Source organism: Molothrus ater, chromosome Z, assembly GCF_012460135.2.
Source record: "Molothrus ater isolate BHLD 08-10-18 breed brown headed cowbird chromosome Z, BPBGC_Mater_1.1, whole genome shotgun sequence".
NCBI lineage: Eukaryota > Metazoa > Chordata > Aves > Passeriformes > Icteridae > Molothrus > Molothrus ater.
Window position 1 is genome coordinate 13,573,784 of NC_050511.2, and position 144,179 is coordinate 13,717,962.

Below are 144,179 nucleotides of genomic sequence, written 5' to 3' on the forward strand. Positions count from 1 at the left end.
GATGAACTTTCTAGGTCAAATCCAAAGTACATTACAGAGCCAAGAGAACAAACAGCTTGTTTTTTTCTGTGGCAAATCAAGATCAGAGGTGCCTGTCAGTGTTTGGCAGTGACTCAGAGACGGATAAAGAAAATTCAGAGCTGTAGCTCAAATCCCAGTTCACACAGCAGAACTGCCTGACCAGAGATATTTGCTAACAGCTCACCCTGTACACCTTCAGTTCCTCTTCCTCTTCCCGGCACCACAAGCCCTCCTTATCCTCTCCGTCTCTGAGTTGGACACAAAACATCAGCGTTGCTGTAAGCACCTGTGCAGGGTGGGGAGGCATTAAGGATGTGTCAGACTGTGCTCTGGCTGCTCTGGCTTTATCTGTATGCTCCATCAGCCAGGTGGCACCAGGGTGTTCAAGGGCCTCATGACAATGAAATGAAGACAAGGGCTCAAGTCAACAGAACTTTTTCTACTAAATGGCTTTGTGGATAGAGATCAAAGCATAAAATAAATCAATCATTAAGGTAATATTTCAAATCTTATCTTCTGTTTCTGTCACTAGAAGATGGGATTAGGCTTGATCATTCAGGGATTCAGGAACGACTCAAGTTGCCAGTCTTCCTAGTCTTCATTCTCCCAACAACCAGGATGTGCACCAATTGAGACACAGCCTTGGCATACCTCAGACCAATTCCCACAAAACAGAGGAGGTTCAAATGGAGGCTATTCTATGGCCACTGCTCAAAGGGGAACTCCTCTGTGTTTGAAGGCATGGCTGCAAGGACATCCTCCAAACAAACATGCTTGTGCCATAGCTGTCAAAAGATGGGTGATGCAAAGCTCTACAGGCCTGATGCAGTGGATGATGGCACTCTGAGCACTCTTGTGTAAGCTGTAGTGGTTATTTCATGGAAACTAGCCTGCCTTCATCAAGCCTGCCAGGATAGCCCATCTTCAGTTGGATTAAGGCTCTCACCTTCATCAGTGGCATGTTATTTCTTACCTTGTCCTTCCCAACAGTCACATCACTGTAGTAAATGCACTCTAAATATCACAAGAAGGCATAATTGAATTCAGTAGAAAAGCTCCTGCTCACTTGTATATTGCAATGACCCTTAAGGTGACATTCATGATCACATATAGAGGGACAACTTCTGTGCTTTGGTGCTGCTGGGCTGGCCAGGGGTGCCTACCCCAGCTGAGGGTGCCTTAGTCCACCCGAGCACTGTGGGTTTGAGGCAAATGGGACTGGAAGAAGAAGTGGGGCAGCTGAGGGGAAATTAAACTGAGAACAGTAGTTGCATACCTGAATTATGCTTGATACACTCTCCAAAGCGGGATAGGAGAAACCATACAGAGGGTGAAAGTCTTGAGGGTTTCTGGGCATTGTATGGACTACAGAAAGCAGAAATGAAACAATGCCCTATGTTGGTAGATGATGCTTCTCTTTTAATGCAAGAACTACTAATTCCTGTTTTAGGATCCTGATTTCTCACCTGCCTTTATAGCCATAGCACCCATGTAAAGGTCTGCTCCCCAAAGCTCTTGTGAGCCACACTCTCAGTGGAACAAACAGACAAAATCTGGCATCAGGCAAGAGTGCATGAAAGGAGCCCTGAGCTGTGAGGGGTACCAAGGTCTCTGCTGCAATTCTGCTGTGATTTGACCAGTGGTATGTCTGAGCAGACCTAAAAATCAAACCATGGCTCTTGTCAGCTGAGGTGCAAATGCTTCTCAGGCCTCATGAACACTCTTCTGGGAAGATGCTCCTCTGGCTGGTACATATGTGACCCAGTCTATAGATTGCAGGGCACTGCCAACTGCTAGAGAGCTGAAGATCAGCCTCAGCTTTGCACAGAGCCTGTGTCTGACAGGACTGCCTGCCCTGCAAGGTCCCAGAGCCAGCAAACAAACAGGGGGTGAACTGCCAGGTGCACATGCAGGCTGCTGACCTCTGCTCATTTGCACTCATGTGCTGAAATAGCCCTGCATGCACCAACACACCCTGTGTGCAGGGCTGCTGACCATCAGCTACAGCATCTGCTCACAGTTAGCCTTCTTCAAACAAAGCATTGTACGGATCCTACTGCATTTTTCCAAGGACATGGACTCCCCTTTACTGCAACCACCCCCAGGGGAAGAAAGGAAATGGACTAAACTCTCTGCCAAAGCTTTCAGTTCTCCTGGACAACTCCAAGCCCCCATCCCAGCAGCAGGATCTGGTCCTGGAGACAGGCTGTGTTTCCAGACATCAGCTGCTGCAGGACAGTGCTGTTTGCCCAAGCTCCAGCCCTGCTGAACCTGCATTTTGAGAAAGGCCCAGCTGAACAGGAGGCAGCCCTGACCTGGTGCTAATGAACCCAGTCACAACTGCTTCGCTATAAAACTGTTTCAACACCATTCAGCTCAGATGAGATATTTTCATTTCATGCTGGTGCAAGTGGGAAATGTTGAACTCTAATGTGCCTGCAGTGATTGACAGGCTCACAAGGGGATCCAAAGATATCTCACTATCTGTCTGAGACAGCTTTTAAAATCAAGCTTACAGTAGTCAATCCCTCTTTAGAGACTTAATGAGTTTAACAATCATCCCAATAAACCAACATTCACTTTACAAAAATAAACCCAGAGGGCAGGGAGTGAATTCAGGTAGGTTTCAGCCCCCTAAGCAAGCCCCACTGAAGATGAAAGATGGTTTATGGTGTACCTGTTCTGCAGATAAGCAGATGACTTGAGATAATTCTATAATTACATGTGTGCCCTTCTCTGGAAGCTGTGGCTATTTTCATACCTCAGCCCAATAAAGGAAATGTGAGAGGCATCTGTGCTGTGTTTATAGCTCCATTAGCCTTTCTTGAACTGTAAATTACTTGGCAGTGGCTGAGACAAAAGGGAAAGGCAGGACTGGATTGCAAAGGAAAAGTTTGAAGTTCAGAGCTAATTAAAGTCTTTCATATTTTACTGCCTAAAGTTATAGTTCCTTTGAAAATTTACTCCATAATTACAAAGCTCATTAGAAGAAATCAGCACATTTAGTATATGTTTTGTTGTAAAACAGACAACTGTAAACCACACTTTTGCATATATTTTCTTTATAACCTTTCAACTATGATCATTTTCCATGGCAATCTTAACTCTTCTCTCTTTCTCACTCTTCATCAGTCAGTGAATAAACGAATGAGTTCAGGCTCTGTCTGGCACAGTTGAAATTTTCAGAGAGAAGGGAGTTAGGAGCAATAAATTGTACTCCCATTTTCAACCCCCTGGTTTAACCACAATGACAACACTAGGAGAGCATAAAGGCACAGTCTTTATGTGAGGACCAGTAGCAGGAGGCACAGTGCTGTAATGGCATCTGGAGCATTATCAGTAGCACAGTTGTGAGTAATTGCATTAATTGCCTTTAATTACACTTTGTGACCTGAAGCAGGCTGCTTCCAAGAAACATGACACACGATGGGTTTAGAAAGTAACTTGAATAAGGATGTGGTTAGATCTTTGTAATGGAAACTGCAGCTGGAGCGACAGGCATCTGCATGCTGTACTTGTGTGCCTGTTCTACAGGTCACCATGACAGAAGTAGAGGATGAAGCAGAAGATTTTTCTCCATAAAGTGAAACCTATACAAAGGGCAAATCTGGAAATGATGCTTTGCTTTCCTTTTCTTAAATGTGACCTCTTTCTTCTGCCATTAGTGTCCCTACCCCTATGGAAAATCTTTAGAGGTGATGGGTTTTCTGCAGTTCCTGCTGGATAGTAACATCTTTGCCATGGGCACAATACAAGTGGTAAATGACCACAGCTTTCCACAAATCCTGAAAGGATTCTTTTTCTCAAATAAAGGATTCTTTTTCTTCAAGGATTCTTTTTTTCCTCAAAGGATTCTTTTTCTCAGCTGTGTCCCCTTTTCAGTTGCAGTTTTGCAAAAGATGAATAAATGTTTACATGTATGAATTTTGGCATTGAGGCTAATCTGTTCAATGCTGGACAAAACTTCCTGATGAAAGACAAATGTCAGTGGAGGAATTGCATTAGAAAGTCATTCTCTAAGCTCTCCAGCAAAGTCTTGGGATGGCCCTAAACTGCCAGTCTGACACCCCAGCAGAGCTGGGATGTTTGCAGGTGCACACATGTGCCTCAGCAGGCTTTCGAGGTGTCTGCTGGTGGAGACAGCATCACTGTTTCTCTGTCACTCTTGTGTTCTACAGCAGGATGAAGGTGCTGATGTTGCCATGCCACCTTTATATCACTCACCTGCAATTATAGGAGCTGCACTCTTCTCCATGACTCAGAATGTTTTATTCATTATCCATTTATGGTAAGACAAAGCACAGGGAACTCTGATGATACTGGAACTCCTTTGCATGCTAATGGCAAGGGTTTCAGCTGTGAGTCCCTAATTCTCATGCCTTACATTGACATTGCATGTTTGAAGGAGAGTCGCATTCTGAACCTTCTGCATGTGCATTTATCTGCTCATGACCTGCATGCAGAATGCAGCTGGCAGTGTAAATTTGGTGTGCACACCTCAGTGTGCAAGGAAACTGCATGCATGACTGCTTGAACACATGTATGAAGATGGAGGAAAATATTATTCACTGTGTCTTATGGTTCAGGCAGTCACTTTCCCACTCTTCCCATCAAGCTCCTTCAGAGTGGTGGGACCCCCAGGCTGACCCCCAACTTGGCTCCCTTCTGAGCTCTGCTGTACAGCCTTCCACACCCAGGAAAATAAAGGAGGATCTAAATTATGCCTGCTCATGCTGCTTTTTCCTCTGCAGCAGGCATAGGTGGAAACCCATACAGTTATACTGATGAAGAGAGAAAAACAGCTTCTGCCTTGCCCCTCATTGTGAATATTCCTGCAGTCACAGGCTGTCCTTTCCCCTGCCCAAGGTGTCAGTAGATCCTTGGTGAGTCCTTTCTGAGTTTCTGATATTCAGCCTTACCCGTATTTTGAGGTGTTCATTTTGAGGTGTACATTTTGTTTTGAGGTGTACATTTTGAGATATTCAAGACATGGATCCAGTAGGACACACTGTGATTTTGTTTAAGTCTACCCATCACATGATTCATAGTTTTACATTTATTTTTAGTTGCCTTAAAAATGTACTGCAGGTGGCATATGTATATATTTATAAAGGAACTCGGTGGTTATATGCAAGTGCTAACAAACACAACAATCAACTGACAGCTTGACCAGGGTCCACATAATTCTTCTAACTCCTACTTTGGAAGCAGGAGGCAAATAAAGGAACTTCAAATACCCAAAACCATCATTTACAAGTAACTGAAATCTTGACCTTTCTAATTGGTTTCAAAACCAAAAAAATCATTCCAGAAACCAGCAGCAAGTCTCTGACTCCCTCAACTGTCCCTGAAAACCCTAATCTAAGGCCTTACTCGTATTGTCATTGAAGTAATTAAATTAATGAAATTCAAGATAAGGCAGCAGAGGGAAGTGTAGTCCAGACAACCAAACATTGGGTTAGGAACTAGAAATTACAACACCCAGTCCCATACCTCCTTTTCTATGTATTATGCCAAGTCACTCACTTTTCTTGCCCTTTTCTTCATCTATTTTTAGACTTGGGGGTTTATTCACCTCTTTAAAAAAGATCTGTTCATCTCTGTGTCCCCTACATGATCTTCAAGTTATTAATTTTCTTGGATAAAGACATCACTGACAGCCGGGTCTGCCTCTCATCACGCATTTTGGAACAGCCTTGACTTCCCTTTTCACTGCCTGCACCTGCATGAACTCACACAAGAGACAAGAGAAGACAGTGCTGTGCAGGAAAGGGGAGTATACCATGAAGGCTTTTGTTCTGTGCTTTTAAACCTCAGGGACACAGGGTGCAAGAAATCTGCTGATGGAGGTAGCTGGTGAAGATTCAAGCCCACAGTGCCCTCTGGGATTTAACCCCACAGGAAGGAGGTCTCATGACTAACACGGCACACTCAGGCCCCAGGTGCACCATCATTGCTAACTGCAGGCATTTTGAGGCTTGCTTTCCCACCCACACCTCCTCCACTAAATCCACCTATTCCCAGTGTTTGGGCATGGACAGCCCTGCTCCCAGATCCTTTATACATTCACAGTGCATAACAGCACAGCTGTAGCACTCATCTTTCCTTGCCCAGAGGGTAACGCAGCAATGGCTGCCGCCACTGTCCTCCATGGGTCCCTTTCTCCCCAGCCCTCCATGCAGGCACTCAATCCTCTCTGCACAGAGCCTTGGCACCACTCTGGGCTGCCCTGGCCATGGGTTCTCCTTCACAGGCTGCTCCACACTGCCATCGTGGCACCACAACTGCACGTGGGCCTCGTGGGGATGCCTGGAGAGGCTACCTAGAACAGAGGCTAGGCAGAGTTGCAAAATATAGTAGGTATTTCTTGAAAGGCCTTCAAAGGATACACCTTGGGCAGTGCAGGAGCCTTGTAGAGGCTACAAGGACAACAGTCATCAGTTTTCTCAGACAGATAAAAGTTTGGTCTTCTTGCATATTGGGGGTTAATTGTCCAATTACAGCTTCAGGTAATTAGGTCATATTTCCCCAGTTTGCTCCCCACAATTCACTTTTGTTTGTACTTTTTGGGCCTGAGGCTGAGATGATGACCTTGATTCCCATCTGAGAGAGGATTGTTTTGTCTGACCAAACTGTGAAGAGAACTTACTAACACTGTATATGCATTACAGGATCTGAAAAATATAAAAGCCAAGACTTAAGGCATCAATGGTGCCTATGAGAGGGTATTCCAAGATGGTGGGTTTGGCTATACAGGTTTCCATTTCAACATTTGAAGTCAGTCTTGGTGAAAAACCTGGAAAAAGCTGAACACTTAATGCAGCATCAGCATATTGCAATTGCCAGCCACACAGAACATTACATGAACACTTGCTCAGCACCACCTTTGCCCCTTAAAGATAGTCATAATGAGAGGGTTCTCAGCACTGCTAATGATGGTGAAGAAAGCTGACTGCATCACTGCAGTAATTTAGCCCAAGGGAACCTGTAGAAACAAATGAGGCAACACAAATCACAGATTTGCTTCTTTTTTCTGCTATTCACCCTGGCCAACAAGGTCATGCAAAATATCTTTCATTTCATTACAGGCAATTTGAGTCATTAACATCAAGCTGACACTGTAGTGTTAATTCTGTTCTGCGGAGGTAAGAAAATGGCCAGTGACCTGAATTTTGCATAAACACAGTGAAATTGCAAGGCTGCAGTCAAGGTCAGTTCCATCTCTGGGTATAAACAGGCTGTTCTTTCAGACAAGGATTAGAAAGGTCATGCTGTATTGGGTCTGACTGAAGTAAAGTTCACAGCCCTTACAGTGCTGTGCTTTGTATTGGTAGCTGGGTGGGTGTTGACAAGAGATCAGGGTTTTGGGTACTGCTGAGCAGAGCTGTCCCTCTGACATCCCTTTCCCCACCAGAGGGGATGGGAGTGGGCAAGGTCCTGGGAGGGGACACAACCAGGCCAGCTGATCCAAACTAGCCAAAAGGATAGTCCTTACCATATGACATCAGCTCAGATATTTAAGCTGAGGGAGAGAGGAGGACGGGGGGCATTAGTGAGTTTCCAGTGTTTGCCTTCTGGAGGAACTGTTACACATGCTGAAGCCCTGATCAACGTGAAGTGTCCAAACATTGCTGCTGATGGGAAGTAGAGACTGATCTTCTTCCTCTTTAGCTCCCGCACATGCACATCATCTCCGCTTGTTTCTTTTTTTTTGATGTAATAAAAATGCCTTACCTCACCCTGCTGGTTGTGCTCCATCTTACTCTCTCCCCTGTCCCAGTGAGAAAGGGAGAGACAGAGCAACTGAGTGGGCACCTGGCACCCAGCCAGGGTCAACCTGCTGCACAGGCTTACAAGAAAGGTCATAAAATGACATTGGGAAGAACAGTAAAGGACTCTCCATTTTAAAATTATTTTTGAATTTTGTTAGAGTGTTGGCTGGATTTTTTTTATTTTTATTAAGAAAATAAGAGCAAATCAAATGAGAAGATTCTCTTTCTGTCAGACAGACTCAATGCGTGTAACAAAACACAACTATGAAGAGGAAAGATTAGTAAGAGCAAGTAGGAACTGGAAGTTTGGAGACGCTTATGACAGCAAAGAGGACCACATTCTGTGTGACCAAGCTCATGAAGGAATTTTATTTATTTTTGAACAAGATACCTAAATAAAAAGGTTTTGTATCAGCACATTAATTCAGCTTAATTTTTCCTTGTGAATGAACTGGCTGACATTCAGCTTTCCTGAAAGGAATTTGGTTTTCCTGTTCTGACGACCATAAAATCCTGGTGGGAGAATTAGAACAGTTGAGGAAAGGAAGGAGCTATGGCCTACAAAAAAAAAATCACCCAAAATACAAGCTATCTATTTAAACATGAACCAGTTGATGTCTCATAGTAGCTGTGCATATAGACTGCCCTTTCTAGAACCCTCACAGTCTGACTAAAATGAAAGATGATGTAATACAGAAGGAGTTTTAGGACTACTAGATTAAATAAAGCAAGATATCACCAAAACTGTATATGTTGCATTTGTAAGACACATTCAGCGCAGTGCTGTACAAGAGGGATCTTGTGCTGGATATCCTCCCAAGAGGAATCACAACTTACTTGATACAAATATATCCTTGAGCATGCGTGCATGTTTATTATAGCCAGGTTCACTGTTTTCTGCCTAACACAAGACAAGAATGCTGAACATGTGCTACTACAATATTGATTTAATTTCTTAAATGTCACTTGAAGTCTCACTGCACTATTCACTTAAGAATTTATAAATATGAGCAATAACCAATCTTTTTCAAGTTGTCGGGGATAGCCATGAAAGACAGGTCTGTAAGAAGTCACAGCAGAACCTTGTTATCTGCACTCAGGAGTGTGATTTGCAGACCCACCACCACTCCCTGATTCCCTAAGGGGAAGCAAACACTGCTATTTAGTGCCTTAGTGCTCAGTGCTAAGTCCAGGGCTAACATATGGTCAGACTGTATGGATCAGTGTAAGCATTCTTATGTTTTGTAGGACATGACAATATCACTTTTAGGTCACAACACTGCTGAATCAAGCAGCAGCTTACAAAACAACTCATGCCACCCTTAACAGTGGGTGGCACTGGAAATAATGCAGTGAGAACTTGTAGAGTAAATTATGGACTACAGGACAAGACAAGCCTGTCTTGTGTTTGGGTCCTTAATGTAGGATTTTGAGGGTTGCTGACTGCTGTAAACAGAAACTCATCTTGATTTAAGTCTTGATTTGTTCAAAGTACCACACAAACAGGTTTCAATGTCTGGCTGGTGGCGCTAAGGTAAATTGTGCCCACAGCCTCACAGCTGCTCACATCACACATTCTTTGTTTGTCAAAAGCCCCTTTTCACCTGATTTGATCCTTGAGCAACCTGTTAAAGGAATTATCACAGACTGATGCAACCAAGATCCTCTAAATGCTATCAGAATTGAGTGTATTTTGGTTTCACAAGCACAGCTTTGGGTAGGGAGAGGACAGAGAAGGAGGGGACACTGTCCTGAAAGTAGGTGTTTTCTTGTCCCTTCCCATGAAGAAAAAAGTCCATGCTAGTCTTTAGCAAAATAGGAGAAAATAGAAAATAGAAGAACTAGTAGAGATGTCAGAGGATGGCTCAGTTGACAATTAGCCACTGCAAAATTCCTGTAAAACTATCAATACCAGTGAAACAATCTTTTCATGGGAAATGCAGGTCAGTCTGACATGAAGTATTTTGAACAACTGATGATTCCCAAGGGGATGGATTCAATTTGATTAAACATAAGTGAGACATAAGCACAGATGAGACCCAGACAATAAGCTAATACATGTGCTGCTTCAGTAACAGCAGCAGGACCTCATGGATTTTATAATTACTATGAAGTGGGTCCTTAAAGGATGAGATTTGCACAAGCCCCAGCTTAGTCTGAAGAATGAGCTCATTACAGAGTCAGACATCTCTCCTGAATTTCCTGAAAATTCTTTCAGCGACACACAAATATGCCCAGAGTTGCACACTTCATCACCTTCAAAGCAACAGGATCAGTGTAGCATGGAGACAGTGTTTCAAAGGAAGTATTCTTTCTGCCATCTGAACACACAGCAGCAGCAGCACAGGGGCACCTGGATGTGCTGTGGAGCCACACTGATATCCTGACATGACTGGGAGCTATCAGGAAGGTGTTACCCAGACAGGAGAGCCAGCTGCTCCTTTGAAGACAAACTTTGAGGTACAGTGAAAAAATGCAAGAGCCATCTCCATCAAATATAAGCAATTAACAGGATCTCAAATAACACAGCTTAGAGACAACAGTGAATCAAGGAAAATGCTGCTTTTGAAAACAGCTCAAAGGCATAGAAACTGACAGTCATTTTGTACTTTAAAGTGTACATAGTATCCTTTGCAAAATGATGCAAAGCCTCTCCCAGCAGATGGGGAGGCTTCCTCTTTTCACTCTTGGGCAGCTGGGCATGTGAGGGACCACAAGCCTCCACCACTGCTGTCCCCAGCTGTTTGAAAATCCACAGAGAAGCTCCCACCCCCAGGCTTTATGCTTTTTCCAAGTGAATACAAAGTGTTTTCAAATTAAAACACCCATTATTATCTACGCACTTTGCAGAGGTATAAATGCCTATGAGGCAAGCTCCAAGACAAAAGGGGATAGCCAGGGCACAACCCTACACCAGAAATGCTGTAAGAGGCAAGCACAAGACAACTACCCACTAAAAAATTGCACATGACCCCAGACAGGGTATGCAAATACATATCAGAATCAGCATCTGCTTGCAGATGCTGTTTGGAAGGTCAGTGTGCTCTGAACCATCTGCCCCAGAGGTTTTTTACAGCAATTCAAGGGAAGATGTATGAGAAAAAAACAGTAGACCAACATGTTTTGTCCTCTCTAACCCTTTACTCATCTGAAGCTACCCATCCCCTTTGTAATCACAAAATAACAACATGAATGTCCCCAAACCATTTTGTGCCATTACAACTTGTCCAGTTTTTAGAAGAGTATGGACTAGAATCAAGATATTCTATTTTCCACATCTATCAGTATTTAAGTGTTCCACACAACATAAAAGAGCCCCAGGAGGAGAGAATGGAAGAGCTTCAGACCAGCTGGCACACAGATCTGCTCATGGGGAGTTGCCTGGGGCTAAAGCCCAGTGATCTTGCATCACAAAAATATTTCTCTAACATGAGACATGTTAGCAACTTTGTGTTGAAATAGTGTGTGCTTCTGGAAACAAACTTCAAAACAGAAAAAAAAAACCCAAACCAACCCCAAACTAATACATAATCTTGTAAATTATAAAAACACAGGACAATTCCTCTTTGAAGTAAGGCTTCTCTATCCTTTAAGTGCTCACACTTATGGATGCATGATACTTAATGGGGCACAATCACTGTTTCTTATTTCCTGAGACAATAAAATGCATTAAAAAATACATAGACTTGCTGGGAAATCTTTGTAAATATAATTTGGTTCAGCTCCTTAACATAGCTTTTCAAAAAAAATGAACCAAGTTCTTGCAACTCAGTAGGATAAATTCCAAATGCACCAAAATGGCATTCAGATCATTAATGATACAGTATTTATGACTTGCCTTTAGGTGAGAGAGAACTTCTACAAACCTGTGAATAAATGCCATTTATATTTATTAATAAACAATTTCTGGACATGCACTGGGTCCCACCGGATAAAACAGAGCGAAAGTTAATGCTGATATTTTGCCCCCATGGAATTCCACTGAAACACTTTCTTCCACTCATCTGATCTAAGCAATGCTAAAATGCCATAATAGGAGCTGCCACGCATTGCCATGACACACCACTGGTTAACAGCATAAGGTTTTTGTCCTGTTTTTGTCCTGGTTTTGTCCATCAGGCCCAAGAAAGAAAAGAAAAGAGTGCCTTGCAGCAGTAGCAGGTCCATGCATTTTGTTTGATATGAAAAGTGAGACATTCCAATCCAATTCTCTATTATTCTACTCAGAGCTATGGAACTAAGAGTTATTACAAAAATTGTGAGCGTAATTCTCCAAGGTATTTATTTTATTTTTCTTGAAGGTCAAGATTTTTCTTCTGAACATCTGTAAAAAGGACCAATGAAAAAAAAAAAAAAGTAGCAGGGGGTACACTGAATAATTTAGTAAAGTGTATGCAAGTTCTCAATATCAATAACTTGGTTTGTCAAATTAAGCTTCTTTTTTTACTCTAAGAGTTGTATTTATTTAATCCAAAATCTTGTCTTCATTGCACAAAGAGAACATCAGAGGAAAAGCTCCTCAGAGCTCTCCTTTGATAAACATTATGATTACAGGCAAATTAAAGCACTTTACACATACATATTTGCTAACTGCAGCCTTTGCACAACTGATGTTTTAAACGTACAGAAAGAACAGCCCTGAAAGCTGAAAAGCATCACAAATTGTTGATTTACATTTCTCTTTGTCACGTCCTTTTAGCCCTAATTGAGGACTCAAGGTTTAATTAAAACTAAAGCAGACAGAAAATGACAGGCATTTGAGAGCAGCAGCAGCAGCAGCCATGTTTCCCTCTTCACAAGCAAACAGTCCAGAAAGGCAAATGCATTTGCATCCGCTTTATCTGCTTCTATTTCTGGTTTAAAATCACCAATTCCTCCTAATCAGGCTAAACTGCAGCCAAATTTTATGAAGTCAGAAACATTTAGCTGTACTCTTAGAAACTTGAGGTCCTACCTGCTATGTGTTCCACTGGACAGAGTGGATGGGTAGCCCAGGGCACCAGCTCTTAGTAAATTATTGCAAATAAAAGCCAAAAGCCTAAATTCTTGTATCTTTAGTACTCTGTAATGGCTGGCTGGCATTTTCATGCTCCTCTTCTGCAGTGAATGTAACTAGCTTTAATCCTTGCTGAAACATCAAGTGTACTTCAGCACTTGCTAGCAACATGTGGTATAACAGCCCCCATTAGCTTTCAGCAGCCTTGACATCCACAAGCTTGGCCTTGCTGCCTGCCAAAGAGGGGCAGTTAATGGCCCTACCCTGTACCTCCCACTCAGCTTTGAGCTTGCAGGCTCAAAATCACAATGTTCAAAATTATAATGTTCAAAATCACAATGTTCAGACTACGTGGTCAGTTCTTACAGTGGTACTGTCATATTTTGCAAGAAGATTTTTGAAAAAGCTTCCTCCTGCCTTCCCCACTACACACAGACCAATTATGCAGATGTACAAAGAGTTCCAGCCAGGTTCAGCTTGCTCATTTAACTGTTGTAGTAAGGAGAATATAGATTATGTGATTTTCTTGCAGGCTGTGTTGTCTGCACAAACAGATGTACAGAGTAATAATCCTCATATTACCAAAAAAGCACCTGATCTGACCATATTAGAGCTTTAGTGATGCAGGCGACAAACTCATCTCCAAAATGTTTGATTAATTGCAGCAGTGCTATTTTGTGCAAGTCCATGAATTGTGGATATGATTACCTGTTTGCATAACTACATAGTTAATCACCCCAAAGCATTCCATGTGGAACCTTGCTTTTGATCTGGAAGAGGCTTTCATAGTCCTTGTTTCCTTGAACATGGAGCAGGAAGACACAATAGCTTGTTAGATTGGACTGTGGGACAAGGCATGGGGATGGGTTTGATACCAGGCCCTGTGACAAGCTGTAACTCCAGCTAATTAAGTGCTCCTGGCTCTCCACTCTGCTCTACATCATATGCACAAAATATTTATTCCACAAAACTATTGTCACCCAAATGTGGACTGGGGAAATATCCAGGCAGTCTTATGAAAATCAGCACACCAAATAGATGAATGAAGACACAACAAAATTTTTTCCTCCCAGGAAGTCTTTTCAGCACCTGATAATTCCATCTAGCCAAGGGTATTAGGAAGGATTAAATATGGAAATAAGTGAAGCTGAAGTATTCTGTGACCCTATGATAACAAATCAGAAGGGTGCTCAAGGGGGCACTATCCAAGCAGAGCTTATCTTCATATGCAAATAATATGAATTAACTTTTTTTCTATTCATCACTAAACAAGTGCTATCAGATTTTGATTTGTGTGAAAGATTACCTCATTTAGTATCAAAAGTAGTATTTGTTTCTTTCTGTTAGGAAAAAACTGCTTCTAAGCACCCCTCCAGCACCAAACTGTTCACAGCATAGGAATTTTGTGAGATTAATCCACTCTCTGTATTAGCAACCTTCAACAAATTTATTGTTCATGAATCTGCTTAATCTTTCTTTGGGCTGATGAAAACATTCAACACCCATCCCAGCATCCCATGGTAAGAAGTGGTGTGGTGTAACTACCCAGTAGGTGAAATCTTCTCCTTATGTCACTCTGGACATGCCTCTGGAAAGATTCAGGCAATGTCTCACCCTATTGCTTATGGGACTGTGCCACTCATGGTTTGATAGCCAGCTATGATTCCTCCCCCTGCCACCCTCATGTCCAGTCCAAAGAGTCCCAACTTCATCTTTCCTGAGCTGGAACTTTGCTGTAACTTTGCTCATCCCTGTTGCCGTGACTGAATCTTTTTAGGCTGCCACATGCTCCTTTATACTGGCTAACCAAACTGCTCTGGTATTGCTGGTGCCTGGATGAACACATAATGATGTGCTCTACTTTGTTTCTATCTCTTTCCCCATGATCCCTGTTTTGATTTGCTTTTTTGACTGCCAAAGCAAATGAATTTTATTGCTTCATTATTTAAATTTTGTTTCAGTGCTGATGGTAATAGTCAATAGACGATTGAAAGGTAGACAGAGGGATGACAATTCCACATTTTTCAATAGCCTGGAATATAGACTGCAGATATTTACTGTTTGTATTCACTGTTAATTGCATATTTCATTTCAGTTAAAATATGAAGCCAGACACTTACTCTTGAAGCAATCCCAATGGGATTATTAAAATGTATTGGCCACTATGGGAGCATGCAGTGACTCTGTATGACCAACAAGGTCTAAAGAAGGTAAAAGTACACTCAGAATGTTTTCTTTCCAACAGCTTTCACTCTTTCTATTTCTCAGTGCTTTAATTGGAGGAAAAGCAGAGATATATTTTATAGGGTTGTAGATGCATGACACAATGGAAAAGAAGTTTGTTCAGATTTTTGGGTCAAGTGTTTAATGAACATGGGCAAATCTTCCCATTACTGCAGGAAAATAATGTGGTGATTTTTTATTAAGAAACCAACCCTCTAAAACCTTTTACAAGACCTCTGATGACTTGTGTCAGATGACTGCCAGGTTAAAGATAGAGCACTAGAGAAAGGTGAAAGTGGCAAACCCTGACTGCTTGGCCACAGCAGGTCACATCTTCACTGGGGCAGGCGGGGCTTGGAAATTTGGGAACAAGGAATTCATTCAGGTATCATGCAGTAACATGACTCTCCCTCCTCCTGGATTTGAATGCAAACTCAGAGACAGGTTCCACATTTCTGAGTTTCTAGAAAAGCAAAGCCAGAGGACTTAGACTGCAGGTTTTTTTTTTTTTTTTGGTATTCCTAGGTAGGATCTATCCCGGCTGTTTCACCACTGTGGCACCTGACATATCCAAAACACACCAGAGCTCACGCCCTCAAATTCTTCCTTGAAAACTTTATGAGCTTCAGAAATGTGATGGCTACTCAGGGAACAGAAGTGGCTTGCTCAGACAATAGTTTTGCTAATGAGGGTGGTGTTTGCAACCCTGGAAACCGTACAGGAACAAGAAAACAAAATGTATCTGCATAGATGTCATGACATTAATGAGAAAGGAGCATGTGTATCCTGTAAATCAAGCAGGAGATTTTTAAAACTCGCTTCCCTTTAATCAGAATTAATACCTCATTGCTGTGAGGGAGCAATGGCTAGCAAGAAGCACTGCAAACTCCTACCTGCCTGCACATTACTGTTCAGTCTTTAAATTTCTTTATTTCCTTGGCTTCATCTGGCTCAAATATTTTTGTTTGAAGATGAAGGTGCTCAGGTAGGTCATTCAGGCCATACTTTCAGGTTGGGATGAATCTGTGTGATTGTGATAGAGACAAAAGAGGGTTGGGTGTTCAAGTGCATCCTCCCCCTCTCCAATTAACCCCCTCTCCCTTTCCAAGGCCTCTGATGTTCAGTGTAGTTTGTCTAAGGCGGGAACACCAGGGTGGGTGTTGCAGGAGGAATTGTCTGTGACTGCACAAGCAATATATTCCAGAGATGGGGGAGCTGAGATGCTTGCATTGACTTCAGTGCACATTGGCCTGCTGAAGGGCGATGCCTATGTAACTTAGATCAAATTTACAAGCTGCTTATATAGCTTGAGTTATAAGATATCAATATGACCTGATATACCTATATAACCTGATATCAGTACAACCTAAATAATGACTTTTTATATATCTATATAACCTGATACTTATATAACCTGAATCATAACTTTTTATACCTATATAAACTGAATCATAACTTTTATACCTACCTAACCTGATATAAATAACTTTTTACGCAATGTAATGGCTAGTATAAGGTTAACTAGTTGCTTAATGCTGAATAGACAAAAAAAAAGAAAAAACTCACCAGATGGGTAGCTTTAGAGATAGAAAAGTGTGGTACTAATGAGAAATTGGCAAGTGCAAAGCCAATTAGCCACAAAACAAAGAATTTGGTTAGGACCAAACAGACCAAGGAACAATGTAACTGCACATGCTCTGAAGACAAAGTTGAAAAATGCAGATGTGAAGATGACCTTGGAAGCCTTCATCAAAGACCCCCCAACAACCCCCTAAGTGGGGAAGCACAAGTTCAGTGCAAAAGAACCATTTATAACCATGAGATCATACTATGTAAATTAGTTCTGGCACGTATGTGATGATGTTATAGTGACATAGTGACACTGAGCAACACTTACTGTATAAATAAACCACAGCACTAGACAAAGGTGGTGAGTTAGGAGGAGAAATCACCCTCACCACCAGAGCTGCAATAAATGAATACCTGCTCTGTAGACGTCGGTCTGTGGGGATTTATTTCCAGCCTCTCAGGCATCAAGGGTATGAAATGATGCTGGAGACTGGAACAACTGGGTCTTCCAAGACTGCAGGCAGCTTCTGCAGGCATATTCCTCTGCCAACCCCACCCCCACATCTCCCTGTCCCTTTCCAGCAGGGACGTCTGTAGCATTGATCCAGACTGAATGCTTCCCATTGGATGTGTGAGGAAAGGCACTAAGAGCCATCATGCTAAAATCAACCCCATGCTTGATTCCCCTTCCAGCTGACCAGATCCTGCTGCAATGTGTGCCATCCCACACATCTCTAGTCCAGTAGCACTACACTGTCAAGTGCTGCAGATTTTTATCCCTCTGTGTGCACTTTGGCTACTTTTAATAACCACATGAAAATTTGGTGTCACTTCCGACATTTTAAAGAAGAGATAGAAGTTTTGTTGATTGATACTGATCCAAAGTAAAGGCTACATTTACTGTTTAGTGACCACTTTAGCAATGGTGAAAATTTAGTCTGTGTACTGACCAATTAACATGCACCTGTTGGTAAGACAGTACCTGTGGGGTAGAAAGAAGTAGGGAGACATTTTAAGCAGCAGGCAAATTTAATTCCTGGGTTTCTGCAGGGAGATACTGAGAGACTTGCTCATCTTTCATGGCCTCTTCTACTGCAACCCTGCAGTCTTCACCTGGGCCAAGTGAGAGGTCCCAAAGAGTAGGAGGGCACTGTGCTGGGGCTGGGTTTGCCTGCGACATGGTAGGAGAACTGAGCAATAGAAGTCTATCCTGAAAAACAAAATTTCTGGCCTTGTTAAGAAGAAAAAGTAACCCAAACCTTAAATTTCAAGCCTGTGCCATGCAGAAAGGTTTTAAGCTTTAACATGCCACACCCAGGCTTGGCTGGAAGCTGAGTTGCTTGCTGGTCCTGTTACAGAGCACTCTTGCTGGGAAGTTTTCTGTGCCCAGTTCTGAGAGGAGTCCCTGCACCCCACAGGAGACACCAGGGAGAAGTTGGAGGGACTCCCCTCCTCACTACTGTGTCCTGGAGCCAGACTTGGGACAGCAGTCTGCTCCACTGCTCCTGCGGGGGCAGCGATGTGGGATGGCCCAGGGGACAGCGAGACAGGCTGGCACTCCACAAGGGCAGTTCCCACATTCCAGGCACCCCCAGGGGCATGAGCCTGCAGGCTGCACCGCCAGCTCTTGTGCTTTGCTGCCTGGGCACACTGGGGCTGGAGAGTCCCACTGGGGAAAAGAGTAGCCAAGAGCCTGCTGTGACCCTGGCAGCATGGACACACCATGGACAGCATGGACACTTACAGCATGGACACAGCATGGACACAGCATGGACAGCATGGACACTCACAGCATGGACACAGCATGGACACAGCATGGACAGCATGGACAGCATGGACACAGCATGGACAGCATGGACACTCACAGCATGGACACTTACAGCATGGACACACCATGGACACACCATGGACAGCATGGACACTCACAGCATGGACACACCATGGACACACCATGGACACACCATGGACAGCATGGACACAGCATGGACAGCGTGGACACTCACAGCATGGACACAGCATGGACACACCATGGGCAGCATGGACACTCACAGCATGGACACACCATGGACACACCATGGACACACCATGGACACAGCATGGACAGCATGGACACACATGGACAGCATGGACACAGCATGGACAGCATGGACACACATGGACAGCACAGACACTCACAGCATGGACACAGCATGGACAGCATGGACACTCACAGCATGGACACACCATGGACACACCATGGACAGCATGGACACTCACAGCATGGACACACCATGGACACACCATGGACACACCATGGACAGCATGGACACAGCATGGACACAGCATGGACAGCATGGACACTCACAGCATGGACACAGCATGGACAGCATGGACACTCATGGCATGGACACACCACGGACACACCATGGACACACCATGGACACTCATACCATCCTGTGGTATTGCAGGGTCCCTACAATAACCAAGTCAAAAGAACACTCCCAGTGCAATGCCCCCACGGGACAGTCCATGTACACCGCTAACATAACAGCACAGCCTGTGTCTAATATATGGCTCTACCCCAGAACCCCAAACTGTGCTTAAAAAGCCTCCCACATGAAAAGCCTTAAATGAAGCAATGAAGCCATAAAACAAGAATACAGGTACCAGAGCTTTATTAGATGTTTCACTGGATACAAAGAAACTGAATTTTATATTACTTTTTTTACTCTAAATACACATTCTTGTCATAAAAATTCACATTTGCTATACAGAACTGTAGGCATTTTTAACACAACATTTATTAAAGTACCATTAAACAGATCCTAAAACGAGAAGGTGCAGCTCTGTGAACCATTGTGGGCACAACACACAGGGAGCTCCATGTTCTCAGTGTTACACAATCATCCTTCCCACCAAAACGGAGACAAGTCATTCAAATGCATTAACGCTCACTGGGAATAATAAGGCTTCTGTACAGAGACCCTGAACAGTGTCAGGAGGCAGTGTGGCAATAACATGCTAAAAATCATCACCTAGATGATACTAAACTACTGATGACTGAGGCAGTCAAAAACTTAACTGTCCTGGCAAGCCCATATAATTTTTCTTTTTCTTTTTAAAATTGTGTTTTCAACCACGTATTTTTGTTTTCAGTAATAGTAATTACAAATAACTCCAGGATTCTGCTTTAAGGATCCCCGCTTCACAGCAAAACTAATTGCAGCTACTTGAGGAATTTCTTCCAATCAAACTGACCTCTGTAGGACCAAAGGCCAAAGGAGAGATTATTACATGCAATCTTGCTGCAGAAACCCCTAAGTGCACGTCCCTCTGAGGAGATACTCATTGGCAAAGGTGATGCCTCTTCAAGAGGATGTGTGTGCATAACTTGGAGTGTGGAGATAAACCATCCTGGGACATCAGATGAGGCCCACTTCCAGCTTTTAGCCCCACATACTTAACACCTTTTACAACCATGTGGACTGCTATGATGCACTGAGGCTGACAAATATCTAATATTCACAGCTGGCAGGTAAAGGGATGTTATGCACAAGTCCAGATAAGCAGCACTGAGCAGAGGCAAAGGAGAGAAGTGGGAAGATGCTGCATTTTAACTGGACAACTGAAGAGGCTCTGAAATCAGACTTGTGCCTTCCCTCAGTCACTGTTCAGGTGGATCTGACTGAAGCTGACCTCATACCAAACGTGCTGCTGGAGGGCAGGCACCCTACTCCAACCAGCCAGGCACAAGGTGGGCACTCCCGGTGCTTAGTTAGTACCTCTATTCTAATTACTCTTGGAATCAGGCATCTTAAATATAAACCATGAAGGGAAAAAGCCAGGTCTAGCTGTGGGAATAGTATAGGAGTCATAGCTGTAGGCAATGTAGAAATTCCTAAGTAGGTCCTGCAGGGACAGAGGATTATTAGAGGTTTTTAATTTAAAGCTGCCACAATTCCTGAAAGCAGAATGCTGTACATGGACAGGCCAGGCCATGCTGATCAGCCTATGGCATTCACAATTTTTACATAAGGATTTTTTTTTTTTTTTTTGATAGGTCCAACCTACACTGGAGCAAAGTTCAAAGCTCTTCCTGCAAATTTAAAGCTATGTTCCAACACAGGACATGAGCAATATTGCATAGCATCCAGGCACTTCCTTAAAGCCAGGATATCCCCATCCTCCTATCATGACTATGTTCCAGAAGATGAATTTGAGGCCACTCAATTACATGATCACAATTCCTGCTGGCATCAGCAGGGGCTGTGTGTGCGCAGAAGTGATTTGATCTGTAACACACTGGAAACCATGTCTTTGCCACCTTGTACAGTCAAGGCAGTTGATCAGGCAAACACCTATTCTGTATTTACAAATCTGTAAGTGAGCTCCAAGTAACTTCAACTTTAACTCTTTCGTGCCAGAAAGTGAGGGAGTCAGCTCTATGGACAACCCTTGGTAACATCTGAAACAGAACCGATAATTATGAGATTTAACAATATTATCCTAATGCATTAAGGCAGGTCACATAACTGCCCTTTTCCTTTAGGATTAATTATTATTTCCTTGTACACTGTAGACAATCCATAATCCCATTTACACACATATCTACGAAACAGCAGCACAGTAAAAACTAAATAGACCACTGAACTCCAAATACTTGTAATCAATACATTACACATACTATACAGCATATTTTAACCTCATCATTGGGTAAACATATACAATTCAGAACAACATTGACTGTATGTAACACAGAAGCTACCACTGAGATATGGCAAATACATCATACACTATTAGCTTTACTTAGCTTTTACTGGAAAGGAATTTAGAACTTTGAAATGGTGTTACCTGAACTCTTGAAATCACCAAATGGCCTAATCAGTTGCTAATAACTAGTGCTTCATATACTAAATTGAAGATAAACAGCACTGGAACTGTGTTTTCAGGGCACTCTGTTTTCTTTTTTTATTTTGTGGAATTAAGCTCCACAATTTTAAATTTGATTTGCAACACAGCCTATAATTACTACACAGTGACTCTCTGCTCACTCTCATCTCAGGGTAAAGGCTTAGTAACTACTTTGAAGTTAGTAGAAACTGTCTAGATTTGTATCAGTATGACAGAAAGATTGAGCCCAGCATACAGGATCGTACATTCCCTCTCAGCCATGCATGCATATATATTTTTATATATATATACATGCTTACATTTAAAATCATGTTTTGAAATAGCAGGACCTACAAAATCAGTAATGTATTCAACAGCAAAAGAATTCAAATAACCCATTAATTCTAAAACTACGCTCCTGTGGTCTGATTCCGATTCACCCCTTACCATACAAGGCAGGAATTGCACTCCAGGAACCACCTCCTGTTTGGACTGGATTTCTGCAGGTTAGATCAGTATGGAACAAAGATGTCTCAGCATGTGTAAACTGAAAAATGGAGCCAGGTGGGTTTACACAGCTGAGACATTCCGTTTGTGCAGCACAGTTGCCATTTTCCAAGTATGGGTAAAAAGAAAGGATTAAGTAATCACATGAAACTGCCAGAAAACAACAGCACTTGATGAATACATGATGAACATAGGGAGGGGGAAAATAAGCAGAAGAAGGAAAAAATGTTTTGGCAGTGAATGACATGACAGTTTGAGTAAGTAGATGCTTATACAGAATAATGTAGACAGGTATTTTTCCTTGATGGGCTGATTACAGTCAACTAATTTCCCATGCAAGATTCCTCATAATACATGTGAAGAAACCTTCCAAGTTCATGGGATCAGAAAAACACATCTGACCCAACCCTGCAAGCACATTTCTGGTTGAAATCAAAGACAATTTTAGCTGCATATGGGTGGCAAAACTGGGCTCTTGAATGGTCCAGTTGTGCTGCATAGTACTTTCTGGCTTGTTCTTTTTTGGCAAGATCCCCAAACAACATCAACAGGGAGTCTATCAGGACTTACAGTTTTAGGCCCTCTCAGATGAAATCTTCAGAAGAGCATGGATAGTATATCCCCACATGCACTTTTTTCTTTTAGTGATTAAGGCAAGTTTGTTTACCTGTTCCTACCATAAAGTGCTGTGCTTCTCCAATAGAAAGATCGACAGCTAAATGAAAATATATTTTTTCTGACCAGAATTTAAGATTTTGCTAGCATTCTTCCCCATTAATGGACAAATGATACAATTTGTCTATTATTGTTTCTTGTCAGAGGATTCTTTTTTGCTTTGCTTTTACTTTTTATTTATTTCCAAATGAGAATTAGAATAAAATTGACACTAAGCAAACATTTCATAATACTAACAAACTCTAGATAGCTCTATACTTATTCATATATACAGGCACACACACATACACTTTTTAAAATACAGCAAAGCATTTGCCTTGAGTACACCTCTGAGCAAGCGAAAAGCTTGGTGTGTCTGGTGTGTGTTTGAGCAGGGGTACCAGCAGAAACCTGGTGCTGATGCTCTCAGATGCAACAGGATTTCAGCCAGAATCAAAAAAAAAAAAAAAAAGAAAAGAAAAAAAAAGAATTTAAAAAAAAAGGAAATCTAATTTTCACACCACCCAATGATTTGGACCACTTTACTATATTAAAATTATAGATCAACTCTTTTGGCTATATTTGAGCAGCTGAAGAATCACAGGAGGAATCTGGAAACAACCAACTCCAGCCAAATGGAAAATAGAGCATTTTACACTATACTACCAGTAAATAAGCAAACATTTTCATATTTTTATGTAGGACATCCACATAGGACTGGGTTCAAAATTTATTTTCATGTTTTATTTTATATATCTGTTACATAAATTTTACTGGGAGAGCCTGTGGAAACCAGAAACAAAGACTATCAAGCCACTCAACAACTTGCTTAGTTGTGGGTGAAAGCATTAAAGTCATACCCCTTGTTCAACAAAACCATGACTTATGACTCTAGGTAAATTTTTGACATGGTCTGGATGAAGTTTAAATTCCATAAAAAGCCTAACTAGCTTAGATCACAGATTTCATTTGGGATGACTTGTACAGCCCTAACCTATACAGAAGAGTAAGCTACTGAAAGAGCCATCATGACTTCACAACAGCTGCATGCGTTTTTTTCAAACAAATTTATAGTAGTCCTGTCCATAACCCCAAAGACATTATGCAAGTGTACAAGGATGCATGTGTTATACACACACATTTAAATGTGTCATTATACTACACATACATAAAGAAATTATTCTTTATTCTACACTCACATGTGCATACACTTTTTCCAAGTACAAAACAGCAGGAAGTGTTCTTTTTATTTCACTCCCTAAACTAAAGCCAAGAAACCCCCCATAATGCTTGTTACCTATCTGTTCAATATGGCCATTTCTGAATTTCTAAACTCTGATGGGAGACAGTAGTCATCATCATCTGACAAAAAAGAGCAATGGACTGTATGATGCAATTCTGTCTTCTCACTCAACCAAAAGTTCTAGTAATATAAAGTGAAATGTGACCTTAATTCTATCCCATAAATCCTTGCAATATTTCAAACATTTCCTTGTGAGATGTTATAGCATCTATTGTTTCGTACAGATGAGATGTTTTATTTTCCAAAGTCGTGTACGTGTCTATTGATGTGTCCAGGAGATGAGACTACCTGTAGTTTATCCAGTTAGGTGTCATACAGTTGCAATGCTCTCATTTTATAAATTACTAAATTTTCCATTTACCTGTTATAGATGTTTTTTTAAAGCTAGGATGATCAGTAATTTAGTTTCTGGAACAGTGCCATTCAGTAGATTTTCAATCTTGTGTTATGCAGTATTGTATCCCACAAACAATTTAAGGATTATAGAGTACTGCTATTAGGTAAAATTGAACTACTGAATTTTTAGTACAGGAACTTTTCACTGATGAAACTGGCAATGATTTTTTGTAATCAGTGGAAAAGTGTTCTGCTCATAGCTGCCTTAAAGAGAAGCTTAGACCGCATCTATTTTTAAGTGCAGTTTCAGTCTTGCAGAAATCAGGTTTCCACCACGGGACAAAATACTGTACGTGTTAGAGTATGCACAACTCACCTTATGCTCAATCCATGCTAAACAAAGTCATTTCCATATTCAGGGCACTGGATCAGGCTCTTACATAAGATTAATCCTGGGAAGAAGTGGCACTCAAAGCTGGCCTGTGTTCCTGATGGAACCAGGGAAAATATGGACAAGCAGCTGTCCCTTAGAGGCTCATATTGTGACCGGTGTTATTTAATATCTTCATTAATGATGTAGATGAGGAATCAAGTGCACCCTCAGCATATTTACAGGTAACACCAAGCTGAGTGGTGCTGTTGACACACCTTCAGGATGGGATACCATCCAGATGAATGTGGGCAAGCTCAAGAAGTGTGTCCATGGGAATTTCACATGGTTTAACAAAACTGAGTGCATGGGCAGCCCCTGGTACCAGCACAGGCTGGGCATGAACAGCCCAGAGCAGCCCTGCCCAGAAGGGCTTGGGGGTGCTGTGGGTGAGAGGCTGCACATGGCCCAGCCATGGCACTCACAGCCCAGAGAGCCAAACGTGTCCTGGGCTGCATCCAGAGCCCCGTGGGCAGCAGGGCAGGGAGGGGATTCTGCCCCTCTGCTCTGCTCTGCTCTGCTGAGACCCACCTGGAGCACTGCATCCAGCCCTGGGCTCCCAGCACAGGAGGGACAGGGACCTGCTGGAGCCAGTCCAGAGGAGGCCATGAAGTTGATTAGAGGGATGGAACAACTCTCCTATGAGGAAAGGCTGAGAGAATTGGGATTGTTCCATCTGGAAAAGAGAAGGCTTTGGAGTGACCTAATTTTGGCCATCCAGTACTTGATGGGAGTCTACAAGAAAGGTGGAGAGAGACTTTTTACAAGAGCATGTAGTGACAGACAAGGGGGAGCAGCTACTGAGAATAGGTTTAGATTAGATATTAGGAAAAATTCTTTGCTGTGAGGGTGATGAGGCACTAGAACATGTAGCCAAGAGAAGCTGTGGATGCCCCATGCCTGAAAATGTGTAAAGCAAGGCTTTGGATAGAGCGTGGAGCAACCTGGTCTAGTGAAAAGTGTCCTGCCAATGGCCAGAGTGTCAGAACAGTGAAATTATCTTTAAGGTTCCAACCCAGGCCTTTCTGTGATTACAGAGTTAGGCCAGTATCACATACTTGCTGGCTTGACCTGAGGCAGAGACATTGGAAAATCCCATTTTGAGAATGAAAAGCAAGCAGGATTCCATCTGTGCTTTGTGCAAGCTACACAGTACATGATGCTTAATGTCCACTGATTATGGTACATAGCACGTCATGTTTACTGTCCACTGATTATGCAAGTGTTAGAAGCATGACTTTGGATTTACATTACAAAGGCATTTAAACCTGCAGCTCATTGATAAATATGATCAGTTAAACCACCTAACAGATGAAATGTAGCAGCTTAAAATTTTTGTACCAGATATACTGTCCTCAGTCTCCTGGTGCAATGCTCACACCATTGGGAATCCTGCTGCGAGCAGGAAGAGGACAATATATACATCCCCTTGCTCTGAAAACAACAAATTTCTTGGCACTGTTCATAACCACAGAAGACACATGAATCACATTTGGTACCTCATGGAGAACCTGTAAATGGCCTTCTTTTATCAAACACTGTAAACATGTTTATTTTTGCTCTTCACAATAAACACAAATATGAAAAATGATCCTAAATGATGAAAACATTTCCCTTATGCCCACCCACTAAAGCCCTAAACATCTCAGTGTGTTACAAGAAGATGAGTGTTTTACAATAGAATCCTTCTAGAATACAATCTTTCTTTTTTTTCAAATTCTGAATAATGCAACAACACACATTTCACAGTACTATCAAGTAGTGTCATCTTCACCTTCATCCAGAGAATAGTTGAGCTTTATGACTGTGCTGATAAAGTCACCAAGTTCTACAAAATCTGCAGTGATAATATTCACACCACTCTCTCCTGCCTTCTGACTTCGGACCCACTCCATCATTGCAGGAAGAGCCCTGAGGAGAAAAGAGGAACAATAATTACTCATAAATCAGTGAGACAAATGCATCAAGGCAGGATCTACTGACAGTGTCTCCCATCAATCTTACTTGGTTCCTAAGGGAAAGAAACCAAGTGAGACAGGACACAGGTGACTGCTCAAGCTTTTTAAAAATTCTTTTTAATTTTCATTCTCTGGGGAAATAGTATGTTGACTGCACTTCAACTTCTCAGTGGAAAAGAATGGAAGGAAGATAATGCAGGCTTAGAGTAATTATTGATTTTTCCTAGGCACAAGGCAAAATTGGACCATGGACCAGATACTTTTTGATATCATCAAAATATGACTCCAAGGGATTTGCTTATGGAAAAAACAGTAACAGAGAACTCAAGCCATTTGCAAAGCATGCTTGACACACACAAGGAAATGCTGAAAATAGTATTTTGAGGAACATAGAAACAACCATGATTCCTACAGTATAAGTACAGCATATACCAAAAACCCTTTCTTCACCAGTGCTGATACCCAAGCCATGAATTAATTAGACTTAATCATAAACCAGTGGCTGGTAACTGAAACAGAAAGCACCACAGTCATATCAACTCTTTTCTAAGATGGCAGATTTTAATTATGTCAGATCCTTAGCACAGGAATACCAGGGTCTAAAGGATATCTGCCTAACTGTGCTTCTGAATATAAAGAAATTTTTCTGACATTTTTCCATGCGAATACAAACTAACAATCACAAGAAACATCTGTGAGAAAAATAAAAGGCTCCTTAGTCCTGCTGAGGCTGTCAAGCAGCAAAATCCAGGATTTAGGAGAAAGAAGTTAACAGAGTTCCAAAAAAATAAGGTACACATTTTTCAGACAAAGTGTATTTTTCAGAGAAAGGGCATTTTTCAGAGAAAGGGTAATTGACCATTGGTACAAAATCCCAATGACTGTGACAAACTCTGCAGCAGTCTTTAAATCAAGCCTGGGTATCGTTCCAAAATTATCCTTTTGGTCAACCTCAAGCTGCTGAGTTAAATAAAAGAACCTAAAGTCTGGGCAGGACTGCAGTCAGTTTAGATGAACATTGTGTTCTCCCTTTGCCTTAAGATCTATAAATCTGTGGTTTCCCCTAAACCAGCATGTTGTGCAGCCTTTTTCACAGACACAAGGTACATGGAAAATTTTGGTCTGAGAGTAATTTAAATGAAGATGAACATGTTGAACCTACATCTTTTCTCACAAGCGTTAGGAAAACTGGTCTAAAGAAAAGAGAACTATTAGCAGAAAGAGATTGTACTTGTCAGTGGCTACTAGAATCAGTCAGTTTTAAAAATAATTTAACATGGAATAAATCCCAAGCAGCTAAAATTATTCCTCTATGTGATTTCACAGAAGAATACCAAGGTTTTATTTCACCAAAATATACTTGAATCTACTGTAAGATCCACATATCAGCAATACATTTAATTTCAGTCATTGATTCAGTATGACTGAAGCACTTGTATGTACGCACACAGCTCATAAAACCAGACTCAAGCATTCTGCTGTTTATGAACCCAGCCAGCCCTTCAGATATAAGTTTATGTAATGCTGAAAAGCTGCACTCTGTACAACTGCAATGGGACACAGGTCAGGCATTAAATACCTGGCAATGCCTGGACTGCTTGAAAAGATCTGCAATCAACCAGAACCAGGACAGATCTCAGCAGAACAGCACAGACCACCAAGGTGACAAAAGGCAGCTCACAGCAGCTGTAAACTCCACTGCATCTTCATATGTGAAAGGTACTGCTGAACTCTGCTCAAAGATACAAAGTCAAAACTACGAGATGGCAGTATGTTCTTTTGTATTTAATACCTGCCTATTTAAGCCCAAAGAGTTAGAGGTTTAAAGGTCAACTGATTCATTGTAGGCAGGCACAAATCCTTCCTTCCTTCCTTCCTTCCTTCCTTCCTTCCTTCCTTCCTTCCTTCCTTCCTTCCTTCCTTCCTTCCTTCCTTCCTTCCTTCCTTCCTTCCTTCCTTCCTTCCTTCCTTCCTTCCTTCCTTCCTTCCTTCCTTCCTTCCTTCCTTCCTTCCTTCCTTCCTTCCTTCCTTCCTTCCTTCCTTCCTTCCTTCCTTCCTTCCTTCCTTCCTTCCTTCCTTCCTTCCTTCCTTCCTTCCTTCCTTCCTTCCTTCCTTCCTTCCTTCCTTCCTTCCTTCCTCCCTCCCTCCCTCCCTCCCTCCCTCCCTCCCTCCCTCCCTCCCTCCCTCCCTCCCTCCCTCCCTCCCTCCCTCCCTCCCTCCCTCCCTCCCTTCCTCCCTTCCTCCCTTCCTCCCTTCCTCCCTTCCTCCCTTCCTTATAACCTTGGTATTTTACTCCCCATCCTCCCTTCCTTATAACCTCGGTATTTTACTCCCCATTGAGGCATAATTAACTCCTTTTGGTGTCTTTTACTTGTTCTGAAGCTGGTTGTGATGTCATTCTTTCTTCACACCTTACACTTTGCTGTCCATACACTTACCCATATGGACCAAAATACTCTTTTCCTTTTCCTGATGTGTTCTTAGTAAGTCAGACCCCGCCAAAAAGTCATGCCTCCTTTTGATCAGTGCTTTATCCTACAGTCAGCCTGCCTTGCCATTTCATCCACAGCTGGCTTTGTTAGTTGAATGGGTTATTTTTGTTTTACTGATATTTCATACAGGACACAGTTGCATGACCCTCTGCTCATATGTAAATTGCTAGATAAAGTCACGGAAATCTTTTGTTCATGAGACTAGAAAGCATTTAAATATAAGTCAGAAATGAATCACATTATCAAACAAAAAGCTTATTTGCATAGCAATGCCAAATAACACAATCCTATTAAAAAAAAGATAGCTGAAGAAAACATTCCGCTGACCTTAAAGATTTGATGTCAGCTCTATAGTTCTCTTTATGACAAAAGTTAATGCAGAAACCACACAGATGATCTCTTCCCCATGTGCCATCCTGAGAGTGGATTACACCAATGACTCTAAAAACCTCATGTTGCTCAGTTTCAGTGTTTATCTGAAATGCTCACGATAATTATTAGAATAAGCCTGCTTTAATATTCCTCGGGGTGCCTTTGTGGTAGCAGTACAAACCTTGCTCACCCTGCCTTGTAATTTCCAAACTGTGCTTCAAACTAGTGATTGTTCTCACCAAGGGTTTTACTCAGGTGAACAAACCACCTACATGACTGAGCTCACAAAAGACCAGTACCTACCATAGTCCTCATAAATATTCTTATGTGGTTCTCTGTCAGACATGGGGGAAGCTTCTAGAAGCTTCTCACAGAAGCCATCCCTGTAGCATCCCCCTCTACCAAAACCATGCTACTCAAACTCAACCCATCTTGCTGGGAAGGTAAGAAATTATTATATGCATGAGCATATAGGCAGAAGCCTCTCAGCCTGCAAACCCTAGGAGCATCACTGCCTCTGTGTTAGGCAGGTCCTGGCTCTCCTGTGGAGGATTTCTTTAGGGTGCCTCCCACAGCTGGTACAGTCCAGCCCTTATGGCCATTCCCAGTTCTCACAAGGAATCATTTCTAACCCCTCTGGGTTCCAAAGCCACCGTGTCACCCAGAGCCACATGCACAGAAGGTGCTGCTTGTCTTTGCACAGAGCCAGGGAGGAGAGCAGGTGTGCTCCTCCACAAGAGCTGTGCCAGGAGAAAGAGAGGAGTCCTCTCCTCTTACCTCTCTTCCTGTTTTCATTCTGCTGCAGTTCCTCTGACCTGAGCTGGAGTTGGCCAGATCTGATCCTGCCAAGCCAGTGCAGCACTGCCCCACAAACCAGCATTTGAAGTCAATTACTTTTTCCACATCCCTGGTGGAAGAAGAGGGGTTAATGGAAACATTAGTCCAGGGAGGGCAAAGACACAAGGCTGGGGGGCTTGAGTACTGGCAGGGAAGAAGGTGAATGGCATGTTACCTCAATTTGACTATGGACTGAAATCAGGAATCCTCGTGATAAATTTTCTGGCTTGAAGGAATGTGTAGAGTATCTCATTTCCTTTCACAAACTGGAAATGAGGAGGTGCCAGACAGCTGCCCCTCACTGCCAGGATGGTGGGTGTAAAGCCATGTGACTGACTGATGTGGAAGGACTTCATGGGAAGGGCTGTGGGCCAGCCCCAGCCACCACCACTGCACCTCCACAGAAGCAGACAGATCCACCACCCGTGATGCCCAGCAGCCTTCTGGAGCAGCATTTCCACCTGCCAAAGTCTGCATGAGAAGGGGGAGAGTAGAGGAGATCTGGGTGGTAGGGACCTTCCTATGCTGGACAATGCAAAGTCACACAGAGGTGTTTGATGTGGCTGCATTTCTTTTGAGATCTAAGTTTATATCTCAGGTGGCACCTCACTAGGTTAGTCAGAGGTATTCATAACTTGGGCATGACCTGGGTATCAAGATGGTTTACACCATGACTGCAAGCATGCCTTATTTCACCACTCTCAGCTGTTTTGTTATTTTTGAGGGGCCATATACTTTCTCATACAGCATTGCTACAGCAATTTTCACTTACAACCCAGTAAAATCTAGGCTCAGCTTTGACACTTATTTTATTACCTCTATTTTCCCTGTTCTGCTTGCTTGCTTATATAAACACAAATGTGCACATATTTAAGTTTTTCTCCTCTTTCAGGAACCATTTTCTGATGCATTAGAGATCTGCTGAGAAATACTGACCTCAACTACAAAACAGGCATAGCCCTTTTAAACATTACTGAATATTCAAGACCTCTTTTTTCTTTTTTTTAATCTATCAAAGCTCTCAAGTGACTTCAATGGCATTGAATTTTGTTCAAAAATAATAATTAAGCATTCAAGTTGCTTCAGTTCAAGCAGTAAAATCATGACTCCCATTAAAAGCTTTCAGAAAGAAAATATGACCTAATTATTTGTATTAAGATTTGCTTTTAAAAAACTGTTCTTAGGCTATTTTAGTTCAGAAAGAGGGTTGGTTATTTGGTATTTTTAATGCCTGAGTCATGAAAACCCGACAGTGTGACAGAAGACTAATGTCAGCAGTGCTGTAAGAAAGGACCTCCCATGGCAGAACAGCCGCTCCTCTCTGCAGAGCTTTCACGGGAGAGGAGAAGGATAAGCAAGTTCACAAACACAAAACAGAATGGCTATTCACTATTTAATGAGAGTTTGATCACTAAAGGCAGAGAACACGTTTTCTTCTGGAGTGCAGGGAGTCAGTGCAACCTAATCCACAGTGAGAAATTGGTCCCATTCACAAGGTGTGATGCTGCGAGCATTAAGTGCCCATTCCCAGTAACACCAGTGAGAACTGCAGCAGGTCTCCATGCCCAGGGCAAAGTGACATGTGGCATTTCTTCCCTCTCCAGTGGAGCACACACCCTGCTCCCTGCAGCCTTTTGCAAATAGGTGTTATGGCTGAACAAAACCAGCACCCCTTTGCAGGAGGCTGTGCTTACACAAGCCTGACTGAGAGCTCCTATATTCCTTAATTTCCCTGCTCTCCATTCAATTTTACCACTGTCTGCAACAACACTGAATTCTAGAGCCATAATTCAGCATATGCTCACCTCGGCTTTTCAAGGATACTGAGAATTCATCGCTCCAGTGGGAGCAGTGGATTTCCTGTGTGTCACTGAAGCATGAAATCACGACTGGAAAGAACTTTGAAAAGTCATCCAAGTTCATCCAGCCCACCTTGAACAGGATCAGCTGCACTAAGATCAGTGATACAAACCACTTCTGGTTCAGTTTAATCTATTTACAAGCCCCCAGTGAGGGAGAATACCTTTCTGTGTATTCAGAGCACCCCCATACAGAAATCCTTATACACTCTCATTTGTTTCACCTGGAGCAGCCAGAAATAACGGCATTGTGGCACGCTGCTCAAGAGTGTTCACCATGCCCTCATTCTGCTCCTGCTGAGTTTTACTCGGCATCTGTAAATAAGTTTCCCTGCAAAGGATGAGCCTGAGGTACCATTCCACTGTACACCATTCTACCATAATTTTCTCTGTGGCAAAACTACTTTAAAAGGTTATCCTCTTTTATATGCTAGTCGTTTGTTTCCACTCCCTGATCAAAATTTACAATTCTCTCAGTTGTGCCAATAGACCTGTAGAGACAAAATTAACACAGCACATAGAAATAGTCTGAATTAACAGAAACAGAACAAGTGGTTTTGCTCTCCCTCTGTCCCTGATCATTGACAAGTTTTGGTTTGTAACATGTCCTCACTAATTGTTGAAATGTGACAAACAAGGAGCAAATGAACTGAAGCACAGAGATTTACACGAGCTCAGTACAAAAAGGCTGGAAAGGAACTCCTCAGATGCACTTCCACAACTCTTGGATCCTCTTTAGGCAGCAGTCGCATTGCCATAAAATTGGCACCACCAAGGTCAGATTGACTCACACCAGAAAATTTGGGCAACACTGAGTGGGAATTGCTTTCCCTGGATCTTGAGTGGTCATTACATAATGTAGGTTGTTCTTGCAACATGAGCTGCCATGTTGCAAGAACAACCTACATTAATATCTAACAACCTTGAATTTATTCTTCTGAAAAACTTGTCTTAATTTAGTCATCCTCAATTGCTTTATACAATTTGGACATGCATCCATTCAAATGACACAGACAAGCATGCTGGGGTCACATGCATCTTTTAACGTAATTATTTTAGCAGCATACTCCTTAGAGTTGCCAAGGGCCAGATGTCTTCCTTCTCAGTTTGAACTGGTGTTGGCTTTCTGGGTTTCATTTATAAAATGAATTTGTTAAACCTACATCTTGTACAAAAATGTAATGGGATATTTAATAGCAGCAAATGGTGGTTTCTGGAGATAATTAATGTTCAACATCCCATTTTTCCCTTTTTCCTTGTTTTTACCCATTGCATCTGGAGCACTAACTAATAGCATTAGGAATACAGGCAGGAGGAAAAAGACTCATTGGACACTGTAATATAAGAGCTGTCTTTAAGGAGACAACTCTAGTATTTTGGCTACTCTCTTGGTTAATGCAGTAGGGAACTGAAGTGGCAAAGACAGAGCTAAAAGTTTGAGCTGCTGCCATACAAACCATGGTGTTTAACTTTTACGTTATGACTGAAAAAGGCTTGTAAAACCTGTAGTTACCCTTGAATGGAAAATACACAATAGCCAAAGGATTTAAAGGAAAAGTACTACTTGCTATGAGGATGTCTCTGTTCAAAGGCTGGTTTTTCTCAGTGATTCAGCAGATTAAATTAGACAATTTCATCAACTGCTTCTCTAACCTGGAGCTGTGCAAAGCATTTGACATGGTCACGATATCCTTGTGTCTAAATTGAAGAGACATAGATTTGGTCATGGATCACTTGGTGAACAAGGAATTGGCTGGACAGTCACACTTAAAGAGCTGTAGTTAGTGGCTTAATGTCCAGGTGAAAAGCTGTGTCAAGTGGTGCTCCCCAAGGGGTGGTATTGGGACTGGTGCTGTTTAACATCTTTGCTGGTTACATGGACAGTGGGATTGAGGATTCCCTCAGCAAGTTTGCTGATGAAACTGAGCTGTGTGGGGCAATCAACAGCAATCAACACACGGGAGGGAAGGGATGGCATCCAGGGGGACCTTGACAGGCTTGAGAGGCAGGTCTGTGCAAACCTCATGAAGTTTAAGGTCCCTGCACATGGAAGGGGCTGGCATAGGATGACCTTCAAAAGGTTTCTTACAATACAACCATTATGTGATTCTATGTTAATCAGTTATCTCTTGGAGATCACAGAGCAGTGATCAGGGAGGTCAGAGCAGTGTTCAGTCATTAGCCCTTTTAACCTCTTGTAGCCCAAACACAAAGCTTGAACACTCATTACCACAGGTAATGCCTGGATGAGGCATATTTTATCTGTGTGAGACAGCTGGTCTTGCTCCCAGTTCCACATAGAAATCTGAGTGTTCAAGAAACATTAAAAAATTCACATAAATTACAATATGCCTGGAATACGGAAACTGGAATTGGAACTTATTCCACTCTCTGTGAAACAGAAAATCTCTGCTTTACAGAAGAAAATATCTGTCACCAATCAAAAGAACAGCTACAGGTTTGGGGTTTTTTTACTCCCCCATCTTTTAGTTCTTTAAAAAAAGAGATATGATTTATTCATACACCTATTACACTTGAATCACTGCATTAAAGCATCCAAGTCAGATGTTGGAATCTGACAGCAGAGCTGGAACTCCTTTGACAACAGATGTGTGTTGTAGCCAGTACCAGACCATTCACAGCCAAAGTTTCCTCCACCAGACTCTGCCAAGGGTTTTGTTTTCTCCAGGAGCTGCCACTGTGTGTTATCTGGGATCTCTCAATGAGCTGTCCTGCTGAGTAACTTATTTGGGTACTCGAGGCATAGAACTGTTCAGCTACCCCCCATTCTGGAGTTTCACTTGCTACTGCTGGCTCAGCTCCTTTTTACAAAACTCACATTCTTGAAAATGTAAAATTTGAATGATTCAAGAAAAAAGACAGAGATTTAGAGATGAAAAAAAAAGTAGAAGGTAGTGCATGGAGGAAATACTTTGAAATTTAATGTGGAGAACAATGAAAGAAAATCTACCACATCAATGTAGGAGAAGTGATTTTTACAAGCATTTAGCCCTGCCCGGAACCTTGAAACACAGATGAATTAGCAGAGTGATTATGAAAATCCCACCCTTTTGAGTAACAGTAAAGTTAGTAAAAAGGTATGTAACATTAGCAGAGAAAGCAGAGCAGTTAGGTGGAGGGCAAGGTTTAATAAGAAACTGGCTGCCAGCACTATTTCTCTGCTGTACGACTTGTAACAGAATTTCACACATCATTTCAGTTTCCACGGGCATTGTTGCTACAACAAATCTAAATTACTTAAGTAAATAGATAAAACATGCGCTTTTTTCAGACTAATGGTGTAGCCTGAAAAACTGTTTCTTCCTGCAGATACCTTAAATGAAAGTGAATCTCACCAATATTTTAATTCTTTGCTATTGAATACAGAGACAACCAAAAAGGAAAAATCTGCAGCTGACTGTTTGCCATAGTATCTTATTCAGTATATTCCACAATATGTTATTCAGAAAGACATATGGAGAATAATTCATTTGGAAGGCAAAGTTGAAAAATGCAAGGAAAATAACTATATTCAAATAAGAGAAAGTTACAGTAAAGAGATGCATCTTATGGTTCCAAGGAGTTTAATACTTTCTTACTGTTTAGAATAAAGGTGAAAATGTGCTTTGTTCATGAAACATTCAGTAAACAGATTATGATGAAGCAATCCACCTAATAAAGTTGAAAGGGCAAATTATAAGAGAAAGAATTGCCTCCAAAGAAGGGAAATAGTAGTTTTTCATCCCTAGTGCTATTTGGACAGCAAGAAGCAAAGAATATAGTAAGGGTTTCAGGCAGCACATCCAAGTAACGGAAATTGGGCATAATTACAGCTCTGATTTGAATGATGTTGTGATTAAAACAAGTCGGAAAATTAGATGGTGGAAACAAAATGACATAGGAACACACAGTTTTTCAGTTAATTAAAAATATATTAAATGTGTAGCTCATGTTCAGCACAGCCAATTAAACATTCTTTTCTCACTCTTTGGTCTCTTAAAATTGTCAAAACATTTCAATATTTCTAAAACACTAGGGTTGAAAACATCACATGTAAATGTTTTCTTACATATTTTTCTCATATACAACTAGTCTTCAAGTTTGTTCCCATTTCACAAATAGAATTAACAACATTCACAATTCTTTTTTCTCAGTACATTTAATTTAGCCCACAAACTCCTCTCTGCTGTACTTCTATACACCTGAGGCATCACTTCTTCTGCCAGCCTGGTGCCTGGACCACAGGCACACACCTATTAACTCCTCCACAAAACCTGCTTCACCTCACCACAGAGAAGGATCAAGCTGCTTATTATAATTTACACATCTTCTGGCTTCTAGCTCTGGACTCCCACAGCTAAACCATCTTTGTTAATCAGCTGGATCCCAGAGGCACTATCCTCCTAAACAGCATCCTGGGCATTGCTGTGAATCATTTACCAGGAGCAGCCTTCCCAGAGCTATTCCTCATTCCTTCTACTTAACTTTCCTCACAACCTAGAATTAACAAGCCCAAAGCATTCATATCATAAACCCTTTACTATGCCAATTATAATTATCTAAAATATAGTACCCAGGAGATATTACAAAATAGTCACTTCTCTTTTACAGTGAGAAATGTTTGTCCTGGATACAGCTGGTGGAGACAGGCTCACCAGGTTATCTTTCTGCTGAGGTGGGAACTGTGCCCCTAACACAGACTTCCCTGACTTCTCAATAATCAGTGGGGTCATGAATAAATACTGCAAGAGCACCTCTTTCCCCACCCCCACGTGGGAGTCCCCATCCCATGTCTCAAGACCAGAGTTCCCCCAGGGCTCCCACAAGCAGGCCAGTGGGGAGCAGAGCACAGTGAGTGATGTTCTCCCATCTCCAGTAAGTACCATGGTAAGGCAGGTTAGCAGCCACAACATTCTCTTGTAGAATGGTGTCTGGGAGGAACTTGCTAACTAGTGATTTCTGTTCCTTTTTCAAAAGTTGATGAAGCTCATCTTAAAAGCAGTCAGTTTTCTCACTCCCACTTTTCCAGCTGGAAAACTTCACTGTAGGGAGCCCTTCTCTCACTTCCAGCTTAAATTTATTTAGTCAGTGTTGCTCTTCTAAGAATGCTGGCCCTTAGCCTAAACTGTTTTCCCTCACTGGTATTTATTCCTGTGATATTTACAGCGAGTAGGTAATCACAGAATCTCTCAGGATTCACTGTGCTAGGATAAACAAGACAAGCTTTCTTGATGTCTTCAGCAATTCACTCCCTGTTCATCCTAGTTGGTAGTCCCTCTCTGCAGCTGTGCCAGTATTATCTACTCAGAACAAGGATGATCAAAATTGCATTGAACATCCAAAAAGATATCCCATCATACCTCTGATGGTAGTGTCAGCATCTTTCTGTGCATGCTGTAAATGTCTAGGTGCATAACATGAGGGTACCACTCTTTCTTCTACACAGTTTCCATCAAGGGCTAAGATTTAGCCAACCATGGGTGACACTACAGCAGCTACCTTGCCTGGCAATCCCAACTGATGAGATTCTGCTTTAACAGAGCATGCTCCCATCATCATGACATTACATTTTATACCACTGAATTTCATCTCACTTCTCCTGCAGGCATCCAGGTCTTGCTATATGTTACCCCTCAGCTTTCCTCAGTTACAATGACAGACTCTTGCTTTGTGTTAGCAGCAAACTCCCTTATTTACTGCAGAATTCAAGCTCCTTACTGGCAAAATTAAAGACAACCAGGGTCTTTGAGGAAAGCTACCATTTCTACAGTGTGGTACTTCTAACAAGTCCAACTTAATTTCTGATTTCCAAACTCCATTTCAGTTGACAATACACTACTTTACACTTTAGCAGCTGCATTTTGTATTATTTACCAGCTGCACCAGGCCATCCCAGGGGTGACAAACAGGTCAAGGGATGTAATTATGGCCCTCTGCCCCCATGAGACCTCACCTGGAGCACTGTGTCCAGCTCTCAGGTCCTCAGCACAGGAAAGACATGTACCTGTTGGAGTGGATCCAGAGGAGGCCACAAAGATGATTAATATGATCAGTATGAGAGAGGTGGGGCTATTCTGCCTAGAGAAGAGAAGGTTTTGGGGAGGCACTGGAGGAAATAATATCTGCTTCTTTCTTTCTCTTAGATAGTTCTGCTGACCTCTGAGCAACCCTTTCTAACATTCATTACTGGCATATTTTGTGACCAAACAATAATACTCATCTTTTCTTTTAACTCAAACTTATAGCAACCAGTCTTGAAAAGTCAAGATGTTACCATCAATGGCATCATAACATGACAGACTGCAGTCAGTCAAAAAGCTAAGTCAGACTCTCCCACATTGCATAGTCCTGAATCACTACCTCTAGACTACATCTGCCAATATGCTGTCTGCCTTGAGTTCAAATAATCTTAGATTTTAGAGAAGGCAGTTGGGTCATTTAACGTCTATCCAAAATAAAGCAGTTGGATAATTTAACTTCCATCCAAAATAAAGCAGTTGAACTTTCTCAGAGAAAAATTAAGGACAGATTCTGATTTATTTCTCCTGCAAAACAGTAAAGCATCCTGTACTGTGCCACAGTATTACTTAAACAATAGAGTCTCCCTGAAGAATTACATCCTTCTACACTGTTTATGATTGTGCACACCATGTTAATTAATATTGTGAATAGTACTGCTGCTTTGCTGAGCTGGTGGTATTCACCTTCTAGACAGCAGATATAACTGTAAGTTCTAATACTCATGAGCAAAATTAAAATGGATAGGGAGGAGAATGGGACATAAAGACTGTCACTTGATCAACTGTGATACCAAGGGGCAGGCAAAGGCTGGATGCTTTAGGGCTAGACATCCACTGTGGTACTAAATAGATGTGAAACCAAGATTCTGAAACCAAGAACTGCTGTTCCGTGAAACTCCAGCATTTCAAAATGTGATTTTGTTTCATATTAGAAAGCAAAACAAAAATTTTGGCCTTTCTACAAAATAACGTCCAAGACCTATTTCTGAATAAAAAAATGAAAAGCTGTAAATATAGAAACAGCATTATATATTGCAATTAAGAGTGTAACATAAATCTAAATACAAGAAAGAACTAATAGGAGTGAAAATCAAAATATTTTGACGTATTTTTCTAAAATAGGCTTTTCCCTGGGGAAAAACACTGAAAGGAACATTCTTGGGGGAAAAAAAAAGAAAAAAGAGTAGACTTTAAAACATCAGTAGTTGTCAATAAAAAGTGGCATGGATGGGAAAAAGAAAAAATGGCTTTGTAATCTTTGGGTTGAAAAAAGTCACAGAAACATGCACTTGATGTCACATCTAAAAAACTAACAACTGTAGACCAAACTCCTAACAAAGGAAATGAAATATTAAACAATATACCACTGATGCAATCTCAAATTAGCTTTAAAAACAAAAATTATTTGTTGACTTGGAGCAGTCTTACTGCTTCTGATCAGCACTAAAAATAGGCAGACATTGTGAGAAGTCTCATGTTTCCAGTAATACTGATAACTTTTGAATTGATCTCATATTTTATTTAACGAGAACTCCACAGCAATGAACCATGGTTACCAACCACAGGGAAAGGTAGACTTAAAAATACATTATGTATCTTGTAAAAATTTACCAAGGGACTACAGAGGATGCATCAGCAATAAAGTAAAATCCCCATGGAGAGAAGAAAAGAGAGGTACTTGGTTGAGAAACACTTCAGCAAAGAGGTCATGGAATAACTGAACTGTTTGGGTTAAAATGGATGCTTAAAAGTCATCTGAGGGACACAGCTTGCCACTGATGTCCATCAGGAGGACACTGAGCTGTTAACAACTATACTCTGGATATCTATCCAAGCCATTCCTCATTCACCAAAGTCAACTTGTCAAATCCATCTCTGATTTAGAGAGAAAGATGTTGTGGGGAACCATGTCAAAGGTTTTACACAAGCCCACACCGATGACATCCCCTGCCCACTGTTTTGGTCATTCCATCATAGAAGCCTAGCAGGCTGGCCAGGCAATACTTGCCCTCAGTGAAGCTGTGATAGCTGTCTTGAATCACCTCCCTGTCCTCCCAGTGACTTAGTGTAACTTCCATGAGGAGCTCTTTCATCATATTCCCTGGCACAGACAGGAGGCTGACAGGTCAGAGTTCCCAGGGCTCTCCCTTCTACCCTTCTTAAAAATGGGCACAACATTTTCCTTTTTCCAATTACTTGGGACTTCCCCTGACAGCCATGAATTTTCAAACACCATGGACAGCAGCTTGGCAGCTCCAACAGCCAACTCCCTCAGGACTGAAAAGAACACAGATCTATCTCCCTCTTACAGTGGTTTTTCTCCCTGCTTTAATGCCAATTCACTCGAGATATCTGGGAAGAAAGGCTGCCAAGAGAAGTCATTCCCTTCTCCATTATCATAGCGTTGAGCCATGATGCTTCATCAGCACTAGGAAAAGCAGACCTGCCACCTCAGCCATACATGGTGCCTGAGAGACCTGCAGCAGCTCACGCTCGTCTCGTGGAATGCAGACCAGGCTGCACATTCATCACAGAGATGCTGCACTCCTCTTCCTCCAGTAAATCTCTCACACCAGAGGCTAACAGTGGTCAGTCTTGCCTAAGCAATTGCCTTGCATCAAAGACCAGCAGACAGACCTTGCACAGCTCTGCCTCAGCACAGAGTGGGGTAGATCTGCACAACCTCTGTCACTGTCACCCAGTGCACTGGCGTAACCTGTGTCAACAGAGACATTACTTATGAGACAACATGAGTTCACAAAGCATGGTCTGGAGAAAAACACACACCACTTCAACAAGCAGATGTGAATGTATCTCCAGAGATACACCCTTTCTTCTCAGAAGAGCTGGGCAGCAGGTACGGTCAGTGCTAGCTGTCAGCAGCAGAGGAATACAGAAAGTTACTGAGAAGAAATTACAGTAACTGACCCTAGATGTCAGTCCATCCAATGCATTATTTCATAGAATCATAGAATATCTTGACTTGGAAGGAGCCCACAAGAATCATCAAAGTCCAACTGGCCTGCACAAGACAACCCCAAGAGTCACACCATGTGCCTGAGAGCATTGCCCAAACTTTTCCTGGACTCTGTCACATTTGGTGCTGTGACCAATGCCCTAAGGAGCTGTTCCAGTGCCTGACCACCCTCCAGGTTAAAAAACCTTGTCCTGATATCTAACCTAAAACCTTCCCTGACACAGCCTCATGCCATTCCCATGGTCCCGTCACTGGTGAACAGAGAGAAGAGACTGGTGCCTGCATCTCCATTTCCGCTTGTGACAAAGCTCCAGTATGCTATGAGGTCTCTTCTGAGACTCCTTCAGGCTGAACAAGCCAAGTGAACTCAGCCTCTCTTCATACAGTATCTCCTCTGGACTCTTCAGCATCTTTGTAGCTCTCTTTTGGATACTTATACTTGCAGTTACTGAAGGAAAAACAAGGTCCTTCCAGAGCTGAAAAGTATTTTTCAAAACAGTCCACTTGTATTTCTTATGAGAAATAGCTTAGAAGAAAAAAACAAAACAAACAAAAACAAAACCAGGTGTTCATCATATGGATTAATACTTCCACAAATGTTCCTCAGACTGCTGAGCTTAAATGAGGGTGCTTTCCACCAAGAGAAAACCATTCATCTGGATTTACGTCTCTCCTGTTCCAGCACAGCCAGACACTAACAGCAGTGAAACGCTGTCTGATGGAGAGAGGAAGCCAGCAGCAAATGCCACTAGGCAAGAAAGATCATTATCAGCCAAATGTTCTGAGCTGCAGTTAGCAACAGGCTCAGAAGAACTCGTTGTGGCTGGTGTGAAAAGAGGGCAAGAGGCAAGGCACTGCTCTTGTTTGCAGTGCCACTGCAGGGACCTTGCTGACATCTCTCAGCTGAGTCCTATCCTTTAACTCTAGCAGAAGGACACTTAACAAACTGGGCACAGACACTGCCCATGCCATGTGCTCCTACTATTCATGGAAACAGCACCAGTCTTGCACAACACACAAGCACCTTGATGACATTCCAGCAATGAGATTCAGGACCACCTGACAACAGTCTGAAACAGCATCTCTGGGTATGAAACATCCTTTCCTAAATCTTTACCATCATTAAAAGCTGGCAACATTCTGGCTTCAGGCTTATATTTTCACCCTAATTACCCAAACCCTAACCAGCATCTCACATGTGGCTGAAGTAGAAATTAAGCTTGCTGGGGTGACTGCTTACAACAGTTTAGAGGAAAAAAGCAAATCTAATTAAAAAGAGCAGGAGAGAGGTGAAGAAAGGGGCTAAGGAAAGGATGTGACAACAGTGCTCCCTTAGCAGAGGCAGAGCCTCCTCCTGACATGGGGCAGTTGGCATAAGACCCACACAGCTGGAGGTCAGCTGAGAGAGTATGGAAAGTCATGAAGAGCCAAGTCCTCACTGTTTCAGCATTTTCCACAGCCAAAACCAGGGAACAGAGAAATGGTCCTGTAGTTGGTTTTCTCTGGTAAGACATGCAAATCCAAGACAAATCATAATGACCTTAGCTCTGAGAAAAAAACCTGCTCGTAAGGAGGCAAGTTTCTTTTCAATATCCACTCAAACCCTGAGAAAAAGCAAAATGGACATCTGGACAAAATGACCACTTTCCCATTATTTAAGCACTACCACAATTGCAGGAATCATTTGGGATTACAGCCTTGCCTCAGAGCTGTAATTTGAACAGGTCTCACTTGAAAAGCAAAGTCAGTTTCAGATGTCAGAGTGTGTAAATAAGTTGGGTTGGAGTGTTGATCTGCTGGAGGGCAGGAAGTCCCTGCAGAGGGATCTGGACAGGCTGGATCATGGCTGAGGCCAATGGAGTGAGGTTCAACAAGGCCCAGTGCTGGGTCCTGAGTGCTGCCCTTGGGTCACAACAGCCCCAGGCAGTGCCACAGGCTGGGGCAGAGTGGCTGGGAAGGACCTGGGGGTGCTGGTGACAGCAGCTGAACATGAGCCAGGCTGTGCCCAGGTGGCCAAGAAGGCCAATGGCATCCTGGCCTGGATCAGCAATGCTGTGGCCAGCAGGGCCAGGGCAGGGATTGTCCCCCTGTACTGGGCACTGGTGAGGTTGCATCTCAAATCCTGTGCCTAGCTTTGGGCCCCTCACTCGAAAAAAGACATGGAGATGCTGGACTGAGTCAGAGCTGAGAAAGGGTCTAGAGACTAAGTCAAGTGAGGAGTGGCTGAGTGAGTGGGGTTGTTTTGCCTGCAGAAAAAGAGGCTCAGCAGGCAACTTTTTGCTCTCTACAAAGCTGTACAGGTTGCAACATGGTGAGTTGACCTGCTCTACCAGGCAACCAGTGACAGGACATGAGGAAATGGCCCCAACGTGCACCAGAGGCGGTTCGGGTTGGACATCAGGAGGTTCAGGAAGAACATCTTCACTGATAGGGTGCTTAGGGATTGGAACTGGCTGCCCAAAGGGGTGCTGGAATCACCATCCCTGGAAGTGTCCAGGAAACTACTGGCCATGGCACTTTATGGTACAGTTTACTTGGCACGATGGTATTCGGTCAAAGGCTGGACTCGATGTTTGAGATCTCTTCCAAGCTTTTTGAGTCTTTGATTCTAAATCCAAGTAAGAAGAGAATAAAGATCCATGGCAGTCCCTCTTTGCTGTTCAGCAGCAAAATTAATGTGTCCATTATTCAAGATCACATTTCATACTTGATTCACTACACGTCAGTGTCTGCTCACAGAACTGAGAGTGCAGGGTACAGGTTTTAATACCCCACCATGGAACAAATCATGGTAAGGTTCATCCTTTGTGCTGTACCTCTGGAAAAAAGCATGTTCAATAGGAAAGTGCCTGCATCTCACCATGGCTCCTATTTCACTCTAACTACTTAGTCTCCTTCATATCTTAATACTCTTTTATGATATAATACATTCTGGATGACAGTTGCTTAGCTACAAAAACCCTCAGATCAACAGCTACAGTATTAAAATATTGCCAAAGGTCAAATCTCACTGTATGATCATTCAGCATCTTATAGATATGTCTTTTATTATTTTTCTTAGTGTCTGAAATAAATACTGGAAGACATTTTAATATAACAGGCTGAGCTCTCTAGGGCAACTGTACAACCCAGGACAATACATGCAATTATATCATTACAATTACAGTTAAATTCTTATTATAAACTTTATAAACTTTGACTACATCAAGTTTGTGTATTAGACCTAGCTCACCCCTCCCCCTCCAAAAAAAAAAAAAAAAAATCATTCCTGGAGAAAAATATTATTACTAAAAATTTGCCTAAAAGTAAAGTTGTAAAGAAAAGATCAATAAAAGAAGGCTGGATATTTGAAGGATTTGTATTCATGAAACCAGCATCTTTCACAGTGACAGTGGCTCCTTAAGAAAAAATTGCATTGCAATCCACAGACATTACCAAATTCCTAGGGAAAAGACCGTATCATCTCTGCTTTAATAGAAGAAAAGCATGGGCATTTTCACAGCTTATGCAAATTCTGCATTATACAGAAGGTGGTACATCAACAAGACATTTGGCCTGCCTGCTTTCACTATTTCCAGCCCCCCTGTTGCAGTGATCTCTTTGTACAATTGTGGCAGCAGTGTGCCAGAATCCCTACTGCTTCCTCTGCAGGCTTTATCCAACACATCTCTGGCTGTAGCCTGCATGGCCAACTGCTCACTCAGCCCACAAAGGCTGTTTGTAAGCACAGGGAAACATGTAACTAAATTAATTGCAGGCTTGGTGTATCTCCTGAAAATGGATTTAGGGGGTTTCTGTCTCTAAGGCTCCTTTAACACCCCTTCCTGTCTTAAATCTTTCCTACCAGCCAAGTGGAGATACCCGCTGCAGAAGCTGGGCATATGCAGGTGACTTCTCCAGGGACAGTGTGGATGCATTCTCTCCAGATTGCATTTGAAAGCCCTCTAAGGTTTTAGAGGCTGTTGAGAATTGCTTAAACCAATCAAAAATGATACAGTGTGTTCAAAATGGTTTTACAAGCTGACAGGATTTTGTTTTGACATTTCTATTCACATCTGACCCCTCTAGGACCGTGGAGCAGCAACAAAAGGTTAAAAATGGAAGGGGTTTTTTTTGGAAGTTTGATCCAAACATACAATGAGCATGTTCGTGCAGAACTGTCCAGTTCTCTGCTTAAACTGTGACAAGGATGTGCATATAGATCTACTTATAAAGCCCTATAAGTAGACTAGCATGATTTGCAGCAGTGGTTTGCAGCATGCAAGAGCTAACACAACACAGAGACATGGACATTGCCATATCTACTGAGTTTGTTTTTGCTTGTGTTTGTGTGAAACATCTTTGCTTTACACAAAATTATTACCAACTTGAACACCACCTTCTGAATATATCTGGAAAAGGTTGTTTGTGTAAACCTCTGTGCTCATTTTGTCCCTTATAAATGAAGAGCAGAAGGATCAACCCATCAAGGAACCATTTCCTTCACAATGAGGAAGATGCAGCTACACAGACCCAGGCCCAACATTAGCAAATGCATTTTCCCTGGGGTCAGCACTTGTTAGCATCTATTAGCTTTTGAGTTTCCTTAGTGATCTGAGTAATGCAGAAAGATCAAAGAAAACCCAAGCGATTTAATGAGACATTTGCAATTTCACTACAGCAGCCATAAAGAGTGAAGTGTGAAATCTTTGAGACAAGTAGATGTTAGAGACAGCTTACAGCAGTGGAGTTGAGAGAATTAACATTCCCTTTTTTGTGATGAAAAGTACTTGCTGCTGTCTGTATGTGCAGGGCCACACTGTGCCCAGAGTGCAATGACAGGAAAACATAAAGTATATTTACAAGTAGTCACATAGCACGCACAGTAACTGTAAGCAGGTGTTTTGATGCCCAACATCATAAAATTCACAAGCACACCAAGCAGAGGAAAAAACTGTGAGACACCGATACCTGCCTCAAGAAAACATCAGAACAACTACCCCAAACACACACCCAGAAGCCAAGCCACTGATTGCAGATGTCACTGTGGTGATCACCACGCCAATCTTCTTCCTCCACCAAATCCCACAGGCTACTACTGGGTATGTAGACAAATACTTTAGCAAAGCCATTAAAAACCTGTGCTCCTGTATTTTGTGACAGTTTAATACTGTTCCAAGTTCAGGACCAGAGCCATCAGACACAACTACACAGCTCTTCCTGTGGGAATGCTATACTGAAATTCTCATGCAGACAGATGGTCCGTGATGAAATGCCACTATACATACACAGCCCATTGGGGGTTTCATTGTGCAGGCCTGTAGATGTTGTGGATAGATTCTTCCAAAGAAATCTCCCTGTGCTGTTCTGTGTGCAAAACACAGTGACTGCCTGTTGTGTAGAAAGACTGGAAGAGTAATTAAGCATAGTTTGAGGAAGAACAGGAATACTAAGGATTTGTCTGGTTCTTTTGAATAGCTTGCTAATATACCAGAATGCCATTGTGTGCCTTCTGTGGTCAGGAAATAATAACAAAAAAAGAAAAAAAGAAAAAAAGGAAAAGACAGCTGTGTCCCAAGGCAAACATGTGTGGTCAGGCGTGCTTGTACCACACACATTAGTGAGGGACTGAGACTCCCCTCACCTCTCAGCAGCTAAAGAGCTGACACATTAGCTTCAAGTCCTAAAATTGGAACCAGCTCACTGGAGCCTGCTGCTCTCCTGCAAAAGTATACAGAGAGAGACATCAAGGTTACAATCAGGAAGGACGCAGAAAATTAGGAAAAAATAGTTGCCATTTCTGTTGTTTTTCTTTTTCATATGAAATAGTTTAAGAATGACATCAGTCAATATGGAATGCAGATTAAAATATGATCAATTCCCACTCTTCCTGTCACACAGAAACTCAAAAATTCAGCTGACGGAGGTGTGGCACCATCAGTAACTGACTCAAAAAATCCTACTTCTTGCAACTTCAGGAATCATTTTCCACAAAATATCCACCTAATCATCTAATATCCATACCCTAGCTAAATCTGACTCTCCTTAGTTCATGACTGTACCCAGAGATGGATTTTCTCCTGACAGTTACTGTGGCCTACTTACCACCCCTTCTGTCAATAGTGTGAATTGGATGCTTTGCCTCCATTTCAAAAGGCTTTATTCTCATGTGCAGGACATTTTTTTTTTTTAATTTGGTTTGGTTGCTAAGGAGGAAGCTTTAGCAGGGTAGGCAAGGATTTAGTCATATGTGAGCCACAGGGAACATTATCCTTAGAGATTAATTTGGAAATCAAGTGACAATTGGCAGGGTATGTGTTTACTTTCTATTTTTTGAAAGCTTTACAAGAACTACAGGATTTCTGCATCCTCTGAAGGAGATCTATTCTTCTGCGACATTAATAAACGACAGAGACAACAAAGAGAGTATCACACTTGTCTCAAGTGTCATAGATAAAATTAGCAATTTCACTGCAAATCAGAAAGCAAACTAGATTATTAGGAACAGCTCTACACTAATCAAAAGGGTGTCTCACAACCACCTTTCAGATATACTGAAGGCAGCTGCCTCACTGTGAAGTTAATTCAATGAGCACAGGAAATGTAATTCATTTGGCATATATTGTTTGCTAATCAAAGAGCATTTCTTGGCATCTAAACTGCGTGTGTGACAGAATGTTAAGCCTGGAAACACATTGATAGTCCTCAAAGTTTTTAATCAAATCCAAGAAACATAGTGTGCACACATGCAAGCAATTCTCCTCATTCAAGTAGCGAAGGTGAAATCTGTATTATCAAGTGCTGTTACACTGAACTGTGGTCCTAGGAAGATCTTACAAGAAATAGCTTTGCCCTCACGTACTTGTGCAGGACAGAAAGCTTCAAAACTTTTAATTTCTCCTTCTTTCTAATTACCATACCACAGAATACTACCTGTTATGACAGCAAACCCTGTGAGCAAACATTATCAGTAGAAAACTCCTGATATATCTTCACTGAATTGAGTCTTAGGAGCATGAAAATGTTTTGGGTTTTGGGTTTTTTTTTTTTAATTGAGGTTATTTTGGGCCTCATAGATTGCATACCTGAGCTCTGGGGAACAGGCTAAGGAATAACATCTCTACCCATTCTGAAATATATTGCCTTGGAAGGCTGCTCTATTGCAGGGTGAGTATGGACCTCCACCACCACAGGCAATCATGACGAAAAGCCATTAAACCAACCATCTTGGCTAAGAAGAATATTTCACTGTGTTCTTTCCCAAAGAAAGCTGCAAAACAGCAGAATGGAGTCCGGATGGGATTGCTGTATGGAGTCTGCTCACAGATTCCCTATCCAATGGATGCTGTGACTGAGGGAAACCATGCTCTCCCGCTAAGGCAGCCACTGCTCTTCAAATCATAAACAATTTCATTATTAAAAAACAACTTCAGAGATCACAACCTGGCATGTTTCATTGCATCTGAGACGATCTACACTTTGACCTATTTTCAAAAGGAAGACCATATGTAAAAGGCCACTGTGCGGGTAAGAGAAACAAAACAAAAGAAATTACTATAAGTTTTATTCAAAATGCAAAAGGAATATTTCTTAAATGTAATACTTAATTTAGGAAAAAAACCCAAACCAAACCAGACAACAAACCCCACACCAGAATTATTTGAAAAATTCAACCTTATTCATTTGAATTCAGAACTTTTAAAATTCAATGAGAGGGAAGAACCCCATCCAAGTATGGTTACAAAACTGCTTCCAAAAGCAAGATAACTACATTCTTAATGTAAGGCTCTTCACCAGCATTTCTTAAAAAGGAGAAAACAGTATAATGTATAAGCCTATGCAGTAACTGGCAACAAAAGCACATATGTTATTTACCTGGACACAAAGATGGGATTTGGTCTGGCTATTTATTTTGAAAAGAACAAAATAATATTTTTACTGAGTGATGGTTCACAGTGACAAACACAGCACAGCTGGAACATATGTCTTGTTACCTTTGGTGTGGATTACATATTTTTAAGCTACTGAAACATTAAGGCAGGGTAGACTGAAGACAACTGTGCAAATTCTGCTGTGGAAATTGTACTTCTTCTTTTAATTGCTTGCCTATTTATTTTTAACAGAATCTTCATAAAATGAGGAGCAGTTCTGAATATATTTGATGTTTACTTTTAGAGCAGTTAACTCAAAATACAGGCTCAGTTTCTATCAACATTATCATAAATTTCAAACCTGTTTCTTCCTACAGTCTATTTTTCTATTAAAATGACATTAAAAATGAGATGCCATACTTGGAAGACTAAATATTGGCTTTGGAGATTATTTTGAAGGTCTATTTCTCTCATAAGGACTAAAAGAATTATACAAAAAAAAAGGAAACACCTTTTCATGTAGAAAAGTGATTACACATTTGGGGATCATGTGAAAAATCTCAGTTAAAATCTGGCAAAACAACACTTCCAGGTTTTTCAGCCCAATTACTTATTGGCTTTTGAAGGTAGTTACAATTTCAAGATTTGCTGTTGGGAAAGGCACACAAAGAGTTCAATGGCTCTGGATATTCAAAACTCCATCAAACATTTTCAGCATCTATTTCAAGTCTTTGCTTTACAAACAGCTTCTAAAAAGCACATTATAAGCCAAAGATGAAGAAAATGAGGTTTCATGGCTATTTTATTGATAAACAAGCTTCCTGATTGTCCTACTTCATGTTCTAAAGAACACTCAGGAAGATGTTTACCAGAGGAAAAAGTTCCCTAACAACATGGTGTTATGAGTAAAATCCATCAACAAAGCAGTGTTTTAGTACAGAGAACTGCTCTTCAGACTCAGGAGAGAGGGAGACTCCCCAGCCTGATGGAGCCCCTAAAGCACAGATGAAGGATATACCAACAGCTGCAACTGCAGTCACACAAGTGCTTCTAAATCACATTCCACTGCCTGTAAAACCTTCCATGTCAGTGTTTTACCACATCAGGTGAGGTTTTTACCTATTTTTTTCCAGTCAAGAGCTGCTTTGGAAAGCTGCGGTAAAAACAGCTCAATCTTTCCCAAATATGAGGCATGTTTTCTTTGCAGACACTGCATTTTTCATACAAGGGGATAAGCTCCCAAGAGACCTTCCTGTCATAGGCACATCCCTGAAGAGAGCAAAACATTAGCAGGCCACTGACCCTCATTGTAATTTTTTTTACACTCTGCAACCCTTCTTTATTTTTAAGGAGAAAAAGAAAATAGCTCTTGCATCTTGGCATTAAATTTCAGTTTTCCTACCAAGTTGTCAAGAACATAGTCACATATATATGCCTTTAAGCTCAAAACTGGCTGTGATTTATCAAAGTCAGAATGGTATAAATAATGCATGTCTTGCACAGGTGGCTTTTTTTGTAATATAACAACTAATAGCCTGTCAACAAACTATTCCATATACAGAAGCTATATGATGGTCTGCCATCTCTTTCCTGTGTGGTAAATGAAGAAAGACTTTAAGGAGTCAAATTCTCTCTAATGGTGTCCTGCTGTCTTTGATACAATGTGTGATGGTACAGAGACAGAGAAACCGTGCATCTTTGTGTAATGGCAAATCCTGCAGCATCAGGCTTTACTGATGAGCCAGGACAAATTTTTTTCTAATCCAATATCTGAAGCCTGATGCACAAACAAAAAATTATCTAGATCATACAGATAGATTTGTCTAGATCATATAGATAAGATTTTCCAGTAGACATGATATTCAGTGCTTATGGTAAGAAACCACATTTGGAAAACAAAGCAAATAAGCAAAACTTGCATTCAGAAAAAAGAGAAGGTTAAGCCAATCCTCCAATATCTCATTATGCTTCAGTGGCAGATTTTCTTTCAAGATGCAAAAGCTTGTCCTTCAATGTGTTTCTCTTTAAATATTTTAGCATTATGCCAAGTTCTGACTAGCCCACAGTAGCATGGAAGAAATGCATCTGCTAGAGTGCCTTTAAAAGGAATTGGAAGAAGAGCACTACCAACACACATTCAGCAGTCAGCACACCTTACCAGCCACAAACTCACCTTTCTGTGATCGTTTCTCTGAGACCACTTGCAACCCCTTTCACCACCGTACTAGCCTTTGGTGTCAGCACTACTTGAGATACGAAAAAGGAGCCTTTCTTTCTTCTTTCAGTGATTGATGCCTGCAGGAACTGAATCAACTTTTCCGTATCTGTTGTGTTTGCCCAGGGAGCTGGCATCATCTGGCCTGGCCACAGAAAGGCCACTTCGACAGCCACTGGACTGTGGTAGAACACTAGCACTTGGTGCTCCTTTTCCCACAGGTACTGGAGGCTGACTTCATGGGCAAATATAGCAGGACACATTTTGTTTCCGTATGTGTCCTTGAGCATCTGGACAAGCTTTTCATGATGGCATTTCTGCATCCCGTAGAAATGATTGAAGTCCAAGAAGACCACTTCTTTTGGGTGCTCAGTGAGAAATGCGTTGATCTCCTCCAGACCTTCCTTGACTTTGGCACTGAATAAACCATGGGCAAAGTAGAGTTCATTGTCTGGGTCTCTGGGCTTGGTGGAAATTCTGAGATCAAAATACCGTATACCTGCCCCTAGCTGGCTGGTGAAGTTCATGGTCTGTGTAGCCAGCCACTTCCTCATCAGCTTTTTAGCCACAGTCCCAAAAACTGACACAAAATTCTGGACCGTCTCCGGCTGTTCAGGCCCAACTGGAGAGGCTTCATCAATGTAGAAGCTAAAAGAGTCATGAGACCCTAAAATACAAGAGAGAAAAATTATAAAAAATATATTAAAAGCCTTTAGTGGGTTTTTCTCAATGAAAATAATTTTCTGACCTGTACCAACACCCACCAACCAACCCCAACACCCTTTCCCTCAACATCAGTACATTTGTCTGGCAGCATTTGCCCCAACAACACTTTGTAGGAGCTTGAAAGAAAGTCTGTTTCACTGCTTGTCTGGATGCTCAGTCACTCTCTTCCAGCTCTTACTCATGCCTTTAGGCTCAATGAACCCAGTGGTCTCTGAAGATCTCTAAGCAATTCTGGTAGCAAAGCAAAACAAATCCCTTGAGCTAAGGAGGAGAGTTTGGCCCTGCACACTGAATTGTGCACTGTTTAGTCTGTAGAACCAAAGGAAAAAACCAAAACAAACCAATATCCTTCCACACATACCTTTATAGCCAGATAAAATAGGAGTGGGAAAAATGTCAAGGAACATAAATATTTTATGTTCTATCTTAAATCAAGTCTCATCTGGTCATACACAAAGTTACTAAATGGTTTTCCTTCTTAAATTTACTTCTAAAATTCATTACTTTCTTTTGCTAAATAAGTACAAGACGTAGAGCCAAGAATAGCATTGCATTCCACTAATAAAATTCAGAAACTCAGACAAAAGCCAAATGAACAATGCTCAGCATTCAGACATCGACATGAAAGCAGTTATATGGAGTTATAAGCTGACTCTAGGAGATGCTTATCATCTTTGTCAACCATTACCCTGCTGAACACCTGGTGTTTGCACCGGGCAGTTTACACAGAAACACTGTCCAGCTGCGAGCAGAGCCACACTCCTGGTATTCCAGCCATAGATTCTGGTCAGACTCATAGTAGCAAGCAGGTCTGCTGCTCAGCCTGAGACACACTGCTTGCAAAACTCCTTCAAAGTCAGCAGGACTTGTATTCTGGAAATGGACTGTGGTACTAGGTGCTCAGAGATCCAAATCCTACATCAAAATGAGTTCATAGCACTGGTCTTGTCTGTCACCAATGCTTTTGCAAGTGCTTTTCAAAATTGCTTTCCAAAGAACACATGCTGTAGCAAGTAAATATCACATTAATGAAATTCTGCCAGTCAGTCATTTCTGAGAGTGATGCTACTTTACCTGAACTGGAATAAACCCTATAAACCAAAACAGCAGCTATAACATTATCTTCTTTAACAACAAATGGAGTCATGACAAATCATCCTAGACTCTGGCTTGGATTTGGCTTTGCTTAATCTGAGAAATGTCTTTAAATTTTGTACACACCTACTTCTCCTGGTTGTCTCTTTGAACTGCATTTTGCTTTAAATATTAAATAACTTTTCCATTTTGATGAAGCTTTCTACTGCTAGGTGTTGAAGTGATAATTTATTTCTTGCAGTACCTGATTAGATCACGCAGTATCTGGTTACACATTGATATCCTTGGGGACTAGATCTGCATACAGAATTCTAATGGTAAAACAAATTATTAGAGCAATGACCTGTGTACCAACAGTATTACAGGGAAAATCAATGAGATGCATTAAATGTTCTGCTCAGTGTAACCTGCGATAATCTAGAAATCAAAGTAAATCCAGTCTTGTTTAAAACAAGGCACAGCTACTGATATTAGGAAGGGATGGATTTTGCAAACCCCCCCTTTTTCCATTGAAGCCCATTTTATTTTTGTAGAGTTTTATGCCAGATTAAGTACCTGTGTAAACCTGATCAACTGCTTAGAGCAGTAGGCTCAAAATGGTATTAAGACTAATTAAACCATTTGTCTTTTATCTTCTGATCTGCAGACATGGGCAACCTGAAGTTGCAGAAAACGCAGTAGCTAAAGTTGACCCTGGCACTGCCAGTAGGCACATATTGGTTTAAAATGCTTCTTAGAACTACTTTAGTCAAGAAAGGCAGCACAATTTTCACAGCAGAAAACTAAAGTGAACAACCTGTCTACAGGTACCTTTTAGCTACTGGTGATGAAAAACACAGAGAAGTGTGTGTGTGTGTGTGTGTGTGTGTGTGTGTGAACATCAGTTAGAAATACCTGAACACTGCAAGTAGGACAAGTCAGAAAAATATTTTTTCCTCGCTAAAGTCTTTGTGCACATATTTGAGCCTAAAATAGGTATTTCTATGTGGATGGTAATGAGAAAACCGCACAGTGCTAGGTGAATTTTCACGTTTTGTAACCCAAACAAGGAAGCCCTACAGCATAATACAAAAAGGAAATAAGGCTTAACTTGGTTGACACAAAATGAAGCAGAGGTCAGCTGTTCAAAAGTATGTAAACATTCCTCCTGAACAAAAAATACAAATATTTTGTCTTTCCATATGTATAACTACTTGGAACAGGTCAATTAAATATTAATTTTCATCATGCACTCATCTACATTTCCTTTTGCCTTAATCATGCCTTGTTGTCTCAGATAGCTTACTTGTGAAACTCACAGAAATTCAAAATCCTTACACTTAGCAGAGCAAATTAGGGTATGATCTTTTCCACTGTCATGCCCAAAATCACTATATTCCTGGTAATGAGGGAATCCTGTAAAAACATGCTTTTGGCAACCATGTTTCCTTCCAACTCTTTCTTTTGTGCACAGGGACATTCCCCTCCTACATTTTCACTGGAAAGTGTTTTTGCAGGTTCTCTCTATCACCAAACTTCACCCTCCATGAAGAGAGGACACAAGTTACATTTAGGAACACAAATGCAATGATGCCTGCAATCTTTGGAAGGTGGCAGACCTTGCACATCATCTATCTCTGTTATGGCAGGTCTGTACCACAGAGACTTCACAGTCCGAGACCTGGAGAAGCAAAGAGGGCAAATTACTCATCCCAAGTCATGCGGGGAGCAAAAGATGATTTTCCTCTTGTGTGCAAACATATTTTCTCACCAGTTTACTTAGTGTCTAAAATTTTCTTAAAATATTGCACACTGTTTTCCCACTATTTCAACAACCCAACATATCCAAGAAGTCAAGGATGAAGGCTCATGGATCAGCATGATGGGGACAGCAAACGAGGGGTTAACGTGGTGTGCACATACTATAGACTGGCCAGTCAAGAAAAGAAAGTGGATGAAGCCTTTAAACAACTGGAAGAAACTTCATAATTACATGTTTTCATGGAGGAATTTTGAGACATTTGCTGGCAGAGCAGAACAGCCGAGTGCAGGAAATTCGGAGAGCATCAGAGACTTATTTTTTCTGCAGATACTCCTTTTAGTAGTGAAGTTGCACTGCTGGATGTTGTATGAATTAAGGAAGAAATTGATAGGGACATAAAGGCTGATGACAACCTTAGACTGAGTGACTACAAGGAGAAATAAGAATTTGAAATACTCAGGAAAGCAATGAAGGCAAAAAGCAGAGCAAAGATCCTGGATTTCAGAGCAACTGTCTTGGCTTGTTCAGGAAATTGGTAAGTGGTAGCCTGGAAGAACTCAATTACCTTAAATGCCAAGAGACTCAGCAGAAAGGGCTGAACTTGAAAAGCAACTTCTCTAAAGCATATGAATAGAGTATGAAGAAACAAGGAGGTAAGGCAGGAGGCAAGTTTGTCTGAAGGAGTAACTTCTGAGTGGCATCAAACTTAAGAAGCCACTACAGAAGGTTTTAGCAAGGACAGATTGCCAGGGAGGAACAGAGGACAAAGGCACAGAGGGAGTTAGGAAGGGCACAGCTGGGAAGGGAAACCTGCAAGGGATGGGAAAGGCAACAGACAGCTTCTGCTGATATATCAACAAAAAAACGCACAGAGAAAACTGGTCCACTACAGAACAGGGCAGGAGACCTGAAGGATGGGATGCCATCCAGAGGGACCTGGACAAGTTTGAGAAGTAACCCATGAGAATATAATGAGGTTTAACAAGGCCAAGTGCTGGTGCTGCACCTGGGCTGGGACAACCCTGGTACCAGCACAGGCTGGGCATGAACAGCCCAGAGCAGCCCTGCCCAGAAGGGCTTGGGGGTGCTGTGGGTGAGAGGCTGCACATGGCCCAGCCATGGCACTCACAGCCCAGAGAGCCAAACGTGTCCTGGGCTGCACCCAGAGCCCCATGGGCAGCAGGGCAGGGAGGGGATTCTGCCCCTCTGCTCTGCTCTGCTCTGCTCTGCTGAGACCCACCTGGAGCACTGCATCCAGAGCTGGGCTCCCAGCACAGGAAGGACAGGGACCTGCTGGAGTGAGTCCAGAGCAGCACCTTTGATCATAAAGATGATGAAAGGGCTTCTCCTCTGAGGACAGGTTGAGAAAGCTGGGGTTGTTAAGCTTGGAAAACAGGAAGCTGCTGAATAGCAGCTTTCCAGTACCTAAAGGGGTCTTATTTAGAAGAGAGAAAGTTTTCAAATGGACAGCCATAGGACTAGGAAGAACAGTTTTAAATTAAAGAGGAGAAATTTAGATTAGATGTCAAGAAGAGAGCAGTGTTACTCAGAGGGCAGTGGGGCACTGCATCAGGTTGCCCAAGGAAGTTGTGGATACCCCATCCCTGGAAGTGTTCAAGGCCGAGTGCTGGATAGCATTTGTAATCTGGTCCAGTGAAACATGTACCTGACCTCAGCAAAGAGGTTGGAACAAATGATCTTTAAGATTCTTTCCAACTCAAACCATTCCATTATTCCATAAGAAATTATCAAGAGACACTTAAAGTGTCTATGCCAGCCATGACTCAAAGAACAGAAGTGGTCTGTTTCAACCACTGAGACACTAAATTTTCATAAACTGGATATTAAAGAATAAATTGTGCAGTATCATTTAGATTGCTAGAAATTCCCTGCTAGTATTTTTACTAGGGAGAACTGTCTACTGTTTTCTTTCCTGGATTCCTGTAATAGGGCAATTGGGAATATTTAACCCACTACCACTCACTATGGACATATTTATGGTTTCCCTGGAGGGCTAACCCCCTCATTTAAAAAGTAATTGGGCTTCGTGCTGAAAGAAGTCCCTAAGGGAGAGTACATTTTAGTTCAGAATTGTTTCTTCAGTCTCTTGGAGATTTACACAGAGGCATGGCAAATGTCCTGCAGACAAAAGGGACAATCACTGGTTTTGCTGGCTAAGCTTAAATATATCATTCACAAAGCCAACAAGGGTATGTGAACTTTGCCATGCCTTCCCTTGCTTCCCTGTCATCTCTGGCCATCCCTTGGCAAATACAGCCTTGTAAACAGCACCTAGAATTGAACAGCAGTGACCAATATGCTTCCAACAGCAGCTATCACACCCTGATGATCCACAAGTACCAGAAAAAAACCCACAAACAAATAGAAGCAACAGTTCACAGGTTTTAGCATGTTTTGCTCTTCCTCTTTTTCCATGGATCTCTAGTCTCTATGCTAGGAGTTATCCAACAGCTTTTGGAAGTGGAATTTTTACTAGTGCTTTGAGTGTCATTAAAAGCTTTACCTGTCATTAAAAGCTGTACCTTTCTGTATTTAAGAGACGTCATCCCTTTGTGACTACTGCTGAAATGTCACATGCAGTGCCACATAATTCCTTCAAAGACATCCTTATCAAAGAAAGCTCTATAGTGATTGACAGCAGGTAACATGTTTCTTGGATGGTGTAGAGAATAGCTAGGACAAAGCCCATGACCTCTGGTACATGGGTGTTCCAAATGTTCTTGCAATCTCATTTGGTCTGTTCTCCCTGTCTTTTTTGACCTTAAAAATCAATCAGCCAAGGGAGAAGCCCTATGAATTGTCAGCTAGTTGCACTGCCACTTCAAGGAACAGCAAAATCTAGTCATGAACCCTAGAGTTAATGCACCTCAATACTGTTCTGCCTTCTTTTTGAGATGGCTGAGTGCTGTTCTCTTCATCAAAGCCACAGCACATCTCAGGAAGTCAAAAGGTGCTGCCAAGAGCAGTCCAGCTCCCTTTAGCATGCAAACTGCTTGGATGATAATAGCAGCTTTGTTTGATAAAAACACTAAACAGGCAAACAAAACCGAAACTGGGAGAAACAGAGACATTATAGATTGCCCAGTGTCCAAGTGTCCACATAGGTAACTGCCTCACTTTCCAGTTGTTCTTCCAGTGTTCATCACCAGCTGTGTCCCTGACCCCAATTGAAGGTCACAGGCTCAGTCACACATTCACACTCAGGAGTCCACAATCTAAAGGCATGGGAAGAAAGGTACACATTACCTCTGATAAAGCAAAAATCCAGATACTGAACGAGTCCCGAGAACAGGAATACTTGCATGACATTAAAAACTGGCATACATGTATATGTATACAGCATATATAAATACATATACTCATGTCCTCCAAGAAATTGCACTCTTCTTGTACTTGTATCTCATTCTGCCTTGAAAACATTGGTTACAATGTGTGAAACAGTGAGAAAAGGAAATGTTTGCTTCCTTCTTGCTCCATAACTTCCCAGAAATGACAGCTGCCCCTGCCTCCCCCCACATATTCTCTCCACCACCAGGTGAGTTCTTGACCAGCCACTGGAATTGCATATAAAGGTAACTTGGACCCTGGTCCTATGCATGGGAATACATCCCTGGGAGTCTGGACTGTGCTGCTTCTTTGAGACTGTCCTGCAGACAAAAGGGACAATCAGAGAAACCAGGCAGCAGCACAGGCACCACCATGCAAATTTTAACGTGGTCTGCTTGCAAGGCTGAGCTGAACTACTTTGTATTGTATTTGCAACCTCTGTCTGGGTTTCTAATGCTACTTCTGCCATGCGTGGAACTCAGCATTACCCAGCTAAAGCACCTCAGCTGGAGCCCCTCAGTCCATATCAAATGTCAAAGCACAACTTTAACAGACTCATCAGCTACTGGACCGATCAAAGACACAGCCTAGAACTGCATGTACAAAACATTCAAAACCCAGCACAAAGCATCTGCTTCTTGTTCAGTGTAATACAGAACAGAGAATTTATTTTCAGGGATTCACAGAACAGCTCAGTTTGGAAGATAACTCTGGAGGTCATCTGGTCCAATCCTCCCTTCTCCTGAGTGAAATAAAGAAAAATATGCAGACTTGACAACAGATCATTGAAGACTTCTCCAAAACACCTTGCCGAAGCAGCTCCTTAGCCAGGAAGAAAGCAGAACTTGTAGGCCATCACTCCAGAAATGTCATTCCACATCTAATGACCAACTTTCAGACCTGGAATTACTTTTTGTCCTCCTTATAAAAAAAAGAAAATTTTCATGCAACAAGAGAGGATTTTAAACAATTACTTGCTCTTGTTCCTCTTACATGTCCTATCACCTGTGAAATACTCTTGTTCAAAAGTACAAACCAAATTTTGGCTATAATTGCTTCCATGGGGAGACTACTACTGTTGATACTGCCAGTACTCCATGACCATGATGAACTAACCATGATGAACTAATCCTCACTCAGGCCAAGGTTGTTACCATTTGAAGCTGTTAAGAAACAGCTTATGAAATATGGCAGTGCCTGCACTGGGAAGTGTTTCTGGTCACTGGACTGAGCCAAGATCAGTGCCTTGCCTAAGCCCTGCTTCTTTCCTATAAAGAACTCACTTCTAAAAAATAAAACAGGTTGGGAGGTGGGGAGGGATCTGCTTGGTATTAAGGCCCTGGGTAGCTAGTAATTATCACAGTACGACAGACAAGCTTGGCTACAAATCTGATTAGATTACTCATTATTCAATTCATACTAATATGTTTGGTGTATAGAAAAGTACCCACATGCAATTTCTCAAACTTCCCTCCTGCCAACACAAAGACCAGCTCTCATTCCTTTTAGAAATTGTATCAGATAGTCAATTCCACTTTTCAAATTCTCAATACTGTGTTGAAAAGTAGAGAAACAAATAAAACCCAAGCTGTAATTATATTTCTAGCTCTCCAAACTATGTGAGCACATTCACAATCACAGCCACCACAAGCTTAGTTTTGCTAAAGAAACTGTTCTTTAACAGAAGTTTAGCATATGCTGCCTTCCTGAGAGTTTTCCCTCTTACTTACTAACTTCTTTACTGTCCTGTAATTGTTTGTGTAGGATGAGATGAAGTAACTTTTTCTGAGACACTGCCAAGAGCAGATAGCCTCCCACTTCTTCCTAGGCAAACTACCTCCTGACAGATTTCCTTGGAGGCTTCATGCAGCCAGCACTCAGAAGGCAGCATGGTGTAGCAGCACATGGACAGCAGGGACTTTCTAAGAGTCCCAGATTATGTATTCTAAAAGCTCACCTTTAATTGAATAACTAGTTAATCAAATGCAGATCTAAACAAGGCAGATATTACACAGGCAAATGTAAGATTAACACAGCTGAGAACCAGAAAAAGGGCAGTGAGGCCAGGACACAGCACAGGGTGGAGAAGGCTCCTTCTCCTGTTTGCCCAGCGCAGCAGAGCCCTTGCCCAGGGCTGCAGGAGCATCAGAGCAGGAGTGGGGCAGCAGGACAGGAGTGGGGCAAAAATATAACAGTTTTTAAAAATAATCTTTACATTAGAATTGACCAAGCACCTAAAACATATGGTTTAAGATCATCAGAATTTATAACTTCAGCAGCAGACTAGACACATCACCACAGCTTGCATGGGGCAGGTCAAGTGCTGTAGTATGCAGAGTGGCGTGGTCTTCTTGTTTATGTGTTTGCATACATGAAGATTGTATAGAATATTCTAGATCACATAAATTAGCATCACATATAACCTTGTATTTTATGCCCAACTATAATTTGAAGACAAATTAACTACTAAATCACTGGGAAATAAAATTCATTGGGGCAGAGCTGTAGCTACTATCTATTACCCAAACTCCACAAATGAAAATTCTTTTAAGTCTTTGCTTTTCTGTGAACTGTACAAACAAATCTAGTATTACACCTTTTCACTCTGCAAGCTCACTGCTGCGTGTTCAGATGCATCAGAGATCTCTATCAGATCTCACATTTTAGTTAAAGACTAGTCTCAGAAGTACCATTATAGCTATTTTTCATCTTAATTTAGGGACCAGCAGACAAGAATGTGAAGGAAGGAAAGAAAAAGGAAGGAAAAAATAGCAAGAGGTATATCTGATTCTAAGCATAAAATTAATGTGCCAGGAATAGTTTGGGGCGTATTTTGTTCCAGCACCAGCTCAGTCTGTCTGAGTATGTCATCAGCATCCTAGTCATACCTCCTGGGGCCATCAGAAGCACTAGAATTGTGAGCCAATAGCTTTGGGACTAGTGAGAGACTGTGATGATCCCAGGCAGCTTCGCTGAGCCTGCAAAATGGCATCTGCCAACAGTGAGCACCTTCTGACCATAATTCTGGTTCATGATCCAAACGCATTGACAGAAAAGGCTTGAAGGACAGCATGCACCTGAGAAAGCTCCTAAAAGAGAGAGTGCTCATATTTCTTCCTCTCCATGCACACAAAGAGCACAGGTAATTCAATGTTCACACTCTAAAATAGCATCAAATCAGACAACTTCAGCTTCTTGAGCTTTTATTTGATTTACTTTCATGAAAAACATTCTTTAGTACTTTGAAACATGAGAAATTTCCCTTAAAATAATTGCCTCTGATTACACTGATATATCTCTTGCCACCTATTGTATCTTTTTGGCAACACAGAAGGTTTTGGATACTTGATTTTGCCTTTCCCTCACCTCTTGCATATGCCCTCTTCTTTGATTTTTTTTGTCTCTGAAATACACAGTGCAGCCTTTTCCAAACTCACAACTGCAGTGACACATCTACTAGCCTCAGTATAGTTCTTATTTCATTAATCTCTTCTTTCTATTTAAAAATCAGTAACAGTCATTTAAAAAACCCAACAAAATGAAAAAGGTGCAGCATTTTCTACTCAATCTAAGCATCCCTTCTAAACAGTTCTAGTGATCTTGTAGGTGACAGAAACTACTTGCACAGCATATATGGTTTCTGCATATCTTTACCCATAATTTTAAGCCAAGAAAAGGACAAGAGCTCTGTCTGGACAAAATGAAACCACATTGCAAAGCCAGTGGAAAGAATGATCACTTCAATCAGGTTGCCTGTTTATTTTAAGATCCCTACAAGACAAGCACTGTGATCTGAGATGGATCACCACAAGAAATTTAAAAGGTAAGATTTTTCAACTTTACAAATATCAAACTGTGCTGCAAGAACCTCTGCAATGCAGAGAAAAAGGATTCTTCCTGCACTGTAATGAGTGCACTGGCAATCAGTTTACCAGAACTCTAGAATGGGACAGCCTAAAAACAATAGGGATAAAGTTTTCTTTTACCACACAAGAAATCCAGGCTAGCTTTCTTTGCTTTTTCTCAGTCACTCAGTTTGAAAAACTGAGGCAAATCTGAGCAGCTCACCTGATGCTTAGGGAGAAAAGCTGCAAAATATTATACCTTGTGATAGGAGAAATATCATACCCTTTTCTGAGTCAGTTTGCAAAGGCTTTCACAAAGAAACACTCTTAAAGCATCATTTTAAAAACCTGTACATAAAGACTTAGCTGACTGACTACACCATGCCTGAGAGATAACAAAAGGATGTAAAACACTGCAAAGTAAGAAGAGTTAAGATGGAAGCTTGTCAGGTGTTTTATATTTTGACCACTGCCCCTGTTACGCACCCGTCCTTATCATTTGGTTGCCTCAAATGTTCACATTAGACATTGCTCTACTTTTGTGCACTGCTTGGCAGATTTGAGGAAGAGCTATAAACAAAGTAACTCCCTAAACCAATCTGTGGAATGCAAGACTCGTTCTCTGAGACCAGGTGCTCTAAAAGAAGACTCTCATCCAAGGTCTCCTCAACTATAAGCAAAGACATTGTAATGTTCAACTTCATGTACCCTAGAGAAAAATACTGAAGCAATTTCCCTAGGACCCTGAGATACAGATGGAAAACACTAGGTCCTTTCTGCCAAAACATTTTTTTCCTGCCAAACTCTAGAAAAACATCCTTAAGCACTTGAAGCCCGAACTTTAGGAATTCACCAGCTACACATGCTCAAATGGAGCACCCCTCCAGCCCAGGGATCCCCACGCAGTCAGGAACTGTACTTCAAGAGACTGGGTAAAGGAATGGGCAAGTGGAGCAGTATCACCACAAGGAAGTACATGGGCTCCTTCAGCTGGCCATAAATATAACCCCTCTGCCAAGTTACCACACCATGGTGTCACCGGCCTTCTCAAGCCCAGAGGTCTGCAAATAACAGCACAGCTTCTGCTTTGTTACATACACCACTGCTTGTCTGCCTCAGAAAGTAACTACAGAGAAAAAAACCTTTCTAGGAGGCCTCACTGTCTCCTCCACATAATCAGTATTTGTCTTTTACATCCAACTGCATAACAAGGAAAACAGTCTCATCCAAAAATTTTTGTATGTGAGCGTTCAAGTCATGGCTTTCCTAATTCGCCAGCTGCAAGGCCTCATGAGCCATCAGGCATGGACACATTCTGAGCTTGCTGGCACCCGGAGCCCATGGCAGGTGTCAGAGCACATCCTCCTCACACACTGCTGCCCTGACACCTTTCAGTCCCGTCCCACATCGTGCTTTGCTGCTCAGATTCTCACAGAAGTTCTCCAGTCATGTTTAGTCACTGTAGACTATCCTTTCTAGGAGCACATGCAGAAGATAAAAATGTGACTTGCTACACACTGAATGAAGAAAACCAACTACAACACCTGTAAAACACAGGATCAATGCCAGAAAACAGCCTCCTGCTGTGTGGTGGCACCAAAACTGGAAGACAATGAGCCAAGAGGCTTTATAAAGGGAAGCAGCAGAGACATGTACCTATTTGGAAAAGAAGGACCCCAAGAACACCTTTCAATAAAACTATTTATTTGGTCGTTGCTAAATGGAAATATAAGCAAAGGCGAGCTGTTTTTTAGCCATGAAAATACATCAAAAAGAACAGAAAACACAGGAAAACACCAGAGGTATCAATCTCAATCAATAGACAAGAAACGGGACACACTTACATGCTATATTAGCCTGTAGATGAAATAAAAAACAAGCAATCAAAACAAACCACTACACTATGATACACTAAAGAATTAAAAGTGCCACTCTTGGAAGAGTCTTAGCTAGGATTGCAAAATGTATCTATCTGCCTCATCCCTGGTCTATATCCTTGCCAGCTCAGTAGCATAAAAATGCTTTTAATTTCATTTTGCAAACAGAATGAAGACAAGTAAAGACACATGGAATAGAGAGAACTTGAACTGTCAATACCTGTCTTCTACACATCTCTTCTAAGATCACTAAAGAGGCAATTTAAAGGTCTGCATGATCAATGAACCTAGGCTCCTGTCAAACACCTTGTAATGCCTAGCAATCCAATTTCAATCAGTTCTTCTTGCATTATTTGCTGCTAACATTATCCCTGCTCAATTCAACACAGCAATCAAATAAGCCACTACACAACACAGAGGGCTACAAGAAATGAATGAAACCAGTTATAAAACAGTATTGATGTTATTTCATTTCCTAAGTTTCCAGCCTACAGTGAACACCAGATCCCCAGTTGGCATTTATCAGTATAGCTCTAATGACCCATTAGGCCAATTTAGACTGCTGCAGATCTGGCTGTTAGTGTTAGACTTTAGCATTAAGAAGTCAATGAAAAAGGACAGGTGGTACTATTGATTAACTGAAAAAAGAGAGAGATGATCTATCCTTTTTCCAGACTCAGGATACAACAATTTACACTGGATATGCTTGTGTCTTCAAAAGCAATTATTAGGTTAGCTGTTTCATACTAACACTAAGTAAAATACCATAATTTCATCGTATTTTCCTAACATGTAATTGCATACTTTTGTCATCCTCTAACTAATTTCAGCTGTTTTCAAGGATTCAACAGCTAACTTTAATTCAGTAAAATTTAAAATTAGTAAACACATTGTAAGGACACTTCAAGACTGAAAATGGAATGTTTTCAGTCTTGCATATGGTCAAAAAAGAAGCCATGTCTTCTCTGAACTTAATGGCAATGACTACAGTCCACCCAGACTGAGATTGTTTTGGCTTCAGTGTGACACACAGCTTAGAAGTCAAAATATTGTTATCTGCATTAATTCCACAGCTGGTGATACTGGTAAATTTGAGGGTATTAGTAAAGCTGACATTCACAGTGTGGTGATGATGCCAGTACATATTCTTCCATGCTTCCTTTAAATTCTCAAACAACCTATGTGTCATCCTTTTCTTCTGGAAAGAGATTGCCTTTATTCCTTGGTCAGGAATATCACAGATCAAACTGCCTTAACATCCTCTTTCTCTCCACTTTTTACCTCTATGTCATCCTGAATATCTTCAAGGTACTTGCAAGGACTTGCTAATTTCTGACCCAGTTGCATGAGAATGTGAGTGGCCTGCATGGAAGGAGACCCTTTTCCTTTTCCTTAAATCATTAAGTAATTCTTCAATAAAATTACACTGGCAGAGAGATCTCTGTTCAACAGTTGTACCTCATAGCCAAACACAATGGCACCTGTTTCACAATGCTGCTAATTGCTGGTTTTCAAGGAGACTGTCAAAGTTCCACCACGATCAGTGGCTTTTTTTTTAAATCTCTCTACCTTTTCTCCAGTTATATCTCTCTATCTTTCCTCCAGACATATACATTAATTCAGCAATTTGAAAAATTTTGAGTAACTGAGATATTTTGAAAAATAAAGTCCTGTTTACTCATTTTAGGATCAGCTCTACTGGGTAAAAAAACAATACAGCAAGCAACTTGCAGTTACCTTAAAGAGGACCAACTGGCAAGAGACCCAGATCTTACATGCAACTGTGTAAAAAGCTTTTCCACAACTTTAACCTCTGTCTTGGATATAGAACTGCCCTCCTGCTGGGACATCACTGAAGCTGTGAGGCATGTGAAATCAAAGTTCCCAGGACCTTTCATTCCTCCAACTCACAGCTGTGATCCAGAGGGAGGTCTGAAAGACAAACTCAGGACATAGCTTTGCTGGAAATCTCTTAATCGCTTAATAGTAATTTCTGCAATACTGAGCTAATAATACACTCTTCCCCATTAGAGTAATGTCCTAGTAACAAGTGCCACATAGGAACGGGGTATTGCTGGATTTTCAGTTGGGGCAGTGTTTGGTGCAGACAGACAGTCAATGTCTTCACAACACTCTCACTGATGCCAATCACGGACCATAAGAACTTCCGCGTTGCCCACAAGAGTGCAGCTGCACTGCCACCCTTCAGCCTGCAAACCTGCACACCACAGGCAGCCAGGAGCCCTCAGCACTGCTGCCAGTTCATCCAGCCAAAACCAGCCACCACGGCAGCTGCAGAGCCTGTACTCTGCCCTTACAGGCATATGGTGCTCCAGATGGTGCTGCAAGGACATTGTCCACCCCTCCTGCCCTGGAAGTGTCACGAGCCATCAAACAGATCCCACACACAACAGAGAAGGCCTTTTCGCTGAAGTTCAGTTTTGTCCTGGGCTCACGACAGTAAACCTTGTGTATGGTTAAAATGTTTCGTGTTTTAAAAAGGACATATAAAAATAATTGCACAGCAAATTGTTGATCACCTACAAAAGCACCTAGTCTGTAAATCTTCTGTTATTAACAATATCACTGACATATAAACAAAAATACATGCCTCTTATCAGAGTGCATGTTTTTAGATCTAAATATATTCATCAAAATCAAAATTTGTAGGAAGCTCTAAAATCTTTCCTACAACTGGCAACCAGCCATTTTTTACATTAGGCTACTGCCATACTTTAATTAGCTCTAATTCACAAATTATAATCACTGTCTAGAAAAACTGTGACACATTTTTTATGAAGCAGTTTTGCATCTTTATCAACATGCAGTCACCTTATTCTTACAGAATTCACTAATGCAAAAAAAGGTTTCTTTTCCCATCATGAATTATGACATCGCTGTCTTCTACTTAAGTACTCTGGTTTTCTGAACTACTAGCTAAAAGCACGAAAATCTTTGTTCATTGGAAACAATCAGCAAAAAGGAAAAAAAAATCACTCCTTTACTACAGGGACTAGTACTTTTTTCAAATATATTTCAGGAGGATACAGAAACTAATCATCAGTTCTTTACAAAAAAACTCTTGGGTGTATCATTCTTTCTGTTCCCAAGGACCTTTGAGACCCTGACTTGTGGAATTCTGTCTATTGCTGTGAGTCAATGACATCTAGGTTCTTCCAAATATGACAGTTTTAAGCCTGCTGGTGTATAACTAAATATGCAGCAATACTCCTATTGAGGAAACACAATTTTAAAATTGAAATTAAAGATTTCAACCCTTTATAATAGTGATATAGCTGTTGGTGTTACTGAAGTTCAGGTCTCATACAGTTCTTCAACATTCAGAGTTGATTTCCAAGCATTATTCCAGGCAGTTTTATTTGAGTTCAGTTTTCAAGTGCAGAGTTTTATTCATTTGCTGGATCTGCTAGGTGAAATGTAATCTTCCTGAAGCACTAATAACAAAAACCAAACATGGTGCAGGTAAGTGCAAGCTAAAGGATTAATCAGCACAAAATCTTGAGAAGAAAGGCTTTCAGATTGCAAACTCTATTGTCTGAGAAGAGACTGGCAATACAATGCCTTCTATATTTGTTGAAGTATACTTGAAGCACAGGAACTTCTTGCTCCATGAGCTTAGCTACCCAGGAAAGCAGAAGATACATTCCACCTTTTGCCTTATTTCATCTTCCATACCCATCTTTGACAAGGTACAAATCTACATTAAACTAATTGTTTCCTTTCACAAGTCAGCATCCTTTGAAGAACTCCAGAAACAAGACAGTTCAATTATTTGCATACAAAGCCAGATTTCATAGCACTGACTGATTTTCACCAGACAAGAAGAAGAGAGGCACAAAAGGGCACTATGCACTGTACAGGTAATGACATATTCAAGGATGACAAGCCAAGTGTGAATGTAAATGCTAGACATGGGTTTGTGTATGATGCCGCACACCAACAGCCATAAGGAGGGATAGGAGGCAATCTGTGCTGAAATCCACCCCTGCTGCATGCTCCTTTTAGTGGCTGCACACAGGCACATCACCCAAAAGGCTCCCCCATCCTGTGCAGCAAGAGCAGCTGCAATGGAAGCAGAATCTGGTCCTCAGTGTAGGAGGAAAAGGAACAGTGAGCAGAACAGCAGTTCCCACCCTCATGGCACCATTTAACAGTTTTGCTGGTATGTGACCTTTTGTTTGCCATCAAATCATCTCCCTAGCATTCAGATCATATGTTTGTCTATTCATCAAATCCCCTGAACATTCAAACCACATACACAAAGGCTGTTTGGATCCTTCTTGCCTCTATTGTGGCAGCTCAATAACTAAGACAGGGAGCTCCCAGCTGGGTACCAGCAGTAGAGAAATACAGCACAGCCAGAGGGGAAAGACATGTCAGCAGAGCACACTTATATAGGGAGAAAATTAGAGTCTGGAAACTCACCAAAAAGTCATCCCTTTTCTTCTGAGTGTCATAAAAAAGATGCTCAAAATAATTACTACACTAGCAGTGTTTAAATGTTAATTTGTACAGTACTCTGTGGAGCATACAGTTCTGATTGACATTTTGGCTAGAAAAGGAACCTTACTTAGCAATCTCTGCTGAATTAAAGCATTAATAGAGGCAGTTTGATAAAAACTATGTCACCCTGTTTGAAACTAAGCCAAAGGAAAGACATGCTTTTATGACTTTGCCCCTGCAATTGTACAGTGATATTTAGACCTAGAGACTTTTAGGATGGATTTGAATTCTCACCATTAAGAATTAGAGACTCAGAAATCACTACAAAATTATAGCACTAAAAATGCCCTCAGCTGAAGAAGTTCTGTGTGCAGAAGCAGCAATTTATTTGGTATTTAATTTCATCACACAGTAGCACATTCACTTAGCTGGCCCATGCTTATCACACCAACTATTTCATCAAGTTGCAAACACTTAAAAATGAAGCCTCTTGTCTAAACTGATACAGGCTATCTAAATTCCTTCTGAGGTGAAAGAGAAAGACCTCTGGTGTCTATTTACCTTGTTCACATATCCGTGACTAATACAAGTTAGGATACTTCATTAGTGAAGGTTCTTTTTCTCCCTCTTCAAATGAGGAAAAAACAGCTCACTTCAGTCAGCTAAAATTAGGTGAGATGTATCCCAGCATATATATCTCTGCTACTAATTAATGAGTCTTTAAGGGGAGGGAAATATTATCCCTTTGTTACTAATGGGCAAATTAGGGCCTGGGAGGCTCTAAGTTGTATTTTCAAAGAATTTAAAATCCATCTACACGGAATGTGGAAGTTTAAAGTCTAAAAGTGTAACCCTGAAAATCCCTCTGTGGCAGGTAATGAATAGAAAGTCTTACTTCTTTTTTGTCTCACTGAGGTCCAATTATAGCAGTTACACCTGTATAGGGCAGCTTGAAGAAGTGTTCAACAAGAAACATGTCTGTTTTGCTGTAGGTAGGAGCTGGAGAAACTTCCACAGAGACATAACACAGGGATGCTTTTGTTATTGCTGGGCAGGGCTTATGCAGAGCCAAGGGCTTTTCTGCTTTCCTGTTTTTCGTAGCGCCGTGCTAGCAAGGACGCAGCATGGGAGGCTGGGGGGAGGCACAGGCGGGACACATGACCCCAGCTGACCAAAGGGATATTCCAGACCATATGACATCATGCTTAGGATAAAAGATAGGGGGAAAGAAGAAGAAAGTGGGGGAGATATTTGGAGTGATGGCATTTGTCTTCCAAAGTAAACATTCCATGTGATGGAGCCCTGCTTTCCTGGAGTTGGCAGAACACCTGACTGTCCATGGGAAGCGGTGGGTGAGTTCTTTGTGTTGCTTTGTTTGTACATGTGGGTTTTTTCTTTCTCTGACAAACTGTCTTTATCTCTGAGTTTTCCAGCTTTTAGTCTTCCAATTCTCTCCCTGATTCTGCTAGAGGGGCAATGAGCAAGCAGCTGTGTGATACTTAGTGGCTGCCTGGGGTTAAACCATGACAGACTGGAATAAGACTCCCAGTACAAAACAGTGTTTCTCCACCACAGTAATACACAGAAGCATAAATGATAGAAGATGATCATGTTCTGTGGGAAATGCTGACTCAGGTTCAAGAGCAGAGGCCATTACTAAAGGGATGCAGGCAAGCACCAACTCTCCACAGCTACCTGGACTCACCAGATGGACAGAGGCAAGCTGTGCTCTGAAACCAGGTGTGAGCACCCTGCGTTTGGTGTTGTGGGCAGGAAGGTGTGCAAAGGACGAAAGGAGGGAGAGCCTACAAGACCAGAGTTGCTGCTACAGGTCCTGCAGAGACACCTGTAGGGAAACACACACTTCTTCTGCTTATTTGCTGTACATGAGTGGTGTCGGGACAAATGTACACAGCTTCACACAGCCCAGAGAAATCCACCACAACCCTCAAGTGTTCTCTGTAAGCTACAAGAGAGACAGAAATCCTACTGGGAGAAAGAGCACACCATAACACTTTCTGTTTGGCAAACTAAAATTACACAAGCAAATTTGGTATTTCTCCCAACATGACACAAGAACAATGCCCAGACGGTCAGTCCTTGCTGTACTGAGGGAAAGCATTTTTGGGAACACAGTCACCACAACCCAGGCTGGAATACACTCAATATCCAGACAGTAAGACTTTCAGGTTTCAGAGACAGAGCTATTCAGACTGCGTATATTCTTAGACAGCACTAGTATTAGTGTCAGGTTGTATTTTTGTATATAGCTTGAAGTCTGCTGCCTCTATTTCAGGCCTTGAGAAAGCTTTCTATATCTAAAAGTTTATCCAAATTTTTCCAATTATAGCTGCTGGTCGTCAAAAGTTATTACCTTTCCTACGTGCCTGGGACCATCACCATCATAAGGAAACTACTGCAATATGGGAAGATACTGAATTCGGTGTCTGAATGGAGATTGCCCAAAATGAAGAAAAATGAAGTCACATTACCACTTAATTCTCAAATTTGCACACCATGCCCAGAAGACCTATATACCTAAACCTCTAAGTATTACTCATTTTTAACTGCTACATACAACTAAGTAGAGAACTTCAAACACTGTGAAATCATCTGTTTCACTCAGCGAACTCAACTCCTCAGGAAATAACAGAAACAAGAAAAGTGCTCCCAAACACTTAAACATTCATGCAACAAAACTAAGTACTACACAGCAAAGCCTATTACACTGCCAAAATAATCTGGTAACAGACAAAACAGAGAAAAAAAATCTCATTAAGAGGAAAACACATCACTGCCAGCAACAAATTAACCTGGAAGCCCTACAAATGCATCAAGAAGAAACAATGTCATAATCAACACCCTTGGACACAAACTTAAAAGTCCTTAAAAAATTTCTTCAATAGAAGGCGACTAATAAAAACCCAAACCTCTTAAACCTTTAATATTTTTTGTTAACTCTAAATTATTCATTAAACTAATCCCTGTAATGCCTGGTTAATAAACCCAACTGCCAGATCTTAACAGTACAGGTAACAACACCCAGCAGTCAGTGCTAGAAGTTTACATTTTCCCTCTGCCAAGTAAATAACCTCTGAACTAAGACTGATCTGGTATCAAAGGCTCCATTTTTCAGATGAGAAAGAAATAAAAGAAGATGCGTGAAGTGTCAGGGTACAGAAGCTGCACTTTTTGGGAGGTAGAGCCCTTCTCCCCCAGTCACCTCCACCAGCCCTCCCTACTAACAATTCAGACTTTTTGCTTTGATATGTTACTGACATCTGAGGGGAGACACAGCCTAACAGGCAGCTCATGGTCCAACAGAAAAGAAATACATCTATAAATAAAAAGCATTACACATTGGCAAATGTGCTGATATTTCGTCTGTGTGCATCTTCCCACCTGCACAGCACTGGAAATTAACATTTTCTCAATTTGCTTGAAGAAACACACAGAAGGTCGGCTCGATCTTGTGATTTCTATGGATTATATTACCTGACTTGAATGCCAAACAGTTTGGTATTTCCAAATATAGACCTTGCATGTATTTTTCTGAACAGTCTCAGCAAAGGGCTGGACAAAATTTGATTTTCCTTCTTCCCAAAACTGATTATGCTCAGTGGCATATCCACTCCTATACACTCCCTCCCCATCCCTGTCAATTCCCTCAACCTTCTGTTTCCAGCAAAGAAACAAGAGGAAATTATAACCAACATCAGATTCATTTCAAGTGAAGCCTGTAACAGCATTTTTCCACAAATCTATTGGTTATTTCCCATTATTTATTTATGCATTTGTATCCAAATAGACAATGGTTTATATCACAAAGGGTGCACAAAATGGACAGATAACTATACAGTTTCTTAATCGGGCTGCATTCCTCCTGCAAAAGGTGGCTGTAGCTTTGCAGAAAACACAATGCAAAGGTACAATGGTGAATTGAAAGGTCAATCTGACCTTCACTTTGACAGGTTTTAGACATTGAAGGTTAATATACCCAGAAGATGCTAACTCTGTCTCAAAGCCCCTTTTCCAAGCACTCTTTTGTGTACAGAAACAACGTTTCTATACAGAATAATAGAATTATTTGTGTTGGAAAATACTTTGAAGACCATCGAGTCCAACCACATACATTGTTGGGCACCAAGCCCATCAAAGAGAGGCACAAGCACAAGCAAGACTCAAAATGCCATTTTAAGTGGCTTTAGATAAATGAATGCAAGCCTGTCAGAGGACACCGACACTGACAGACGCAGTTCAGACTGTGGGATTGCTGCAGGACACTGTGGCCACACACTGTGCTCTCCTCCACCCACCCTGCAAGGGACCTGCATCCCACAGCACCTGCAGGGGATGCACCCAGGGGCCTCCCAACCCCTGCGTGTTCCCTCTGTGCCACAGAAATGGCTTCATTAATGATACATCCTAACCTCATTTCTCCTGACTAGGTTTATCTTTTTTCCCTTACAGATGCAATAATTAGTCAGCAAGGAGGATCTGCCATAGCTGAAAGACTAAGTTGTAACACAAGAACCCAACTGGTATGAACTACATTTCAAAACCTGAGTGGAGCCATATCATCTATTGTTTAATGGAAGACTTTGCAGCTCTGTCACACTGAAGTTTCTGCATTTGCATTTGATACTACAGATACACTTTCCACCCTGCACCTCCTCCCCAGAAATGTATACCTCTGAAGGAAAAGAGGGCATCAATTCAAAGACAGATGGAAATTTAATTCCACCAAAACTGGAAAATTTTAATAGAATATTTTTATCTAGGTAGTATTTGTGAGCCAGAATTCTGACAAGGACATATTGTAAACTCAAAAAGATCCCCCATTCATGTTCTAAAATAAAAGCAGTGCTATTTAATTACTTCACCATTTTCTCCTCTGGCAAAAGCATCAGCTAAGCAAATAAAATATTTTAGTATAGAGCTGTGATTCCATATGGCTTTAGCCAGGTTGACAAATAAAACTTGCATAAACCTCAAAATCTGGGAGGGAAACAGTTATCTCATTAAAGTGCAGCACATTAACTTGCCATCAGCTCTGCTGCGTGCTGTGCTGTGAATAAATTAAATGTGAATTCAGAAGAATTCTGACTGTCTGTGTCTGACAAGCTTTATTACTGTGCGTATACCAGCAATCATCTCCCTAGTTTTGCAGGGGAAAAAAAAACACAAAAAAACATTGAGGAGACAAGAGCGAAAAAGTCCAAGTTTGTCTCTTGTGGCAGTGAAGGTTTATCAGCTAAGCTTACAATGCCAGAGATGGCCTCACATAAATGCTTTGATGGCAAATGGGTAAATGGAGACAATCTTCTGGACAGCCACCAGTGAAGCAGATATTTTGGTGACCTACCCTTAGCAGCTTCTCCTTGTGGCCAAACCTACTGAGAGTCCATGAATCATGCAAATGCAATCGAAGTTCTCTCAAACAGAAATGCAACCTGAGCACTGACTCTGATGGATTTTGGCTCAGTCAGGCACAGGGGAGGTCACTGAATAATATATTTTCCTGGGGCAGTAGGAAACATTTCCTTACCTTCTGAAGTTCTTTGTCCTTTTTTTCTTGAACTGTTGCTTAATCTTGGAGCATGAAGAGGCTCCAATATGTTAGCTGTGTTTCATGTATTTCAATGAGACATTTGACCATGAAAAGCAGGTAGAAGCATTTTTTTTTTCCATTATATTTTCTTAAGTTATATCTCACAAATAAAAATCAGGATTTGTGACCATCTTCATATACTTCAAAATACAAACATAATAAAAATTAATGCATTTTAATCAGGCAAAACCATCAAACAACCAAAACACAAATGAGGACAGAAGTGAGACAACTATCACTCTAGTTGGCTCAGGTCTCCCAAGACACTACCAGAAATGCAAGTATTCAAGACTGGAAGCCATTGATCCAGCACAAAGAAGGAATGTGCAACTATGTACGTTTTGCATCTGTGCGTACATTATATTATTCTTCAGATATGCTCAATAATAATGTATTAATATATGATATCTGGCATGAGCTTTTGAAGACCTTATGGCTGGTTTAGCTCAATGAGTGCAGCATTACATGACAACCATCAAAGGGTATGCAAGAGCACAATGTGGGGCACGGGCACAACTACGCATAGTAGCACATGGTAAGAAAGAGTTTGATGGCCTGGAGCATGTCCAGAGAGGGGCAATAAAGTGAAGGGTGTGGAACATAGGTCTTGTTAGAAGTGGCTGAGGGACTGGAGTGGTTTATCTTGGAGAAGAGGAGGCTCAGGGGGGACTTCATTGCTCGCTACTACTCCCTGAAAGGAGGGTGTAGCCAGGTGGGGGTCCACCTCTTCCTCCAAGTAAAAAATTAAGTGAAAAGGAGAAATGGCCTCAAATTGTGCCAGGGAAGGTTTAGATTGCATACTGGGAAGAATTTGTTCACTGAAAGGATTGCAAGCATTGGAACCAGCTACCCAGGGAAGCAGCAGAGTCTCCATCACTGGAGGTATTTAAAAGATGGGCAGATGTGGAATTAAGGGACATGGCTTTGTGGTGAATCTGGTAGTTTTAAGTTAATGGTTGACTTGACAATTATAGAGGTCTTTTCCAACTGAAAGGATTTGATGATTTTCTTCTATTGCACAAAGCACCTTGGTCTTTGGCAAAATAAAATCCTGTAGCTCCATGCTCATTTAACTTGCAGATGCATTAAACCATATAATGTCAGCAAGTCTCTTGGACAGAAGCACACTGAATTTGTAGCAGTTCAGACTGATGGGGAATTAAAAATTAACCTTTTACTCATCAATATTTCAATGCCCTATTAGGTTCCATTCAGTAGAGAGTGTTCTTAGCACATGTCCTTACAAAACAATCACAGCAAAGCTAGAGAGGATGACAAGCATTTAACTGAAGAAATTAGGGCACAGAATTATGGTCCATTTCATTGCTAAAAGTTACGTGGCTTCAGATTACACAAGTTAGTCTGCAGATAAAATCTGTGTGTTCTGTAGAAGGTTCCCTCTGATGTTGGTCAGAAGTCCTGAAGGAGCTCACCTTGCTCTGCAGACCACACAGAGACAGTACTTTCCCAGGGACATTTTCGCTACTAGCAAGGCTTGGAGGCACAGAAATGGCATTTGATCTGTGGCCCTAAATCCTACAGTTTATCACAAGAGACAAAGCATCAACTCCAAGTCACTCACAGGGAACATGTCTCTGACAGGGTTACTGAGCTGAATGCAATCTCTCAAAAATGTAAATTCAAAGTATGGGGATGCTGAAAGTGCCTGGTACCCACCTGCAGCAGGAAAGTGGGTTGTACCTCTCACACAAAGGACTTCTGGGAAATTAAAGCTCACCCACAGCAAAACACAATTCCCATATCTAGTTTTTTTCCCCCTATCAGATTTCTCCAGCCAAATCAGACAGGTGATGTACAGGTATTGAGAGAAAGGAAACAACTATAATGTATCTTTTAAATGAGAGTTGTCCAGACACTATGTGATCTGGTGATTTAAATTAACTTCTCTGGCATTTACAAGTGGTGAAGAGGTCAAAATATTAAATACCTAGTAAATAATTTGCCTCAACAAATACGCTGTTTTTCTCTGGCAAACAGCACAGGAATCACTATAATGTACCTGAGCAGACACAACTTATCCATGTTCTCTGAGAGGTTCTACATGGGTTCTTGCTGCTCAACCGCTCCTGCACTACACTTGGGGCAGGGCACCCACGTGTGCAACTGCCACACACACAGAAAACAGAGGAATAGAGAACTGCGAAAACAGTGGCAATATTCACTCTGGAAAACGACTGTTGAGATTGTCAGGGTTTCCTACAAAGACATAAAACTTTCTAAACAGGTCCTCCTTTTATAACTTGTTCACCTATCACTTGATCTGTCCCATATTCTTGTGCAGCTTGCAAAATAGAGTTTAATTTCATCCCTTATAAACTTTCAACAGGGAGTTGTCACCTGAAGGAAAAAAACACAGAAAAATATATGTGCACATATGCAAACACCCATACACACATACACATTGGAGTCAATGCAATGATTAAAACACACCCAAATTATTGTACCTACTAACCAAGTGACTACTGTACATCATGTGAAACCGTACTCTTTACAAGTTGACGGGGAAATCTCTGTTCTTGGGGAGGAAAAGTTTTCTCTTGTCTTCAAAAACACAGATTTTGAAACAACCAGGATTTGGCCCAGGAATAGTTTTTCAGTTCCTCAGATCTCTGCTCTCTCTCACTCAATCCAAAAAAGCCCAGCAGCCAGTTCAACACAAAGTGTGGCTTGTTATCCTGTTTGGTTTTGGAGTGGGGTTTTCCTGTTTCTTTGTTTGTGTTGTGAAGTTTTTGTGGTTTTGATTTGTTTTGTTGTTTAGAGGAGTTTTTACAAATAATTTTAAAATTTACTAAAATTACCCCTGTGTAGAACTTAAGTTTGCTAAGCCACAGGCAGTGTCTGCTCTGGATATCTCACAGTCTACAAGGAGAAGAAATGGACAGACAAAAAAAGTGCAGAGGAAGAGAAAGAAAACTATTGGTGGCAGTCAAAATGAAGAGAAATTTCAAATCCCTGTTCATGTTAATGTTGGCTTGGCCTCCTATATCCCACACAGGAAGAGGAACCCTCCTCAGCTCTCCTACACAGAAGGATGGTTTAATGAGGACCTGACTCAAAGTAAGACCATGCTCATCTCTGGCAAGTGTTTGCTTATGAAGATGCCCCTGCTTATTGCAGGGGGTTTGGACAAGATCAACTTCCAAGGTCCCTTCCACATGAAACTATTCTGTGACTCTACGATTCTAAGCAGCTGAACAAATTCAACAAGACTTAAAATAGCACATAACTACTCCTTTCAGCACACAAGGCCTGTGCCCAAGTCCAGTGCAGATCTTTGACCTTCAAGCCCTCAAGTAGAACACCCAAGTGAGAACACCCGGGTTTGCACAGGGGGCAGAGGGGCAGGTTGGTCCTGTGAGTCCATTTTTAACAAAGTCTTTTAAAGAGCTGACTTCTATAATCAAAAAAAGAAACCCCAGGGACTGAAGCATCTCTGTAGTAAAAGTGAGCGAGTTGTCCTGAAGCCCAGGCATGACTGATATTAGTCCTTTCACTCAGATTCAAGGAGATAAGTTAGCTACAAAGCTCTGTGTACAGCTGGTTACAATACTTAAGGAAGAGGAGGTTAATCTTTCAGGTACTTTTAATAACCACCTCTCAAATCAGTGGCACAGATTGGTGCCTGACAAAAGTGTAGACACCAAATACTGCCAGCTCCAATGCATCAATTAAGTACTGATTAACTCTGTGAAGAAAAGCCATACTGTCTTTTAACCTCTGTACCCTAAAGAGCTATATGCAGAGGATAATTAATTGTGCAGATCACTATAGGTGAAAGCCTAGCTCAGCTGCTGGAAAAAGCCATGAATGAATGAATTACATACAAATATATATAGATAGATATATACACATACACACATAAATATATATATACACATACACACATAAATACATATATATCCATACATACACACATTTTTTAAAAATTCTTCCTACATACATATTTGTGTATATATATATATATATATATATATATATATATATATGAATTTAAAAGTTTGCAAGACTCCTTTGAATGTGAGCCTAAAGAGTACACCTGCACACAATATGTACAGAGACGTTCAAAAGGCTGGGATGGATCCTTGCAATCATTTGTTACATTCTAATCCCACTCACTGTCCTTTCCAGGAATTAGAAAATGCATGGTGAAAGTAGCAAGACATACAGACTGAGACAGTCTGTAGTTCGCCCTGCATTAGGAAGAGGGAAACACCCTGAACATGGTCACAGAATGGGGTCACTTTTAAAATGTCTTGAAAACATAAAAAATTCTGTCCACAGGGGAGCCCACATGTATTTGCTTAAGGTTCAAGTGGGTCAGCTTCAGGCAACATGTACATGGATCTCAGCAGTGGCCTAACTGACTTCTTGAGAGCATGGTTTCATGAATTCCAGATGCATTTAGAAATTCAAATTTGAACTTTTACCAGTTCCATGAAAGTGAAATCAGATATCCATGTTACCTGAGCAAGTCAGCCAAAATCCCAAAGAGTACTTTTAAATATGTCAAGTATCACAGAAAAATATTTGCATTTTGTTAATCTTCACTTGATATTAAACATGTGGAAGCCTGAAAATACATACAGATATTTGTTTCTTCTGACGCCAGTACTAGTCATAAACAAGGAATTAAAAATGTTTTCATTAACTTTACTCTTCTGCTGATCACCTACTTAAAAGGTTCCCTGTCTTTATATGGCTTGTATGTTTTTATTCATTATGTTAAAGCTCAGCTGTTCACACTCCAGGCATAGGATTCACTGTTCATATTATGTATCTTAGTCCACAGTTTGCTTTCAGTGAATTTGGCTGAGACTAATAGTACTGTCTGAACTTTGCAGCCTATTAATCAGTCAGATTCATCAATTTATTCTCCTATAAGCAGTGGTAAGTAAACTCACATTAATTGTTGTCCCACACAATTGCTTTGTGTAAGAAATGTTAGGCAAGGGTTCAGGGAAGTTCACTTGGTCAGTGCATTCAAGAAGGACCTTTTTGTAATTTTAATTTAGTACCTCCCAAATGTTTGTAAGCTACTGAACCAAGGTCACAGTCACACTGCACCCTATTCACATTCTGACATTTCCTGTTTTGAGCACATGGGTAACCACTTAGAATTAAGCTTCTATAAAACATTTTGAGAACAAAGCTCAACCTAAGCAATTCTGATGACGAAAGGATCATACTTTAGACAGAAAAACTGAATAGAAAGTATTGCTGAGAACAATGTGTTTCCTTATTGCTATACCTTGCTCTGTCTAACCCATCTACCCCACTGCAGTCTATGTTTATAAATTCATTCTAAACAGTCCATATTTGACATCTTACTCTGGTGCAGGGAATGTAAAAATCCAAAGAAAAACCCTTAACAAACATTACTTTTTTCTTCCAAAAAAGGATTAGAAGATAAAGCGCCACATTCCAATGCTATAAAAAATAAGTTTGATTTTTAAAATATTGAAGAGGAAAAAATATCACAACTAAGGTGAAAAGACAGCAAGAGTACAGAAAACAAAAATTCTGCAAGTCAATGTGATTACACTATCTGTTATAAAAAAAAATCTGTTATGCAAATTAAGTCTAATAACTATGAAGGGAAGAAATAAAGTAAAAAAAAAATAGTTATAAGAAATTGTTGAAGCCATGATTAAATTTCCTTGATTAATTGTGCCACAACTTCTGTTCCTTGTTCAGTCTGGAAAGCAATATTGTCCCAGCCTACATACTCCCTATATAATGTCTAATTGAATATTTTCAGGTATCACTGCCTGCTTCTGGCTCCTAAAATCCCAATTTCTGCTCCTAAAGGCCAAAACATGATTCAATGCTTCAGGGCATGTACAGGTGAAGCAATTATTTAGTCATCTAGGTGATACTCTTCCTGAAGCAGACAGCAAAATTGGCATTGTGGTGAAATATCCTTTCATAACCTTGCCAGAAGTAGCCTCTGTCTCTTGAAGAATTTTTAAAAATTTTATTTATTTAATAAAAAGTAGTGATAATGGTTTGGTTTCCAACAGAAATCTCTGCAAAGTGGTGAGACTACAACACTTTCCAGGACATGTAGGTAACAGAAAAAGGTTTACTTTTGTTACTTTTGTAAGACCTAAATTAACATGACATGTCCATTTCATAAAATATTTCCTGTATTATTTAAGTCACTAAGAAGTACCATTAATTTTTTATGTGTGTTCAACTATCAATCTACACTTACACATTCTATTGTTCAAGAGTGTCTGAAAGGTAGTATTTTAGAGGAAAGTAATTTTACATGGTTGGTTTACAGAACAGAAAAACCCAAGGGGAATAACAGACAAAATCAATAGATTCACACCAAAATCATATTAGAATAGGCTGTTCAACAAACATAGATTGCAACAGCTAGCTCCACAAGAGAAGTAGCTTTAAAACACTGGAGGCTGAAATATACTTTAATTCTTGAGTATTGAGTATTTCCAGCTCATCCTGGCTCTTTGCCAGGAATTTCCATCCCACAACTCCTGTTTCTGATCTAAGTCCATACTCATAAAAAACTGAAATATGAAACATAAGCAGTTAAAAACAAAATTTAAAAAATAATCTGTATTTCAGGCATCACAGAAAGGGAAGCTTTCAACAAGAAATTTTTCATTTTTGAATGAGAGAATGCCTACAATCTGTCCCAAATGGAGTATTCCTTTTTTGCGGTTTTTCGTCAACTGTGGATGAAGAAACGCATGTCTTACTTTCCAAGTTCTTTTCCTCACAATACAGCATTTACTGGAAAATGGACAACAACAGTAAGGGCATTTCAGATCAAGGTTGCCTTACCTCTAAGGCCACAATAGGTAATGGTTATTGATGCTGGACTGTTGCCTTGCATGGAAGAAATCAATTCAAGCCATGGAATAATTCAATTCAATAGACTCTACAGCAACTCTGAAACCTCATACTAAGATGGAGTGCTTTTTCTGGAAAGAACTCTGATCTCACTTTTAACAGATTTCTCTTCTCAATCTATCAGTTGTTCTAGCAGTCTCATCGGTAAAAACATTCAGTTTAATTTCAAGCTGAATATATATGGAGGAAAATGACATTTATATTTCACTTCTTGACTACCCCCAGAGTATGCTGTGATAGTTATAATCCTACCAGAAAGCCATTCTGAAAAATCATTGCTCATATTCTTTAATCAGGCTCAGAAACATTTTCATACCCTGTAGGAAGAGACAGCTCCTTCAAAAATATGACTCTCACAGGATCTCTAACAGCAACTTTCTTCATGGTCTTGATGTAGCAAATAGTCTCTTCAGGATTTCATAATTTCTAGTATCGGAATAAAATGTGTCATTACAAGCTTTAAAAGGACAGCTCATGGAACAACTTATGGGACATCATCTTCAACTGACACCCAAGGATACAGACTGAAATGCACAGGCGGGGCAAAGATCTCAAATCTTCTCCTGGTATCCCCAGCCTCCGCCTCTTCCCTTTAGCTGGGATAAGCAATTCCTCATCATTTGCTCTTCCTGAGGCTTTCAAATTCAGGTTTGACATACTAAACAGCAATACCCTCTTTCCAGGCAACCAGAGAACTATGATTAGGGAGCACAGCACAGGCAGAAAACATACATTTATACAGAATTACACTGTCACATACCTGGACCTCAAACACACTTTGAAAGCCATAATGCCTTTATGAGAGTAAAAAGAGGACTGCATTGAAGGTGAAAGGGCTGTTCAGGCAGAATGTACAGAGTAACAAATATTATGGTGATTGTGGGGTTTTGGCTTGGTTCTTTCTTTTATTTGCAGATACAGGGACAGCTCAGAAAGTCAGCATCACTGCCTAAAAAAGAAGATGATAATTTGGTATCAAGTGGACTCCCCAGTACGTAGCCCAGCATTTTAACACACATATTCAGAAACTGTGCAAATTTAAAGTAAAGGGAATTCCTTTTCCAGTGCCTATTACAAGAAAAGCTTCAGAGAGGGAGATACTAGCCATTTTTTCCACATCACCAGACCTTTTGTTTATCTTCATCTTATGGAAGTATTTCTACAACACAAGACATGACTAGCACTCCCGAACAATTCATGGAGTGATCAAATTTTCTGTCTGGATCTTGCAGGGGTTAAGGATGCTGCCAGAGAACAACAACAGTGTAGGTAGTACCCAAAAACAATGGTTGAGCCAGCCTAGCTGAGATCTGATGGGAAGTGAGCTACAGACAATAGCTAGGGAACTGCCTGATACAGTATGTAGTCAGGTGTGCCCCATGGGTCAGGGACAGCTAACCTCAAAGTACATCTGCATATTGAAAAGTAGCATTACTTTTAATTGTTAATATATTTTCTTGCGTCTTCCCTACTTTACATTTTCTTCTAGGATAGAATGTGCTTTGACTCCAGCAAATAACTCAAATATAAATTTACTTTTCACTGAGTTACAGCAATGACTAATTAAGGCCCAACTGGAGGTTGTCATCCTCCAGTTATAGTATAAACAGTCCTATCAGGAGGCTGGTTCATGTAAGACACCTCACTGGTAAGAGAAAAAGAATCCAAAATTTGCTGCTTGTTAAGTAGTGACTTCTGCATAATCGTCAGGCTGTAATTCAATTGGTTCAGATTCTGCCACACACACAACAACAACCCAGACACAGGCTCCAAGGTCACAGATGCTGGCTCTTTACCAGACAGATACTCATCACAAAACTTCACTATAAAAGAGTACTGCATTTTGACAGAGCTTAAGATGCCCCCTGCAAAGAAGAGCTCAGGGAACAAATCAAGTCACGTACAAAAATTCAGTCTTCCAATGCCTGCCCAGACTTCTCATATGGTATGGGAAAACCATTTACCAAGGCATTCACAGCATCAAGTTTTATACAGCAACAGTCGTGGCAAGTCACCCATAGTCTGGATTAGAAGCAAAGTCTCTAAATTTACAATATACTTCCAAACTTGTCCCTGATGAAGAAATATAAATGTATCTTAATTGCTGCTCTCTAAACTACCTCTAAATGCTTTCTGCTAGAAAGTAATCCCAATTCAAGAGAAATCAACAAAGCATGGATGAACATTTTTCATCTCTTAAAAAGTTTCTGGAAGTGTTTTGTGGAGAGTTCCCTCATGAGTAAACTTCACCAACATGCTGCCAACCTGCAGAAGACATGTGCATCAGCTGCAACAGACAACAGCCAGCGCTCCTGGGATCCATCTGACATTATCCACATGCAGCGTAACCTGTGATTCTTAGGGATGGTCCTGTGCAGGGCCTTGCCAGTCCCTCCCAACTCAGCTTATTCTGTGAATGCTGCATCTCATTTGCAACCACACCAGACCCACCTCCTCTTCATTAACCATCACAGTTCTGAGCACGTGGCTGTCTTAGGTTGCAAATGCAAGATATACCTAGGGGTGTGCATTCTATTGCCATCTGTTAGAGGTGGGGCAGTCATCTTCTGTTAATTGGGCCACCTAATAAAACCAGGTGGGGCAGTTTTCTTTATCTCTTCCACAACCAATCCTCCTTCCAGAGATATATCTTCTCTTCTTGGGCCATTGAGTCCCACTTCATGACTGATAAAATTACATCATCCCACTGGGAGATGCTCTGCCCAGGGGGAGGAGCCAAGCATTCCCACCTGGATATAATCTGAGCCTTGGAACACCACAGGCAACCTTTTCCCACTGGATTCCCAGAGGAAGACCAGGCCCATCTACACCACCACTGGACCTTCAGAGGAAAACTGCACCCTTCTACAGGATCACTGCTTCAACAGAACCACACCTGTCACTGCAGGAGGGCTGCAGCCACCATTTAATTGGGCTACTACCACAGGGTGTCAGGTTGTATTCTGACTCTGTCAATGTTGTTTCATATTACTGCATTTTTATTTTTCCTAATAAAGAACTGTTATTCCTACTCCCATATCTTTGCCTGAGAGCACCTTCATTTCAAAACTGTAATAATTCAGATGGAGGGGGTTTACATTTTCCATTTCAAGAGAGCCTCCTGCCTTCCTTAGCAGACACCTATCTTTTCAAACCCCAACAGAGGATAACAACAGCAGTGGTGATTTCTTCCCAGCTGCCTCATCTGCCATAATACCAGCTTCTGCCACCCTCCAAGTCTCTTCCTGAATTTAACATGTTTAACATCTCCCTTAAAAAAGGAACCCTAACTTTCTGTTTATTTTTATCCAACTCAAGTCCATTTCCCTGTGATGCAGGCTTTTTTCATGTGCTTCTTTACATTGGTATTCCTTGTATGCTTCAATAATGAGCTTGTTATCAGCTAGGTTGTTAGTGAAAAAAAAATAAATTAAAACAGGACCCAAACATTGCAGCAATGAAGAAATGCCATGTTCAGTACTCAGTTTTAGCAGTTCAGTGCTGCCTTCACCAGCAAGCCAGTCAGATTGACTGCAAACACTGCTATGAAGATTTATTTTGGATATTTTAGGAAGTATCACGCACAACAGGACAACTGTAAAGAAATTTTAACCTGTTGCTTTGACAAAGTCATTAATCAGCCTCGCTCTTCATCCCCAAAGAAATTCCTTGAAGCTTATTTTTCTGAAATCATGAATTCATTGCCAAGAAGAGCAGCAGGAAGCATCTAACAGTAGGCAAAGGCCTACTGGCAAACATCCTTTTAGGGCTTCAGCAATTTGATATTCTGATTGAATTTAAAGTTATAAAAAATTAAAAGCTATGAAAAGGATTTGTCAACAGTTTTCACTTTAAACATCGAAGCTTGGCATTCATAAAGTATTTCAATACTGCAACATTGCTTGATCGCAGCACCAAAGTATCAGAACACAGCCCCGTTCTGCTGTGAGCTTGCAGAAATATTTACCTGCATGGTTTATCACTCACTTTACTCAAACTTCACAGCAAATTCTCTCACACTCACATTTTTTTAAAGTAAGGCCTGGGCTGCAATGGTATATAGATGGTTTTCTCCAAACAGGGTTCCTGAGTACAAAATTTATTAGACAGGGGTATTGCAGCAATGTGTATTTTCGGAACACACATAAGAACAGCAGAAGTAAAAGAGTCTTTTCAGAGCCCACAAAAAACTTAGCAGCTGGTGAAATGCCTGGGTATATCCTGTTATTTAGCAGTAAAATGTGGGCCTTGTTATTGTAAATTTCACTTATTTTCCCCAACAGTACCTGTGTCCCTCTTTCTGAGCACACATTTTCCTTAACTTATGCTGAAGTCTTCAAAGCAAAATCAACCAACAAAAAGACTACTAGGCTATGCTCTAGATGCTTTCTGAAGCAATGCTTTGCAAAGAGATGGAGCTAAATCTGGCAGTGCTCACCCCCTAATCTCCAGGCAAAGATTTAGGGTAGTAACCTAAACGGCTCATCTACATCCCTCCAGCCTTCAGAATATTTATTTCTTTTTTTTTCACTTTATTCTCTCTCTTGCGTCATTTTGGAGCATGGATGAAAATCCTGGTGCCTTCATGCTTTCAGGCAATGCTTATGAGGCTTCCAAGTGCTCACACCTTGCCTCTCTCCCCACTAGAATACACTAAAGATTACAGCAATATGCAACTTGCTTATCCACCTTCACATCAGGAAACAATTCCACATGATGCAGATAAAACCACCTGTCTGTGGTTCCCAGACTGAAAGGGGAAGAAGTGCTGCCAGATGCCACTAGGGAACATCCAGTGCAGGGTTGAGGTAGTGCTTGCATATAACTCCAAGACAGCACATGCAACCTCTAATGTAACTCAGAATGTGCTGCTAACTGGCCTCCCTTGCTCTGCAGAGCTTGCAAACCCCCAGTTTAGCTGGAGCTTCTGTAACCCTTTATTTGATTCTCAGATGAGGCCAGAAACCTTATCTCCTGCAGCTCACCCTCCAATCCGTGGAAATCTGCCAAACCACTTACAGCCTGGTTTCACCTCTGAGTGGTCCTTCTTTTCAGAGACCACTTGAGAGGTGGGTGATGCAATGCAGTGCTCTGCATGCCATCAGACTTGATGCACGTGCTGCTTTCCTGTGAAAAATGTTTCCTTTCCTTGCTGGTATGACATAGTGCAAAGCACAGAAATCTCAGGTACAAAACATAAAAACCTGATGCATCTGCTGTCAAAAGAAGCTTTTCTCCTCTATGCTTGGGAAAATGCATGGCTTAAAGGTCAAGTCACTAAATTAAGATCTATAAAACACAGGTTCATTTTCTATTCCTGCCTCAGCATCCCTGATTTTAATCAAGTAATTTAGTTTTCCTGTCAACAAAACATGGAAAACATCCTGTCATGATAGAGAAAATGAATCCTTTATAATTTGTGTTTAATACGAAGGCTATGGAGATGGATAAAACATGCACATACTTTCCATGTTCTGACCATTTTTTTCTGACAAGCTTTAAGCCTATGTCTTTGGCTCAAGCATCAGCAAAAGGCATAAGTCAGAAGCCCTGTCTCAGACCAGCCCCACCACCAGTCACCGGTGTTTTCACATGCTGGTATAGAGCTGTATCTACTCGGCATGACTAATGTCAAAGTCACCATGTCTGATCACTTGCACTGTGATGTCTCAAGGATCTCCAGCTCTACTACTCTTCTCAGTGCCCAGTTCAGAGAAAAACTGAAAAACTCCATAAATCCTTACCTTCAATGCAATACAGAAATCCACGTAGTGTTTTTGACAGCTACTCTTCTATTCTCCCCACCATAATTTAAACTATGTATTTTCAAGCCATCACACAGCTATGCAACATGAAAATCCAGCCTAGATCAGAGACCAAAGGAAGAGGATTGGTCTTTTGGAAGAAGCTGTTCAAAAGAGGTATGAATAGCCTTGGTGTTCCAGGGCTTCAGAAAACAGAGCAAGACTGCTGTTATGAAAGAACCGTATGCAGCCTCAAATAACCCAAATTTTAAAGCCCTTTCTTGATGAGTATTTTCTGTTTCAATGCCTATCTCAATTCCATAGTAATTCCAGTAAAAAAAATCACTACATCTTTGGGAGACAAAACCCAGAAATTTCAACCTTTACTTACTCTTCTTCCAAGAGTTCTCCAGACTTCAATTACATCAGCATCTTAAAAGATATGTTGAGACTTTGAAAATAAGCTAGCTTGTCTTTGAAATACTTTGGTCTAAATATTAAAGCATATCATTACAAATAAATGTTAATACACCATATTTTCTACAGTAAAAAGGAGCAAGTCTGTGAAAGGCCTGCTACCTCAAACACCGTTACAATACAGATAAAACACAAAATATTACTTAGTGGTATTTCAGCTTCAAAATAATCAATTAGACCATATGCTATTTCCTCCTTTTCTGTACATTAGGGTTTGATCTAGCATCATTAGTCATCACAGTGTATGTGTCAGCTGATTTTGCCATGCAATAGGTAAAATCCCCAAACTTGCCTATCTCTTCTTGTTCCCTGATTTATATTTAGGTCATAAGCAAAGACAATGGAATTTTTGGATAAAGCTGAACTGTAAATCTTGTGATTTTTTCACTCTGAAGATAGATTATTTTTTCTTTAATGTAGCTATTTAATAATGGTTCACTTAAAGACTATAAGCAACACAAGCTAGTACTTTTCTTTCTGACACATGCATTACAGTGGGTATTTTAGAGGGCCATATTTAAGTTCATCATCTAGTCAGCATTGCTTTCTTCAGCTGTTCAGAGCAATTTATTCATCAAGAGCTAACTGAGGCAGACTCAGTTCCACTCTACATAGTGCACAAAGTAAAAATACAGTTACTGCTCTAATTTAGTGACATTTCATACAGATCTGCATTTATACATGGTATAAGGCAGTGGAAAACCAGATTCAGTTAGATTCATGTTAAAATTTCTCCTCTTGTGAGTGAATCCTGTTATCCAATAAACTGCTGAAAATTAATCCGAAGGAAATAAAGGCACCTGAACCATGAACTGAGTAAAACTTATGAAAAAAAGTTCACTTTAAACACACTTTTATCCTGGATCTTTCCTGGTTTGTCTGTAAGTTGGTGCAAATTTTAAAAACACATTCTTTTGTCTTACATAGTGTCTTTTAAGCACTTTTTTAATGTAGCAGGCAGAAAAACAGGCATGTTATCCTATCCTCACTTCCTTTCAAGTGTCATTTCCAATTAGAATACTCCTCCATATCTCTATTGGTTTTACATATTGTCTAAGTATTTCTGCCCTGCATCCCACTCTTAAGACAGAGCAGAAGTAACACCTGATGGAAAGTGAGATGTAAAAGGAATTGCATTTTGCTTCTTGGCTTCTGCATTGAAGAACAGCATGCTCTTGTAGACAATAGCAATTCCAAAATGAAAAGGCATTATCTCTCACTTGACTTGGAGAAGCTGCTTTCAAGGAATTTAATTTATTTATCAGCACTTCTGAATACCTTTTGAAATACAAAACCAATTAATAAACCCTAAAAATTACAACAAAACACCATCAGCTTCTTTCTCCATGGGAAAATTCAAGGTAATTCACAGCCTAAGATAGGTGGCTTGAAGATTAAGAAACCTTATCTCTCTTAGCATATATGGGAGAGCCATGCTGAAAAAAGGTAAAATCCAGTTCTGAAAAGTACACAGGCCAGAAGAGTAAAAGGATATGTATAGAGGGGAATATCTCTTTTTTCTCACCTGTTCCTTGAGTCTCTTCTGTGATATAGATCAGAGATGATACCAGAGCCAAAGCACTGAACTTACTGCACCTTTGATCTACCTTCAACACAGCACTTCTCCCTGGTCCTAGACCTCCACCTTCACCCACTTTAACTCTTTTTCAATCCAGATATAAACAAGGCTCTCCTGCAAAACTGAAGTCACTTTCCGATAGCAGAGATTACTCTTGGTTTCGTGAAGGATGTGGCCTCAAAGGAAACAGTAAGAATTCTGCGGTGTACAAAGAATATTAATAAGCAGCTAGGAACTGAAATCCCAACATGGACCAGATCACTCAGCCTTACAGTGGCTTGTTCTGACCCCCGTAGAGCAGGATGATGTGACAGGGCCAAATACATAATGGCACAAAAGCCAACCATTTCTCTGCGACACCAGAAAAACGGCACCATCTTAAGCTCTCAAAGAAGTCAGTGTTAGTTTCATTGGTTTGTACACTGTTTTCAATGAGAATCTGAAGCATTGCTGGCCAGTTCATTAAAATTCGTCTTAGAAATCCCAGTTTTCTCCATATTCCACACTGTGATTTCTAAAGGAAATCCTGCCTCATGCACACCAGAAGCAACAGCATTCAAGTGCAGTTCATGTCCTTCACAGCGTCCCTTGGCTTGTTTCCCCTATTATAGATCCAAAAATTACTGAAGCTGGCTTGTTTTCTCCTTATGTATTGTCAACTTATAAAGTGTTTCTCAAAACACTCACTCGGCACACACACTAAATAACACTTTGCTAACGGCAGGAGTCCAGCTCCTGCTCACAGCAAGAGCCTGCACTCCTAGATAAGCCTTGAGCATGTCTAGACATGTGTTCCCCATTCCCATCATGGACAGCACCTGTTTTGAGGTGATCTCTCCTATTTGAAAGAAGAACAGCTGCCAATTTTTGCACCAGAAGCAGAGGAAGGCAGAACTCAAACTGAGCAACGCTTTGCAGATTACAGTTCACCAAAACTGAGTATTTCCATACCACTGGCAAAGATTCACTTCAATCATGGAAATGGTGAGATAACTGTACAAGGTGGAGGAAAAGTTAAAGCATTAAAAACAAAACAAACCAAACAAACTAACACACATACATGGTCCAAAATAGACAATTCCAGGTTTGGATTCACATGGTCTAAGTGTCCTGAATTTAAACATACCAAAATATATACCAAATATATACCAATCTATATGAAAAAAAAAAAAAATACTGATGCAACCCCTAAAAGTGATTTTTTTTTGTGCAATGAGGATGCAGATGAATACAGACAAAGACAGCATCTGCTACTCAGTGCCCAAGCTAGATCTTTACCTCTTCCAATTAATATCCTCCCCTTTTTGTGGCTTAGGTTAACTGGGAATTTCTGTCCAAAACCAGCTTCATCCAGCCTGTTTACCCCAGTGAATGAATTACTCCTACCGTTGTGCCATGCAGAGTGCCAACACAATCTTCACTGCTTTCCAGCAATGGAAAAAGTAACTGGCAACTGCCTCCTGCAGCAGCTTCAAAGAGATCTCCTGATCTGCCCACCACACACAGATGAGCCCCTTTGGAGATGCAGGCACTTCAAGTCTCAGGGAACCCATCCAAGTGTCTCCCATTTTTTGATCACATGATAGGAATACATGAAAATCATCCTCACACATGAAATACAAGACACCACTACCCCAGCTTGCATGGCTCCTGACACAGTACTTGTGAACATGATCTACACAATTAGAACAGTCTTGCAAAATCTGAGAGTTTCAACAGAAGGAAAGAAGACTAAACCTAAAACAGCAAATCTCTTGGGATTCCTGCGCTAGCACCTAGAATGAGCACCTGCTCAAACTTCCCCATTGACAAAGCAACTTTTGGGTAGCACGCACAATGGATGGAAAGCAGCACTCCACCAAAAGCTTTTGTGGGCTTTGCAGTATAAAACAAAACACCTTTACTTCCAAAGTGCAGCCTAGGGGTCAGTGAAATTTTCCATAACCCACTGAGCAGACTTCCAAACCCAGCTCTCCTCCTAAGAGCAAGGACAGCCTCAGTATCACTGGGCTCCTTGAGATTAGAGCAGGATTTAGCAAAGCTAAGAAACTAATAACCTTTGAGGCTCTAAAGCATCAATTTGATTGCACAGCACTACATGTAACTCACCTTTTCTACATTTTTCTTACTCTCACTTAAATCCGAGTTTAGAAACCTTTCATAATTATAAAACCAAGCTGCCAATGTATAAAGAAAAGCCAAGTGTTTAATCGGATTTAAAAAAAAATTCTATTCAAACACAAAACTACTATGGACGACAGCATGACAACAATGTAAAGCATGAAGTATACTATTCATCTCACTGGAGTTTGTTCTGTTAAAAAAACGGCTATTTATTAAAGACTAGATTAGTTCACTGGCCTTTATCCTGGCTTTTTTAAATTACAAGAAAAATTCATAATGCAATAGACTACATAGATAGGTGTTTGCCTTGATGGCAGCAGCACATGCCACGTATCTCCAATCATCAGAAACACCCTAAGGAAAAAACACAGAAGGGAGCAAAGCCTGGAACCAAAACAAAGGAAATCTGTTTCTTCTTTACATCCTCTATCTTTTAAAAGTATTCTACATTTTATTTTCATAGTTGAAACACTAAATATTTAAGCATAGGTATGTGAGCTGACCAGGTAAGAGATTGGATGAGCCAAAGATTAACTTTTTTTAATACTGAGACACCATTTCAAAAAATTGCAAAGCATCTGAAAACTGTTTTAGCAATTTGTTTTAAATTAGATTATGGTGAAAACTGGGATGGTGTTAAAATAGACAGAAAAATAGAAACCTGGACTTTCTAAAATGAAATTATATATTTCAGCCTTTATGTATCATTATTAGCTGACACTATATAGCTGTTCAAAGTAATGGAAAAGATTAAACCAAGGTTTGCTACAGTAGGTCAAATGAAAAACCATTCAACTTTGCAAAAATTTAGATTAAAATCCAAACCTTCAGATTTTGAACCACATTTCTTCCCAATTATATTTTTTGCAGTGTCCCAAGGGCTATACTGTAGGGATTGCACAAGGAGATCTGTTCACAAATTAAGCACCTATAATTTCAAACTACTTTGAAGAAAGGATAAGATGGGAATGAAAGTTATTCTCCCTGGAACTGGCTGCTCTTTGAAGAGCAGAACAGTTAAACAGAAATCTGTCTACTAAATCTGAGTGCTATTTAAATTATATACATTATATTTGAATGCTATATAAATTGTATACAATTAATTTCTAAAAAGTAGTGTGCATTTTAATTATTATTTCTATACAGAACAGTAGAAGAGATTGCACAGCACTCTTAGGGAGTTTAAAGTTACAGTCTGCAAAACTCTGTCTACCTAGGATCTGCATTTTAAAATACTTACACAGTTGAGAACGTGTCACAGTTGAGCATCTTCAAAGGAAAATCCATTTTGCAGGAAAGACAAGAGTTCAAGTTGCAGTATAGTAAGAACCATAGGAAATTACCAAACATAAAACACACACCAAACACAAAGTTAAAGACTGTCAGAAGGTAAGGGCAGTTTGGATACACAGAACAGTCAAGAAATTTTCAGACAAGAGATTAAAAACCCCAGCAGTTCATTGAGTTGGAAAGACAGAAATAATTCCAGATGGCAACAAAGCTGTTCCCTCTGCCACACCTGCCACGATGGCAGGATGCAAGGCAGGTTGGAGAACGCAGTTCTGCTGGAACTGAGCTGCAGGAGACACGGTGGACAGAGATGGCTGGATTAATAAACAGCCCCTGTTGGGAAACCAAGCAAAGGCAGTTTCGAATTACCTCTGGTAGCAGATGGGCAAGTAACCGAAGGGTTCAAACTGTTTGATTTTTACGGCAATGTGAGTAAACAAACAGCTTTATTTTGTGTGTGCTAGAAACATGTCACAGCAGGAGAAATTAATGGCGAATGCCACAGGAAACTGTATCACACAGAAATATTTCTGAAAGGGTTGGAAATGAGACATTAGCATGTGCAAGGCCAGAGAGAAACTGTTTTGTGGATAAAAGTGATTGATTTAAAAGGATCATCAACAAATTAAAAAAGAGCTATCCTAAAGAATAGTTGTAAGGATATTTGCTCATTTTCTGATCAGAAAAAAAGAAAGCATAAGGTACTTACTTCTGGTAGAAAACCACTGAAAATTGACTGCAAGGCACAGCAGAAAAGAAAGAACTCTTCGAGGTACATATACATGTCAAAAGCTAATGGGCAACTTGCATTATAGTTTTATTTATAAGTTGACCTGCATCATCAGTTTAGAGCTCTAGGCAAAGCTAATTTTGTACAGAATTGGACCCAGGCAAGTGAAGCAGAGGTATTCTGCTGACCGGGAGCAGACAGAAAAGGCTGAAACAGATCCCACATGTCAAACACAATCACCCTTCACTCTTAAGTCAAATCCAAATCATTGGCTATTCAAGATCACAATTAAAGAGTTTCCTAATAACATTTAAACAGTGAAAATGCTGTGTGTCTACATAACTAAAAGGAAGAAGTTCTAGACTTTTTTAAGGTGAAAGAATTTCCCCAAGGGGATGAGAATGGGGAATGTCTATCCAAGAAACAAAATATCACTTGAACATTTACAAGCTATTGCAATGGAAGTTAAAATATTTGAAACAGAACCTGTTAACACAGCACTGCTATTGTTCACAAAAAAGGCCAAAATATTCCAGTTGCACTTTCTTCTCCCAAGTCTCCCCCAACCATCTTCAATATCTTAATACATCTTTGCCATTTGACACTACCACACATCCTCTTCTTTGTGAAATAACTCCGCATGAGGTCTTGCTCTTTCTTTGCAAAGTATGATGATAGTGTGAAATAGAAATTTCAAGTCTCTGAGCCTTTTTCTAAAGATGGGTAGTACTAAAAAATTCCACCTGATAACTTGCTTCTTATTTGAAGTGAGCCAAGCTAGCTCTGCTGTGTCTAGCAATTGCTTTCCAATTGATGGACAAAGAAAGTTGTATGTCAAAATAAAAAAAATTTAAAATCCCATCTGAAAAACAACAGAAGCCAAAGAGGTCCTGGGAAAATATTTTTCACGAGAATTGTATTGTTCACGTTGCATTTTCGAGCAACAAGAATATATGCTGAGGTCAGAGGTTTCATCTGCACAAGGAAATCAGAAACAAAAGCTTGAATAATCACAACTCCAAAAAGTTATGCACTCAAGGGAAATTCTGGGTCTTAAATTCATTCAGAAGATTTTACACTTTACAGACATGGCCCTAGCATGCATCATGACTGCTCATATAGCAGAATCTTGGGTTAGTAAAAGTTTTGGTGGAGGGATGAGTTACTATGGAAGAAAATACTCTTTTCAGTCATAAATTATTCTTGTGGACTTCTCAGAGTCTTGGAATATTAGCACCAGGGGAAAACGCAACAATGATTGCACAAATTATTCATAGAAAGACTCTGATATTAAACTAGACACATATTTAAAGACTGTCAGTGAGAAAGTTTATTGATCAATAAGTGGAACAATTCATAAGGAAATGCTGCCTGCTGATGTCTATTTACTGCACTGCATGTAACTGATATGATCAGCTCAGATTAAGGAAGGTGCATTGACACAGCAGAATACACAGGCTCTCCATACCTCACTTTTCAGCCTCACCTTGGGAGCATGAAGATTTCAGTCCTATAAACATGCAATGCCTCCAAAAACCTATTTCTTATCCTGGTCAAAGAAGAACAGGCACTGACAAAACCACATTTTATCAACTACTGAAAGACACCCTTCCCCCAAAGACCAGAATCCACAGTCCTCCACCTTTTTCTTAGACAAACTGTAGAGAGTTCAGCCAGGCAGATCCTCTAACACAAGAGGCAGGCTGCAAGCAGTAGAAGATGTACACCTTGACCCAAAGTCCTAAGAATATATCCTTTCATTATTCTAATTGTCATAGCAATAGAAGATTAAATTTGTGTGGCATTTTCTGGAAACTAACAGATCATTTTATTTCCAAAGATTGTATACTGTTATTTGCTACCATTATCACTTGAGGAAAATCTGCCACTTGCAGCATAAGAGAACACAGACATAGTCAACTCAAACAAAGACAAAAACCTCATAGAAAATGCATCATCCTCATATGTGGAAGAAATTAAAATAGAAAAGTTTTTGATGGACAAAGCTGGCACAAGCTATATTAGAGATTTCTGTCTCATCTAGAGGGTTCCTGCAGTTGGGAAAACAAAAGGACCCAGCTTGAACTGTGGAGAATGGAATGAGTAGAAGAACTTACTGAAATATGAAAAAAATCCAGCACAGATTTGTTATTTACAAATGTATAAGGGGTGGTAAATAGTATAAATTTGTACCTGCATAAGCTTAGCAACTCAACAACAAAAGAGTATGAGCACAATTTTTAAACATATTATGAACAGAAAATTCCTTCAACAATATAGTTTAAATACAATCATGACAGAGTATCATGGGACTTGTGCTTCTCTTTGCAACAGCTAAAATAATACAAGCATGTCTGTGCAAAGACAACTGAGTGTATCACCTCAGTTCCAAGCACTCCTTCTAGACAATGAGAAATGTACTGATGATTTGTAAAACAACACTTCCCCCGTAATACAGAGGAACACCCTTTGTAATGGAAAATTCATTCTAACATTTTCAAGCTAATAGTTTGTTTTCTTCAACATTAGCATTGTTGGACTCTGGCTCCAGAACTGAATTTCATCCAGCTGAAATAAGGTCAAAATCAGTATTCCTACTGCACAAGGGAAGTTTAAATCCTGCTGGAAAAAACAGAAAAAAAATGTACTGTTAACTTCTTTTGGTATGGGGAAAAAAAACAGACAATGTAAATAAAATGCTATGAATACGACACTAACTTCAAAAACAGTGAAAAATTCACAAGTTAACGCTACCTTGACACATGAAGTTTTGCATTACACACATTCCTTGCATTAACTACTTGAATACTAGTTACATGCTAACAGCTACTATGCACATGTTATTAATGCTCAGTTGTAGACATATGGGAGAAAACTTTCATATAATACTAAGAATGTCCAAAAGGTTATCTCTTCTTAAAGGATGAAACCAATCCCATGTTAGCCCTTTTCCTCACTATTGTGCATGTCCACACTGTATGTTGAATATAATAATAAATCTCTTGTTAAAAGATAATGCTTAAACTACACTGATACCTATAGTCTGCGTGCCATACGCCCTAGTCGACAAATTCACATGAACTATATTGCTACCCTCCGTATAAGACTCTATTTGCCAAACCTGGCATTTTAAAAGTGAGACAGGCAGATAAAAAGTCTATGTCAATTTACACTAACAGAAGGACAAATTTCAAAGGTCTTAATGCTACACCACTCAAATCATATAAGTTTTTCTGCTAATTTCACAAAAAGCAAGTCTGTGTGCATTGCTGTTGCATGAACAAAATAGTTCTGCCAATGTAAGGGCTCAGTCTCTGCACTTAAAGCCTGCAGAACTTGCTCACTGTTAAATGCTATATTGGGATTAACCAGCACAGCCCACCGTAAATTGGTTGGTTTGTTTGTTTTTAATTTAAACAAGGTGTGAAAGCTTGTATTATTACTGAGAAAGCTCTGAGAAACGTCCACTTCAAAAAATTGTGGACAGTAAGAAAGTAACAGAGAGATGTTGGCGAGATAGATGTACCAGTAACAGCCTCATGATGCTTCCTTCGGTAAAGGAAGTCACTTAATGGTGATGCATAACAAAGGCAATTTTTTGCATCTGGAAGCAAGTTAAGTTTCATAATTTCTCCTCAAACCAGGAAAAAGTCTCTAAAACAATACATCTAACTGGAAAAACCACCATGCATCCCAAAGAGAATAATTTCTCATCATGCCAATATTCCATAAGAGCATTCCACAGTTTGTGGGTTAATGAAAAGTTATTACACTGGAAGATTTTTACAGCTCCAACAGAATTTGGTGGAACAATTGCAGATGCTGGGTTCCTATGCCTTGGAGGGACACAATTTTATACAGGATATATTCAACCAACAGCAACACTCAGTGTAGCAAGTAAAATACTAGATATAGCTTGTGTAAACCATAAGAAACTAAGAGACATTTAATTCTAGAAGGGCACACCTGCGTCTAAATGACACTACAGAAAATATATCATCACAAATATCAGCTCCTATTACATTGTACTAAAGTATCTTTAGTACTATAACAACTGGTGTAACACGAGCACCTACTACACGAAACTTGCAAGAAGTGAACATTTCTCACAAGAAGCTTAAGACATTAGAGCTTCAACATCTCTGAAACCTCAGTCCGGTTAGACACCTTAGAGAGGAAGGATGCTGGTAAAGAGGTCTTGCAAAACCTTGAGGTGCTCCTTCAAACAGAGATCATCTGAAACAATTACTGGTTTGCATTCTAATATGTATTTTGCCTAAGTCTACAACCATACTTAAAATCTTAAAAAAAAACAAAAACAAAACACAAAACTGAGGAAGGACAGGAAAGAGTTCGTAGTCTAAATACCATCACCTGCCATCCCTCATCTTATTTAGAATTGTGTTGAGATCGAGCGTTTTCTGACAGCGACATGACACGAAGCCGCACAGTGCCGCAGCCTGCCTCCCCTCCCGCAGCCGCAGCCCTGCGTCCGTCCCCGCTCCGACCGACCTCGCCGCACAAGTTTACGGGGAAAGGGGCAGTATGTGGCATTTAGGTCCTAGGCGAGGTTTACTGCTTGGGCTGCTACGCTAGTCCGGCGGTACAGGAACAGGCTCCCTTCCCTCCCCGACACCAGGTACAGCCGCGCACTTCGCACCCGCCGCCCCACAGCCGCTCACAGCGCGGGGCCGCCGGAGCCGCGTCCCGCCGGCGCCTCTGCCCGCACCTGCCCCGCTGGCTCCCACCCACTCCCACAGGCAGTGCAAGTCAGCGCGGCGAGGGACGGGCACGGAGCCCCGCGGCAGCGCGGTAAGGGATCTCCGCGGAACCCCGCGGCAGCACGGCCGGGGCGCGCCGCCTCCCCAGAGCGTGGAGCGCTGAACCGCACCGAGAGCTTCACGTTCCCGGCGCAGGGCAGCCGCGGGGCGGGCAGCCGGGAGCACCCACCGGGGATGGCCAGGTTGGTAAGCGGGGTGCTGTGGAGGCTGCCCGGCAGCGCTGCCATCCAGTCGGCGAAGAGCAGCTCGTTCTTCCCCAGCGACGAAGCCATGCTGCCGCCGCAGCTGTACCGCCGCCGCCGCTGGCTCCAACTCGCCCAGTCCCGGCCACGGCCGCCGCTACTGCCACAGCCCCGCCGAGCCCGGGCCCCGCCCGCCTGGCACCGCCTCCCCCCGCCCCGCCGAGCCCCCGCCACCTCCCCGCGGCGCGGCGTGAGAGCCCTCGGGGCCGGCACCGAGCGTGGCGCGACCGGACGGCACCGCCGGGCTCGGCCCGGACACTCGGTGGGCGATCCCGCCCCAAGTACCGCGGGAGTCCGGGGAGCGAGCGGCGTCACGGCCCGGTCGTGGCGGGTCCGCACCGCCCCGGGCCCTAGCGCCCCGGCCCGGGCCGGGAGCCGGCAGCAGAGCCCGCCCCGGGAGCGTGGTCTGTGCCTGGGATGGCGGTCGGGGCCCCGGCTTGCGGCTGGTGGCCCTGGGCCTCAGCAGAACCTCCCTGACCTTGGCGATGGCACGGCTGAATGCCCCGCGCTTGCAGGCAGCTCCCGGGCAGTTTGATCTCCCCCTGATACGAGCGTCTCTTTTTGCAATGGGTTGTTCACACGAAAAAAAAATCGGTGCACCTTAGTTGAACATGCCCTGCAGACCTTATTTTTTGGCAATAATTTTTTAATGATCCAAAGTAGTATCTTCTATTATCATCTCCAGCCTGTCTTTGGAGAAACATCTTAGCGTTGGCAGTAAGGAAGCATTTGCGTGGTTGCCTCAGGATGGATGAATGAATGAGCCTTATAAAGCTCTGTGAGGCATTTTGAGCTGTTATAACCAACGTGGCCTTCTCACCTTCGGCGTTACCCATTTTTGTGAAAGTTGTTTATAAAGGTGTAGAAAGAAGTTCATATGGTAGAACTATCAAAAACAGTGCCTAGAGAGAGCCATGACTGAGGCAGGTTCACTTTATCAGTTCACCTTGAATTCTTATGAGGGTCGGCTCTGGTTCTGTAGCTTGTGTTCTTACTCAAACCCTTCTATAACAGCTGAGTTTGAAAATAAAATTTCAGGGAACACCTAATAATAGCCCTCCTTTCACTTTCTGTCTAAAGTTTCCAGAGCAAGTGTGATGAGAAACTCATCCTTTGGCCGCAATTTCATGAAAAGTGAGTGACTGTTTCTGAGGTATTTAAAGGAAATTTTGCTGACTCACTTTTTGCAATAGAAATAGCTCTTGAGGAGGGATTTGACTGGAGAAATGTGATTATATGGTTGACCTTGGGGGAGATGTTGAGTCTGATTTGAACAATACATGAAAAAGGGAGAGGAGAAAGCAAACAGCCACCAAGGCCTGACAAGTTTTTGCAGTCCTGCTTCCTGTGTTTGAAGATGCTAATCTGCCCCATCCAAAATGACTGGTATTAGCAAGCATGAAAAAAAAGACAGATCCACATTCTGGATATGAATACATGAACCTCACTAAAAACATGGAAGATATTACTTATAAAGGTTGAAGGTTTTACATTACATCATCTTCAGGGAATGGAAGAAATTTTAGTAAAAATTTCAAGATTTTTAAAGAGCATTCCAGTAAGGGGCAATTAATGTTTCTAACAACATGATTAAATCAAGTAATATTTTTTTATTTAAGGGGCAGAATTGTTTATGAATTGCACTGGTCACCTGGAAAATTGTTGATGAACTTTCATCCATTTCACTATGTGGCCTACCTTTTCTGAGACAAAACTGAAATATACATCTTTTTGAAAGATTAAACGTGTTGTTAATCTCTTATGGTCTCTGAAGCTTTGGTGATAGCTCAGAGCAAAATGAAACAAATACCAGCAAACTCATCACTTTAAAATCTATTAATATGTAGAATAATGTCTAAAACTACCTTTCAGTAGTGCTTTCTACTCCAATGAAGACCTGTAAATATCCCTTTCTCTACTGACTAGAAACCTGTTGGCATTTGCTTCTGCAAGTAATTTGGGCTTTTATATCTTCTTTATTTTTTTTTAACACCCAAGGTATTATTCTTCATAGTCTGGATTTTAAAACCATGGACACTCTGCTTCATGAAAACTGGCCTACTCTAACGTGTCTCACACAAATCATGCTTGAAGAGGTCTGCCTCTGTTTCTAGTGCAATGTAACTGCTACAAAAGCTGGCTTAAAATCTGTCATTGAGTCTCTATGGACTTGGGAATCACAGGCTTAAATCACAGGCTGAATTTGAAGGGAGGTGGGATAGGAAAGGAGACTTTTATGGGACAGAATGTGAGAAACATTTATAGAGCAAACTAAGAAACACTGACTTGGAAGCTTTGCCATCAAATAAAAAGGTATTTTTTTAGCTTTTCAGTGGTATGTAAAACAATTTTTTATCTGCTTGGGAGGTGTTTAATTAAAAAAAGGCAAACCATTTATCTTGATTAAAGACCATTTGACTCATTTTCACTGATTTATAAACAATGATAGCCTGTAAATCAAAGGCAGAATATCCATACAAGCTTTTGTTCCTATTTAAAAACAGTAAGAAAAAAAACAAAAAAAATCACATTTTTGGCTATATTATTGAAATCCTTACATATAGCAAGTCTGAACTGTTAAAGAAAGTAGATTCCAGGAATGAAACAATTTAAAACCTTGAAAATACCAGGTAAAATGAAAATTAAAAGCAAGAAACAAGAAAATACCATCTTTGCTCTTTCATTCACAGCTATGCTGAGCTCACTGAAGATGCCATGAAGAGACAGAAAATTGAAATTGTGCTATCTGTTCATCAGGTACTGTGTTCTCTCCAGTCTGCAGTGTGTATGAATAGAGACACCTCTGCTTCCATGGAATGGCAAAATAGAGTAATTTAGCCAATAGGAATGTTGCTTCAGCATTCAAAACTAACTACACTATTTAAAAAGATTTCCTGTTGTTTTTATTCTCCAAAAAAAATAGCATTTTAACAGTATACATTCACTGTTACACTTTTTCATTTTAGCAATCACACAGTTTGCTTTTTCATATGTCCTTGGCATCTGTTTTAATCATGTGAATAACAAAGGACTAACAGGATCTTTTTCTGTAAGTTACATAAAGTACATTCCACTCTGAAAGGTAAAAGAAAAAATTACTTAATGGGACATTGTATTTCTGTGACTATCTTATTATATAGAAAAATTATTTATTTACTTTAAATATATTGTTAATGAATTCAAAATTAGTCTTGGAACTGAAGAATTAGTATTGTTTAAATAGTTGAACTTTTTCAGTGGATTCTGCTTCTGAGGTTGGTTTCTTCCTCCTTCTTACTACCCATTTCTATTATTAGAAGTTTTTCAGAACAAATCCTGGCTGCCATCCCATGTTTGCATCTCTCATGGCTTTCAGTGACTCTATCAGTAACATTTGGGCAGTAAAGCCTTTCCAGTTGTTTGCAGCTGAGTTGCTAATTATATTTTTGTTACTTGGAAAGGCAGTGGATCCACAATTTTCTCAATTTTGCTACTTCTCATGGCTAACAGGTATAACAAGTGGGACACAAGTACTTAAAATCTCAGAGTCAAAGTAGATTGAATGAGATAGTTTATTCAATAGCCATATGGGTGAATAGAAGTTGTTACAGGCATTTTGTGGTCATTTTTTACTTTGTGTGGCTACTTTGAGAATCTCATCCTGCATTCATTACGCAATCTCTGTTTAGCAGTATTTGTCCTGTCAAAACAGATTACAAAATTCCTCAGTAGTCAGAAACCTTGTAGAAACAGGAAAATAGTATTTTTTTCATTTTATCTGAAAGAATAAATCTGTTTCTGATTTTCAATCAGAAGAAAATATGGTTTATTCTGTACTCTGATTCGTTATTCTCTACTGAGAAAACTGAAGCATCCTTGCTTGTGCCAGTAAGGAATCTGAGAAGAAACAATATTTGTTCCAAGCAGCTGACAAATGTCAGGATGATGCTAATGTTATCTCTACTCTCTTGTGGTAAATTACACTGACTGGGACAATGGTGGGTTAATATAAATGTACAACACATGTTTTTACTTGCATACTTTATAACCAAAGCAAAGACATTAAAAAAATATACAGAAAATCAAATAAGGTGTCTAACAAGACAGTTTGTTATAGTTAACCAAATTCTGGAAGGTTGAAATAAAGAGGATAAAAGGCAAATTAGAGTCTTTGTATCCAATCCTCAGGTGGAAATCAGTTTCACCTTAGATACGTCTTTCTGAATAGTGTTTATCAGGTTTCTGGAAGAAGGTTTGTTTTGTCTTTTTTAACTTTTCAAGCAGAATCCTGCTATGTCTCACCTAGCATCAAAGCACACCACTGGCTACTTTTTTACCTGGTTAAACACAAGGAGGTTTGGTTTTGTTGGCATTACTGAAAAGACTCTAATGGCATTATCAAGAACAACAGTGGCAGAACATGAAAAACCCTATTTTCTCAGAACCAGTGTATCAGATCACAGCAAAGTATGCAAATTTGGTGCAGGGAAGGGTGAAATAGAGATTGCTTTTTATTTCTAGACCAACTTGACCATGTTTAAAAGCTTCTGTAGAAGCTCATGAACATTTTGTCATGAGTAAGTGTTTCTGAGACTTGAAGGCCCCATGTTTGGCATGGTTAGGAATTTGCAGAGAAAGCTTGATTCAAGAATTTGAATGTGAGCTCATTCTCTAGGTAGAAAACTGTTGTTTTATTGAAAACAAAAGCAAAATGAGATAGTTTAGTGGTGGGCTTACCATAGGCAATGCAGAAGGAAGCATCAGTGCTGATCATAATCCTTGTAGCCTCCCAAATGCAGTGTTGGCATGGTCACAAAAGACCTTATCAACATGAAAATATCTAACTTTAGTTTAAAAAAAAGCTTGAAAGACCCAAAACAACCTCCCCTCTGCTATGTTTCCCAACCCTGTCAAAAAGGAATGAGAAGTTCTTGAGGCAGTTAGATACTCCGTGACTCTACTTAGTTTTGTCAGAAAACACAGCCCTTTGCATGAATACAAAATTTTGAACAGTCTAACTAAAATCTTCACTAAAAGGTTATAATAAACAAAACATTCCAGGAGATTGTTTGGATGATGTTATGTCTGCTTTGGCATTGTAACCAACACAGGCAAATTAGAAATGTTCAAGGCAGGGTAAAGACTGTTAAAAATGTAAGACCAAACCAAGTGAAATAAAAAATTTATTTTCATGGACTATATATTGTGTTATCACATAGTGGTAAATAAAAACAAGTCCATACAGAGAAAAATCAGTGAAAATTGCAGGAATTAAATGGATGTGATAATCAGAAGTAGATAATGCTTGCAGGATTTTACAGTGGACCACCAGAAACAGAAGATGCAATCTGCTTGTATGTGTAAACTATTTAGGATGTAGTTCAAAAGTACCATGCACGGTATTTGGAAAGGAGAGGAAAGAGGAAAATAGTATTTCTGAATAGATATTAAAGTACTTTTTGATTTGTCAAGGTATGGAAATTAGTTGCTATAAAAAGAAACACTTGTTTTACAACTGTTTCTTAACCATCAAGATATTTAGAGTGGCATTTTGTAATTTATTCTGGATTTGACTAGCAGAAGATATGTACTATTACATAGTTCCCATCTCATTGCTGTATGATTACTTTTAAAAGAGCAGACATCTGTCAAACAGTTCATGATCTGCAGTAAGTGTTTTTAACAACATTTTGAAAGAAATGGGAACTTCATTAAATGAGAAAATAGCAAAAGCAAGCAAATGTATAATGACTGCTTAAGCAATGAGTATTAGGCAATAATAAGGATTTTTATTTCTGTGCCTGTTGGAGAACAGTCCAAAATCAGTGAGAAGATGAAAATACTCCACTGAATTTGGATCTCCTGCATGTAAAACTAATATCAGTTGGTTAATAGCTGATGCACCTACTGCACTTATGTCCGAAGCCACTGGAGATGAAAAGTCTTTTCTGTTTTTAAGTAGAAAAGATGATGGATTACACAGAAGACTTTTCAACAGGAGCTGCAGTGTGTTAACAGTGGTCACTTCTACTCTTGGCAACTGGAGTCATGTTACATGAAAGATGCATGTCTGCATCCCAGATGAGGCTTTCCAAACAAGCTCTTGCTGTTTGCATGGTAATGAAGCATTCCCAAAAGGTGTTGAAAACAGTCAGCAGGACTGATAAGATTTTTAGCACATGACTCAAATCAGTACGCCAGCCACATTTCACGGGCCGGAGTTGGTGCCTGCTGAATGGATGAGAGGTCATGTTCCTTTGTATTTACACATATCCCATGATCGGTGCAGTGCTGTTGTTTCAGCCTGGCATTTGCAGGTTGGGTAGTACAGGTTGCCGGGCAGTGTCTCAACCCCAAACAAAAGGGTTCTGAAGTCGTCAGACTTCTCTAGGGGAACAGGTTGGTGCAAATGCTAGAGAAAGAGAGGTGACAATTACGTGTAAGAAAAAAGCTTTTGCATGGTCTGCTCTTCCCTTCTCCACTTTGTGATGTGATGGAACACAACGTGGTCATTACTCAAGGTGCAACAACATAAAACTTCTTACCTGAAGCCACAGAGTCTTATTTTTGTAGCGCAAGAAAATAGGGTGAGAGAGAATAGAAGATAGAACAGCAGAATGGAAAATGTGTGTGATAGTAAAGAAAGGAAAGGAATCCCCCATAAGCATGGAGAAAGCTGATATCCAAAGGTGGTCGTATCACCAAGAGCTTAGAAATCAAGTTCTCGGATTTATGTCTGCCCCTGGCCATTCATTCTCAGGGACAATGGAGTGGAGGAGCTGGTCTTGCTTTTCCTCTAGAGGGTGTCTGTTCCACTGCCATCCAACTCCCAGTTTTTCTGGATTCATCTCCATGTCTCACTGCTTTGAATTGCTGCCTCACCCTTGAACTTCATGGCAAATTAAATTACATACCTAACACTTTAATTTCATGATTGCACTGTACCTAGTGAACCATTCTAAAAATTTGTAAATATTTCTAGCTAGAGACTGGAAATCAGACATCAGTTTTTGAAAGAATTCTCTGCCTTCAGGACTGGGCTCTAATTGCTGTTCATCGCAACTTGCTACTTGTTAAAAACAGTTTCATTAAATGCAGCGCAGCTCAGGATTATCAAGATAATTAAGTTTGCAATGATCCATATGACACTGAGTGAATAAAAGCTATCAGGAATTCCTAATATGAGTACAATCCCCTTAAGACTAAAATTCATTATTCTTTACAATATAAACTCAAACATTTTAGTGTCTAGGACACAAAGTATTTTCCCAATTTTCTTGGGGGAAAAATTGAGATTACATAGGCCGAAGGATTAAATAGGATCAGAGGCTTTTCCCCAGGTAACCGACAGGCATCATAAACCAATGCAAAGGACAGAAGGTGCAGTCTTGCTCTGGCTGGCCTCCTTCATCTGCTCATCAGCAGGAAGGAGAGCTTGCAATTCACCCTCCAATATGCTGCATATGCTGCACGATTCCAGCAGCTCATAAAGGTTGCAGCTTTAATACATTGCCTCTGACAACCTGACAGTATTTTAGCAGTGTTCTCCCATTTAATCATTTTTACCCTTTTTCATTTCATGCAGCAGCTTAGTAATCAGAATAATGCCTTCATCCACTGAAGCACTTACTATGGTAATAGCCTAACAAAGAGAGTTTCAGGACCTGCTTTTTGGGATTCAAGATGATAAAGTCTGGTTGTGTTTTATTGACGTCCTGAGTCCTGTTGAAATATACACATTGGTCAAATTAAAAATCTTTGGACATGACTAAGTCAAATAGGGCCCAGTGAAGATGGATCACAGCAGCACAGCAGAGGGAGGAATGAGGCCATTTGATATGAGCAGCTGGAGGAAACAAGTGCTTGCACCCTTGCCAGCAGGACTGGTATGGAGCTGGGAGTGTGGCTGTTTCTGCCTTATCCCAACAAGAACCACGACAAGCATTGTGGGTCATCCACTGTATTTATTTAAGGGGCGAGGATTACTCATCAAAAGTGGAGTCTAAATTCCAAGGCTCACTTGCAAATCCAGAGCATCACCCCAATGATCAAACAAAGCCCCACTGCTTCCCACAATAGTACTGGGTAGCTCCTTTCCTTGATGCATAGGCTGAACTCAGCATACCATCACTTTGCCTTAATATATGTCTGGGGAGTTGTGAGGTTTTTTTTTCAGATATTCAGCTTTCTATTTACAAGTTTTAAGGGTAATAGAGAAAAGCAATTCTTCATAGAAATAGATATTCCCTGTCGTATCCATAAACCAGCCACTTTAACAGGTGCTTTGCAAGGGCTGGACAGGTCAGAGCATGACTCTGCTATAATGTGCAGTGTCTGCTCTTCTTCACGTTGGCTCCAGGCCCTGTGGAGATTAGTGAGGGCTCAGCCAGACAAGACAATGAAAAACAAAAAAATTCTGCACAAATCTACACACAGACATACAGACCTCACCGAAATATTCTTTCTTGTGTGTGTGAAGCAACAGATTTCCAATTTCTGCTGCTATGGAAAACAGAAACTTAATTCAACCAGTGAACATGCTGTTTTCATTCACCTGGGGGAGATCCAAGGTATTTTCCTCATGGTGATTAACAGCTTTGCAACCCACCAGTGCCTGCAAATGCACTGTGAAACAAAGAAGGCTTAGATGGACTTGGAGGAGTGGAAGAAGCTTGAGATGAAAGCCCAGTGTTCAGTTTCATTACCCTGCAGACTAAAGAAAAAATCTCTCTGAGCAGAGCACAGTGGCAGAACATAACAAAGTATTTATTATTGCATTTAATTAGTGCTAGGTTCAATTTGAAGGTTGTTAAATAGCCTTTTGTTTTCATAGGATTCTTTTTTTGTTGAAGGGTGGTGCAGTTCTGTGTAAATCAACAGATTTTTGCAAGTGTACGTATGTAATCATGTTAAAATCAGAAAACACATATTTATGAGTTGAAGAAAATGTACATTGATTCTAGGCATAAGTATTCTGTTGGAAATCTCTGTGTGGAAATGATTCAGCAGCAGCTGAATTGTAAAGGTAGAATGCTGAAGTCTCCTCACTGTTGTGTTAAGCTTATACTATCTGAGAAACATGAGCATTGATGTGCTATTCCACAAGCCATATGAAGGGAGAGAAATACCAAAACTGTGTCCTGTTTTTAGAATTCAGTTTTTGGAAGAATTTTCCACTCCTGAAAGGGAAGTAGCAGTGGGAGTTTTGTGAATGGTCTAGACGATAAATAACTTGAATCACACACAGACTGAGGAGTCACAGTGGTTCAAATCCTCCCCCCTCTGAAGTTGATGGGAGACAGCCAACCTGCACAAGTGCTGTTTTGGGTTTCCCTACAATGTTGCAAAAGTTTTGTACATAATTTTGTTTGCTAAACAGACCAAGTGTTGTGGAAGGAGAAGGAAAAGCAGGAGCTACTTTTCCTATTGCAAATGACAGTCAGAAATACTCACTGATCTGCATCAGTTTTATTCCCTGGTACCAGACTTTGGATCTCAGGTTGAAAATTATCCTGCATGAGGGGAGACAGATGTCTTTAAGACATGAAACTAAAGAAAAGCTTCGAAACCAAGCTGCCCCCAGGAATAGCATTTTGAGAAACACAGCTCAAGCACACACACATGCAGTTGGAAGCCCATCTGAATGTAGTTCACCACTCACACTAAAGGGGTTTCAACGCTCTGAGAGAATAGCACCTATTAGTCACCACCAGAACTCTCTTTTCCAATACTTCTTTCTATAAAATATTCTAGAAATTCTCCTTATAGGGAGAAGCTGTTTGAGCAACTTTCAATAAATTACAGAAGTTTAGTTGAGATTGGTTTGAAGTGCCACGTTCTTTCTGCTGCACGTTGAGGAACTGTAGGACAAAGAAGGAGGATAATTAGGAAAAATATGAGAGCAAAGGATTTCAGAAGTTGTGAGTGTGCCAGCAGCGGGTAAATGGTTTTCTGATTGAAGTATAATGCCTTTGGGGAAAAAAAATCCTCACAAAAGTACATTGGTATAATCTGAATGCCCTTTTACTGTGCACCCAATACCTGAAAAAAAGGAAGTCTTACTAAATGCAGAAGGAAATTCTGGCATTTCATTTACACACATAAAAAATGTTTGAAAACATTAGTATGAAAAAGCAATGAATCTCTCTGCTAAAACTGTCTGTGTCTGTAAGAGATAAGAGGGCAGGAGGAACGAGAAAGAACAGTAATTTCTTTTAAATTATTATTGTAATCCGTTTACTTACAGCACAGCACCTACAAAACACCTTGCAATGACTGGGCAGATGCTCTGGCAGAAATAAGTACTCTCACTGTTCCCTCACTTTTCCATTTCCTTGCAATTCACTTTTTTTTTCTAAAGTAGTGAATTCTTCAGCTCAGGTATTGTTCATAGTGACATGCTAATAGGAACCTCTACTCATCAATGCAATAGAAATTATTAACATGAAGGAATTATTAGCATACCACTATTCGTGTGGTTAAACATGCATGTGAAGTCTTTGGTGGGTTTTTGCTTTGCAATCTCTACTTGGTGACTCCCACAGCTTCAAAGTCCTCTGCAAGGGGGAAACCTGCAGAACTTCTGCCAGGACTGACCACTCAAGACCTTGCCCTGCAGTAGAGGGGAGGAGTTACTGGGGAAGATTTGTCTTGTTTAACATTATTGTTTTGCCCAAAGAAAGATATTCTGGTCAAGCCTATGAAGCCCAGCTCTATTCTGGAATTTTGAAAGAAAAACTTTTCAGAAGAATGAACAATGCGCATTTAAGTGCCCACTTAGTGTCTTTAAAGGATTTGTAAGAGGCAATAAGTGTTGCTTGTGCTATATCTGATAAAGCTTGAGAAGTGTTAAATATATCTCAAAAATTATGAGGAAGGCTTAGAGACAGTCAGTGAGGCACAAACAGCAGCAGGGACAGCGGTGGCAGCTACAGTAAGTTCTGGGGGCTGAGCATGAGAATGAGCAGGGCAGGGGGTTCCTGGAGTCAGGGACATCCAAGCAAGGGCCCAAAGAAGTCATACAAGGAGCTGCTTTCACTTGGCTTGTTCAGCCTGGCCAAGAGGAGACCTCATAGCTGCCTGCAGATTCCTCACAAGGAGAAGCAGAGGGGCAGGCAGTGACAGAACCCAAGGGAACAGCAGGAAGCTGTGTCAGGGAAGGTTCAGGTTGGGTGTCAGGAAGTGGTTCTTCACCTGGACGGTGGTTGGGCACTGGAACAGGTTCCCATGGGAGGTGGTCACAGCACCAAGCCTGACAGAGTTCCAGAAGCATTTAAACATTCTCAGGCCCAGTTCTTGGGATGCGGCTTGTGTGATACACACAATGATCCTGATAAGTCCCTTTGAACTCAAGAGATTCTGTGGTTCACTGAAGAGATGAGAGACCTGGAGGCACCTCTCTCAAGCAGGGTGATGTGTCAAGGGTGTTGCCCCAGGCAACCATGACATATTTCAGTGACACGGGAATCTTCCTTTGGTGAGGGGAGCAATAACAGTGGTGGGTAACACTGGGCTGAATAGGAGAAGTTGTTGGGCAGGGAGACCAAGAAAGGACCCCTGGTGGTCAAGGTCACATACAGGCCAATGATCCAGAGAAGCCTGTTGATGAGGCCTTCTTGGTTTGGCTGCAGGGCACATCATCCTCACCGCCTCTCATCCTGATGGGAGGGTCCAACCACCCAGACATCTGCTGGGAGAGCAATACAGCCGGCTGTAAGCAATCCAGCACGCTCCTGGAGTGTGCAGAGGACAACTTTGAGTCCAGGTATTGGCCAGACCAGCCGAGGAGAAGCATGGCTGGGCCTGGTGCTCACTGATGCGGATGAGCTCATTTGAGGGTTCAAGTCTGGACACAGCCTGGGCTGTGGTGACCATGCCCTGGTGAAATGTGTGATCTCATGGAGCGTGGGCCTGGCAAGGAGAATGGTCAGGACCCTGAAGGTTAGAAGAGAAAACTTTTACTGTTTAAGGAGTTGGTGAATGAGATGCCTTGGGAAACTGTCCTTAAGGACATGGGGACTGACCCGAGCCGGCAGCACTCTCAGGCCATTTTTCTTAGAGTGCAAGAGCTCACCATCATGATGTGTAGAAAATCTTGCCAGGCAGGCAAGAAAATGGCATGGCTGAGCAAGGATCTGCTCCTCAAATTGAGAAGAAAGAAGAAAATGTACAGCCAGTGGAGGAGGGACAGGTGACTTTGGAAGAGTACTGGGATATGATTCAGGTATATAGGGACAGCATGAGGAAAGCCAAAGCACAGATGGAACTGGGCTTGGCAAGGCATGTGAAGAATAACAAGAAGGAATTCTATTAAGGATATAGGTAAGAAGGGAAAGGCGAAGGAAGTAATGGTCCCTTATAAGTGAGAATGGAGAACTGGTAACAACAGATACAGAGAAAGCTGAATTACTCAATGAGTTCCTCCCCTCAGTATTCGCTGGCTTCCAGTCAGCTTACCACATCTCTCAAGTTCTTGAACTTTAGATGGGAGCTGGGGAACTGAATCCGTGAGCAGAGAGCAGGTTCTGTACCACTTGATGAAACTAAACCACCACAAGTCTATGGAATCTGACTACATGCATCCCAGGGAAATCCCATTCCTGAGGGGAACTGAGTGCTGCTGTTGGCAAACATTTACCATTGTATTTGAAAAGTGATGGCAGCGACACCAAGTACCTGGTGACTAGAAAAAGAGAAACGTTGCTCCATTTTTAAGAAGGGAAGTAAGGAAGGTGTGGGGAATTACAAACCTCTTAGCCTGACCTCTGTGCCTGGTAATTTAATGTTGCAGATCCTCCTGGAATCGCTGTTAAATCACATACAAGACAGGTGATCAAGGAGGTGATCTGAGACAAAACAGCATGGCCTTATAAAGGGCAGATCATGCCTGACCAATCTGCTGACCTTCTATGATGGAGTGACTGCAAGAGTCAACAGCTCCCAACCAGTACAATTTGATGCACATCAGTGCTGTGAGTGAGCCAGTAGACAGCTTGGTTCTGATCTGAATTCCTAACTCTTCTGCACTGTGGCAGTCCTAGTCACGGAGTGTACAGAGTAGAAGAAAACTGTGGTTCAATACAAAAATTGAATACAGTTTGTCTTGGCCCAGTAATTAATTTTTGGATCACCTCTGTCTTACTTGAAAGCAATGGTATTCTAGGTCCACCATTGTTTTTCAGTGGATTTCTCTCCTTTTATTTTCAGCTGGTCATAATATGGAAATACAATATAATGAGAAATAGCATGGCCATAGGAAATATTCAGTATAAGCTCTTATAGGTAAGTGTAAGATAGAAGAGGATGAGAAAAGCAGCAGGCAAACTTCCAGCCTGTTACCCTCATAACCTTCAGCATCATTGCAAAGTTCTCTTTAGATTTTCTAGTGCATTTTGTAACAGATATTAGATTCCTGAGCCGAAATTTGATGGCTGGAATTAACTTTATTTTTGGAATTGTTAGTAGGACCAACTTTGGCATAAAGTAGTATAATTTGTGATACTAGTAGCAGGACATACAGTAGTACCCTTCCTGGTAGGGTGTACTACCTTTCCCGGTGTTGCTCAGAGGTGTGAGATGTCCGCCGGAATCTATGAGATCGTCTGCTTGTTGCCAGGGATTCCCTGGAGGGATCCCATTGTGCCTGCTGACGGTGCTCATTCCTCCCCAAGCGCACTGGGACATCCCGTTCATGCCTTGCAGCTCGGTGCCAGCCATGAGGAGTTTCAGAAGCCACGTGCCGAGCCCTGCTATGCTGCCATCTCCTGCTGCTTGAGGGGTCAAAACTCTGGGTCTGCTGACCCCTGCTGTGGCCATCAGGGTTCCACCTGCGGGACCTGCTTCGGTCTCTTTCCCAGTCTGTGGCACGGCTATTGCTGCGCTCTCTGCTGGGAGATCTGCGGTGCCAGTGGCCTGCAGAATGATGCCTCCTCCTGTCTGCAGAGTGGCGACGATATCTCCTTCCTCGATTACGTCTGTTGGAGCTGGGGTAGTGCCCTATTGAGTACACCTCATAACTATTGTCTCCCACTCTGCGTAGGAGGTATCTGAAAGGCTCCCGGCAGATTGGACAAACAGGTCTATTGCGGGACCATTCCAGTATGCAAGGAAAGCAGAAAGCATGGCCGCACCAGCTCACTGAGACTGGGTTGTTAATGATGTCCAGGCAAATTGGGCACATTTGGTTCTCTGAGTTATGTGGAGACTCAGCCTGGAGCACCTGGTTGTTGCTGGCAAGAGAGGAAGAGGTGCCATCTTCTGCCAAGCCCTTCTCCATCGCCATCTGGTAATGCAAACCAAAGAGACACAAGGCTCCTGGCCTGCCCTGGAGACACAATCCAGAGATGCAGTCTGCAGACAGCAGCTAAGCTGTCCACATGAAGCACGGAAGAGCTGCCCCTTCTACCTCGAGGCTGTGCTTGAGCTGCCACAAGGGCCAGGGACTATCCTGGGGCAGACAAGTGACACCAGAGGTGTCTCTGCATGTGGCAGCTCTCAGGGCAGGGCAGTGACTGACCTCTCTGACATGTGCAAGCAGGAATTGTGAAGATGTTAAAGCAGTTTCTGGCCTCTCAGCAACAGCAGTTGAAGCCTGGGAATGTGGCAGGTTGGGACCAGCTCCCCAGGTCCTGCTGCTGTTACTGCACAGGAAATCCTCTCTATGCCCTCAGAAGGCAATAGAGATGGGATGGGGGTCCATCCTTCCCCCACCTGCCAATGTCTGTCCTCTTTGGAGGAGGGCAGGCATTCTGGCCCTTCAGGGCTGCCACACACTACAAAAGGGATTGATGTCACACATGTCACAATGACTCTGATGACTCACAAGGCTTTCAGGAACTACACACAGAAGACACAAGCTCTGACCTCAGGGAACAAAAGCTTCCAAGGAGCTTGTCTCACTAGGCTGCCTTGCTATCAAGGAGTTTCCTCTTTCTGTATTTTTTATAAAGTCACAAATTTTACCATTCATACCCAGCACTATGTTCTGGTTTAGGAACAAACTAGCTTAAGGTTTTTTTTAGCTTTTACCTACTAGCTCGTTATCCTCTTAACCTTGGACACCCTTACGTAGGTCTCTAGATTTTTGGATCTGTTTTTTGATGGAGGAGAGATTCTATGCTCCAAGCTTGATGGTTGGAATTGACTTTATTTTAGGCATTGTTAGTAGGACCAGTTTTGGTGTAAAGTGGTACAATTTGTGACACAAACAGCAGGACATACAGTAGTACCCTTTGTGGTAGGGTGTGCTAGCTTTTCCTGTGCCACTCAGGGCTGTGGGATGTCCATCAGGATTGATGGGATTGACTCCTTGTTGCCTGGGGTTCACTGGAGGAAACCGATTGTGCCGGCTGATTGGGCTCACTCCTCGCCGAGGAGCTGGGGACATTCTGTTCAGGCCTTGCAGGTTGTTCCTCATTGTGATCCCTCCTCCTTTGCTCTTCTCTTCGTGTTTGTCGCCAAACATGGTGGGCCCTCCTCCGAGATCGTCTGCTTGTTGCCAGGGATTCCCTGGAGGGATCCCATTGTGCCTGCTGACGGTGCTCATTCCTCCCCAAGCGCACTGGGACATCCCGTTCATGCCTTGCAGCTCGGTGCCAGCCATGAGGAGTTTCAGAAGCCGCGTGCCGAGCCCTGCTATGCTGCCATCTCCTGCTGCTTGAGGGGTCAAAACTCTGGGTCTGCTGACCCCTGCTGTGGCCATCAGGGTTCCACCTCCGGGACCTGCTTCGGTCTCTTTCCCAGTCTGTGGCACGGCTATTGCTGCGCTCTCTGCTGGGAGATCTGCGGTGCCGGTGGCCTGCAGAATGATGCCTCCTCCAATATCTCCTTCCTCGATTACGTCTGATGGAGCTGGCGTAGTACACATCATAGCAATTGTCTCCCACTTTGCGGAAGAGGTATCGGAACGGCTCCTGGCAGACTGGACAAATAGTTCTGATGCGGCACCATTCCAGTATGCAAGAAAAGCAGAAAGCATGTCTACACCAGCTCACGGAGGTTTCCTCCTCAATGGTGTCCAGGCAGATTGGGCAAACAAAAGCTCTTCGAGGGATAGGCAGGAGCACCTGATTGTTGCTGGTAGTAGAGGAAGAGAAGTCACCTTCTGAGAAACCCTCCTCCAACGCCATCTGGTAATGCAAACCAAAGAGACACAAGGCTCCTGACCTGCCCTGGAGACACAATCCAGAGATGCAGTCTGCAGACAGCAGCTAAGCTGTCCACATGAAGCACAGAAGAGCTGCCCCTTCTACCTCGAGGCTGTGCTTGAGCTGTGCTTGAGCTGCCCCTTCTACCTTGAGGCTGTGCTTGAGCTGTGCTTGAGCTGCCCCTTCTACCTTGAGGCTGTGCTTGAGCTGTGCTTGAGCTGCCCCTTCTACCTCGAGGCTGTGCTTGAGCTGTGCTTGAGCTGCCCCTTCTACCTCGAGGCTGTGCTTGAACAAGGGCCAGGGACTATCCTGTGGCAGACAAGTGACACCAGAGGTGTCTCTGCATGTGGCAGCTCTCAGGGCAGGGCAGTGACTGACCTCTCTGGCATGTGCAAGCAGGAATTGTGAAGGTGTAAAAGCAGTTTCTGGCCTCTCAGCAACAGCAGCTGAAGCCTGGGAATGTGGCAGGTTGGGACCAGCTCCCCAGGTCCTGCCCGTGTTGCTGCATAACAAATCCCCTCTCACGTATGGATTTCCTCAGTGGAGGAGGGCAGGCATTCTGGCCCTTCAGGGCTGCCGCACACTGCAAAAGGGATTGATGTCACATATGTCACAATGACCTTCTGGTGACACCACAGGGCTTTCAGGAACTAATGCACAGAACTCACAAGCTCTGGCCTCAGGGAACTAAAGGTTCCCAGATTCAGTAGGCTGCCTTGCTATCAAGCAATATCCCCTTTCTGTGTTTTTAGCATTCATTTCCAGTTTTTAGCATTCATACCCAGTACTATGCTTTGTTAGAAATAAACCATAACGAGGCATTTCTTACTCTGCTGGCTTTGCAGGTCTGATTCAACTCCTCCTGCTCAGCACTGAGGAGGCCACACCTAGAGTACTGTGTCCATTGTGAGAGTCACCCTCATGAGAGTGGGGTGGACATACAGGAGAGCACTAGAGAAAATGCTCAAGAATTATGAAGGAACTAGAGCATCTCCCCTATTAGGAAGTGCTGAAAGTGCTGCCTACAAACTCTTCAACCTGAAGAAGACTCTGAATGGGATAATTTTTCAAGGTATATCGATACCGGATGGGAGGGTGCAGAGAAGACTGAGCCAGGCTCTTTTAAGGGATGCCCAGTGACAATGGGCACAAAGCAAAACACTGCAAAGCAAAAATCTTCCCTCTGAACATCAGGAAACCTTTTTTTTGCTGTCACAGTGACTGAGCAGTGACAGATCTAGCCCAGGGTGCTCATGGGATCTCCTTCCTTAGAGAAACTCAGAAGCTGTGTGATGGTGGTCTCTGGCCATCATCTTTCAGTGGCTCTTCTTGAGCAGGGGAGCTTGGACCAGTTGACATCTGGTGGTCCTTTTTCACCTCAGTCATATTGAGGTGATTCTGCGAGTCAAAGCACACTTGTGCAAGCTAAGAAAGCCTGTTGAGGTTGCCTGACGTCGGAAGATTTCAATGCTTCTTTATGCTCATGAAGAGTCAGGTTTGCCTCATAAAAGTCAATCATTCATGAATCTGCAACTTTTTTCCCTCCAGGGGCTTTATTAGTGACTGCACAGAAAACTAGCAAGCAGATTGAAAGCATGAGGGTTGTATAGGGTTAAACATCTCCTTAAAGGTATTGGTATGTTTTCATAGTGTGGATTGCACATGACCATAGTTTTCCCAGGTGCTTGTCAAGTCACAGTTTACAACTAATTCAACTTGCTGCATGTCAGTGCTGTGAAAGAAAGTGGGCAACTTGATCCTGATGTGAATTATTTGATGGCAGCATCCCAATCATTCTGCTCTGTGACAGTCCTAGTCATGGAGTGACACAAAAAGAGTATAGAGTCAAGGACAACTGTAGTTCAGTACAGTTTGTATTCAATCAAAGTTTGGATCACCTTTATCTTTTGGCAAAGCTCCTCTTCATACCAGTCTTACTGGAAAATAAAAATTTTCAAAACTTCCAGTAGGACTGTTGAAACCTTATCTCCACACACTTCCAAACTGAACCCCATGTGATCAAAGATATAGGCCAACAAAAACTGCTATTTAGGCCTTCATGGACCCTCAAACAAATGGAATTATCAGCGCAGATTAGTGTCTGCAATTAAACCTGCCTACTCATCATTCCTGAGCACATCTTACACAGGGTGATTTTCATTGTTCTGTGTACTGACCTCTCCAAAATGATCAAGGAGAGATGTGACTGGTATCCTGGGGACAGCATTAGGACTATTATTGAGCATGAATGCTGAAGTCCTAGTAAACAAAATAAACTCAGTACCAAGTGTTTTATACCAATTGAAATCAATTGCTCTTATCAGGTATATTACCTCAATGGGAAAGGATTGATGGAAAGGATTGCCAACTTATTTAATGACTATTCTAGGTACCGCCTGTACCAATACCTCTTAGTTGTATCCAAACTCAGTTGTGGATACAACTTCCTACAGCAGCAATTAAAAGGGAAGGCAAGGTACCATTATGAAATTCATAAAATAATCTGGGATAATGCAAATAAATTTCAAAGAGAATTTCCATTTTAGTGGCATCTAGATAATTTCATCTATGACCCTTCCAGCTAGTAAAGATTTTATTCTAATACACAGTGCTTCAGCATATATCACATACCCAATCATTGTAGTGGGGTTAAATAATTGTGGAATTATTCCCTATCTGATATTGCACAGAGTATGGGTCCAGCAAAATGGGAAACAAATAACAAACTGTTCATGTTGATGCATGCATTGCAAGGGAACAACAAGGACTTATTGGTGGAAGTAACACCATTAAGGCCCATCAAGGCAGTTGTCTTGACACTGAACAAAATGTTTCTCAGTTTGAAATCCATCCTGATGGGACCCTTGGAACTGTGCTTATAAACATTGGAAAGGGATATGTTTGTATGAGAATTAAGAGACTTATTCCTGATTCCATATTGAGAGACAACATCTCTACAGAAATAAGCAAACATCTGCTTTCATAATTTTACTTAAATTGATGATTCTGTCACAACCCATGAATTGCTACACATCCTGTCAAGATTTGTTGCCCACCCCCATTGGAATGAACCTTGCACTGGTAAAAAAACTACTGCAGCACAACAATGTGTGTTGGCTGCTGGAACACACCTGAAGTAATGGACAATGGACACAGAACTTAATCATTCTTCATTCTGGTTTAGAAGAGGTACACCATATCTTGGAAAGAGTGAAGAAAGATGGATAATATCACTAGTGAGACATTTTGTTCAGCCAGTCACCACTGTCTTAGGTTGCCAGGTATGGCCAGGGGTGTGCATTCTATTGCCATCTGTTAGAGGTGGGGCAGTCATCTTCTGTTAATTGGGCCACCTGATAAAACCAGGTGGGGCAGTTTTCTTTATCTCTTCCACAACCAATCCTCCCTTCAGGGAGATATCTTCTGTTCATGGGCCATTGAATCTCCCTTCATGACTGATAAAATTACATCATCCCACTGGGAGATGCTTCACCTGGGGGAGGAGCCAAGCATTCCCACCTGGATATAATCTGAGCCTTGGACACCACAGGCAACCTTTTCCCACTGGATTCCCAGAGGAAGACCAGGCCCATCTACACAACCACAACCTTCAGAGAAGAGCTACACCCTTCTACAGGATCACTGCTTCAACAGAACCTTCAATACCTGCCACTCCAGGAGGATTGCAGTCACCATTTAATGTTGTTTTATTACTGCTTTTTTTTTTCCTAATAAAGAACTGTTATTCCTACTCCCATATCTTTGCCCGAGAGCCCCTTAATTTCAAAATTATAGTAATTTGGAGGAGGGGATTTACATTTTCCATTTCAAGAGAGGCTCCTGCTTTCCTTAGCAGACACCTGTCTTTTCAAACCAAGACAACCATCGACAGCAGGAATTCTTAATCTAATGTTGCACACTATCAATAATTTTGTTGTTTTCTGCCATGTTAAGCTTATTGTTAAATATTGTTATATATGTTGGAGTATGCCTGCTAGCACTATTGCATGCATCTCCTCACATAATATTGTTCTAGCACATTCCATAAGGTCTTAAAAAAATCAAATCTGGTAACCCGATCAAAATTTTCCTTCAGTTTATAATTGAAGCATAATATATCTCTGTTTACAACTACAGAGGCAAGAGGGTGACTGCACCATCATTCACCGAAGCAAGAAAGAAATTGACTTTATTAATGGATTGTCCTGGTGCTGGGGGGGAACAGACAAATCCCTTCTAGCCTTCCTTGCCTTCCCAGGTACACTAAAACCATTGGTATAAGGCTCTGAAACTTGAGGGGCAGGCAAATGACACAGTAGACAAAGATCCATCCAGGGGGGCTAGTCAGTGAACCCCATTGATTACAACTGGTTTAAGTTCAATTTTTGCCAAAGTCAAGTTTTGTGTAGCAAAAACTGGTTTTTCCTTCCTTTGAAACTCCATAAACATTAGGGTGAGCAGCAGGCACTGCTCTGAAATTTTAAAAGCCTTCCAAAAAAAGGTTATGGAGTTTTTATGCCCTAAATCCAGATTGTGTCTAATTATTTTCCTCTATCACACAACCTGTTCAAATTCTATGCTTCCAGTAATCACCTCCAGAAGAATCAAAATTCTGTATTTTTCCCCAGGAAAGCTGTTACGGATTGCATTACATAGTTTCCTTTTTTCCTTTTGTTAAATTAAAGCAATGTTTTAAATAGCCTGAATATAAATTTCTCTTTCCTCCCTTACTATTAGGTTTGAAGAAAAAACAAGAGATGGTCTTATTTCCTTAGCAACAGAGTCAGGTGTGATTTATGCCACTGTGTTTTCCTGCAGCTGTCTCCAAGCAACAAAACAAACTGCAATGCCAACTCTTGTAAGCACAATGTATGGAGGGGACTGAGGGAAAACTTTGGAGCCTGTATACCTATCCCTGGCATCAAACAGGAGGTAAGACTGAACAAACGTGTAGTTTTCCTAGAAAAAGAAATTAATCCAATATTCTAAACATATCAGATCAGCCTGACAAATGCCCAGTGTGCAAAGAGGAACCTATTTTAAATCAGTCTGTGTTTAGGAGAGAGCTGTAGAGGTGTCTTAACACTTTACCAAGGTTTTGACTTAGCTTATGAAAGTGGTACCGCTGTGTTTGCTGTCTCTGAGCTCAGAGGAGGCTTCTCAGAGTCTCTGCACAGCAAGAGCTCTTGTGAAAAACAGAGTAATTGCATGGGAAAAAAATCAGTAATAATTCACTGTTAAAGTAGTTGCCAAAATTTGACAAACCTAATTTGCCATTTCAAGGCTGTTTCCTCTTTGAAGTCAAGAGGCCTGCATCTACAATTGTATAATGTTGGCAAACACTGTGTCTCTAAATAGCAACTTTAAAGCTAGTGAGGCTTCCGAAATGCAATCATGACAGATAACACTATTTCCCTGAAAAAAAATTAAAGTTTTCATTAAGGTGAAATTTGCTTTGGAATGTGAGGTTTTATGAGCAAAAGCTGCAGTTTGTGCATCAGTCTCCACAAGTCAATACCTTTTAGATGCTTATCAGGTGCAGAGCTAGGACCTGGGCGTGAAAGCAAGAAAGCAAGCAACCCTCCCTTGTATAAACATTTCATCCCCACTGCAATCTTACTCATACTGGAAATCCATAAAACCTCTGAAATGCAGGGATTTCCCTGGTGATGGAATCAGTGCACCCATGTTTCACACCCCTGGGCACAGTCTGTCCATGCCAGCCCGAATGCAGAAGAGTAGGCATCACCCCTCCCTGGAGTTTCTCTGCCATGTCAGTATGAACTTACTGTGTTCTTTCAGCCTTTGAGAAATGAAAAATACCCACAGACCAGGGCCTTCCACTCATTGTTGGATGCAACACCAGATCCATGGCTTGCAATACCAGCAAGCAGACGGGAAAGGCTTTGTAAAGACCACTAGACCAGCCCTCATTTTTAGGGGCCAGCTTCAAAATGGCACAAAGATCTCTTAAGAACCAGATTGCTGGGGCCAGGTTTGTATCACTGCTTCTGGTAGCGCTGGTCAGGGTTCATCCCAGCCTGGTAACCAATTAACTGCAGTTTCTGCCCTTCCCAGGCAGAAATCAATTTACCATCATCCTTCAAACTTTCACGTTTTCAGTTCCTGGGCATCTACCTAAGCAGTTGTGCTCTGAAGCCAACTTGCCTAATTACAGCACATTAGGCAATAGCCACCTTACCTTATATTTGTGAAAATTGCTTGGTTTTTTTTTTTTCAATATGTTTGTGCTAAATGGTTTTTTCCTCCTTTTTCTCCTTTTTTTTTTTTTTTTGTTTGTTTTGGTTTGGGGATTTTTTTGGCATGGTTTTCTTTGTTTTTGTTTGTGTTTATTTTTCTTGACTTGTTATGGGGCCTCATCCTTTAGGAAAAGGAACAGCAGTCTTACAGCAGAACATTTAGAGCATTTCCTACTTTTAGACCATCCCCCTTTACTTCATATATTTGTCCTGAATTTAAATGTCATGTTTCTGCAGACCTTCTCTAGAAGAGCTCTCACTGAAACATTTTTATGATACTCTACCAAAATTTTCATCATCGGGCAGCTGTTCCTTAATTTAAAAAGAGCATAAAGCTGTAATGCATAATGTTGATTTTTTTTTTTAATAACATTTTGACCTGAAGTGATAGATTGTATATCAGTCTGGATTTATGCTGAATATTGGATGAAAAAAACATTAAGGATTTTCTAGCTGTCTGCACATACACACTCCCATTGACACTGTTTCTGTAGATCAGGTCTCACTGCAAGTTTCAATATTTGAAAAGAAAATATACTACATCTTTGAGACATGATGCACTACTGAAATCAGGCTTGTTCTCCTGTTGCAGTGTGATGCCATTTCCTGTTTTACCTATCCCAACCCCCCAGGTGTGCCAACCTTTCCTTTCCCCTCCCCCTTTGCCCTCCTGCTGAGAGCTGTCCATCAGTCTTAACATTCCAGCAGGGTGGTGGTGTGGTTGGCAGAAGTTCAAAAGATGCCCCTCAGGTCCAGGCTCATTGGCCTGTCCAAGCATCTTTATCCCTTGAGCCTTCCCCTCCTCCCACCTGGTTGGTCTTTACCTGTCCCTTCCCCTCCCCCTGTCCCCGGGCTTAAAAGGAGATGAGACCACGCGGTCGGGATTCTGTTGGAAGCTGTTACAAGATTCAGAGGTCTGTCATCCTGGAATAAAACTCTGGATTAAAACTCTACAGCAGAATCCTCTCCTTTTCTCTTCATCATCACCTGAACCTTTTCCACCAGAGGTAAACTGAGTTCCTACTTTGCCTGGATTTGTTCCGAGTGCCCGCTGCAGCATCCAGCCAGCCAAAGGTATCTCTGAGGTGAAACACCACAGCTGCCGCCTTTGGTCCAGCAGCAAGGGCTGGACAAAGCCAGGCACGTCCCACCTGGTAATATTGGAATTAATATTCCATATTCTCCCATTCCCTTTTTTTTACCCAGTGTAATCAAGCACAGAATTTTACAGAAAAAAGCAATCCCTAGGACGTTCAAGAAATGCTACCTGGCCCTATCTCTAAAAAACTAATAAACATGAGTCTAATTTCTTTTGTGAGCAAAAAAATTTAATCATATGATTCCTATCACCAAATCTATGGAACTACCTCCATATCTGGTCCTGTCAAAAAGCTCAAATAACTTTTTCTTTAATTTGAGATGGAAATTCTGATTCTGTTTTATAGGATGCACCTGTCTCCTACTCTCTGTGGTGAGGCAGGCTGCTTCCCATTGTAAAATGGCACAAGGTGAGAGAATTGAGAAGCCAATTCTCTCTAAAACACAAGGAAATGCTACCTGGGTCTCCCAAATGGTCCTCAAAGTGTCTTTAGGTCCTTCAATTCAAAATTGTGAATGCCCTTCTTGAATGTATAAATACATGGATATGAATATGGTTTTTTAGTATAAAACCTCTCTGAAAGGAGAACCAGACCTGTAGAAAATGCAAATCCATTTCAAATGTTTTAATAATTATCTGCTTATTATTTGTATATGTATTGTTTAAAAAAATTATATACTTTTAATATGAAGTGTGAAAGTACCAAAATGGAAATAAAACTCTATTTTATGCTTTCTCTGAATTGCAGTTTATTTTACTTAAAAGAATTTAAAAGTGCCTCAAGATACCTGATTTTTAGTTTATATGGTTGGGGCTTTTTTTGCTTTGATAATCCCTCCCACAGGTGTATTTAAAGGATGACTTAGAAGTGCCAAAATTTTTATTATTCATCAACAGGCTATCCTTTTCATTAGTTATTATGTCTCATCTGCACTTGTTTGCTTCTAGGAAGCTCATTTTAAATGGCATATCTTTGTATTTGTTCATTATTTTAAGTAAAATAAGCACTCTGCAATTGTTAGAGCTAAGTTTTTAATCTCAATTTTTACCTTTTCATTTGTTCATAAGTACCAATTTCTTTAGTGTCCTAGTGAGGCTTTTCAGTCTATGTTTAGTGCTGCATATCCAGAAGTCTGACTATGGGATATTAGAAGACTGATTTCTACACTGCCTTATACCAGTCCTTGTAGAACTAATTAAATTTAGAGATGAAACAGGTTGTCAGCAAGTCTGCATGTTGCAGTTCTCTTAGAAGAGTTGGAGATAGTCTTTTACATCAGAATGCTGCAATATCACTGCAGTTCTAGGAGCAAGTTGGTGCAAAAGAGTCATGACTGAATCTGAGAAGCCTGGGAGGAAGATGAGTTTAAAGCAACCCAGACACAGCCACGAGGTCTGTATGGAAATTGTGATCCACAAGTCTGGACAGCAGCATCAGGGGACCCAAGCACCAGCCAGCAACTCCAGATTGGTGGATGCCTATTCTCCACATCCCTCTCCACATCCCTCTCCTCTCCTCTCCTCTCCTCTCCTCTCCTCTCCTCTCCTCTCCTCTCCTCTCCTCTCCTCTCCTCTCCTCTCCTCTCCTCTCCTCTCCTCTCCTCTCCTCTCCTCTCCTCTCCTCTCCTCTCCTCTCCTCTCCTCTCCTCTCCTCTCCTCTCCTCTCCTCTCCTCTCCTCTCCTCTCCTCTCCTCTCCCATACTTAAAGTCCACCAGGCACCTCCCCTCCCTGTAAATCCACAAAACTATGGTTTGTCATGAGGGGAGAGGTCAAGAGAAGAGCGCTGTCATCCCTTTCTTTGTTGGACCAAAAAGGTCAGATGGGATGATGGCAGACAAGCATTCCCCCTCGCAGAGTCACTCAGTACCCCCAGGAAAGAAACAGTAAACAGGCTCTGCTTCTGAACCCTTCAGGGCAGCTCAAAATTGGACTCTTTATGTCCCAAAATCTACACTTTTTGCCTTTCCTTCCTTTCCCATTGTCATAGATATGAAAAAGCATCTGTGAAATGTCTGTGCTTGATATTTCTGAGATGAGTTTGCAGCTCTTGTAGCAGCATTAAGTGTGTATCTGGCAGTTTGGAGGAAAGAGGGGGGAGAAGATTTGGGATTGGTTTGGTTTTTTCTTTTTTTTTAACTTCTATTGAACTGTGCTGTAGATTTGCAAATTTCTCTCAATGACAGACGCATTCTTTCCTGAACATTTTTCTCCAGTATATGTGACTTGAAAAAGTGCCTAATGAAATGGTCTTCTGTGCCTGCACCATAAACACACGTTAGCCCTAGAGGTAACAATTCCCAGCTGATACACAAAACCCATCTTCAAGCTCTTGCTTCTTTACTCACTGTCTAAAGAGTCATTTCTCATTCCCTGATGAAGCTTTAACCAGTAAAGGATCACAATGGCTCCATTTAAAATTTCCCTAACCAGCAATAAAACATTATTAATCCCTGCTCCCTCTCTCATCCCAGATCAACTAACAGCCATCATAAACACAGCAAACTGGGCTATTTGTCTATGCTTCAGCTCATGTAGGAATAATTTTCTGTTTGATTCTTCAATCAGATCTGCAGACTTTCCATCAGCTGCCTCTTTTATTCTCAGCCCACACAAGACAGTAAAATTGTCATCTTTTAAAAGCAAATATTGTACCTTTCCAGTTACATTTTCATTTAAAAAATAAATCAATAGAGTTTGCAACTGATAACCAGATTGTGATTGCTTTTAAGATTCTGCTATCTTTCCCATGAGATAATCAGCACAACAAAATATATCTATTTATTATGAGGAAAACTCACATATTCAATCAGCCTGTTTTAAAAGGGGCCATAAATGAGATTTAGGATTTTAGACAGCCTGGGTAACTTTCCGTCCTCCTAATTTCCAGTAACTTCCAGTTAAGTCCTTCTTCCCTGAGAAAGGGTTTTAAGAATGTTTTAAGACTTTTATTTATGTACTTACTTATGGATATGCATACCCCTACTCATATAATTAAGAAACTTCTTTTAGTGTTTCTTTTACAGAAACTAAAAAGAGGTGAGCCACTTTGCTCTCTGCACAACTTATCTCAAGACATCCCCTCTCTACATTGTCCCTCTCTACAATCTTCACCAGCTGCCTAAACCCAAGCACTGATCCCTGCCTTGAAACACCTGTTCTGCAATCAACCCAAAGGCAGAAGCAAAGAGCTTCTCTAAAATAATTACCTCAAAGATTGTCCTAGCACACTTTGTCTTGCAGCATGGGGCTGTTGTGCTTTCACAATACAGGGGAAATGTTTTCACTCTGGATTTGGAAAGGTAAATGGATGAAAAGGAAGACAGAAGATGCATGCAAATATATTTTGCATATTCTGTAACACTTTAAAACACTGCTCATTGGATGTTTCTACTTACGTCTGAACAGATTCACTGCGGATTTTTGTAATTAAAGAAGAGTTGGGTCTCAAGTGCAATATTCTCACGCTTTAATGCTACAACATTTCATTGAAAGATTCAGGTGTAGACATCCTACCTGTGATTTTCTCCAGCTGAGGACATGAAGAGGCTGAGTGAAGGCATTTGCCATCCTCCCAGCATGTGGCCCATGATTCCCCTCATTTCTTGAACTCTCTGGCAGGGACTAACAAAGAGAGTCGTGATGCAACAGTGAACTGCCCTACAGCATGGCACAGCCCTCAGTGCCAGCAACAAAACTGAGTGCCAAACTCCTCCTTTCACCTGGTAACCTTGCTGGAAAGCCATAGTGCGATAAATGGATAAAGATAGGAAAAATATAGTGGTAGGAACTCTGATAGGTTTTCTTTCTTTTCCTTTTCTCCCCTATATTGTGTTCTGGTTTTTTGACTGCTGATATTACTATGGGGACCTAATCAGAATCAGGCTAATCCCATTGCAATGGGAGCAGTGTTGTAATGTTAGAAAAGGCCAGAAAGGCACCCTTCTGGAAGCAGGAGTTCTCCCTGGAGTGAGAGACAGCTTTAGAGCCAGAGACCCCAGAGTTAAGCCACTTACATCCAACTCCCCATGTTATGAGTGGAAAAGTTGCCCATTTTTTTAAAAGGTTGCAGAGTTCACAGGTTGGGCTAGTTGCTGCCAGGGTGGAGTTCTGTTTGTTATTGTAATCACCTGTCGTTTTCATTAACTACCTGTTGTTGATGGTTAAGAATTCCCCCTTTTGTCGAATGGGACCCTGCTGCTTCCTGGAGGAAGGCACCCGGGAGGGTGAAGAGGAGGGGGCATCGGGGTTGGCATGCAAATGAAGAAGCCCCTCACCAAACCTAGAAAAAAACCCTAAAAACAAATGAGCCGACATGGAATTGAGGGATCAAAGTGATGTCTAGACATGAGGAACAGAATCCAGTATCTGCTAAGACCCTTTTTATCTTTCACCCTAACCTAAAAAGATGTTAGCTAGAAAGAGGAGCTCAAACACCAAAATAAAAAGGGGGGAATCTCTTGATGCTCTCATGAGGACGGAAGCCCCAACTCTGCCTGCAGACCAGTGGACACAGCTGCACTTTTCCTCCTCTTCCATGCCACTCCTGGAAGCAGTGGTAGCATGAGTGCGACCTGTCAGTTCTTCCCACCTGAGGTGATTTTTAATAAAGGCATTAAAAAGGAGCAAGATCTCCTGCCCTATTTATTTCACCCCAGATGAAACAACAGCAGTCAGAGTGCCCTCTCTGTTAGAAATATTACAACAAGCTCTATATGTTACAGAATTCCTGGTGCTGCTCCCTGGCCCAAGTCAGCCCTCAAGTATTAAAACTCAAAGGCAGGCAAGGGGAGCACTGCTGGCCCATCCCCTGCATCACTGCTTGGGGGCTGCACCGACTCTGCCACCTCAGGGTTACAGCTACTTTTACATTCATACTTTCTCAGAACAGGCTCAATCAGAGATGCAGGTTAAAGTTTATTCAGTTTTAGAACTGCTTGTTCCAAGCAGTTTGGTATCATTGTGGGCTCCTTCTTGCAGTGGTTTCCAGCACAGCCGGTGACCCAACGCTGCTCAGGAGCTGCACACACCGTCCCACTGCTGCACGGCTACGAGTGCTGCTCTTGCTGTGCCGTGGCTGGGAGGAGCAGATCCCTGATGTGGGACGTCCTGGGGAAAATAGACATGCACTCAAGCTCCATTCGTACCAACTTCCAATGCGGAGCTCTGGCTGCTCAGGAGTATTGAGTGCGTTTCCCTGCTACTTACTGAAGGCAAAGACACACCCCACCATGCCAGTGTTATTGTATACAACACTCCATAATGCTCAAATTACACCAGACCGAGTCAAAAGCCTGATCTACATGGTATGTTCAGGATGAATTGATATAAAATACCATACCAACACCACAAAAGAACTATTCATTCATGTTGTTATGCATTTTATTCTTCTCTTTTTGTTTTGCTAATGAAAAGTCGACTTATGTTGTGAAGCTATAATTATATGTGGATTTTCATCTGCTATAGGTCTTTCACTTCTCTAGTTCCCTCACTAGATTTTATAATTCTTGATAACACAAGGATCTATACAATGTCTTCACAAGATTAAATAAGGCCACTTAACTGTGCTAAGCTAGTTCAATAGCTGCCTGCACAAATGTAAACACCATGTGCCCTGTCTCTAAGAAACTTGGTGTTTTTTTATGTCAAAGCAATATTTAAATGGAAATGGGAAATCAGATAAATTACATGTAGAAGAATTTAAGACTAGTTTTATTTGATAAATTACCTTGCATATGCTGGGCACAAAGGAAAAAATAGCTTATAAAATAATATTCCACATTAAAAACTGATTTATTATGAAATACTATGAACGGAACAGATTGTTCCTGGTGACTATGTCTTCCAAAAGTTTAGAACCAATAAATTTCTCTGAGTTCCCCTCCTTCATCTTGGTGGTGACAGGGTAGGAGATCCATCGCTTCTTGAGATGTGGATGGTGGGTGTGCCTGTCTAGGAATGGTACAGTCTGGCTTCACCAGCCAGTCTCCTTCTCAAGGCTCCCTTTTAAAACTTCTTGGCCTTTCTACTTCTCCCCTCAGCTCTGGCACCAGCCTGAGCAGATGGTCCATCTGGTCACACCTCACACGGCTGGTGTCTCTGCAGCCGGCAGGTTCCAGCACTTTTTGCTCTTTTGAGCAGTGCCAGGCTCTGCACTCCCTGCACCGAGACCAGAGCCCCGCACACATTCACAGGTGCTCACTCCGTCCTTTCTGGTGCACGCAGGGGTAATATATGGTAGAAATAATTCATGCTATTGGAGAATGTATGTTATATAAAGATTGTAAAATCCAAAAATGTGTCTCTGACCACCCCGGCCTGAGAGCAGATGTCTATTCAGATTCCAACGAATTCCCAGACACAGCTAAAATAATGATCAACACTTTAGCGTAAGAATTGACACTTCCAGGGCGATGATCACCAGTATCTCGAGTCATAGGAAACTGCCTAAGACCGATCATTGCCTTGCCAACTGCATCAATCAAGATAGCCAGTGAAGCCAGAATTATATATCTGAACGCATTGCTTCCCCGGAACCCATCAACGCTGACTACGCACCTGGAGCCGATCTTTGTCCAGCTCTGCACACTGAAAAGAACAGCGATGAATGTGAAGAGTTACAAAAAAACTCCTTCGCCTCGGGCACAATAAACTGTATAAAACCTCGCCTCAAGAAGTGGCATTTGTGAATGAGGCGGATTCTGACATGGTAGAGGTCAGGTCCAGGTTCACCCAGTGCCAGTCCTGGGCTCGACGCTGCCTCTTTGGCTGTGGTGGTTTTGGAGACGATAATTCATTCGCACAGAAAGATTAATAAATCTTTTTGAAATTTTTGAGAATTTGGCTCACGATTGATCATTTATAACCCAGGGGGATGTGACTTCTGGAAAATGGATGTATTTGGACTCGTGGAGTTTTGACAAGTGGAAACCAAGTCTGAGCTCCTTGAGCGGTGCTGGACCACCATCCGAGCTCAGTGCCGGGGCCCTGCGCACCCTCTGGCCGCGGCACTCACACTGTTCCGTGCCCCGCGGTGTTTGTGCGGGTCCCTGCGCTGTCCCTGCGTGGTCCCTGCGCTGTCCCTGTGCGGTCCCTGCGCCGTCAGGGCTCCTCTGGGCCATGGCTTCACCGTGTCCCACTGGAGCGCCCATCTCTGCTCCAGTATCGAGGGCTTGCCAGGTAGGAAACCTCCACCTGCTCGGTGCCCTGAGGCGCAGGGATGTGACTCACTCCAGCTTTGAGGTCCAGGAGGGACCCCAGGCTGGGCAAAGGCTGCTTTGTTATCTGTTCCTAAACAAGCACCCGAGGAAATCTTCACACCAGCATTTGGGGATAAGCTTCAAGCTCCTAGAGAGTTCCTGCATCTTTACCTACTCCTCTCCTCTTCCTTCTCCTTGTCCCTCTTCTCTCATCTTTCCTCCACTTTCCCCAAACACTTTTGGGAACTTTGAAGCTGGCAGAACAGCAGCATAGCTCAAGAAGGTGATGTTGAGTTTAGAGTAGTTACAGCATCAGGTGTACATGCTCCCTTCCCCTATGTGAAAGGGGATGCAGCCTGTCACTCAAAATATGTGGCACTGACTTGCACATTTGACATGTAACTTCATGGTGTAGTTTTCTGGCCCTTCCTATTTTATACTCATTTATGCTCTATTCTGTCCCTTTCACTTCTCTGCTGCTCAAGACCGCAATTCACAAATAGTTCTGCAACATTACCATTTGCTTGCAAAATAATCATGGTTCCAACCTTTCCTCATAAACTCAGATGCAGCTCAGAATTCAATGAAGGTGTCATCAGATTAACTAAAATCAGAATTGCTATGCATGGATCTTAAAAGCAATTATTGAAGTCCCCTCATCTGAAGGAAGTAATTTCTCTAAAGGTTATTTAGCAGTCATTGTCCAAATATAGGAACTCACAACATTTCTCATGCCTTTTATTACAGTGGTTTATGCCCTGTCAAGAGGGATAAAATATTAAGAACAAAATATCACTATAGCATCTTATGATTTGATTTTTAACTCTGCTAGCATCTCTGTGTTTGCTTATGCATAAATAACAAAAATGTTCTCTGCAGTTTCATGTGGGAACCCCCACTGGCACCTTATGTTTCTCAAGCTGTAGGAAAAAATTGTGACCTTCTTGTCCTCAACCATACAACCAAGGGAGCTGCAGCTAAGACCTTTATTGGTCTTAAAGAATCCTTCACGCTACAAAGCTAGGCAGGTGGCAGTGTAGGTCCAGACCAAATAACCCTTTCCAACCCCAACAGATTTAAATATCAGAACAAAGTCACTTCAAGTTCTTGGTGATATTCAAAAATTTCCAAAAGATTGGATGAAAACCACCCTCTTCTCTGAAATGCTCCAGTACTTGTAGTCATGTACAGTCCAGACCAGAGACGCCTAGAAAAGATGAGAAGTAGAAACAGTTTTCAATGTGGCTGGAGAAATTATGTGGTTACCAGGCTGTTGGTAAGCCAACTGCCAAGAAGCATGTCTGTGAGGAAGTAAAACTCAGTGAACAACTCAGGACACTACCTAATGGGCATCCTTTCCTTTCAGTGGCTCAAGAATAGCATAGTGTATGCAGTCTCTTTGGAGGAGAAAAGCACAAATGCTGACTCTTACTTGAGCTCCAGGAACTAGACAGTATTATGAAGACTTCCAGAAAAACACCACTAGTGATGGTCCACTCTGGGATCGAAACAATATCAAACCAAACTAGACAGATGGGAGAAAAAACTTGGCTCCATTTTTTCTGTCCCCAAGAGAGAGACAGCAACATGATAGAAATAATGGAGACACATCATTAGTCTTATTAATAGAGTGAAATGGGTCTTTCCAGAGTCCCAAAAGAAGGATTTTTTTAAAGACTGGATAAACAGTATTTCCTGTGTTGCAGCAGTAATTACTGGGAATGGAGGGAAGTGGAGCACTAAGGAAGGAGGTGGTTTAAAAATAGGAATATGTAAATGAGACAAATATAACACAGACATTACCTCAGCAAATCACAAACAAATTGACCTACAATGACAGAAAAAGTGCAAAGAAATAGCTTTCCAATTGATAGAAATCGCAGCAAGAAGCAAAAAGAATTGGAAATTTCTTATTTTAGAGAAAACACTTAATTGACATTGCAGAAAACTAGTGGGAGGAATTGCATGTCTAGAATGTTAAAGGAATTGCTTTTAATGTGGTTAAGAGAAATAAAACTGGTATAACACAAGTGCAACGATTACAGCATGTGTCACAGGAGGCATTGCTCACCTTAGACACTTTAAACTACAGTCCAGAGTGCACACACACACACAGACACACACACAAAGACTGAACATTAGCTATATCACCTATGAATTGGTTTGGCTTTCCTTTTTTAGCTATTTTTTCCATGTTTGACACATATGAGAAGACTGAATGTTGCAAACCAACAAGAAGAGTACCTATATAGACAATAAGGCTTGTTTTACGTTGCTATTCTGAAATTGGCATCTTCAACTTTAATGCTACCTGATGCTGCTGGATCCTGTCTGTCGTGTTCCTATCCCATCTGTTCATCCCTTCAGACTGCAAAGCGGTATTTCCCTGGGTTTGTTTGCGTTTTGGTTTGGGTTTTGGTTTGGGTTTTGTTTGGGCTGGTTTTTTTTTTTTTTTTTTTTTGGTGGGGGGTGGTGGTGTAAAGCTTTCTGTAAATGTAAACACACTTTATTTTGTGTTAAAAGGTAACTTAGAAAAAGTTGGGTTTTTTCTCCCTAAAGTTTCATTGTATACATTCCACTTGGAAATCTTCACGGTCAAACAGTTTTAACTGTTCTAGCTCTTTCTGACTCTTGAAAGGTAAGATTCAGGGATTAGTGACAGTGACAGTGATAAAAAGGAGACAGTTCTTCTGTTGCATATGAGGATGGTTTTAGGCATTTTCATTTGAAAGAGAGGACCAGTCAAAAGAGAAGGAACAAGAATGGATATTGTCATTCTTTGAGAAAAGTTTTATATGGTCAAAAAGCTACAATTAAGGCAGAGAAATTTTTTTGGTCAAATGTTCCTTTTAAATAAATGCAGACCAGATAGAAGTTCTGTATACAAAAAAAGAGACAAGGAGGAATAGGGACAATTAATATGTTGTCTAGCTCAGAGTATAGGAAGGTGTAATAAGGGAAGTTAATATGTTACATAAAGGTTTATGGCAGGCTTGGCAAAGAACAAAACAACTTCAATTTAATGTTTTAAGAAAAAAAAATTAAATAAAGAATGGGCACCTGTTTAATGAATGCCTCTTTCTATTTCATTAGGAGCAATATTTATTAAAAAAATTGCTACTTTGTATCTGGAAAAAGGCAAGATGAGGTACTCGAAGTATTTTCCTGACAAAGATGAAAAGGCCGGCAGAAGAAGCACACTAATCTTATAGCAGATAAACACTTGAGACAACAGGGCCATGTAACTTTTCCCAAGCCATGAAGTGAATTTTCTGTAGAATGTTCTAGACAGTTGATTTTGTATAGAAAATAAGTTCTAGCAGAGGCCAGAGAAAATGTCTGATGCCTGGAAGATCTGCAACATTGTCCACACTTGAGCCGGAGCAAACAGAATGACAGATGGTGGCTTAATTTGATAGCAATCTCAGGCAAAATAGTGGAAAATCAAATAATCAATTGTAGGAGATTCAGCCGACAGAAAATGAGCCATCTTGCATCTACCATGGCAACACATCTGCCACTGCTGTTCTTTAATCTGCCTAAATGCTCAGTGAAGGTTTTTTGCTTTGCAGACAAGAAGATACAGCTAATCTCAAAGGCTAAGGTCTTTGTGGTGTTACCCCCAGCTTTCTGTATTCTCCATGTTCCTTTCTCTCTTTCTTTCATTTTCCAGAGTCAATGCTCTTTAGATTTAGCTGGAGAAACAGCTTACCCATTGAACTTGGAAAACAAGTTTTGCCAGATGGTGGATTTAATTAGTGAGTGGCAGAAGGTAAAGATAACTTGAAGTCTTGAATGGTGGTGGTAAATTGTGCTTGGCTCTTCTTTGTCAAGTCACAAGTGAAAAATTAGTGTTTAAGATATCTTCAAAATGCTGGCTATGTGTTGGAATAGTTCTTCTAAGATAATAGGAAAAATGTTACCTGAAGTCTAAAATATCATCAGCAGCTGCAGTTGCTAGAGCTCCAGTGCACAGCAGCTTCCTTGTAACCTAAGCAATGAGCTAAAACATGAAACAGACTCAATTACAGAGTAAGTTTGCATGATAGCAGCAGAAGACTGTTAACAAGATACAGTGCATTTGAGAAATCAGCAGAAAGCAGAAATGCACAGCAGAATCCTCACTGAGGTAATCCCCAAGCTGTGAAAATTCAATCATAGAAGAAACACTCTTTTGACCTAACTACAAATTCAAATACATACTGCACCAATCTTACAGTATGAGCTGTATGGCACCCAGGGATCCAGTTGAGTTTTGAAGACCAATCATGTCAGAGGGGTGTGTGTATATGTGTGCATGTGTGTGTGTGTGTATGTGTATGTACATGTATATGTAAAAGAAAGACTGTTTGCAGAACCTGATGGAACATCTTGAGCTTCTTAGGTTTTGAGAAAGAAATGTTTCTTCAGGAGGTTTTGAGATACCGAAAAGTATGACATGAGTGTGTCACAGCATGAGTCAGACATTGAGTGGAAAGTGGGCTAGCAAGGATTTTCATACTATAAATTGGTTTAAAAAACAGATTGAATAAATAGAAAAAGAATCTTATATGGATAGGACTGGAAGAGACTGCAAATAGTCATGGCACAGAGGTGTCCTTGGTCTCTTTTCTAAAGAGCTTTTGTAACCCAGTCTGGAAGAGATGACAGTACCCAGTGCAGCCATCTGCTCAAATGGCAGCAGCAAGGATGTCAGATCATGTGGCCTGGAGCCTTCTCCAGACCAATCCTGAAAGCTCCAAGAACACAGACCCCACTGCCTCTCTTAGCAACCTGCTCTACACTGGATTGTCCCTACAAGGAAAAGGGTTTCCCTTTGTATATAATGTGGACTCCTCCTGTTTCAGCTTAGACACGCCCTCTCTCACCCTGCTGGCCTGCACTGTGGCAGAAAGCATGGCTCCATCTTCTCAGCGACCTGCCCAGAGGCAGAAGGGGGCTCTCAGGTGCCCTCCCTTCTCCAGCGAGAAGCAGTGCTCACTGTCAGGCTCCCCTTGCCAGGCTCACTCTACCTACTCAACCTCTTCTTCAGGTTGTGTTATTCCATAAAAAGCAAAAAAGATTCTCCCATTAATTTCAGAGATTTATAATTTAAAATAGACTACTGTTGATCTGATAGTATTAGGAGAGAGATATTGTGTTCATTGCTTATACAAACCTGTAACAGCTCCATTGATCAGGCAATATCAGTAAGGAAATAATAATTTCCATTTCAGCACGCTGACAATTGTTGGTCTTGGTATCTTGTAAAAGATCCTTTTAATAATGAAAAAGGTTGGGCTGGTACTAGTTATGGATAGAGGCAATTTAGGCTGGACAGGACATAAATTCATCAAACATTTTCAGAGTAATGAGTAAAATTTATTTTGTAATTTGGGAAGTTGATCAGTTAATCTAGACCAAGTACTGCTGAGGAGGAGAACACCCCAGTAAAACAAAACAAACAACCAAAAACAACCACCACGTCCACCCTATGTGTGAACGTTACCTGAAGTCTAAAAAATCATTGTAAGATTGTAAGATGTAAGATCGTGCAATAATTTCACCTGATCACAATGGGGTCTCATTAATAAATACAATATTTGTGAGTATTATGTTCATTTACTCTGTTAATTTACTCTATTATTCATTCTTTTACTCTGTGATCTAACAAGAAAAGCACTGATTTTAAGGTGCTTTGAGTTGCAAAACCCTTCGCCTGGCAACTTAGACTTAAATGCCATTCAACATATGCATTATATTACAACAACTCAAGAAAATTGCTTTTCAGGAATACCTACTCATCAAAGCAATTATTTCAAAAATATATCTAATAGTAAATAGGAATTTAATAGTAGATACTAAATCAAGTAGATCTCCATATCTGGACAACAGAAAGTGAAAATTGTTCTGAATATACGTAATTTTCTCCAAGCCACACATGCAAATCTCTTACTCTGAAATATCAATTTTCTCCTTCACCTCTCCTTTTTTATGCTCAAGCCAAAACACTGGTCCCAATGTAAGTTGCTTCTTAAAAATTTGTTTCAGATTAAAGTAATTGACAATTGTAACCATCTTTTATTTTTGACATGTTGGAAACAACATGTCAAAAATAAAAAAAAAATTAAAAGAAAAAAGAAACATTAAATTAAAAGAAAAAAGAAACATCAAAAAAGAAACATTACAACAGAGATATTACATTCCCAGAATACATCTTCTGAAATGAGAATCAGATTCACCCAGAATGAATACACCCATGATAGATGCAGTGCACATTGTGCTCAGAGAAAGCAGTTCTCTTCCACTTTGAAAGGGGCCTTATTAACTAATTACACAGTAATAACCAGAACATGCTGATCCCAGTGAGTAATGACCAGAAGGGTGTGATTTTGTCTCTGCACACCTTGACCCAGCAAGCCCTGAGTCATTCATCCTCAGGAAACTGCATTATTTTTATTGGCAAATTAAACTGCATATGAGAGCAGAGCCTGCAGGTGTATGGGCAGCTTAATTTTATTGGCTACTGTGGAAATAGCTGTGTGTACAGCAAAGGGAATGAATGCCATGTATGTCAAATATTGTGTATGTCAAATGTTATGTATGTCAGATTAATTGAGAATAATCCCCAGACATTCTAGTTGCTTGATAATCACTACAGATTTTCCAGTAGTAACACGACTGATTTCATTTCACACCACTGTACTTATTACAGTCTTTTTTTTTTTAATAACAGTGGTCTATATGAAACCTGAAATCTCTGGTGCTTACTCATTTCAAAATAGTAATTGCAGTCATTCACAAAATTAAAAAAACTTTGAAGAGGGAAAGAGCAAAAAAGGAAGTAGCTGAATTTTTTCTGCTGCCAGCAGGACTTGCTTTCACAGAGAGGAGTGTCTCCCATTAATTAACAGCAATTAGAACCATGATCCCAAAGTTCCTGGAGAGCTGTGGAATGGCAAGTCCCTGCAGTCAACAGCCTCTTTCCTGAGGGAAGCAAGCATTAGGGAAGGGCACAGCTGAATTCAGCTTTCCTGCTGAACATGTTTTTCCTTCAACATGATTTTCCACAACACAAAATGTAATAGAACTGCTTTGTTAAATCTCAGCTAGACTAAGTAATTTCTAGCAACATGGTTTTCCAAGACAAAAAGCTGAACATATTCCCAGACTTGAAATACATTGCTAGTGCTATTACATCTAAAACTAGAGCTAATGACTTGTTTTGTGACAAGTAGCTTTAGCATGTGGTTTCTTCAGCTCTGCATTTTTCGGCAGCAGTTATTGCTGGAGGTTTAAGCAAGACATGGACTGCTATGGGCAGCAATGGCTTGGTCACATTTGTCAGCACAGTGGGACACATACCATTGTGGTAACTTTTCAGACAAACACAAGTGGAACATATGCTCTGGACTTGTGCCATTTTTGGAAACAATCATCTTATCATTTATGAAAGAAACAGTATCAAAGCATTGAACACACCTTCTTGAAAAAGGTAGAATGATAAAAATGGGAAAGCTGCTACTCCCTAATCTAGCATAGAAATATGAGAATGAACAATTCTATGGTGATGTTCAGCCAAGGTGCTCCAAGGGGTTTAATTAAATATATCTTGAATTTTTTACTTGTCCAACATTTGTAATTTTAGAAAACAATCTTTTATATTCACGCATTAAGTTTGATTTTATCTAAGTAGATTGTAGATTCAAAAGCTAGTAGTATTTTTCCCATCATTACGTTATCCCAGTCCCTAACAATCATTCATTGACATAATTTAATTTCCTGTGAATAAAAGACAAAAGCAATATTTCAAGCCGTAATTTTACAAATGAGATAGCAAGGTCCAGAAAGAATTAAAAAATGGACAAGAAGAGCCTGGGGACAGAAACTTGATCACAAGATCTGCTTCCTGCTTGCCTGGCCTGTTTCCTTGCCTACTGCAGGGTGTGAACATACAGAGAAAGAAACTTGGTGTCTTGGTTTTGGTTTGGTTTTGCTTTTTTGGTGGGTTTTTTTGTATGTGCCATAACCACAGAATGGTTTGGGTTGGAAGCAGTCCTAGAGATGATGTAGTTCCAATCCCTCTGCCATGGTATTGGTTTTAATACCAATCCTTGGGCTTAAAGAAAAATGTGCTATATACTCCACAGTAAGGCTCATGTTCAGCCCACACCTCCTTCTTCTACAGGGGTACTCAACTGAAGAGTCCCTGCATGCCTCAAGAACCTGTCCCAGAAGCATTATCTTGCCTAGAGGATGGAATTTTCTGGATGATAGAGAAGTCCCTCAAGCAGAAAGCCCATAATTACTCTGGCAGTGAATTTATCACTGAAGATGAGGATTTTTGAATTCTGATATGAAATTGAATTGCTCAAATTGGATGTCATTGTTTTTGAGACACGTTAGCTGCATAGGCTTCTCACAGCATTCATACTAAGACAGAGGAAAAAGGAGTTGTGAGAACCTATACTAGACATGACAGAAATAAGGATCAATAGAGATGTTCCTTTGCTGGAAAAACAAAATAAAAACTTCCTGACCAAAACATGAACACAATGCTGTACTTACTTTGCTAGCCTGTTTTGAGCTGCTCAAAATACTGGTGAGACAAAAAGATGAATTTGGATCCCTAAGTGTTTCCTAGCACTGGTACAAAACTACTAATGCCTCCGTAGGTCTTGTCTAGGTAAAAGCTCCACGAGCTGGTCTCTGCCCATAGGTTTTGAATTTCCAAGATCTTTGGTTTCTGCCAAAAGGAGAGGATGGAAAACTATTTGTCATCTCTACAGAAGCATGGCATAAATGTCTTGCTTCATATCCCTCAGGATGCACAGTGGGAGGGAGGGAACAAAGTGGGGAAAAAAGAGCCCGGGTGACTCACTAATATACAAACCTACATAAACAGAAGTGTCTGTCTAACCAGGATCAAGAAAGTTTTCTCTCTGTGCATGGAGATTTTCAAGTCCTCACCTACGGTCTATTACACGTCTTGGTATTACAGGATGGCAGATGGCGGGTCAGGCACAGCATTCCACAGAGATGCAGATACTCTTTATTTCCCATGCTATGGACAGAGATTCAGCAGACCAAGAACAGCCTTCTGCATTTCTGTTGGGAGAGGGCATATCTAAGCTTCAGTAAGTTGAGTTTGCTAGGTCTAGGCAAAAATCACTATAATTTTGCCTTAGAAACAAGAGAAACCTGACAGCACAACTGTCAGGCAGGACTAATCACTCTCTGTGTGCCACACAGAGCTGTTAAGAGTAGTTAGGATTTGCCTGATACAGTTGTGCCTGAGAGAGAGATTATTTACATACCTGTTGCAATGGCAACACAGAAAGACATAAAGAGTTATCAGCTGTGCTTATTTTGAGTCAGAATGACTTTTCTTCAGGGATGCTGATCTCTGATGTTTTTTGCCCCCTACTTTTAATATATTTATAACAAACCAATGAAGAATTGTGGAGCCATTGAAGTGCAGTAGATTAACTTGGGCAGATGCCAGGCCCCCACCAAAGCTGCTCACTCACCCCCTCTCCAGCTGAAGAGGGGAGAGAAAATTTAATGAAGGGTGCACGGGTTGAGATAAGGACTGGGAGAGATCACTCACCAAATGCCATCAGAGGTAAAACAGGCTCAGCTTAGAGTATGAAGTCAAAATCAGCAGGATAGTGAGAAGTAAAATGAACCCTTAAAAACAGCTTCCCCACCCTATTCCCTCCTTCCCAGTTCTACCTCCTACCCCAGCAGTGCAAGGAGACAGGGAATGGGGGCTGTGGTCAGTTTATCACATGGGGCTCCTCTCCCTGCTGAGGAAGGGGAATCATTCCCCTGCTGCACTGTAGGGTTCTCCATTAACTTCTCCAGTGTGAGTCCATCCCATAGGCAACAGCTCCCTGCAAACTACTGCAATGGGAGTCCATCCCACAGGCAGCAGCCCCCCTCAAACCACTGCACTGGGTCATTCTTCCATAGGTGCAGTCCTTCAGGGACAGCCTGCTCCAAAATGGGAGCTGGGCTTGTCTCTCCACAGGTCTTCCACAGGCTCACCGCCTCCTCCAGGTATCCACCTGCTTGGTGTAGGTCTCCTCTAAGGCCTACAGGTAGATCTCTGCATCCCCAGGACCCTGAACATCTCATCACCCAGACCAACACAGCTGGATCAGCACTGGAACCAGGATCAGCATCCCATCAGCTGGATAGGTGCTGGAACCAGGACTGGCAAAGCCTTCCCCATGGATGGAGGAATGTGGAAGGGGATGACAGCTGGTCTGTAAGCCAGACAGAGTTAGTTGAAGAAGAGATCCTGATAAGAGTCACCTTTGCCCCTGAAAGGAGTTCTACCAAGGCCGTTGACATGGAAACCAAGAGGAAGGAAAGATAAATGGGGGGATTGCAGTCAGATGTTGGTGGAAAACAGTGATGGAGACTGCCCTCCACCAATGAACATTATGTTGATTTATTGCAGCCAATGAATAGGTATAAACTTTGTAAGAAGGTAGAAAAACACAGCATGCTGTTAAAATAAACAGAAAGAAGCCTTCTGAAATGTATGGTGTACTTCTGTGTGTTGTGGCTGTCTCAACAGCTACAGAGGAGCTGGAAGAGTTCATCCAGGATCTGCTCCAAGTGCTGAGATCTGGTGGGGCTGAGAACCTGCTGGGCTGCAGCCTTGAGTGCCTGGAGCAGATCAAAATGTGGCAGCTGGAGATACAGGAAAAGGCCCAGGGCATCATCAAGGGCCTGGATGAGGCCAAAGCCAAGGTGGACAGAGCTGTCAGGGACTGCAGGAAAGGTGGGAATGGAATGAGGAGCACAAGGATGACACCCATCCACCAGCGTTTCACCATGGCCCCAACATTTCACTACAGCCCCAAAATCACAGTGCCCTTGGACATAGATGAGGCTCAGAACTTGCAGGTCTTTATCAGCAGCTTCCTCTGGAGTTCTTGTGGCCACAGAATGGGGACCCCAGGATCCCTGGAGACCACCATGGACCCCCCATCAGCATCAAAACTCTCCAGTGCCCACAAAACGGTGACCCTGGTGATCGATCCCCTGTAGTCCCTGTGCACTACCAAAACCAGGCAAAGCTAATACATTCCACCCCTCCCCTCTCTGAGCTATTAAAACCCACAATCATCACATAAGCTTCACTTAAAACAACAAAAACAATTAAACTAAACAAAAGGAAAAAATTCTTACACCAAAACTAAAGTAACATCACAACACAGAACAAAAAATTAACTCTTTACACAAAATCCATCCCTTGACCCTTTACCATAATAACAACAAAAATTCCCCACTATCATTTTATTCTATAACTCTATTCAGTACTTGTTCTGTCTGTTACTTCTCCCAGTTAGTATCCTTAAAATTCTCATGCTTGCCTGCATTCTCCACCAAAAAAACTGTTGTGGGTTGTTGGTTTTGCACGGCCTGCTTTTGGTAGAGGGAGGACCACAGAGGTGGCTCCTGTGAGAATTTGCCAGAAGCTTCCACCACGTCTGGCAGGACCAGTCCCTGGTGGCTCTGAGGATGGATGTGTCACTGGCCAAGGCTGGGCCAATTAGAGATGGTGGTTACACCTCTGTGATAACATATTTAAGAAGAAATCAAAACAAAGTTTGTGGCACAGTTTTAATTCTAGAAGCCAGAGAAGAGGAGGAGGTGAGAACATGTGAGGAGAACAACATGGAGACACCAAAGGCAGTGGAGAAGTAGGGGGAGGAGGCGCTCCAGGCACTAGAGCCCAGATTCCTCTGGAGGCTGGTGATGACCATGGTGAACAGCTGAGCCCCTGCAGCCCTTGGAGGCTCTGGGATTGCAAAGATCCATCTGTAGCCCATGAAGGAGGCGCCCACACTGGAGTGGGTGGAGGCCTGGAGGAGGCTGTGAGTGGAAGAAAAGCTTGGGTGACAAACTGACCAAAATCCCCACCCCTGTCTCCCATAGCTGTTGGTGAGATGGAGGGAGGGTCTGGGGAGAAAAAGGTGGTTTTTAAGGGCTTATTTTACTTCACATTATTCTGCTCTGATTTTGTTAGTAATAAATTCACTTAATATCTCTTAAGTCGCACCTGGTTTGCCGTTGGGGTGTTTTCTCCCTTATCTCAACTTGTGAACCCCTCATTAAACTTTCTTTGCTCTGCCCAGCTGTAACAGGAGAGGGTGAGTGAGCAGCTTTCATGGGTGCCTGGTGTTTGGCCAGTGTCAAACCATGGCACCTGGGCAGATGCCAGAACCCCAACAAAGTCACTCTCTCACTCCCCACTGCAGCTGGCCAGGGGAGAGAAGGGTTCATGAGTTGAGATAAGGACCAAGAGAGATCATTCATCAATACCATCACAAAACAGGCTCAACTTAGAGATATGAAGTGAATTTTCCACAAATAAAATCAGAGCAGGATAATGAGAAGTAAAATAAACCCTTACAAACAGCTTTCCCACCCTATTTCCCCCTTCCCAGCTGTACCTCCTACCCCAGCAGTGCAAGGAGACAGGTAATGGGGGTTGTGGTCAGTTCATTACCCGGGGCTTCTCTCACTGCTGAGGGAGAGGAATCACTCCCCTGCTGCACCGTGGGATCCCTCCCATGAACTTCTCCAGTGTGAGTCCCTCCCATGGGCAACAGCTCCCCTCAGACTGCTGCAGCACTAGGTCACTATTCCATGGGGTGCAGTCCTTCAGGGACAGGCTGCTTCTCCTGGGAGCAGGGCCCTCTCTCCGTGCATTTCTCACAGGCTCCTCCAGGGGCTGCAGGGGAATCTCTGCTCTGGGGCCTGGAGCAGCTCCTGCCCCTCCTCCTTCACTGACCCTGTGTCTGCTGAGCTGTTCTCCTCACAACTTCTCACCTCACTCTGCTCTTGCTGAAATTAAAACTGTGCTACATTTTGGTTTGATTTCTTCTTAAATACATCTCACAGAATCATTACCACTATACCACTCTTTGTGATTGGCCCGGCCTTGGTCAGTGGCACGTCCATCTTTGGACCTACCACGAGCTGGCTCTGATGGACATGGTGGAAGCTTCTGGCAACTTCTCACAGAAGGCACCTCTCTGCTTCCCCCTTCCTCCCCACCCCCACCCCCCATCAAAACAAGGTTGTGCAAAACCAATACATGAAGAAATGCAGCTGGGTTTGATCTGACATGGTCAGGTAATGTGGTATTTCCTCAGTGTATCAACATGTTAATCTCTCTGGTAGCGAATTTTCTTCTGTGTTATTTGAAAATTCTCAGATTATGTTTTTCCTTCAAAATGCTGTCTCAAGACTTTCAAGTAAAAGGCCACCCATCTGATTTGTCCTTTACTAGGTGATAGATCTGCTACTGAGGTTTAAGTTTCAGCCAAAAATAAGGGGCAAACTTCTGATCACAGCTAGATTGTCTTAGCATAATATATTAATTATATAATTTAAAAATGGCTATGCATTTTTGGGCTAGATCAAACAATGTAGGGTTTCACAGAAATTTAGAGCTCAGAAGGTGCCTAAGGGCTCCCTTTGCCACCTGCTGAAACACAACCATCCGTGAAGGCAAGCCATCTCTGTTACAGACAAGAGTAGAACAAGAATGGTTGGCTGACATCTCCATCTTAGAAAGATGAGGGCCCCAAGTCTGGCAAGTGAGGACACTGGCAGCTGGAACAAAGCACCAAGACACTGATGTTCAGCCATCGCTTGGCCTCTCTAAATCAAGACTGGGTATTTTTCTGGAAGTTAAATCATACACAGATCAATGGGTCAGGGTGAAGCTTTATAGCATGTGGCATATGGGTCAGACTAAGTAACCAAGGGAGTCTTCCAGCTTTATATTGATTAATCAGCTGACCAGAGGAGTGAGTGACAGATCATACATTCAGTGAGAGCCAGAGGCAGGAACTAAGGCAGGCAGGACATATGAACTCCTCGCCTTCTACTGTGCAAATCACTGCCCCTTAAATAAATAAAGCCATAACATATTGTACAGGAAGGTACACAGGATCCTGATTTCGCCCCTGTGTAGTAGGGCTTTTTTCCTTAGGAAACTCTCTGTTTGTCTCCATGCTTTTTGTTTGTTTATTTGTTTTATTATGAGACAGAGGATAGGAGCAGTACACGATTTTCTTTTGTAGCTCATGATTTTATATCCTACATCTGAAAATGAAATGTAGCATGAAATTTACTTTTTGTAGTAATGAGAAATTGGATCAAGTAAAAGCAATTTCTGTACTCTTAGCAGGAAGAGCCCCTTAAAAAAGGTGGAAAAGGCCTCCATTCAGTTTGAAAAAAATAACCATCAGATTTGGACCATGTCTCACAGTGATTTTATTACCATCTGATATATGACTGATATTGAATTACAGATGGATCACCATATCAAGCCACAAAACTATGATATTTTCCTTTTGCTCTAATGTATTGTTCAAATTCTTTCTCTCTCTGACTCAATAAAAAGCATCAGACTCTATGCAGCTGCAGCTAAAAGAACTTCCACCATAAAACATTGGCTCTGTTTGCAACAGCTAGGACAATGGTTTTTATTTCAATAACAGTGTTCAGTGATTCATGTTAATAAAAAAATCCTCAAGAGCTATAGGCTTTCAATGCTTGGATTTAATTTTTTTTACTAATTATTCTCCCATTTGATTATGATAGTACAGTTCAGGAATCTCTGGGAAAAGTGTCATATGATGGCAATTACTGTTATTCACCCTCAGGCTAACAGAGCAGATCAGCTGCCTGGGAAGTTGCAGCAAAGTAAGGCAGAAATATCATAGCCTCTCACCCAGTGGCTTCCCCTTGCACTTGGTCCTGCTGTGTGAGCTGGGTGACAAAATAGGAGCTGTCACAGCACTGCCCAGCTCCCCCACACATCTGCCTGGCAGCACCATGCAGCAGCATATGCTCTGCCACAGCCCACAAGGTACAAAACAGCCCCGGGGTACAAGAAGAGAAGCTCTTGAAAGAGCTTCTGATAAGATGCTATTTACCAAACCCATCCAAAAAAAACCAAGCAAACCAGACCTCATCAAATAAAACAGCTCTGAGACTAAACTGATCCCTAGAAGTCCTCCAAAATACCCTCCTCACAGTGAATATTAAATAGCACTAATACACACAAGTTGGCAGAATAAGTGAAGTGTGGGTTCCGCTGTGCATCTGTAATGCTGGCAGCCTGTGCATGGGGAAAACAAGCCCACTCAGAGAGCAACTCTCTTCTTTGCATTTCACATTGCCATGCAGAGTACCTAGCAATACTGCTGAGCCCCTGTGGTTTGAGTAAATAAACAGTTCCAGTTTGTAATTAGTATGAAGCAGAATGATAAAATATAATGAAAAATGAGACCTTCACCAGGCCATAAATAATTTTTTCTGACACAGCACTGAAGAGCGATTTGTCTGCGTACAAGAACAATGCAGGACAAACAGCAAACTATGAAAGCTTTTATGCATGAATAAATTAAAATTATCTGGTTGGAAATTACACACACACTCATAGTATACACAGAGATTTCACTGACAAAATTGCTGTTCTTCTGAAGCCATAGTGGTGGAATCACCAAACTCAAAGAAGCACTCAGATGCTTGGCTTCACCTGCTCAGGCAGCCTTACCACAGGAAAGGGACTTGCAACCAGTAGCAGCTTAAGCAGGTGCAGAATGAGCTCCCAGACAGCAAAACTGCTGTTAATTTTGAGAAAGTCT

The 144,179-nt window shown here is 41.5% G+C and overlaps 1 protein-coding gene across 1 annotated transcript; it reads right to left on the reverse strand.

Moving 5' to 3' along the window:
* Nucleotides 1-19,218: 19,218 nt before the first annotated feature.
* Nucleotides 19,219-97,892, reverse strand: PLCXD3 (phosphatidylinositol specific phospholipase C X domain containing 3). The gene is made up of 3 exons (XM_036403193.2): nt 97,762-97,892; nt 51,219-51,927; nt 19,219-26,591 (listed from the first exon to the last, which is right to left on the reverse strand). The coding sequence occupies exons 1-3, from the start codon at nt 97,862-97,864 to the stop codon at nt 26,435-26,437; spliced, it is 969 nt and encodes a 322-aa protein (XP_036259086.1). The 5' UTR covers nt 97,865-97,892; the 3' UTR covers nt 19,219-26,434.
* Nucleotides 97,893-144,179: the final 46,287 nt, after the last annotated feature.

What these genes read in the sequence shown, in the direction of transcription:
- PLCXD3 (XM_036403193.2), bottom strand. Translation starts at nt 97,864, where the DNA reads ATGGCTTCGTCGCTGGGGAAGAACGAGCTGCTCTTCGCCGACTGGATG. An exon ending in TACCAACCTGGCCATCCCCG is followed by an intron (nt 51,928 to 97,761) that starts GTGGGTGCTCCC and finishes CTTGTATTTTAG; the next exon opens with GGTCTCATGACTCTTTTAGC. An exon ending in AGAGAAACGATCACAGAAAG is followed by an intron (nt 26,592 to 51,218) that starts GTGAGTTTGTGG and finishes TTTTCTCCTCAG; the next exon opens with GGCTCTTCCTGCAATGATGG.